Source organism: Mytilus californianus, unplaced genomic scaffold (genome assembly GCF_021869535.1).
Source record: "Mytilus californianus isolate M0D057914Y unplaced genomic scaffold, xbMytCali1.0.p SCAF_3, whole genome shotgun sequence".
Lineage (NCBI taxonomy): Eukaryota > Metazoa > Mollusca > Bivalvia > Mytilida > Mytilidae > Mytilus > Mytilus californianus.
The window spans coordinates 126887482-127012293 of NW_026262679.1; the positions used below are offsets into that span (position 1 = coordinate 126887482).

General features: G+C 32.5%; 1 protein-coding gene and 1 long non-coding RNA gene across 2 annotated transcripts; both read left to right on the forward strand.

Annotated features, from left to right (window-relative positions):
- The first annotated feature begins 17959 nt into the window (after positions 1–17959).
- Positions 17960–119004, forward strand: LOC127736140 (neurogenic locus Notch protein-like). Its single transcript, XM_052246688.1, has 11 exons — positions 17960–18003; positions 24083–24152; positions 31083–31142; positions 33524–33594; positions 34947–35042; positions 105084–105182; positions 106452–106985; positions 110231–110329; positions 111792–111887; positions 112685–112783; positions 118541–119004. Exons 1-11 carry the CDS (start codon positions 17961–17963, stop codon positions 118627–118629), a joined length of 1356 nt encoding a protein of 451 aa, XP_052102648.1. The 5' UTR covers position 17960; the 3' UTR covers positions 118630–119004.
- On the forward strand, positions 45004–55747 carry LOC127736141 (uncharacterized). Its single transcript, XR_007998826.1, has 4 exons — positions 45004–45052; positions 45852–45950; positions 54465–54506; positions 55618–55747. It is a non-coding gene; the product is annotated as an uncharacterized LOC127736141 (long non-coding RNA).
- Positions 119005–124812: the final 5808 nt, after the last annotated feature.

Genomic DNA, 124812 nt, shown 5'->3' on the forward strand with positions numbered 1-124812 from the left:
GTCTATTTCCGTCATTTCATTATGAAAAAGATTGTCAATAGGGAGTCTCGGCTCGTGACCAAACATAAGGAAATATGGAGTATATCCAGTTGAATAATGCGGTGTTGTATTGTACATGAAAGTTAGTTCTGGCCGATACTCGGGCCATTTTGCTTTCTTTTCGGGCATTAATGTTCTTAATCTGTCATGCATGGTCCTATTGAATGTCTCAGTTTGGGCGTTTCCTTCTGGTTTGTATGGTGTTGTCCGTGACTTTTTAATGTCATATATTCTACAGAGTTCACGTATCACTACACCCTCAAAATTCCTACCCTGATCACTGTGTAACCGTTTTGGTTTCCCTAGTTTCAGAAACCAATCCTTAACCAAAACTTTAGCGACAGTTGTTGCTTTCTGGTCTCTTGTCGGAATTGCTTGTGTAAACGTAGGAAACACATCAGTTAGTACTAAAACGTTTTCTCTACCATCTGAAGATTTCTCCAAATCTGTAAATTCCATAGTTAAAATATCTAATGGTTTACATGCTAGTAACGAACCCATTGATGGACGAACTTTTGGTTATGGATTTTTTAGCAACTAAACAACGTTCACATGTCTTGATCCAGTGTTTTACATCGTTTACCATATCTGACCAGTAACAACGTTTATGCAATAGCGCTAATGTTCGTTCTGTTCCTTGGTGTCCTGATATATTATATAGTGTTTCAAGAACATAGTGTTTCAATGTTTCTGGTTTAACTAACTGTTTACACTCACCACATTCTATGTCACTAATTTTTCTGTATAAAATACGATTGTCTATCAGCAATGAATCGAATTTTCTCAGTAACTTCTTCACTGGTTTCGTTTGTTTAGTCAGCAACTGTGTAGTCAATTTGCCCTGCTCTACAAAATTTAAAACAACAGAGGGAACATTATCACTACTTTGTAATTGTCTGATTTCATCTGTAGTATACTCTGGAAATGTTGACATTGTCTCTATTTGATCAGTCAAATTTATTTGGTTTATATGCATGTGTTGTACATTATTTCTATTGTTTTCACACTCTCGCAATTTATTTAAAGAAGAACTTTGTACAATTGTCTGATATTTGACTCAACATCTAATGGATTTCTGCTTAACTCATCTGCATTGACATTTGAACGTCCTGATCTATATTTGACCTCGAAATCAAATTGTGCAAGTTGAGAAACCTATCTCATTTCAGTCGCACCCAGTTTTGCAGTTTGCAAGTAACACAAAGGATTGTTATCGGTATAAACTATAAATTTGCTTCCTATCAAATATTCTCTGAATTTTTCGGTCACAGCCCATTTTAAAGCTAACATTTCAAGTTTCATAGAGATATAGTTATCCATATTCTTTTCATTTGGATGTAACCTGCGTGATGCATACGCTATGACAACAGTTCCTTGTTCTTGTTCTTAAGATAAAGCAGCGCCTAAACCTTCTATACACGCATCGGTTTCTAAACGAAATGGCTTTTTGAAATCAGGAAAGCCTAATACGGGCGAACTTACTAATTTCTGTTTAACTCTCCAAACGACTGTAAACATTTCGCATTCCATTTTTCTTGAAATTCCTTAGCATTCAGTAACTTTAATTGTTTTGATTTTCCCTTCTTTCCAATTGATTTTGTAGTGAGTGAATGTAACGGCGCAGCTATCTTACTAAACTTTGGAACAAACTTCCTATAGTAACTGCATAGTCCTAGGTCCTTTTTCATTGGTAGGTACTTTCCTATTTTGAATTGATTATGTTTTGTCTGGGTTGGTTTAATGAAATAACGTGTCCTAAGTATCTTACCTCTTTCTTGAAGAAATGACATTTAGACAATTTTAATTTCAAACCATGCTGGCTTAGTCGTTGAAACACAAACTCCAGGCGTTCTAACTGTTCTTCTACTGTCTTAGAAAAGATCAGAATATCATCTAAATAAATTAGTAATATTTCAAAATTTTTGTCATTGAAACATGCTTCCATTAGTTTTTGAAATGTAGCCGGACTATTAGAAAGTCCCATCGGCATCCTAAGGTACTCATACAGACCTCCCGTTCCAACACGAAATGCAGTCTTATGAATATCCCTTTCATCGGTCGCCACTTGATAATAACCTTGAGATAAATTTAAAGTTGTATAAAACTTTGTTCCGTGCAAAGTGTCTAATGCCTCTTATATCCTTGGAAGTGGATAAGCGTCGCGTATTGTCTTTTTTTCAATTGTCTATAGTGAACACACAGCCTTATAGACTTGTCATGCTTACGGACTATTACTACGGGCGCAGCATAAGGACTACTACTCTTACGAATAATGTTTTGATTTAACAATTGTTTGATATGTGCTCTAATTTCTTCCATTTGATTAGGTGGAATACGTCTATGCGGAATCCAATTGGTTTCTCATCCGTTGTATGAAATCTGTGCTTTACAATGTCTGTGTATCCTAAATCTAAATAGTTTTTACAAAATATATCGGTATTCTTGTTTAACAAGTCTTTAACTTTTTCTATTTGTTCATGTGTAAGGTTTTCCTGTTTTTGTCGAGGTCATTCAATTGTATTGTCTTATTGTTCTCTATATTTGTTGTGGCCTGCTTACAAACAGCAGCATCTATTTTCTTTATTTGAACATTAATTTGAGTCTGATCTATATCAATGTCAATATTGTCTTGTGACACCTCGTGTATCAATGAAGCTGAATGTAATGTACCAACTCTTGTTTACTGATTTATCCATACATCTTCTAATCCTATATTAATCATACGTACCGGTACTGTTCCTTGACTTATATCAGCATAACTATCAACTACCATAATGTTTCTTGGTAACGAGCCTTGGTTACCTTGTAATGACTGAACAACTGCACAATACTTTTTCAGTTTTGACTTTTTGCCTAGTTGTACACATAACTGTCTTCATTGAATTTCCAGGAATATGTACTGGACTGCTACCTGCTATCTTAACAAAAGATATCTTTGGAGAATCTATTTCACAGTAAAAAGAATTATTGTATAAAGTTAAGATACCTGACAATTGCTTCCCAATAAGAGTGTTTTTTTCAGTTTCACTATAAACTTCTAAGGTTTCTTTCATCTTCATAAAAAAATTACTTCCTAGTAAAAATGGTAATTTACTTTTACTAATGTTATCAGTGTCTTTCACAACAAGAAAAACAACATTCGGAATAATTGTTTTCACTACTGAAATATTAAGTTCAATATAACCTAAATATGGGATAGGTAAATCATTGGCTCCAGTGACTTTCATCCATTTTGTTATATCGTGTAATATTGTTTTCTTTTCTAATAATGTATTAAAATATGTTTCAGTAACTGTTGAAACCTGGGAACCAGTATCTATAAGTGCTATAACTGATTGATTTTCAAAAACAATTTCTGTCTCTGGACATTTACTAGCAATGTTTTTAAAAATATTATTTTGAAATGAATTGGAGTCTACTCGTACTGCTGTAGTATCATCTACTGATCGACTCATCGCAGTAGAAGCTACTCTTTTACATCTTCTGAGTCACTAGGAACAACAGTTCCTCGACCTTGATATCTGTTACCTCTTTGGTTATATCTACCACGATAACCTCTTCCTCTACCTCTAAACTGTCCACGCGTGTGTGTTTTCTGTGTATCTTCGTCACGTCTTTGTGTTTGAAAAGGTGATGGACATTCCGGACGTTTTATGACCCTTACCACCACAATTATAACAAATAATTGGTTTATGGCTATTATATACATCATTGTTTGTTGAATCACTATAGTTTTTAACATTAGACAACCTATCAATTTGCTGTTGTTGTTTTTCTAACATTTCCTGTTGTTTTGTGAGAAGTTTTAATATTTCAGATTGTCTTTCGATGTGCGTTCAGATTTTATTGTTTGATTGCTAACAACTTCGACATCTTGCATTTGTAGTTTTACTTACCAACTTTGTGTATTTTCATTCACCCAAAGTAGCACTTTTTGTCTAAACTCAAGAAATTTCATTGTTTTGTGCTCATAACTGAATAGTTTTACTTCTCGTTTCAAGTGTGGTTCTTTAATACCTTCAAAAGCGATCTTTAAGAACTTTATTTTTGTCACCCAAAACTATGTTATCACGCTTGTTTATTTGGTCGAAAATTTTCATCAGATTCAAAGAATTGTCTTGCAAAGTTTCATCATCTTTTTGATTTCTTTGAAAAAATAGTTGTTGTAATTGACTAACGGAATCATCACCATCATAAATACTATGAATCAAAAGCAAAATTTTATCGGCAGAATCTCTATCTAATAACGGTCTTAGTCTTATCTCATCTTTAGCTGGAGATGTGAGACTTTGCATAAGAAAGTCAATTTTGGCTTTTTCGTCTGGTATTGTATTGTACCGAGATGTTCTCGAGCATCTTCCAACCAATCACTTATTATCGGATCTTTGTCTTTTGTGAGTCTACCTGATAATTTTGTTAACGGTCTCTCTTTTGCAACATATACAGTTTATTTTTCAAAACAAATTCCTACAAACTTTCATGCAAAAATTTTTATTTTATGAATGGACATGTGTAAAGATAGTATTGATGTATATCCCCATTGAGAAGTCCCTGACATACTGTAATTGCGTGAAGTCTTTGTTGTCGACAGCCAGTGATACACACATTTAATTATCATGTGTCCATGTCCACGCTGTTATGAAATTCATTCTAATTACGCGTTATAGTGTTCTTTTTATTTGCTTTGTACATTTTTAACCTTTATTGTTTAGTCCGTTTTTTGGTAATATCCTTTTGGCGTGGCTCAGTATTTATACATCCCGCCATTGTATTATTGTGTTATGGTCATTTTTGGTATTCTTGTCTGTCATTTTTGCTTATGTATGTGCTTTGTGTAAAGAGTGTCTATATGCCATTTTTTTCTCTTTTTCTTTGTTGACATAGTTGTTTGCTTTTTATAGTTATTAAGATTATAACACAATGTTGACTACTGTACCACATTTTTTGAAATTTTTACCTTATATATCTGTTTGTTTTGCTCACGCATGTTGTCAATGATATGGAATTATATGCGACTGTCATACAAGTGGGGGGTTTAGCTAGCTATAAATCCAGGTTTAATCCACCATTTTCTACATAAGGAAATGTCTGTACCCACTCAGGAATATGACAGTTGTTTTCCATTCGTTTGATGTGTTTGAGCTTTTGATGTTACCATTTGATAAAGGACTTTCCGTTTTGAGTTTTCTTTGGAGTTCGGTATTTTTGTGATTTCACTTTTTACTTTTACTTCTTCACTACTATTCCCCATGCTCAATTAAAAGATCGACTACATCATCTCATTAAACATAATTTTTCTACACAAAGAGGAAATGTAGATACAAATTCCTTGTTTTAGGTCATGAAAAATATTACTTTGTGAAGATCAAAACTATATCTTACAACAAATATAGCGAATATGAAAACATCAAAATGCTGTACTTTTGATCGACAAAATATTTTTTGAGGTTGGTTGAATGTATTTCAGAAGACAATCGGTATTGTAATTGGAACTAATTGTGCCCCTCTAATGGCTGACTTGTTTTTAGTGCTCATATGAGCAAAATTCATTCAGAACCTTCTCAAAGACAATACCAAAGAAGCTGTGTCGGTTTCAATATTTGTTAAACGGAAAATGCAAGTAAAGTCTCGTTTCTTTTGGCACTTGATCAAGCAAATCGACAAAAACCTCTGCTATCAGTTGGTTGAAATTAAAATGTCTAATTCATGTACATGTATATCAATTTGACCATTGCGTGAACTTCAGGTTACTGATGGATGCAGTTGAGGACTGCTAGAAAATGGATAAAGCGCAAACCAGACGAACCATAACTGGACACTTTGTCTGAATGGATCGAAACTATTCGATCATGCATTCAGAAGCGCATTCAGAAACTACGATTTACTATGAGCACAAGGGTTTCTAACCCATTCAAGAACCCGGAGGTTGTGGATGCTTTATCCTCTTTGCATGACAAATATGTCGTTGTTCCAGCAGATAAAGCCTCCAATAATATTGTCTTCGTATGTAAAAACCATTATTTGCAATGTCTCACAAAAGAGCTTGGAATAAACAGCACAACTGGTAATCCTACATATTCTTTAACATCATTTACAAAGGATGAAATTTTACACAAAATCACAAATCTGTCCTTCTTTCATTTGGTATTAACATCAAAGAAAACAGAGAAAATCTACCGTCATTATAGTGGATACCAAAACTTCACAAAAAGAACGATACAAACATCGACTAAACATCTTTCTAAAGTGTTAACTACTATTCTTTATACTGTAATATTGTGAAGAGATATTTTCTACCAGTGGTGTCAATCAGATGTGGATTCTCAAAAATTCTAAAGATCTACTGCTAAATCTTAGATCACAATCTCTGCAATTTTGCAGCAACATTAAGACCTTTGACTTTTCTACGCTTAACACTACTATTCCCCATGCTCAATTGAAAGATCGACTTCACCATCTCATTAAACATAGAAGCGTAGATATAAATTTCTTGTTTTGTGAAGAACCACACTGATTCTATCAGAAAATACACTGAAGATGATATTATCAAAATGCTGGACTTTTTAATCGAAAATATATTTGTTGAGTTTGGAGGATTGATATTTCAACAGACAGTCGGTATTCCAATGGGTACTAATTGTGCACCCCTTCTTGCCGACTTGTTTATGTACTCGTATGAAGCAGAATTCATTCAGAACCTTCTAAAAGATTAAAAGAAAAAGGACCTTGCAAAATTCTTTAATTTTACTTTCAGATATATTGATGATGTCCTATCACTGAATAACCCATATGTCAGTCAGTACTTGCATCTCATATATCCCAGTGAACTTGAAATTAAGGATACTACTGATAAAAGAAGGACTGCTTCATACTTTGATCTTTTCCTCAATATTGACACAGATGGACGACTTCACACAAAAGTCTATGACAAACGGGATAATTTCAACTTCCCAATAATCAATTTCCCATTTCTCAGCAGTAACATACCCTCTGCTCTGTCGTATGGTGTTTACATATCTCAATTGATACGTGTTGCTCGTGCATGTTTACACTATACGGACTTCATATACAGGAGTGTGCTCCTTACGCAGAAACTGCTCCAACAGAGTTATGAGGAGGAAAGATTAAAAATGACACCCCGTAAATTTTATGGACACCATCACGAATTGGTTGATTTTTATGATATGTCTGTGTCTAAACTAACTAATGACATTACCACGTCTTAGATTGTGGTTTAACATCTATGTCGTCTGTCTGCTAAGTACCGAACGTGACCTATTCCCGAATATGACTGTTTTGCCGAGTGTGAATTTGCCATTGCTATACGACGTGTCTCGGTATTTTATGCATCCAATATTCATGTATTTATTTATGAGTTTTTTGTTGTGGTTCCGGTTGGATAATGTGTTACGTCTTATCGTTTGTAGTCCAAATAATAATAAAACAGCCTTTCAATACCGTCATCATCATGATAATTGTTTGGACTAGTATTGTGAAAATAATTGTATGAATTTCAAGATTATATATTCGTTACAAAAATACGTCACTGTTTGTGATGTCCTGTGCTGTCTGTCGTTAATGGAAGATGTTCCTTGTTATTCTGTGGTTTACATGTTGTATCGACTATGATATTATTCATTTGTGCGTTTCTCTGAGATGAGTGTTCTTGCGTGTGTTTGTGCTGTATTTCTGTCACGTAATGTTGTCATTTTAGCAATATTTTTTCACATTGCCATATAAGCGGGAGGTTTGGCTAGCCATAAAACCAGGTTCAACCCAACATTTTTTTCTTAAAATGTCCTGTACCAAGTCAGGAGTATGGCAGTTGTTATCAAATAGTTCGTTTCTATGTATATTAGCGTTTGTTTTTGTTGCACTTCAATGTTTCTGTTGTTCCTTTGTTTTTCTCTTATAGTTGATGTGTTTCCCTCGGTTTTAGTTTGTAACCCGGGTTTGTTTTCTCTCAATCGATTTATGACTTTTGAACACGGGTATACTACTGTTGCCTTTATTTTTGTATATATCCGTTTTTGTATGAAGAATACATAATTGTTTATATTTTCAAACAATAAGTTGAATAATGTTTTAATTGATCTTGATCATCCTGAACATGCATGAAATATTTGCTTCTGTATGGAAGTCAACAACAGTGAATCGATCTTAATTTATCTTCTCAAACAACGTTTTGTTTGGACAGACAGTATTTCAAGGTAAATTGATATATAAAAGAGATACAATGGTGTTTTATCTAAACTATAAATGTGACGTCTTTTCAAATTTACAGTTCTTTCGTTAGTCGGGTTTTACTGCTAGATATAACTAATAAAAAACTTAAGGTTTAAAAAGACGCCACATTTATAACTAGGATAATACACAGTGAGTAAGCGTTAATTCGTGATTTTAATACTTGTTCATTCTGCTCTTCAAATTGATGTCAAAGGGTTGCATGGCCATCTTCCTGGTGAACATGTTTATAAAAATCATTTCCAGGTCTAATTTGCAAAAAAGCTTTCAAACTATGTAGAGGGCAAATCTCATTTGATACATTTTTTTCTACAATTAAAGTTGTGGGTCTCCCTTTTTGATCAGTTTTTGAAAATTTTATAGTTACAAACAACTGATATTTTACATGATCAATATAAACATCCCGACTATGTAAAAAATGCGTCTGTATTAAATTTGGTGTAATAGCAAATTCAGGCACACGTGAAAATGCAGCAAAGGTTAAGGTAAATGATTCCTTGTCCGACTTCAGCTATACTTTTTGTCCTTTTTGGTTTATAAAACACTCTTGATTTTTTTTATAATAAGCTTTGGATTTTCAAATATTTTGGCCTCGAGCATCACTGATGAGATATTTATTGTCGAAATGCGCATCTGGTGCAGAACAATTGGTACCGTTAATGTCATTAAATGATGTTTGAAACATTATAGTTTCATATCGAGAAGAGCACACGTGCTTCAAAACCGCATTTAGTCTGATTAAAATATCTATAGTAATAGGTTCCCTGAGATCTTTAGCCTTGACTTGTAAAGTCTATCACAACCACCCAAAAGTTTCTGAATGCTAAAAGATTTTGTTAAATCTTCATTCCATTGAATTCTTAACTTGAAGCTTATCCCAGATATATGTAATCTAATTGTTGAATATTGATTAATTGACAAAAAAACCAATATATCGAATAATTTATCAATTACTTGGTGGCTTTATAAGGGGAATATAATGTTCCATCCTGAACATATTGAACGAATGCATTTTCATAAACGTTCTTCGTACTTTGAGAAATTGAATAATTTAATAATTTTGAAGCTTCTACATCAAAAAATCTAAGAATTCTGCTGGACAGATTATGTCTGTGGCTTCGGGTCGGCGTTGCTGGTTACTTCTCTGAATTTCTTAATCTGTCCACGAGATAAAGCATCAGAAATAAAATTGTCTTTTGAAAACCTATGCAATGCTTCGAATTGAACATTGAATATTAACCTCCACAGAACTATTTTTCTCAACAAAAACATAACCTTGTAGCTTTTGGAAGATTTTGGATTCAAAAGTGTAACAACACAGTGGGATATCCAGTGAACGAAAACAAAAGAAAATTCACTCTTTTTAAGATAGAGTCGAGAAATTCAATAATAAAACAATACCGGTGACGATACTGATCAAAAGTTATTTCTGAATAATAATTGTACATTTTAAAGAAACTATAGCTATTTGGTAAACTGTGTTATTAGAAATATTCATGCAAATACACGATGTTTTATGTTCAGTATTAATCGAGATAATTGCTTTAGAAGCTTGTGAAACTGAAATTTAAAAACTGCCAATCTTTGCTGCATATTGATAAAAAAAATTGGAAAAAATCATGTGCATACAAAATCTAAAGATCTTTCGGGTCACCAATTTTTTGAGTGTTCCAAAAAGTCCTTAGCATGTTACAATTTCCCAAAGTATGCTTATGTTTTCACTCCTAAGTTATCGAGCACACCGGTCTGCTCTTGTCACATGTACATTCAATAGAGAACTATTGTCTTTTCGTGTATATAAACATTTAAAAGTCTGTCTGTGCAGGTTAAAAAATGAAAGATAACTATTTTTATAAAGTAGGTATTTTCTACTATTTTGTATACAATTTTAAGAAAAGGTCGTCTCGAGTTTTGTACAAGTATTTGCGGTCTTCTCGATCTATTCGCATTCAATGTTTACATAGAGATAAGGTCTGTTTGATTTTGCATAGTAACTTAATTTCAAAAGTGCCAATCTTTGCTGCATATCAATCGATTCCTTTGGAATTTTTTCCCTGACTTTCTCTGATCTAGCTGTATATATATAAAGGTATAATTAGCATGTTCCAGAGAGGTATACAGACAGTAAAAAAATAAATTGAAGTTAATACTCCAGAAATTTATTTGCATAGCAACATTTTAAACCAATTTTACTCCAAACATCTATAGCCTGCTCTACTCGTCGTTTGCTACTTAAGGAGGAAAATGATAACATTGAGTGGAAGTTTTGTTTTTATTTCAATTTTTTTCATTTTTTACTAATTACCAGAACGTTTTTCCGTGAATCCATAATTGATAGCGTCTTTGCTAAAATTGGACAAACATTGAGAAGATCTAGTTTTCAGTGTTTACAGGGGAGGTAATATTGCCCATGACTCATTTAGATAAGCTGCACAATGAATGACCACATGCACTGTCAGTATACAAATGTAAATTAGATTTCAAACCCAGTTTACATCTTGCATATAGCCATAAAATTCTTTAAGAAAATACTGCCACATTTGCAGATCATCTCGAATTCCATTGGTCAATCTTATAAAAAAAAATTCATATTTAAAAGAGCCATATAGACGCCTTATAAATGCCATGCCGTGATGAAGAGCCCTTGCACAAAAAGCCAATGAACCTGTTAAAGATTGCATTTCTTTAATAGTAACTTTTCGTTTTTCCAATATCCAATTTATTTTCAATTTTATCATCTGCTATTTTAACCAACAACTCATCTGCAAGGACCCTCTGTTTTTTTTTTTTCATTTGCTGTAGGAACCTCTAAGCTTGAACAAACATTTGAAAATGCAGTCATAAGAAAGAGACAATGAACTTCTCTAACAAATAAAAAAGTCATCAAGATAATGATGATTTTTGTATATAGTAATAGCCATTCAGCTTGATGTCAAGTAAATCGAGATCACCCGGGTACCATTTTAGCAAAGAAAATGCCGATTTGATATTCATTTTTGCCATTAAAGCTGATATTCGTCATATTTTTAGAACAATTTTGACTGCATTATCAAATGATGAATAAGACCTTTAACTTGGTAAACTGAGTATCAATGAAATCATTGATGCTTTCATTCGGAGGGTAAGACAAATAAGTTATCAATCAAAGACCACTAGTTTTCTTAGGAACTAAACCAATAGGAGAGCACCGAAGATTTGAAATAGGTTTATGTTTAAAAGGGCCTGCCATTCGACCTAATGATATCTCATTATTGAATTTTTTTTTAGCTTCTATAGTTTTATTAAACACTATCTACCAAGTATTCAACAACGAATGATTGATCAATGCACGCAAGATCAAGAGAGAGGTAAAAGATACCAAAGGGACATTCAAAGTCATAAGTCAAAAAAATCTGACAACGCCATGGCTAAAAAAGAAAAAGACAAACAGACAAACAATAGTACACAAAACACAACATAGAAAACCAAAGACTGAGCGACATAAACCTCACTGGGGATGATCTCAGGTGCTCCGGAAGGGTAAGCAGATCCTGCTCCTCATGTGGCACCCGTCGTGTTGCTCATGTTAGTACAAACCCGGTTATAAGTCTAATTCGGTAAGTCACTCTTCAAACATTTACGGTGCATCCAAACTAAAATTTTATCAAAAATTATATAATTCAAATCAGCGTAGTTATCGCGTTGGTGTTCTAAGGAATAAATCAGAAAGGTCATCTCTGTGTAAACTAAAATTGAGGGCGCACAATCTTGTCATTGAAAAAGGTCGACATTTAGGCATACCCACCAATGGACGGGTTTGCAGTTTGAGATCACCCCCAGGTTTTGGTAGGGGTTCGTATTGCTGATTCTTATGTTGTGTTTTGTGTACTGTTGTTTGTCAGTTTGTCTTTTTCTTTTTCAGCCATGTCTTTGTTAGTTTATTTTCGACTAATGAGTTTGAATTTCCTTTTGGTATCGTTTGCCTCTTTTTGCAATGAATGTAAAAGATGGAAATCACTTTTTACTGAAGTGTGAAAAATATTCTAACTATAGAATAAGTTTTTAAAAATATTATATTAAAGGGAAATCACACTATTGTTTATACGCATCGCTCTCTGCGCCGCTATAGTGTCGTGACCGTATTATGACGTCGCCGTTTCAAGTCCGTCGTAAAGGTTGCTAATTTCTAAAATGGCGGCCCGCTCAAAGGGACTTTCACTAAAGCAAGAGAAAGCAAATGACGTTTTGATTTAAGTGCAAAAAATGAAAATGCTACTCGAAACGGACAAAATGTATGGCAAAAAAATAGCCGAAAGTGGTCTTGATATGGTCTTGAATTACCTCACGATTGGGTTTAATTCAAATGAGTTACTCTCTTTAAATAAAGATATTATTATTATTATTATTATTATTATTATTATTATTATTATTGAGTTAGTATTTACATACAATACCATTTATACAATTATTTTACTTAAAGATTTATTAATTTCACCGAAAAATATTGTTAGATATGAGAAATATTAACATTTTTTGTTGATCTGGTATTATTTGTAGCGAAATCCGTCAGCTCAACTTTTTTTTGTAGAAAAACTTTTTTTATTTACTGTAAAGTTTATATTTTCATATATTAAAAAAAAATTTGATCTCGCAGATTTCTTAGTTTCACGAAGAAAAAAAATATTTAAAAACAAAAGAGATATTTATAACACTTTTTGTCGATCATTTCAGTATAATCAAAGCGTGCATCGGCGAATGTGAAATCCGTCCGGTCAACTTTTTTTTTTAGAAAAACATTTTGTTTTACTATGAAGTTTAAATTTTCATATAAGATAACTATTAATCTCGCAGATTTCTTTGTTGTATGAAAAAATATTGTAAAACAAAAGAGATATTACTAGTAACACTTTTTGTCGATCAGTTCAATATTGTAAAGCGTACATCAGTGAGTGTAAAATCCGTCCGGTCAACTTTATTTTGTTAGATTTTCATAAAATATAGTCTAATATTTCTAAGGTCTTCAAATATTAAAATAATCTATCAAATAACAAAAAAGTTCTGCCTATTTATATCTCATCCGGTCAATACTGGCAATTGTCCTGTCATTAGTTTAACCCAACTGTTGGCAGCGTATCGTCGCGATGCGGTATGTGGGAATATACTGGAAAAAATAACAATATACCAAGAGTAACAGCATGTAAGCGTACAGCTTCCGGAATTTGTAGTTTTCTGTCCAACAGAGGGATGTAAATAAGAACAATGAGTTTCGATGTTCCTTTGGTGTCAAACGCCTCTCTCTCTCTCTCTGTTTCTTTTTTTTTGGGGGGGGGGGGGGAGTGGAGTATGGGGGACACAAACACATGAACACGATTGATTCGTAGAGTAATCATATTTGTTGAAATATCAAACGTTATTTAAGAATAACGCCAGTAAAACATCACTGTAAAAGAAGCATACACAATTTTACATCGGTTGCTGGCTGTCGAAATCAAAGAAAATTTAGCACCGTATTATATAGTAAATTATACGCAATCTTCCTTTAATGCTTTGTACAGGCTTACATAATTTGGGCACAAAAAAAAATCATATTTTGTAGTATTTCTTCAAACTGTCAATTATAGCGAACTGTACGACCAGCAAGTTAAAAAAATAAGGCCGCTAGACGTCAGAGCAATCTGGGAATATCAAACACTATGCCTAGTTATTTTTGTACTATTGATGACCGTACTGCCTACAACAACAACAAAAAATCCACACTGTATATTTGGCTTAACAAGACTCCAACAAGAGAAATATTTAACACACACACATGTATTTATGTAGAGTAACATGTCTTTCAGAGTGCTAATCTGTAACCATCACATTAAGGTCCGTCTTGTGAAAGAGTATTCATCTCATATAGAAAAAAATTTTGTGCTGATATTCATGTAATATTTGCCACTGAAAGTTTTGAAAAAAATCAAGAAAAAAAACGAAAACAAAAACTAGTAATTCAGATGTAGGTTCGTGTTCAGATCACTCAATGTGATCACTTGCATGTCAACAAACAGTGATATAGGGAGATTGTCAGATTCCAAATCATGACTGTAAAGAACAACCATTTGTTTAATACAAAGGTAGCTGATTTACTCATGATACCTTGGTTCTTTTAAAAAAAACGGCCAACATGATATAGCAGAGTGCTGAAAGTGGCACACACAATCAATCAGTTATTTTCAAATTACCTATCATTAATCAGTTTTGGCAAAAAAGTATATAGGCTATACCATACTGAAACATAAATGTGATAAAAGAATATACAATTCAAGAAAGAGAGGTGCACCAACAGAAAATAGAAACTGCAATCTTTCTTTTAATTTCATCCGATCTCAGATCTCAAAATTTGAACTCTTACCAGAATTTATTCTATCTTGCAGTATAACTCGGAAGTTTCTAAGTGGAACTCGAGCTTTAACTAGAACTCTTACTCAAATAAACATTCGAATTAATATAAAACTGGAACTTTAACTCTAAATTTAGCTGGAACTCGAACTCTTATTCTACATCAAATGTTATCCACACTCTCATTTGTCATCTGATAAAAAAATTCGTAAGGGTTCCACGGAACCGAGTGTCTCGCCTACTTTTGCTGTTAATCGCAGGCTCAACAAAAATGAGGAAAAAAATCAATAAAAATATTCCTCTCGATACTATCTTTTGATTGTAAGAAGCTTCTGTCCAAGTTTGGTATAAATCTAGGATAGTTTATGGATCTAATAAATGTTTTAAAAACTTAAACTGCAGACTGTATGTAATGTTACCTGGGAGAAAAACTAAGTCCATTTATAAGTAAAATACGGATAAACAGGTACAAATTTTTGACAACATTTCCTTCGAGATACAAGCTTTTGATCAAAAACAAGCTTCTGTCCAAGTTTGGTACATATCCAGGATAGTTTAAGAAAGTTGTTAAAATCTTAAAAACTTTAACCACAGAGTGAATGTATTGTTTCCTGGCAGAAAAACTAAGTCAATTTATAAGTAAAATACGGAAAAAAACAGATTTTTTTTTTTTACAAAATTTACTTCTGGATACTATATTATGATCATAAACAAGCTTCTGACCAAGTTTGGTACAAATCCAGGATAGTTTAAGAAAGTTATTAAAAATTTAAAAACTCTAACCACAGAGTAAATGTATTGTTTCCTGGCAGAAAAACAAAGTCCATTTATAAGTCAAATATGGAAAAACAGGAATTTTATTTTTACAAAATTTACTTCTGGATACTATCTTAATTATGATCATAAACAAACTTCTGTCTAAGTTTGGTAGAAATCAAGGACAGTTTAAGAAAGTTATTAAAACTTCAAAAACTTTAACCACAGAGTGAATATTTGTGGACGCCGCCGCCGACGACGACGACGACGCCGACGACGGAATGTAGGATCGCTATGTCTTGCTTTTTCGATTAACGTCGAAGGCTCGACAAAAAACTAGAGTTAGATAAAATATATCAATATGTTAACAGAAACACGTATAGATGTGTCAATTAACTCTAAATTATCAGATGCATTGTATTTCTCATAACATACCAAAGTTGAGCGATTAATCGAACGGTAATAAAATATACGTAATACACAAAGTTTTAATACACAGGCGATGAACACTGAACATATTATGTACAATGAACATGAAACGATATATAAAAAATGGGTTTTATCTTCCCGGTGCGAATGGACAAGCTAGTGAAATTATGGTAACGAAATTATTCTGCCTGCAGTCTAAAAGGAACGTGTTACTTTTCAGCCCGAATACTCTCAGTCTTCCAAGGTAGAAGATTCTTTATCTGGAAGCCGAAAGTTATTTCTATAATACGACATGAGGCATACATTCGTTTTCCCCATACAACAAATGCAATTAAAAAAATGAGATGACTTCAACTTTGACAATTACTTTATAATAAACTGTTATTGTATCTATGTTTAACGATTCGATAGATTGATAAAAATATCAATGAATAATCAAAATACCTTAAAAAATGTTCAAAAATGATATGATATTTTGTAGTGAAAAGGTTTAATTCAACCCAAGCGTTGCAAGAAATGCTGTTATGCCAGCAACGTCGTTCTATAACGTTAACAGAAAAGGTAATAGTTCCCGCCAAAATTCAATAATAAGATTATTTCCGTTTTAGCGGATTTAAAACATCGGTGACCCCCCCTTTTTTATTTATGCTTTTAAAATCTTCCCTGAAGCTGCAACTTATGCAGAAGTTTGAAGGGAAAAACATTAGTAGATTTTTTTTATTTCAAGAAAAATCTATTATAAATAGCAATTAAAAATGGCGGGAAATGTTCAAAGGCCTTCAAAAATAAGGAAACCGAGACAAATAAATGTTCATAAGGTACAAGTTACATTTGACTGTTTTTGTTATTCCAGTTAAACATCGTTTTTCAATAAGTTTGTCTTTTTTTTAGCAATTTAGAGCGGTATTTCTATGTTTCGTTATAACGCGATTCTTTAAGTTTTGGTGACGTCATATCTCGAAAACAACATCGGTGACCCCAATTTTTTTTTCGCCTGAAATATCTTAATAAGTATGATCTGTCTACATGCAAAATTTCAATGAATTATTATTAGTAGTATAAATAGTGTGATTTCCCTTTAAGTATACTTCCTACAAGTCATAGTGAAAATTACGTAAACATGAAATATTTAATTAATAATAATTCTTTAAATGTCCTGAAAGTGACTAGGTCTTATATACGTAAATGTCTAGATTATAGAAAGGAGATTTTATCTTCCTAGATATAACATATTATTTCATTATGCTGTATTCATTGGAATAATCTTCTGAAATATGGGCCATTGTCAATCATTGTAGTTATGTTGGTGTCAATAAAATATTTGTTTTTATTTGTTGTTTCTGTTATATTTATGATGTCTTGTCAATCAATAACCCACATATCAGTAATTGCTTGCACCTCATATATTAATTCTTGTTTAGCAGACGATACTATCAATTTATTTAATTGATGCAATGTTTAATGCTTAAATCTTATCAAATCTTATTAGTCATAAAATTGAGAATGGAAACGGGGAATGTGTCAAAGAGACAACAACCCTACTAAAGAGCAGAAAACAGCAGAAGGCCACCAAAGGGTCTTCAACACAGCGAGAAAATCCCTCACCTGGAGGCAGGCTTCAGCCTGCCCCTAAATAAAAATGTATACTAGTTTAAAGAAAATGGACGTCACACTAAACTCCGAAGCATATAAATGAACCAAAATTTATAAAAAAACACACAAGACTAACAAAGGCCAGAGGTTCCTGACTTGGGACTGGAGCAAAAATGCTGCGGGGTTAAACATGTTTTGTGAGATAGCAACCCTCCCCCTGTACCTCTAGCCAATGTAGAATAAACAAACATACAGCAAAACTCACAGTAAAACTCAGTTCAAAAGAAGTCCGAGTCCGATGTTAGAATAGGTAACAGAAGAAACTAGGAAAAATGACAATGATACTTATTTTGAAATATTTTCATATTACTGCGGTCTCAACTTCTTTACAATTTCACTATGGTCAGCATTGTGTTTATCATATCCGTTTAATATTACGAACATTATTTGCAAATAAAAAAGAATAGATTGGCACAGTTACAGTACTATAATTACGCAACACACATGTTTTACACAAATATGCGATGCATTACAGTAACATGCCAATGGAGGAATCGTTCTACATTAGAAATCCAGATGCGTGTGAGTTTGTTTTGTTGTAATTTTATAATGTGGTTTGATCACCACGGAATACATTGAATAATTTTCTATCCTGATGCTTTAAATATGTTGATTTTCGAATATGATTAAAAATTTAGAAAAACAACACACAAAAATATGTAGATCATTTGATGCTATAATTTTCTGCTAAATATAACAAACGATGTAAAATAGAGGCAGCAGATAGTAACGGTTGCCTGTGATGTAAGTTTATTTTAATACGATTATTTCCTAACTTTTCATTTTCAATAATTGAATTTTGGATGTAACACGTCTTCTGATTGGCTTAATGTTTTTTGTCAATCAGTTCATAGACATTATTTTGTCATGTGACCGTGACGTCATCAAAGTTTTTTCCTGATTTACTCCTTAAAAATGGAATTTATAATTAAATTATAACGAATGACTGTAATATTTTCCTGTCTATTCGAAATAACCTGAATAATGTGGTGCACGCGGGTTATTCAGTTTGCACCACATTTTTGATGTTATTTCTTCATAGAAAGAAAAATTATTACAGTCATTCCATAAATGTATTTTCCTCCTTTCTTTGTATGTCAACCGTCAATAATCTGTATGTTTTCGAAGCTACAACAGATAAGTTCATGAAACAAAAAACGATAAATAAACTGATATGTAGTAGAAAATAAACGATTGAAATGCAGCCAAGGAAACAGATTCAATTTTGATATTGAAATTATCTAAATACAAAACAACATCTTGAAAAGTTCTTTAATTTCACTTTTAGATATATTTATGATGTCTTGTCCATCAATAACCCACATATCAGTAATTGCTTGCACCTCATATATCCCTGTGAACTTGAGACGAAGGTCTGCTTTAAACCTTGTTATTTTCCTCCATATTGACACAGATGGACGACTTCAAACTACGACAAACGTGATAAATTCAACTACCCAATTGTCAACTTCCCATTTCTCAACATACCTTCTCCTCCATCGTATGGTGTCTACATATCTCAATTTATACGTTACGTTTGCGCATGATCCGTTTATACAAACATACTTAGTATGGGTGTGTACCTTACACAATATAAAAATAAGGAGATGTGGTATGTGTGCCAATGAGACAACTATCACCAAAGTTCAAATAAAGTGGATGTAAGCAATTATAGGCAACCGTTCGGCCTTCAACAATGAGAAAACACCATACAGTATAGTCGGCTATAAAAGTCCCCGACATGAAAAATATGAAACAATTCAATTGAGAAAACTAACGGCCTAATTTATAACAAAACAATTTACGAAAAACAAATATGACAGACATGAACCAACGACAACCACTGAACTACAGACTCCCGACTTGGGACAGACACATAAAGAATGTGGCCGGGTTAAGCATGTTTGTGAGCGCTTAACTCTCCCCTAACCTGGGACAGTGGTGTAACACCACAACATAAGAACAAACTATAAAAATTAGTTGAAAATAGTTAACTCATCATATCGATACAAACCTGCTTTAACAGAGTTATGAGTAACTTTGACTGAAATTGACACCATATATATATATATTTAGGGCTCAGTGATGAATAGGTAGACCGAAACGATACGTATGTGTTTCAACTCCCTATCGAGTTGCGTTCACAATCTTAGGCCGTAAGATCCATATCAGTATAATTACCATGGTGTGTAATTTGGCGTATATTTTTGTTTGTGTTATTTTGTATAAAGATATATTTTATTTTTTAAAAGAATATTTTACCTATGCTATGGCAAGTACTCCACATGTCACACAGTTTGCTCAAAGTAATTTGTTTTGAAATATTAATATAAACATACTGCCCTTGGATGTAGGTGTTAGGGTAGATTAACACACGAGGGGAAAAATATCTCCGAGTGTGTTAATCTACCCTAACACCTTCATCCAATAGCTGTATGTTTTTTTTTATTATACTGAATGCCTTATGATGCAAGTGTGCACTATGTAAAAAAAAGAAAGTAATAATTTAAGATAGTTTATTAATAGCAACAACAAAACGACGGAAAGGATGTAGGAATAAGAATCGGTAAACCTCGGCCGGCGCGGGTGTTGATTGTTTCGTGCACAGCGGGTATTAATTTTAGGCATTAACACCCGTTGCTAATATTATCACATGTTGCTATGGGTGGGCGGGGATTATGAAAATTAACAAATGCCGCGTGTCCAATGAAATGAATGGATGATATAAGAAATTTGCATAAAGTATAATAATTGTAATTAGCATGTCACTAGGATATTTTAAAGTTTTAAGTAAAGGTTAGACAATACTTGGTCATGTTTTATGAAGAGTTAAAGCCCAAGGCGTAGCCGAGGGTTTTAAATGTTCATAAAACATGACCAAGTATTGTCTGACCAATTTAGAACATATTCACACTTTCGATTGACCTTACAAAATTATCATTTCCCATTGTAATATTCAAACATTGATAAGAATTCACTTTTTATAATGAAGTGTTAACTACGTTAACAAAAGGAATGTATAACATAGGTAATGATCATTTCAATGGATGGAATGAAATAGCACTAACATAGTTTAGTGAGGACAAAAAGGATAAATTGTTCAAACATTGAGTTTTTCTTCTGCTTCAGATAAAATTTAATACTTATATACCTTACATTTCTTGATTTTAAAAAGCCAACAATGTTATATAAATCAGCTTTTTGAAATTTGTATATTTTTTGTTTATAATTATAAAACTCACTCTATAAGTATTTGAATTACAACCATTCAACATCAGATGCTTACTTTTTATTGATGAATGTACACGTATTGTGTTTTTTTTCGAAAAAAAAATCCTTTGCTTTATATATCAGCAGTCTGACATTATGTTCTTGAAAGAAAAAAAATAATTGACTCGAATGTCTGGTATCAAAATTGAATAAAATTTAAAGATAATTTTACCTACATCTTTGCCCCCATTTCATTTTTTGTTTGTTATATATATGTACCATGATAAACATTTGCAAAATTCAAAATTTCTTTTTATAATTCTATTCTCTTACATCTTTAATCAGTAGGCTATTTTTCCAAGGAAAATGCCTCAGGGGATTGTACACTTCGTTAGCGTAGTTATTAAGAGTTCCCTTTCATAATTAATCTACAATGAAAAGTTATTCATGTAAAGCATTTTATTTTTGCATGGAAAGCCATGTACTATGAAAATTAGAAGGGAAAAAACTGACTTTTCATTGGACGAGAAGTGGTGAGTATGTTTTAACCAAACATAAAGGGATTAGGCTTTGTTTATAAGTTTTTATTTTTGCTAATGAGAGCACTATTTACATGCCGAGTCACATTGATTTATTTTTAGTTTTGATAAAAATAGGGTTTGAAAGTTTGGAAAGGCAGTCATATATATTTATATATAATAAAGGTATAATTTAGTCAAATCCAAAGCATGCAGAGAATGACAATTCAATAAGGACGTATGAGACGCGGTGTACTTGTACTAATGCAATAAGCGCACTTATGAGAACATGTCAGGGAAAAAATAAGTCTAAAAAACAAATAAAAGAAGAAAAGTATGCATTTTATTCTTTATGAAAATAAGTTTTACTTATATACTAAAATCAATAATTAATCAGCTTGAACTTTTTAACATAATTGTTTCTTTTCGCTCCCTTAGTATATGTAAGAGAATGCTAATCCCTTTCTTCATGAATAAGTCACGAGCGTTAGCGAGTACTTATCATGAAGTAAGGGATTATCATTCTCTTACAAACTTAGAATATTGTAAAGTGCTCAAGGCTCAAATGATCTATTCAAGAATTAGTTTCATTGTCAGTGCAATGTTTATAATTGATGCATGACTTCCTTTTTCGGCATGTCATTTATGGATAAGTTTTAGTGATGTGAGGTCTTTCTTATTATTTGGGAAATATTTTTAAAAAAAATGCGTTATAGATATTAGGTGACACAACAGTAGAAAGAAAAGGTAGGAATTGTATGTTTCCTGATTGTGAGTATGAATGTAAATCATGTAATATTTTAGTGAGGAATTATCCTGTTTTATTTACAGTTTAAATCAATTAATACATTAGAGTTACAACTAAATTTTATTTCACAGTGAGCCAATAATTTGGTCCGGCTTTTTACATCAAATACTGTTTCATTATGTCAGGGAAATGCTAAAAAAATAATGCCCTTAAAAGTTTTTAATATGTTTAAAATTTAAATCCTGTTTTTTTATCGGAATAATTGTATTGAAAATAACTATTCTCCCCAATTGCTGATCAAGTAATCAAAGTTTTGGAAAGCTAAAGATTTAGGTTATTTTTTATCTGAAAGATTTTTTTTCTTTTTTTTTTTTTTGCATTGCTTTGGTATTGTTTAATTTTATAGTAATTTGAAGTTATTAATATTTTCATAATAAAACTCACGGTACCAATTTTACTGCACCAGTAAACTTCAACTTATTTTGAGATTTTTGTTTGTTTCACAATTCAACTTTTAGTCAGATTCAATCACTGTGTGCTAAATCCTTTCAATCTGATAAATGTGCTTCGGGGCAGTTGTAACTCATTTATAGAAACTCTTTGTTTTGAACTGTAAATAGACCCAAATAATAGGATAATCCCTTACTAAGAACATGATTTACATTCATTCTTCACAATTAAGAGGCATCCAATTCTACAATTTCATTGGTCGAGAGTACTTTGCTATATTCTAAATTTTAGGAGATTAAATCCAAATAATTATACTAAAATTAATACTCCGATATTTTTATTTATCAATCAATAAATAGTACGACTTTAGGGAATATAAAAAAAAACCTCGCAGACAACTAAAGGCATTTTGTTTACACCATAACAGGTATTTGAAAACATGAAAATTAAATATAACAATTTTTATATTATATTATAATCTGGCGCAATACCCTACATGGCAGTCGTCATTAACCCAAATTAGTAGTAGTAGTAGTAGAAAGGCATTCAGTGTTTTGGAACCGTAACCTCTCACTACCCATGCCTTTTATACTTAACCTATAAGACTGTTCACCAGTCTACCAGTTGATTGTGTAGTGTTGAGACAAATTTTTCTTTGACTCGTTATTTAAATTTGTCAAATACTTTAGAGAATCTTTTTTTTGTCTTTTTAAATTAAGATTTCAGCTGAAAATGATTTACATCAGCATCAGGATATTGGTCTGGAGAGCTGCGCACTAATACATACCGCCATTGTGTTATTGTGCTATGGTCATTTTTTGTATTTCTGTCTTTAAATTTTTCTTATGTGTTTTGTCGATATGCCATTTTGTTTTTCTTTGTTGACATATTTGTTTTGTTTTTATAGTGATTACAATTATACACAATGTTGACTGCTGTACCCCTGTTTTTGACATTTTTACCTATTATGTCTGTTTGTTTTGTTAACACATTGTTGTCAATATAATGGAATTTTATGCGACGTCATGCAAGTGAGAGGTTTAGCTAATTATAAAACCAGGTTTAATCCACCATTTTCTACATAAGGAAATGCCTGTACCAAGGATTATGACAGCTGATTTCCATTCGTCCATTCTCAAGAGTGTGCCGTGTGTTCTTTCGTCTGAATTTTTACTAAATGGACGAAAACTCCCAGACGCATGGTAAGCAGCATTGACAATTATATCACCAAAATGTTTTACAGTATTATTTATAGTATTTAGGTTCGTCTCTTCTTCTGTTAGTACTACTAAATAGTAGATCCAAAGCATTAATAATAGATCCAATTCTAGTAGAATTATCTTAGTCAATTTGGTAGTACATAAAAATATCACTCTATAAAAATAGTGCCTACGAAAAGTTTTTCTGGATTTACCTTCATCAAGAACTCCCAAATAAAATAAAAAATGAAAGTCTGGGATTTAATACTTGACATGCTTTTTATGAAATTTTTTTTTTTTATTATTATTAGCTGCTACTTTACATTGTACATTTCATGTACATTTATTACCGGTCCCTGCATGTTACTTTTGATATTCATTGTGATCAATGCTTTATCATCTTTTGATGGTGTCTTCTTTTTTCAGGTATGCATTAACTAGTTTTACTATAGTAGTTTTCTTTATTTTGTGATAAGATATGACACGGATAAGCGGATGGTTTACAGGAATGGTATTGTTTTCATCTTTATATTACGTATCTAGTGGGTAAGCCAAATATGATTTTCATCACTTTCATTTAACATTCATAAACTAATAAGTCATGATCAATGACAATTTCCTACATGTTCTTTGAAGTAATGTATTGCCTAATAAAAGGGTGTAATTTTCGAACAAGCTCTTTTAAATACGTGTTCATCATGTTGATAAACTAGTTTCGAATCTATAATGTATGACCGTTTAAAATTGAAAGACGGGTAATAAGCAATCTTTAATCGCATTAATAGAAAAACAAAACAGTGATAAAATGAAAATATTTCCAAACTAATGACATTAGTCATACATTATACAATTTGATGTTAACCACCTAACATACCGCTGTACCAAACTAATGACATTCGGCATACATTATACAATTTGATATTAACCACCTAACATACCGCTATACCAAATTAATGACATTAGTCATACATTATACAATTTGATGTTAACCACCTAACATACCGCTATACCAAATTAATGACATTAGTCATACATTATACAATTTGATGTTAACCACCTAACATACCGCTGTACCAAACTAATGACATTCGGCATACATTATACAATTTGATATTAACCACCTAACATACCGCTATACCAAATTAATGACATTAGTCATACATTATACAATTTGATGTTAACCACCTAACATACCGCTATACCAAATTAATGACATTAGTCATACATTATACAATTTGATGTTAACCATCTAACATACCGCTATAACAAACTTATGACATTCGGCATACATTATACAATTTGATTTTAACCACCTAACATACCGCTATATCATAAACAATTCGAATACATATCATCTGTTTTATATCATTATTAATTCGAAATTCGTTGTTCCTCCCCATAACTTTGATGGGCAGTTGTTATGTAAGGAGAATACAGGGGAGGATCCATGATTTTTGAAATGGGAGCGTAATTCCATAAATGTGAAGAAAAACTGTCGAGCGTAGCGAGGCGAAGATTTTATCGACGATTTTATGGTAAAAAAAAATGATAGAGTTTCAACGTCGACCCCCCTGAATCCGCCACTGGAATACCCCTTCAAATGAAATGTGTATAAAATGAAAATCAATACTGTTATTGTAATTGGAACACGCCAAACAATGGAGCAGACGCATTGATACTGCTGAGAAATGGAAACTTAATAATTGGAAATTTGAAATCTAGGACGTACAATTTCTTATTTTTAAAAATGAAATAATACAACTTTTGAAACGTTGGCATATTGTAATGCCGGCCTTCCCCCCTTTTTATAGTAAATCTATGTCTGTATAGTTTCTGGAAATTATTGAGGATAAATGATAGATGTTAGTGAGATGTCTAATGTTGCAAGTAATGTCAGACTTATAATTTGTTATTTTGGCTGTTGTTTCAATGATACGACAGATTTGTGTATGTTAGTTTGTTAAGAAGTTTTATTTCACGTACTGATTCCATATTTTCGCGGTAGTTACCTTATTAGAATATAAACTCGAATAAAACTCTTCTAATGATCTACTAATGTATTTAAAGTCAAAACCCATCTTTATTGATGATGATCAATCCATGTTTACAAATAATATCAACATTACGGGAATTTCCCTTGTGTGATCCATGGTTGCCGATTGGTAAACAATATGTAACAAGCTCTGCCATTGGTCAATCGGAAGTATAAAAGCAAAAGCAACAACAGAACCGACGGATTGTTGGGTTGGCAAAGTTGGAAAGTATCAAATTTGAATAGAAGCTAAAATGTGTCTGATAATCACAACCAAGCGTTGAAAGTTAACTTTGTTTTTATTGAAGGTTGTCGGTGCCGGTGCTAAATCGGGTTGCCGGTGACGGTGCTAAATACGGTTGCCGGTGACGGTGCTACGGTGACGGTGCTAAATACGGTTGCCGGTGACGGTGCTAATTATAATGTAGTTATATAGACGGTGCAAATTAAGGTTGTCGGTGACGGTGCTAAGGTTGTGGGTGACGGTGCTAAATCAGGTTGCCGGTGACGGTGCTAAGGTTGTGGGTTACGGTGCTAAGGTTGTGGGTGGTGGTGTTAATTAATATTGCCATTGACAGTGATTAAGTTTGTTAGCGATAGGAATTGTTTTATGAATGACGAGACTAAATAATATTGCCGGTGAGAGTAATAAATAAAGTTGTGGAGGACGGTGCTAAGGTGGTTAATGACAGTCCTAAGTAAGGTTGTTAGTGACGGGGGTAAAATTGTTGCTTTCTATATTTAATATTTGTTTTAGATGTTTTATGATGATAAGTCGATGTTGAATACTGTGAAATGGTGATAATATCCTTAAATTGGGATTATTGAAAGAGTCCAAATAAGGGACCACCGGGTTACTTAACTGTTGAATTATATATTATTAGCTGGTTATTATCAAAAGTTTGTTTGTATACTGTAAGACCAACCATTACCGGGAACCCGAACAGACCAGTGACAGAGCCTGTCAGACCCATTCTCTCCGTCGTGGATTATTTTTGATATTAATAAAATATGAAACTTTATTTTATTCAGATATTTTATTTAACAACTGAGAATATATATATAACTGCAAATATACGATTTCCCTTTCTGTAACGTGTTTTGGTCCGACGGTAAACAGTGGACGTCGAACCTTACACTTTATAGAACCTTTTACTCTCTTTTTCTTTGTGACCCTGTGTTCTCTGGTGGCCGACTCTAGCACCAGGGAGGCAGCGTTTCAATATTAATGACGTAATTGTACCTGACATTGCATCTTTAAACAATTAGAAATTTAAGGGTAAAGTGTTGTTGAATTTATCAAACAAATGCAATTTACACGGGTCTTTTCTCAGTTTAGTCATAAACTGTGATTCATAACATTACAAGAACAAGTCTGCTATTAAAGTGGTGCAATTGGTGCCCATAGGAATACCTACAACCTGTCGATACACTTTATGGCCGAAACGTACATAAATGATATCAAGGAGAAAATAAACCTCTTCAATCATCTCATCATACCTCCGGTAATTATATCTAGCATGTTTACCTTTCTCATTACTGAAGAAGGCTTGAAATAAATACTTATCTCTACTAATCCCTTTGGATACTGTTTTGATTTACTAGAAATGTTGCATATAATACAAATGCTTGACATTTTTATAAGTGGTTGTAATCAACTATCATCTGAATGGACTAGTTCAATCAGTTATGGTATTCTGATTTACAAAACTCAATAATAGGGCATGCAAATAAATCATAGAAACAAATCGTGAATTCGAAAAAATATTTTGATTCGCTGGAAGGCAAAAACACCATGCAGATTAACGTAGAAAGTGAGGAAGATGATTTAACAATGAAAAAAAATGAGCACAAAGGGGAAAAGTTTGATCATTTGTGATGAACAATACATTTTATAATGTCATATGCAATTTTCCCAATTATTCATGTTATTGCACATATTTTAGAATTATACCTGATGTGTTATAAAAAGTAAACTAACAAAAATACCGAACTCCAAGGGAATTTCAAAACGGAAAGTCCTTTATAAAATGGCAAAATTTTGTTTTTTTTATACAAAAACAGTTACTGCTGTTTTCACTCTCACCACCATCATATATCTTATTCATTACCTACTTCGTTCCTGGACCGATCATAGTAAGCGTATTAAAACCTTCAATCACAACACTTCATGAAATCAAAAACACTATATCATCATTATGAGATCAGATCGCCATTTTTGCAGCTAAAAAAGAAACAAAAGTCTGTCTCATAATTTTTTACAACTGTATTAACCGCTGCCTGGTTGAAATGCCTACAGATAAAACAGAAACAGCCAGTTTACAAATAATTGAAAACAAAATCTTCGTACAATAAGTTATGGATGGGGGCGTATGAGTTTCGAATGATTAATATGTGCTGTTTAATAAACAAAGGAATATTTTTACGCTTTCAAAATTCATGAACATCAGTTGCAACGTTAATCTCATTATTTAGAGAAGTCAACTACCGCTAAGTAAATAACGGGAGATAACTTACCTGCCCAAATTCCTAACCATATTCTTTCTTGCGTATGTCTCGTGCCAGGTCATTGACGAAGCGTCAAATTAGAAGGCAATGTGTGCAAGGGGAGAATAAAGATGGTCAACAAGCTACATATAAGGACTTTGTTTTTTATCATAATCTACATATAGGGATATTTTTCGTGCAAAATATTGACGAAAATTATATAGGAAACACTAATAAGACTAGTTGTAGCGTGTCATTAGTTTACTTAGATACGTACAAAAATTATATTTTGCAAATCTATACTGCTAAAATAGCGAGGTCCAATTTGTTAGCCGGCATGACGTTCAAACGACGAATCAAAGAATTCAACTTTATATATAACTAATATAGGACATTGGTGTTGTTTAAAAATTACACTATTCCAGGTCCTTTGCCTTTCCACATTATTACCATATGTACCAATAATTAACAAGTTCCGGGTCGAATCCGATATCGATACCAATAGTATATGTCGCATGTAGTCTCCGGTTACCTGGTACCTTCTGTAAATCCCTCCTCTATCAGGAGAACCAGTTAATCTTCCAGTAGTTGTTTTATATCCATGTTACACTATAGTACATGTACTATTTAACAAGTCTGTTTTCTTCCACCTCAATACCACTATTAATTTTGGATAATTAGTTAAAAAATCGAATTTAGTTTAAGAAAACCAGAACGGGTTCAAACAGAAATATTTTGAAAGCAGAGAAAACTGTGCACCCTGCAATCAGCTTGACTTTATCAGATGACAATACGAATGCTAAATATCCAGGCTAAATATAAAACATAGGTACTTTAATTCAATCACGGACCCGCGGTGTGTTCTAGTATTGCTTAAGATAACACGATACCAAACGATGTTACGTAATGAGTTATCGTTCCTGACGTTATTGAACAACGTTCAAAGATACCAGTCAATGCAGCAGGGTCTGTCGTGTTTCTGACGGTTAACGACACAATAGATGTAGGCCTTACGCTGTACTTTCAACACGAAATAATATAATAATAGAATAACCTTACATTTCTAATTGTTACTACGAGAGATTTGATGCATACATTATTTGACATTGATTGCTTCGTGGTCTGCCTCCCTTTCTTCCTCTCATTATCTACATTTAAATATATGCTTTTTAAATGTTATGTTTCTATCAATAAGTAAGCATTAAAAAAAATTACGATTGATCTATATATGATTTTATGCATAAAAGACATACTTTTTTTTTATTCTTGGCTGTTTTTTTTTTTTTTTTTTTGCGATAAATTGTTATAATTTTAATATGATGCACGCCGTCTCCCGATTAAATTTGTTTTGAAAGTAGAAATCCAAACTAAAGAAATGGAGGATAATAAGTGAAAGTATCAATGAGCCATTCAACTGTTTATCAAAATATATAAATCAAAACAAATAATATAAGATTTTCTCGAATAAAAAGCCGGACCCAATCGATGCGTATTTTTGTTTAAAAGGCGGAAAAATTACTTTCCTTTTGGCCGTAGTTCGTATTGTATTTGAGTCATTATAAAAACTGGAAATAAAATAAACAATTTGTAAAATATATAACAATTAAGAGCAGGTAAAATATCTTAAAATGAATTATTAAATATTAACTGCAACTCATATATGAAGCTTTTCATGGAGATAATTGAATGAGCATACAAAAAAGAAATGCATGATAGTCAATTTAGAACAATAACAGTTAACTCCCTTTGCATATATACATTCTGACTTATATGTATTATCCTATTTTATTAAGATTCTAGATTTCTGCTTTATATCAAGTTAACATCTTTTTATAAAATGTGTGTAGAAGACCATCTTGATAACCCGGTGTGCCCATTTTTATTCGTATTTCAGAAATTAATATTTTTAATTGATATGCCTACATTTTTTAACATAAGTTAAGGGTTCAATTCAAATCAAAAGTAAATGGTTATTAAAAGACGCAAACAAATACTTGCGAATGCACATGTGAAATGAGTTAGACATATACCCGTGTATTGAATTACAGTAATACATACATTTGTAAAGCAGTGAATTGCAATTTTAAATATAGTTTAGATATATTAATCAAAAAGTTTGGTAATTTGATAAACGAAATTTTTAGAGAGTTTGTTTATATTGAATTTTACTGATTTTCTTTACAGCGTCATATATCATTACTTACATGTACTCTTTCCATCTATTCCCCGTCAATTATTGAGGTAGATGGTACGTAGTTGCTTCTAGATGTTGATTTCGTTGAATTTCTAGTCACTTTCACCATGTAATACTTTTTCAAATTCAAATAATTTAACAGAACAAATGATATATAACAAGAAAACTAAAAACCTCAGGTAGCAATGCTGTCATACAAAGTAAATTTTAGTGCAGTAATTTTGACATGGACTTGTGCATTGGCTCATCACTTAGTAAATTATTGTGATTATTGATATTGAAGGCAAATAGAAAATTAAGATTTTTTTTAATGTTCTGAAGATAACCGTAGTTTGGTCAAAAATATTTGCTAAAACTATTTTGTTTGTAAATGACAATTTGTATTAAGTAGGAAACTATGACACAGTATAACGCTTGCATAATACGTTATAGTATTTAAAGTTGCCTACTCTTTGTTTTGCACATTAAATCTATGTTCTTTCGCAGTCTATTACATTACATTTATTATAATTGGTTTTGAATATTCTGAAAAGAAATCGCTACTACTGAACATAATTTTTAAAAGTTCTAAGAATAAACATGCTCTGCCATGATTTAGATAAGTGATGTCATTGTTTTGTTTTTATTTGTAATGCTTCAGTACTGCTATTCTTATAGTTTAGTAATTAGAAATAATACCAAAGTAATTCAGATAAGTTTAACAATTGACAAATGACAAACTGTTATGTTACTGTCATCCTTATATTATATTTATACTTTGTAGACATTTTTGCAAAAGACAAAGACAATACCAGTATGACACTTGTCTTTCGGGTGGTTACGGGTATGTATTCTGATATTTGACCATAATGGGTTGATATGAATAAATTAAACACTCAAGACATTACTATTCAATATCTGAATTTGAATTTTGATACCAACGCGTAACATAAATTTTACATTTCCGAGGGTCTGGAGATGTTTTAGGTTGTCGTACAAGACTGGTATTTAACGTGATAAACATATTTATTCAAAATCAATAGAATGAAGGTGAGGGGTAAATGTGAAGACGAATTGGATATCCAACTTAACATATTCAATTAATACAGTATTACACGCTAAGCGTCTTAAGGTAAACTGAATTTGCGACAGTAAAACCTACTTTTTTCCAAGTTTAATCTTAAAATGTTATGCAGTTATCTCCTTAATCTACATATCTTAAAACACATAACTTATAAGTGAAGCATTTCGCTTCATTAATTTTTCCTAAAAATACTTTTTTATGTTTAATTTTACCTCGGCTTTTTTTATACTGTAATGTTATTGTGTAATTATAAAATAAAAGTTGTGTTATCCTCAAAGGAATGTCATTTCATATTGCTCTAGAATATAACTGATTTTCTACTAGAGATAATATTCAGAAATTCCCGTGCAATTAGTCTATTATTGTACATTAAAATTTATATGCGATGAATTGACATTTAGCTCTAAATCTAAAATTCTCATGTAAACATTTAAAATTAGAATTAATGGTAACAGTCTCTTGAATATTGCCTAATCAGAGCCCTATATAATACATATATAACACAGGAGCACATGTACAGTTGCAACATGTCAGTTTACAATTTATAAGTAATTTTAATCATCTCTTATTATAGTCAAGTTTATTGAGAACACAACCGACCCTCCCAGTTGCTTTCTGTGTGCAGGTCATGCATGAATGACCATTTGATTTTTTGAAGGGGTGAACATTTCAGGCCATATTTTTATGAAAGTTACATAAAATGTTTGTTTCAACAATGTCTCGGACTAGGTGGAATCAGTTCAAAACTACTTTTTTCAAAGGAGTTATGACCCTTGGAAATATAAGGATAATTGCAATGTAAGCGCTCTCAAGGCTACATTTCTGTTAGAATCATTATTAAATTTATTTCAAAGGCTTATATCAACAATGGTTGGAACAAGTTTGAAAATCAACGCTGATTAGTTATTTTTACAGGAGTAACGTTCCTTACAAATGTAAATTCTATAGAAAATTGCATTGTAATTGCTATCAAGTGTACAATTCTTGCCAGATATTTATTAAATTTTTATCATAGGATTATATCAGCAACGTTTCGGATGAGCTCCAAAATCAGTGCCGATCTACTATTTTTAAATGAGTTATGTGCCTTGGAAATATAAATTATGTAGACAATTGCATTGAAAACACTCTTGCATCTACATAGGATTGCTATGAAATTTAAACTATTGGTTTGTATCAGTAATATCTCGAATGAGTTCGAAAATCAGTGTCTATCAATAATTTTTGAAAGAACTATGCCCCTTGGAAATTTTGATTATATAGAAAATTGCATTGTAGGCACTATCACACATACATTTCTTGTTGACTTTTTAATGAAATGTATATCAAAGTTTTATATCAGAAAGATCTTTGAAGAGTGCAGTCCAACTTTTTTTATAGGATTTATGCCCCTTTGAAATATGAATTATATAGAAGCGTTCTTGTGCCTACATTTATTATATGATATTTATTAAAAATTATAAAAGGGTTTTGTTTGCTTACTGTCCTTAGACAGATAAAATATGAGCGAAGCAGGGGACATTGGAACGCTGTACTTTTATTAAAAGTTTTGGGTTCGCACCTTCGCTTTACCCATGTTTGTAATGTACATTATGAACATATTTTGACAAGGCCTGAATTTGTTTCCGTACAAATTGATTGTATTTCTTTTTATTTTTATTTGAATGACTAAAATAACATACATTTATTATAGGCTATGAAATGGTTAGCTTTAGTCTGCTTTTGAAGTAAACGGTCAAAGATCCTTGGTAAGAATAAAAAAGAAAACAAAGGTATCTACTGTGGATTGGAATATAAATCATATACACAAATGTCTGCAAAATGGCAATCTAATTAAAATATAGTTCTCTGATTTCGCTATACTTATATGTACGAGCACGCGAGTTAATACAGGTCTGAATTTTAATCAGATTGGCAAAATGGAAAGTTCTGAAACTCACTCAACTTTAAAAATATAATTGCAGTTTAACGCAATATCAGGTCTTCAATTTATGGTATGATTTTCCAACGAAATGAGCCCGCAATTTTTGTTGTGCTTTTTTGCCGTATTGGAACGTCTGTATACTCAGTTTTTTTTTATTTGGTATAATAATAAAGTTATTGCATGTAAACTAATAATTAAAATATTTAAATGTATGCAGGTGTTCAAATGCAAAAAGTTACAGAGAGATCATTTGCTGCGATAAATGGAAAGGATATACCTGTGACATTCGTAAGTTTTTAAAAATAATACAAATATCATTATTTCATATCCAATGAATATCTTCAGCTTAGTCTTTAGTTTTCTATGTTGTGTCATCTGTACTATTATGTGTCTGTTTGTCTTTTTATTTTTGGCCATGGCGTTGTCAGTTTGTTTTCGATCTATGAGTTTGACTGTCCCTCTGGTATCTTTCGTCCCTCTTTCATTTGTTATGCATAGAACGATGCAATATACGGTTACTCTAAGCAAATCAAAATATCGAAAATTTTGACCAAAGCAGAATAATATTATTATACTTGTACTTACAATGTCTTAACTTAATGTCTTGATTGGGGACTTTCCTTTTTGAATTTTCCTCGAAGTTCAGTATTTTTGTGATTTTCCTTTTTACAAGGGGAATGCCGGAATATATTTATTGTTCGTGAAAACATGCATTGTATTAGCGAGTTTTGATTGACTTTATATATGTATTATATTTATCAAATACTTAGCTGTTGATAGCACTATTTAAATATACGTCCCTATGAATATGTTTGAAATTGAATGTTTTTGGTGCGCATATTTCTGTTTAATAGTCAAAAGTTTGGTTTTGTCAGTAATTTCCATATTACAGTTTCATAATACTACACGCTGTCACAAACAAATCTAACGGAGCAAAGTGATTTATCTGGTTTTAACCAGATTATTGGCATTCGTAACGACAGAAAGATTTTAATATTTGTGAAAGATTTGATACTTGAAGTATGAATTATGTGAAATAAATGACTCGTTAGCGTTCTCTCCCTTGAAGGTATTGACAAGAAAAGCACTTCGGACGCATGAAATTAATAACGTGTTGTTTTAATTTTTTACAGCACTGGGTCGTTACCTCTGCTGGTGGACTATCAGACCCCGAGGGTATCATCAGCTCAGTAGTCAGTACTTCGGTACTGACATGATTAATAACAAACCTTTCTAAAATTGTCCGTTTATAAATTTTTAAATTATATATAAACTAACATTTCAACTTCCTCAGTCAAAGTTGACTTTAGATGGATTTGGCTGTTTTAAGGTACTTTTTGGTTATATAGCCCTTCAATGTTTCGGTTCTTATACATCCTCGGCTTTCAACTATTCGACTTTGAGCGTTCCTGATGAAAGTAAATTTAAGAAAAGCGCATCGGACGCATGAAATTATTAACGTGTTGTTTTCATTTTTTTTTTTTCACCCAATTTACACTAACAGTTATATCATAAATATAATCATTTTGAAAATAAATAGACAGTTTCGGAACTTTAGATAGCCTTTGCATTAATATATAGACTTTCTTTATGTTTTAATGTCTTACATGTCTTAAATGACGTATTGTGTTAAATTTCAGCAATCTGTGATCCTCTCTGTAACGGTGGTGAAACCTGCTATGGTCCTGATACATGTCGCTGTTCAAACAAAACTGAAGGAGGAGTATGTTCTGGTTGTAAGTAAAGACTTATTTGATGTATTATTGTTTACGTATTATTAATTTAATTGTCATTGTTAGTACTTTTGATCAAATTTGTCATGGTTTAGATCCAAATTATTACATATTTGTTTCACCTTAATATTGTTAGTTTGTTGAAAGGCGCTTGTAAAAAAAAACGAAGTTACACAATTGACTAATTGACTAAAAAAAAAGAAGCTTTTTTATGGTAATAGGCAAACCGTACATTAGACATTTTTCTTTTCTTTTCGTGTGTTTCCTAAGATAGAATTTATATAGCCACAGCTTTTTTGAACTGGCATTTGGTAAAATAAATTACAAAAACAGAAAGCGTTGCTTCTGTTTCACCGTATGTCAATGGTGGACTCTGTCGCGGATTGACAGATATATCTTGAAAGACATCACTAGTCAAATGGTTTATCGCGGATTGACAGATATATCGTGAGTGACATCACTAGTCAAATGGTTAAAGACGTCTCTTTAAAGTTGCAAAACATAGCAGCTAGTCAATGTTTTTTTTACATTATGTGCTATCAAATTATACATCTGATGTTTTTATTTTGAACCAGATTATGTCTATGTTGAATAAAAGGAGATGATTGGGTTATACGCTAATGATACAGTAACCCAGCAACAACTAACCAAATCATATCGAGAGGGCAGCATACAGTCTTCAATAATATGTCAATTTCTTAATAGCCCTTAGTCTAGAATAAATCAAACACATACAATCAAAACGGTTTAGGACAAATATCAGACTAAGATGAACAAGTCCTCCTCAAATCCTTATCTCGTGAATATCTAAAAGAAAGTTGCAGTATTTTTGTGACTCGTCGGTGGTACCCGCATGAAAACATTTGGAAGTCTAAAAATAAGAATTAAGTTGAAGAGCAATGAAAACCAAATGTTCCATAAAATTGATCAAACTGAGCTTTAAATAACTTATAATATTCGCCTGAGATGAGTTATCAATATTACTAAACCACTTTTGAAGAAACTGATCTTGAAGAATCTGTTTTATAACAGGTTAAATAGTTAGATAATCAATGTATTGGTTGGAAAACATATAACCTGATCCTGAGTTGTTAAATATAGATTCCACAAATGACACCCTTTTAAATTCACAAATATCATCACTATTTTTTTTTAAGAATAAGCTTATACATAGAATTACTTAGTTTGTTTTCAGTTTTATCCATTCTACTCCAAAACGATAACATTCTCAATTTTACTTTCATTTCTAGTGGGAACCTTTCTTATTCTCCATATATCATAAAGTTTGGAGTACTTGATCTCACATTTAAAATTCTCTTGCAAAAGTGTAGATTATTTTATTCAATTATATCAATGTTTTCAAATCCCTATATTTCTGATAACAATAAAATAGGTTCTACTTGATCCATACAATAAAATAGGTTCTACAAGATAATCAAACAATTTTAGTTGTAAATCAATGGGTAAATGGAAATTTCTAATTTTGTTTATACAACAAAAAGTGCTTTTGCGACTGTTCCACAAGTTTTTCTTTGCACAAACAAATGACCCATTATAATTTAGCAAAAGACGTGTATGATAAAAATTTATAGTTATCTACAATTCCAAGAGATGTACCATTAAGTTTAAAGTCACAATCCATTCTTGCTTTTCTTTTGCTAAAAATTATCACAGTGACTTTAGTTTTACCAATATTCACACTAAGTTTCCACATAGTACAATAATTTTCAAAAACTTTGAGAAAATTTTGCATTCCATCATAAGTATCAACAAAAATTACAGTGTCATCTGCATACAACAAAACAAAAATTTCTAAAAATACATGTAATTCATTACAACATTTCTAAGAGATGATTTCAGCTTCCCAATTGTGAATATTCCATTTCTATGTAGCAAAATTTCAGCAGCGCCTGCATACGGAGTATATATCTCCCAGCTGATACGATATTCCAGGGCTTGTGGTGAAGTTGAAATCATCCTTTCATAAATTTTACGAACGCCATCACGAGTTGGTTGACCGTTATGGAATATCCGTTTCACAGATGACAACGACTATGTTCCAATTGTAGTAACTACAATCCCATCCCCTTTTCCGTGAATGTCTTATCACCGGGTTTGTACTACCATGAGCAAATCGAGAGGTGCCACATGTGGAACAGGATCTGCTTACCCTTTCGGAGCACCTGCGATCACCCCCAGAGTTCGTGTTACTCAGTCTTTAGTTTTCTATGTTATGTTTTTTGTGTGCCGTTGTTTGTCGGTTGTTCTTTTTCTTTTCTTTTTTTGACATGGTTTTGTCAGTTTATTTTTGACTTTTAGAAGTTGAATTAGGTCGATATAGCGTCAATTGTTATCAATTACATTTACGAATGAATATAAACGATTATGTTTTTGTCATATTGTGTAAATGTTTTATATAGTATTGCTTAATTCGTAAGGCTTTTTTTCTTTTATGCAATAACGTTTCGATAATAAGAAAAAGATCAGTCGATCTAGTATTTAGTAAAAGAAAAAAATGTCATGTTTGTTTTTCGTTCGTTGTTTTGTACATAAATCAGGCATTTGGTTTTCTCATTTCAATTGTTTTACATTTAATTGTGTCAAGGCCTTTTATAGCTTGCTATGTGGTATGGGATTGCTCACTGTTGAAAGCTGTACGGTGACCTGTAGTTTACGTCATTTGGTGTCGGGTGGAACTGTGTCTCATTGGAAATCATACTGTATCTACTTATTATATTTTACTATGTTGTTTCTTAGGTCCTTTTTCAATTCTAAATGAAACAATTTTTAAAGACAATATACCACGTATTGATATATTATCCTCATGATTTCTTTATCGATGCTTATTCTATAACGCTAATATCTACGATTTACTGTCAACAATTTATTTTCTCGAGCGATTTATTTTTCGCTAGTAGAAAATCAACGTAAATATGTGAAACTTGGATCTATTCGTATATGAACAAAACAACAACATTAGAAAATGACGACAATATATTGCCGAAATAGGGTAGAATAGGTTAAACACACGAAAAAAGTATCCGCGAAAATAAGTTTTTTTTTTACAGTATTTCAATAGTTGTATAATGTTTGTTTACTTTCATAGTTACTTTTCCTTCATACATGATAAATATCACAGAACTAAACCATGACACTACTTAATCAAACAATGACACTGAATTGTCAGTAATCTCAACAAATTATATACAAAAGAAGCTATTTTTTCGGAAAAAATTTACGGCAATTGTATATTTTAACGAGATATGTGATGGAACAGACAGTAAACAAATCTTTTTTTGTGGTTGGTAAACGAGTAAGCAATTTTCAAATTTTGACATACGCAAGATTTATTCTGAGTCAAATTATTAACTATATGATACAAATTCGAATTTAATAACATATTAGCTATAAACAAAGATATTTACCAGCTTGAATTCATGTTCAGAAATTCTTTTAGCAAAAAAACAGAATGTTTATATAGTTTCAATAAAAACACTTAAACAATCATGTTCAACTGAACCAAACTATAACAAAATCACTGTAATTAACGCTCCTTGATATGACGACGTTACTACCCGTGCTACAGCAAATAAAGCTTAGAGCATTAAATATTACATGAAATCAATCTTAACAAATATTATAATGTATTGTGGAGAAAGAAATAAAGGTGTGAAGAGGTTATCAAAATTGGTGCGTAGAATGTGGAAGTAGTACAAATGGAAAAAAGTCGAATAGAAATATTGGTTAATGACAAGACAAACATTAAGAACACTGAATGCTTCTGTTTATCCATGTCATTGTGCTTTCTGTCAAATAGTAACAACGTACACAGTTTTCTTTCAACGAAGATTTTTCATAAAAAATCTGGGTATCGATGCGTGATTAAGTCAACTAACAACTTTGGTTTACTAAGTGATTCACATCGGATAAGAAAATAAACTATACCACGTAATTCTCCACTTCTCCGCAGGGAACTACATGTACAATCATTTACTTCACTCTGCTTCATTAGATGTCGTTTTAAAGTTTTTTATCAAGAGATTATTCATCCACTAAGTTGACGTATATGAGAAGCAGTGGCGGATCCAGGGTTGGGGTTCCGGGGGTTGGAACCCCCCCCCCTTTTTTTTTGGACGATCAATGCATTTGAATGGGGACATATGGTTGGAACTCCCCCTTTATCGTGGGTTGGGAACCCCCCCCCCCCCCCCTTTTGAAAATGGCTGGATCCACCCCTGAGAAGAAACAACAAAGTAGGCAACATCCCAAATGATCAATTTAAAAAAAAAAAAAAGGGACAAACATCACCAAATGACAATAAGACAAATTGATTGAATGCTTTATTGGTGTTTTACGCCACTTTCAGCACTAGTGGCTATTTCGTGGCAGTCAGTTTTTATTAATGAAGGAGGAAGCCGGAGTGCCCGTATAGAACCACCGACGACCTTCGGAAGGAAAACTGACAATCCTAATAAATTAAGATTGGAGTCGAACGCACCTGTCACTTGCGGGATTCGAATTCACAACTTCAATGTTGACAGGCTAGTGATACAGTAGTTGGATTACTTAGACCACTCGGCCCCAAGGCCCTACAAAAAGACAAACACCGACATCATATTACTTATACATGCATATTGATATTTTGGTGAAAGAAGTTAATCCACTCGATCTACGTTGTTTTATTCCTTTCACATCCATATAAATAAATGACATGTGTATATATAGAGTACGACAATGAGACAACAAACCAACTACAAAGATAACCGAAAAACATTTAGGGGGCAATATACAGTCTCGAACAATAGACAGAATAAAGAAGTACAGTCAAGTGTAGAAAAGTATTTAGACTCTTCAAGATTTAAAATCTTATATTTTTTGACAACTCTTTGAGTTTTAGGTTCAACAAACCATTTGAATTCGAAAAATGCCTGTATCAAATCAGGAATTTTGACGCTATTGCGGCACGTCCGATTTGAGGAAAAAGAGAGGCAAAAGATACAAAAGGGACATTTAAAACTCATAAGTCGAAAATAAACTGACAACGTCATGACTAAAAAAGAAAAAAACCAACCGACAAACAACAGTACACAAAACAAAACATAGAAAAAACTAAAGACCGAGCAACACGAACCCCACCAAAAACTGGGAGTGTTCTCAGGAGGAACGGAAGTCGATAAGGGACCAGACGTTGATCTTAGTCTTACATATCTATGGAATACAAATTTATGTTTGAAAAAGAAGGTGTTGATTAAATGCTTTTTTTTTACAGATGCGTGTTTTCCACCTTGTCAACATGGCGGGGAATGTTATGGATCAAATAAATGTTCTTGTAGACCAGGTTATGCAGGTGATTTTTGTGAAGTTAATCGTAAGTACGTTAGTAAAGTTATAAACAATGCAGTTTTCAGTTTAATGATACCGTTGATTAGCATACTTTGTATTTTAAAGAAATATATGAGTTTAAATAATCTCTGTCTAAGCTCAGCTAAAAGAGATTTAGTATAAATGTGATTATGACTTGTGTTTTAAAAATACTGATTGAAACGGAACAATAACTAGAGGTAAAATAACACAACAGAATCATTGCTGTAGCCATAGAATGTTCATATCATTACAGAAATTGCCATCCAAGCAATACGCGATAAAAACTGTTATTTTTTCAGCATCTGATATTATATTTGTGGTAGACGAATCAGCTAGTGTTGGAGATGATAATTTCCGTGTAACCATGGAGTATCTTGCCAATGCTGTTAATAGACTTCCTGTCAGATAAGACTTACTACGTATTGGATTGGCTTTATTCTCGGGATCCACTAGATATATCTTTAACCTTGATGATGGTTCCACAAAAGATATCATAACAGACGCTATATTGAAAACATATTATGGAGAAGGCCGTCAAACAGATATTGATGGTGCTCTTGGTGATGCCTGTAAAGATATGTTTCAACGTAAGAATGGAAATCGACCTCAAACTGCAGCCCAGCATATTTTAGTGTTGATGACCGATGGTCAATCATCTAAATCAGATAAAACGGGACTGTCAAAATGTACAAGCAAAAACGTAACAATAATTGGAATAGGAATTGGTAGCAACATTGATGAAGATCAACTCAGATCTTTGGTCTCCAAACCGGAATATTACTTTGATACAACCTACGATAACCTGGATACAACTTTGCCAAAACTTTTAAAAATTATAACAGGTAAGTTATAGCCTACAAACATTTGTTTTTTTCTTTATTGCTGACAACGTCTAGTAAATTTAAACGAAAGTTAAAAGATTGTGAAGTATAAACGCTGTCGATCCTGCACAAAACTGCTAGCAGAAAATGTATGCATGATGCATCATGGAATATGGCATTACACATTGTTCTGTAACTTTTCACATAAACCTGCATCATACATGTACATACAGGTGGATAGTTTCAATATACATTTCTTCCAAAGGAAAGGTTGGGGAGTTCTGATAGGTGGTTCAAAGCTTCATACAGCTAAGGCGAACACATTTTGACCCTGCTTCCTAGTTATGTGCCGACTTGCATTTTCTTGTTCAAGTACGCTGTCATTCTGTTGGTAGCTAAACTGTGCAGGTCTTTAATTGTGTGTTCTTTTGACATATGGTCTAGATAGGCAAAGGGGAAGGTTAGGTTGTATACCCGTTGAACTGGTTTACTAAATTAGTACTATAATTCCAGTATTTTGATGAGTGTTTTTTTTAACCAAACACATTGTTTGCCTGTACTCAGTTTGGCTGTCTGGACAATGTGTTGCTCGTTAATGTTTCTTTTTGATTGAAAGTCTTTTTTTTTAGTTTGTGATTTGTGTGGTCTGTTGCACTGTCCAATATTTGACGTCATCTGGATCACAGGGTCAATTTGAGCTATTATCATCGTTTTATGTCCTTTTTCAGCGTCCGTCGTCTGTTCACTTTTACAAAAAATCTTCTCCTTTTTAACTACCCAGTCAATTGCAACAAAACTTAGCCACAATCATCCTCAGAGTATCTACTTTACAAACTATGTCCGACAAATCCGTCGGTTAAGCAACATGACCGCCATTACTAAAAATAGAACATAGGGATGAAATGCATGTATTGTCATCAATCTTGGAATCCATTGTAGATTGAGGAAAAAGATTGCCGGGACAAACATGTTTCAAATGTCGAGATTAAACTACTAAAACTGAGAAAGGAAATGGGGAATGTGTCAAAGTGACAACAACCCGACCATACAGCAGACAACAGCCGAAGGCCACCAATGGGTCTTCAATGCAGCGAGAAACTCCCGCACCCGGAGGCGTCCTTCAGCTGGCCCCTAAACAAATATGTATACTAGTTCAGTGATAATGGACGTCATACTAAACTCCAAATTATACTAAACTAAAATTAAAAATGATACAGGACTAACAAAGGCCAGAGGCTCCTGACTTTGGACAGGCTCAAAAATGCGGCGGGGTTAAACATGTTTTTTGAGATCTCAACCCTCCCCCTATACCTCTAGCTCTACTGTCTATTCTGACCAAAACTGTCATCAGATTCCTTTTATGAGTTATTGCCCTTAAGTGCGGGTTTTTGGGCTATTACCCTACAAACTATAATAGAAACTATAAACAGCAAATTTAATCAGCAAGATAAGATCTTCAAATATATCAACACAGAAAAAATCGTAAGCCTTAGCTGTATAAGAGCAATCGCTGCGTCTTGATGACTCAACGATTTTCTTAAGAGTTTTTTTGTTTGTTTCTTTTGTGAGAATTATTGTAGATAAAGAAAACATATAACAGTAAAAGTGATAAAAAAAATCCGCTTAACTAGAAAGTCTACATTACGGAAATAGTAAGACAAATCCTTAAGCGAGTTATTGCCTTTAACTGATGATTATAACATATTTTGGTCTTTTGTTAAAAATTGTTACAGATATGGAGAAACTGTTAATTTTTACTGTCATACATTTTCTCTATCTACAATAATTTTCACAAAAGAAACAAAAAAAACGTTATAGGAGTTATTACTATTGAAAGACACATTTACACATTATAGAAACTAATAATAGATAGAGAGAAACGGTTGCTAAATGATCAGCATGACAAGATCTTCAATGCAAGTCATTGGTCAACTCCTTAAAGGATTTTATTGTCCTTCAATGACATTGTTTAGACATGTTTTAGTGGGATATATATGATAGAGAGAAACTGCGTACAGCAAAATTGATTGAAGCAATATGACATCTAGAAATAAGTTGAAATGGGAAAATAGTCAGTTGACTATAATACGATTTATTACCCTAAGATAATTTTTTTATACCAATTCTAGTGTTTTACTTAAGGGCATACGATATAGTTACAGGGGAGGTAATGACGTTCCTAACGCAAAAATGTTATTTTTCGCGACGTCAAACTGCGACATATCGGGAAAATATGAATTGTTCGAGTGATTTTAATCCATAGTTTGAAAACGAGTACATGAACCCCCTCTTTTTTTAAATAACATTTGATTTGATACTGTATGGAGATTATTTGTTCCAATTTTAGTGAAAAAATCTCCGATGAATTTTTTTTAAATTAGATAAATATACAGCATAAAATGTGGTTTTTTTTTTTCTAAAATCTTGAAAATTTAATAAAAATGAATAATTTCCAAATAATTGTTACACAACTTAAGAGGATACTTTTGTAACATTCCAAATCGTTTTACAAAAATCCGCATGTGTTTATCTTTTGAAACAAAAAAGTTAAGTATGCCTATCCGAGGGTTGGAAATGTCCAAGAAACCGAATTTTCAGGCAAATGTCTAAATTTCTACCCCATTAATCTCTAAATTTAGCATATGATGGTATATTTTTTTATGAAACTGAGAATGGAAACGGGGAATGTGTCAAAGAAACAACAACCCGACCAAAGAGCAGAAAACAACTCAAGGCCACCAATGGGTCTTCAAAACAGCGAGAAAATCCCGCACCCGGAGGCGGGCTTCAGCTGGCCCCTAAACAAAAATGTGTACTAGTTCAGATAAAATGGACGTCACACTAAACTCCAAAACATGTAGATGAACCAAAATAAAAAAAAAAAACATACAAAACTAACCAAGGCCAGAGGTTCCTGACTTGGGACAGGCGCAAAAATGCGGCGGGGTTAAACATGTTTAGTGAGATCTCAACCCTCCTCCTATACATCTAGCCAATGTAGATTAACATATTTGAATTGACCAGGTGAAAAATAGCTTGTATGCAAATTTTCGTTAAAAAAAATCACCTTGGGATCGAAACTGTATCGTATGCCCTTAATATTCTGAAACTAAAAAAAAAAAAACCTTTAAATGTCAAAATTGAGCAGATGAAAGGACTACAAATAGGTCAAATAATTGAAATCGCCCCCTTATTTACATGTTTTACCGTTTTTATTTCACTGTTGTCTATTATCTTGAAAACTATAATAGATCAACAAAACCTGTGTCCAGCAAAATGTATCAGCAAGACAAAATTTTGCTTTATATAGTTTCCATTCATTCAAATTTTGTTGATGCATTTTATTAATTTTAAGCAAAAATGTCCAATTTGCCTGCGTTGGGAAAGCAGATAGTTGTATCTCAACAGAGAAATCTTAACATTAACTGTGTGGTGTGAATGGTTGTAGTAATTGAAAGCACGTTTAATATAATTATTCCCTGGATAATTTCCTGTTCGAAATATTGATAACTTTGATTTAAAATTAAAAAAAAAGATTTAATAACCAAAGTGTTAGCCAAATAACATCCAAAATCTAAAATGTATATTGCTGTCAACTCGCTGAAAAATCTTTATCTATTAAATTCAAATTATACCGCGAGATACATATCAAATATATAGAAGTTCTTAAGTTAATGTTTATTATCTTATTGAAAGTATTTTTAAAGCCTGTTCTTTTTAAAAATGTTTTAGTGACATGTAGTCCAGGATGCATGAACAACGGAATATGTTATCAAACGAACAAATGCAGATGTCTCGGAGGTTATGAAGGAGATATTTGTACGATTCGTAAGTATATAATACATGTTTGTTCGAAAATTAAAACAATTAGTTCTGATTGTACATATTCATTTCCTTCCTTGAATATTTGGTAAAATCTGCTGAAGGAAAACAATAGTTCAAAGCTGAAAAGTTAGCCATAATGAATTTAAATCTGTGTTATTACTTTTTTCTGTCCGATTCGTCTCCTATTTGGTCCTTATTCAACTCCCAATTGCATAGCTGACGATGTTTGTAATGTCTGAGATCTTATTTGTGAACAAAATTTAGAAATTCCTGCCACTTCGATTGATCGATAAAGGATTTATATTTTCCGACCTATGTATTTTCAAGATAGTTTTAGTTACTTGGTTGATTAAGGTTATAAATCATGCATATCTCACGAAGTATATACGAGAAACTCATCTGCATATTAAATTTAATGTCGTTCTATATATATTTTTTTCTTACTTTTTACTGTTATTTTAACTTAATTAAATTTAACCTTTTAATAATAGCTGGATGATAAATTAATTCGTTTATATCCGATGTCGTTAAAATTTTCACAGAATTGTTAATATCTAACTGCATTGTGCACCTCATATTTTATCCTTTAATATAAATGTTTTTTTTTTTCATTTTCCCATACCAGTCTATGCTTTGACTTCCTATTAAGGATTCAGACAAATAGCAAAAAAAAAAGAAATAAGTTGGTAAATACAAGTGACGTAAGCCTTCCCATGAAATTCTAAAAGTATCTAAGGAGTAGCGCATTTAATGCTGTTTTCATTTTGAAAGTTTCTGTAAGATTATATCTATCTAATTGTAGCTATCTGTGATCCAGAATGTAAGAACAATGGAACTTGTTCTGAACCTGACACATGTTTATGTACAAATGAATACGAAGGAGACTTGTGTGAAGTGAGTCGTAAGTATTAACAAAACGTGAATTTTTTAGCTATAAATCTAAAAACGGTGTAGTGTTTAGCCATTTTAGGGAGAACGTAATTTTCTCAAGTAATGTAATATTTCCAAATTTTGACAACTGTTTAGCCAAAATGTTTTTAAAATGGTCTTGAATAAATGAAGATGAAGTCATTAGTGTCACAACTGTTGAGCAAGAATTATTTGTCATGTTTTCTCTGTCAAATTTACAATTGTTGTCAATATAATGGAATTCTATGCGACTGTCATACAAGTGAGGGGTTTAGCTAGCTATTAAACCAGGTTTAATTCACCATTTTCTACATCAGGAAATGCCTGTACCAAGTCAGGTATATGACAGTTGTTTTCCATTCGTTTAATGTGTTTGAGCTTTTGATTTTGCCATTTTATAAAGGACTTTCCATTTTGAATTTCTCTTGGAGTTCGGTATTTTTGTTATTTTACTTTTTACAAATGATCATTCAACAATTAGAACATAACTGACTTTTTATAATGTATTCAAACGTATATGTATATACTGGTAATGTCACGTTACGTTGTTCGATGATATAAACACTGTGTTAGTTCAAACGGTCTGAGTTGTGTCTCTCTGAAATGTTGCCAGCTTTAACATAAAATTTGCCACAAGTTCACCTAAATTCTAATCTATGTTACGATCAATCTTATCAATTATTTCCGCTTTAAGGTAAGCAGTATATGCGAAGTGTGGGTCAATTCAATCAAATTGTATTACGACATCTTTAATTTTGGTCTTATGACAAGTTTCATTGCATACACATATAATAATGGCGAAAATAACATGTTAAAACAGTAATCAAGCAGGGTTAGATAAGATTTAACGTTTTTATTTCAGAGTCATAAAACCCGTGAAGTACCTTTGTCCCCCTATTAATTTAGAAAATGATGCAAAAATGACTGTATTGCAAGAATTCCACATCCAAAGTATCATTTTGAATGTATGTAACGTTTATACAATCTGTCAACCTCTTTAGTTTTCGTGATAAAAGTTTTCCTGACAGGAATAATTTCTATGATTTTTTTGTTTTGTTAATAAATGTTGAATAACAACGGCCAGTCAGTACAGATACCAATTCACAGTCTTAAACATGGCATATACATGTTTTCCATCTATCAAGCTACCGAAATCTTACCGTCTAATGAAAATTTTAAATATCTCTTGTATGCATCACTTTTCCAATCCCCGTATAATTAAATTAATTCAGTAAGTACTTCAGATGCAAAATCCCAACTAGCCATCCCCCCCCTTTCCCCCCAACCACACTCCGACTAAAACTGTGTGTAGAATAAGAAGAAGCATATAAACCAATCTTAGTAATTAACTGTTTAAATATTACCTGAAATTGTCTATAAGTAACAGGAACACATCATTTATTCTTGAAAAAAAAACAATAAACTAGACTTTTATCTGAAGTACTAACTGATGACTTCATACTCAAAAATGCGTGAACGATGGAGAATCTGATACAGAGACTAGAGGTATCAATAATTCTCTCTCGGAAAACTGAATGTTTTTTGATCACTTAATACTAATCAATAATACATTACGCTCAAAATCGAAAAGGATATTATTTCTGCCAAGTTTCTTATTATGATCAAACGTAGAAACAGATTCTGGAACCAGATTAGATTTTCTGAACAGACAAAAAAAAGGCATGCAAAAATAAACACCATATAGTAGCATCATGCTAACTATTCATATCAAGCTTATTATAAATTTCAAGCAAAATCTGAAGAGTAATCGACAAGGCTTGTTTTAGACAATGTGCCTTAATTCTGCATAAACCTCTTAATACTAATTTCAAATGAAAAGCTTCATATTGTGGATATTCTAAATCTAAAAGTAAATGCAAAAATTTGACTGAACTTATATAATTCTTGATAGAATCAACAGATTAAAAACTTCTACTAAGAAACTGAGCATATAATGTCAAAACCTGAACTGAGCTGGAACAGAATTAAATTCAAAATATATACAAAACATAAAATATGTCTCTAACTGAGTTTAATTATTTTTATGAGTACTTTCCACAAAAGCATGTTTAGCAGAATCTTTACATTGAAACCGCAGAACTTCTAACTCTGTAAAATAAATAACCAATTATTCAAAAATTAAAAAAAATTACTTGAGAACTGGTACCTCTTCATATCTATATACTTCAATGGATGATTCAAATAAATCTCTGTATTTATGATTAAAGTGCCATCAAGACAAATAGGCAGCAAGTCTATTTTCTTCACCTAAAATGTGTCTGACTCGAATTTCAAACTGAAAACTTGCTTGTACAAAACAAAGCTTACTCAAACAAGTCAGCATAAAGGTATCCTTAGATGAACCTGAATTATTAAACTGAACAGATGCCTCATTATCACAAAAGAACAGAATTTTTTTCCCGTGATTTTTTTTTTACCAAAAATTTTAACTGCAACTACAATAGCAAAGGTTTCCAAACAATTAATATGCAATTGATCTATTGTAATATCAGGAGGAAATATTGCATGAAAATACTGATTTGAAGTAATTGCTCCAAATCCTTTTAAACAAGCATCACTTGAAAAAAATCTCATCTGGAGAAGATCAATCAAGACAAAATAAAAATACTATTGGATGTAAATGTAGACACATTGAGTCATAAAATTGATAAGGTTAGTGTGTTTGCTCAGGATAAACTGAATGATACTGAGTTTAAAAATTCAATTGATATACGTAGTCAGATTGTTAAATCAGGATATCCAAATTATTTGGGTTGTAGAATTCCAGTAAAATCTGGAATAAATGTAGAATTTTTCAAGGAACATTTGTTAGATTATGACGATAAAATCATTTGAGAGTTTTTAAAGGCAGTGCTTTAGTGCCTTTAATGGAATCAGGCAATAACCATTTCGTTTCTACGTGGGGTAAATACGTCATCATAAAAATCCCGAAAAGTGGAATTCCTTCTTCTTCTATTTGTGATATTCTGTGTTTTTTGTTGAAATTTATTGACATTGAGGGTTATAGAATCGAACAGTGTTTTTTGTTAGTTATCGAAACATTCGATATAGTTGCATGTTGCATTCTGAGCAGTCCACCGATTGACATACCGGAATTCCTTATAAATCCGTGTGGAAGAGTTCGGGTTTATTTCAAGTGGTATTTTAAACTTAAGTTGTTTTTAAGCTCGTTTCAGTCGTTGAAATAATAATGAAAAGTCGACTGAACTATGCCTAGTCGCCACATATCAATAATAACTCAGCTTTCCGTCATTAATCCTATTATTTTTATTTTTCTCATTAGAACAGTTGGTACATCGAATTGCCGAAATCGGCCTAAACTATCACTAGCCACCTAGAATTTATCGAAAACCAGAGCTGTTGAAAATCGTCAGACCGTCCGACATAGCTATCATTTCAGACCCTTTGTCAGGTAAACAATTCCGATCTATTAGGTCCCATAAAAGTTTTTTTTAAATCCGAAACGAACACTGCAAAAGTTGAATACCTAGAATTAGTGAAAAATTCGATACACTCGGGTGTTTACCTCTATAAATTGAAGATGTAAATACCCGAGTGTATCGAACTTATCTTGTTTAACTGACATTACACAACTTGTGTTGATCTAACCCCGGCCCAATGCTAACTAACAAGTGATAGAATATTAATTACACGATATGGCTTCTGCTTAGGGCACACGCCAAGGATGATTAAAGGTAAATACCGGCGTTAACAGAAAAGTGGAATATTGTTGTCAAAACAACGATCGGATTTGATGCCGAAAAACATTTAATAAACTTTCAACTCAGCAAAGAAATTCTCACTATTTAACACTCTAATGCGGACATAAGAGGACCTTCAGCATGCTCAAGAAATTCCGAACTGACAGCAGGTCAACAATGACTCAAATACAATTCACGGCCTCCTCAGTGTTTAGAATATAACAACTACACAAACTGTTACAAGGATCAGGATTACTTTAGTACAGTGTCAAGTGTATAAAAGACAGCCAAGTTGTCTTGTACTTTTTACATGACCCAGTATTTCAAGACCAGTGTTTTAGTTTTAAAGATAACATTTGTCAATGTAATATAGAGTAAGACAATGCTTTTTGCTAATATATTCATGACAAAAACAAAACCAGAAACAGAATCTTCTCAATAAATCTTTCAACTGATATCTTTCAAGTAGACAGGCCAAAGCCTAGGGTACTGTAAACACATTGATATATACATGTAACATTCAGATGGAAGGTTGAAGAAAAAATCCACCAGACGGTTACATTTACGACCACAAAAATCGATAAAAGACCAACTATTCTGAGGTCTAAACTCCTGACCCAAAATTTCCAAACTCCAGATCTGAATTTTACAGTCCAGCACGTGTATGGTTGTGAAACACGTTGTTTAGACAGAAGCAGAGCCAGTGAAAGAAAATATAATTGACGCTGTCATATCGATCCGGCCCCAATTAAACAAAATATTTACAAGGGATAAAAAGTATATATATTTGACTTTTAAAAATATTTATTAATTTTATGAATAAGATAGCAAAAGTGGACGATAAAAAAAAATAAATGAGATATTTATTCGAATATTTTTTTTTTTAATATTTCAAATATTTGTATTCAAATCAATTTACAGGGGCGGATTTAAGGGGGCTATGGAGCTTCATACATGATAAATGCACCCTCCTCCCTTTTTTCAAAATCCTGGATCCACACCCGATTTATCACCCTATATACATGTATATATGATTTAATAACTCTCGTACAGATATGTGTAATATATGACAATTATATAATTATAAGATGAAAACATTCATGAATAATTTATGTTTTTTACCACTTCCCAACTCTAGAATCGTTTAAAAGACAGACACATCACAAACCACAGCAGCAGGCTTGTATGCCAAACTGGGTCAAGTCTTAAATATGTGAAGTATATAAATATGCACGTTATTTTAGGGCAGTAAAAAGTAAAATATCAAAAATACCGAACTCCAAGGAAAAATCAAACCGGAAAGTCCCTTATCAAATGGCAAAATCAAAAGCTCAAACACATCAAACGAATGGATAACAACTGTCATATTCCTGACATGGTACAGGCATTTCCTTATGTTGAAAACGGTGGATTAAAGCTGGTTTTATAGCTAAGTTACCTATACCATTCATTTACTCTATTCTCTTCCTTTAGAATCGCCGACATGCCAGATAATCATGAATGTTCATCTTACACAAACACAGGCTTGTATACCCATCTCTGTCATGAAGTTATATTTTCTGTCTTGACTCTCTTGCCATCCAGACATAATTGGGAGCGCACTAACCTTGATCTTTCAAAGTAACATATTTCTGAATATATGATCAATCCTTGTATATAATTCAACTGAAATTGTGTAATTTTATTTAATCCACTAAATTTACATCACTGTAATTTGGCTTGAACATTTAATTTGGTATTTATGTATTCCTAAGTACCCGGTACATGGTAAAATCCATAGTAATACACCCACTAGTACAAATATAGGATTTTTCGTAACCCAACCGTACTTTGAATCACTATCTGAAACAAGTTTACGTCCTTCTAAAGTTACCAGACTTACATACATGTAAGAAAAATATGATAGTATCAGGTTTTCTCAGAGTTAAACATAGACAATCACAAACAATAATTGATGACCTGGCATGGTCATTTCTTGGAGTCATACTTTGAATTATTTACTTTTTAGCTCAGAGTAATTTTTTAAGAATAACGATTACTCTTGGAAAGAGTGGACACTTAGAGATGCATCATATGTATATCAATGTTTTTGAGATAAATTCACAACAAGCCATCATGATGAACTGGAATGTTTTTTTGTATGCGATACATAGGTATTACTATCCAGCGGCGGCGGTTATGTAAACTTTTTGTATAAAGCTTTATATCTCAGAAGGTAGAAGACTTGGATGCTTCATATCTTGTATGCAGATACCTTTTGTTACGAAGTTTCCGTCTGTCATATGTCCATTGTCCTTGACCTCATTTTCATGGTTTAGCGACTGCTTGAAAAAAAGAGTTTTTATGTCATGTGAATTTCTCACTTATTATGAGTAATATGATAACTATAGATGGTATATGGGTTCCTTGCAACGTCTACATGTCCGTCAGACAGGATTCATCTGACCTCAACCTCATTTCATAGATAAGTGATCAAGGTTGAAAATACGTGATTAGGTCCATTTCTCAAATACTATAAGCAGTAGGTCAACTATATGTGGCGTATGGAATGATTGTAATAGGTACATGTCAGTCTGGCAGGTTTATGTTCATTGGTCAATGTTAAGTTTTTGTGATTTGGTCTGTTTTTCAAGTACTATAAGCAATAGGACAACTATATTTGGTGTATGGAATGATTGTAAGGTGTACATATAAAAATAAGGAGGTGAGGTATGATTGCCAATGAGACAACTATCCAAGTTCAAATTAAGTGGATGTAAGCAATTATAGGCAACCGTACGGCCTTCGACAATGAGAAAAACCCATACTGTATACTCGGCTATAAAAGGCCCCGACATGAAAAATATGAAACAATTCAATTGAGACAACTAACGGTCTAATTTAAAACAAAACAATTAACGAAAAACAAATATGACAGACATGAACTAACGACAACCACTGAACTGCAGGTTCCTGACTTGGGACAGGCACATATAGAATGTGGCGGGGTTAAACATGTTTGTGAGCGCTCAACCCTCCCCCTAACCTGGAACAGTGGTGTAACAGCACAGCATAAGAACAAACTATAAAAATCATGTGAAAAAGGCTTAACTTATCAGATCGATACAAAGCAGAAAAACATCAAACATAAACACAGACCGGACGTGGCAGGACAGCTGAGAGTACAGCTAGTTCAGTCTGTCTGGCAGGTATCATCTAGCCTTGACTTCATAAACATGGTTTATTGATCAAAGTTTTTGTGTTTTGGTCTGTTTGTCAAGTACTGTAAGCAATAGGTCAACTATATTTTGTGTATGGAATGATTGTAAGGTGTACATGTCTGTCTGGCAGGTATCATCTGACCTTGACCTCATATTTATCGTTCAATGGTCATTGTTAAGTTTTTGTGTTTTGGTCTGTTTTTCAAATACTAATAGGAATAGGTCAGCTATATTTGGTGTACGGAATGATTTTAAGGTCCACATGTCTGTCTGGTATTTATAACCTGACCTTGACCTCATTTTAATAGTTCTATTGGTCAGTGATAAGTTTTCGTGTTTTGGTCTGTTTTTCAATTACCATAAGCAATTGGTCAAATATATTTGGTGTATGAAAAAATTGTAAGGTGTATATGTCTGTCTGACAGGATTTATCTGACCTTGACCTCATTGCCATAGATTGAAATGTTAAGTTTCTGTGATGGTTTTAGTAAAACCTTTATCTGTAAGACTTTCAACATAAAATCAATGATTAGTAAAGCAGGCGAGACATTTCAGCGTGTACACTCTTGTTATAAATATTAAGAAAAAAAAAAGAAATGAGACAACAACCTAACAAATAAGGCATCCACAAATGAACATCTTACTTTGATTTACTATTGTAGGTTAATGTTCACAAATTATAATTACTGTGTAATTTAGGAGATGTGAAAACATTATTTTTTTAAAGCAGTTAAATGTTTGCAAAAAATGTTTAAAATGTTAAACTAAAAATGAATTTAAATAGAGACATATCGACATCTGTGTTATATGCTCCATATTTATAAGAAATTCATATGTTCACTAAAATTTCTTCGTCAGTTATTTATATTATTAACATCTTGGTTAAACAAACACTATCATGATAATTACAAATCATCCTATTGGTTAATCTTTCATTCTCTGACAGTCTTGACATTTGCAGTAAAAGTGATATAGACTTGTCTTCTGTGTGCATTTACCTGGAGGAAAAATCATGTCCCGCTAAAAGCTATAGATATAAATAAGTCCCTGCCTATCAACCACGTGCTATCAACAGTGGAAGGCCTATATAAATCAGCTTGTCTGTCTGTCTGTTCATTCCTCTGTCTGTGCTTCTGTCTCAACTCCTCCGAGTCCGTTTGACAGAAAATTTTCATAGGAAAAAGGATTGTTTGCAATTGTGTAGTTGACAATATTAAACTGCTATTTTGGTTCAACCATTTTTATAGGAGTTATGGAACTATGATATTTTGTTTACTATCGTACCACAATAGCACAGCTTATCCCAACAGAAGGAACAAGGAAATCACTTCTATTTCGCAATGATCTACCCTTTTTGGACTGATGCGGTGTAAAGCAAACATCAATCAATAAATATTATTTCGATGTTAAACTTTGTTACACGTTTCTATACAAAGTGGAATATAAATAGTATTAGATAAGAAAATATATTCATTTATCTTGAACACAATGGAAAGTTTTCCCTACTGAGTTTGCAGATTACAGTTCAGACAGTATTCCATGTTGTAATAATTTAAATGATAAACTTCTTATTATTTGTTTTAGTTCTACCTGAAATATCATGTAACAACATCACTGCTATGAAAGGTAACGAATATGTAGAGCTCACTTGTACGGTCAAAGTATTTGGAATAGTTTGTGGATTAATCTTCTGGGAGAATGGTAATACAGGAGCTAAGTATCCTGTCAATTATAAGCAGGACGGCCTCAGAGTATTTTGTTCGGTATGTTTTTACACACACACATAAAAAAAACAATGAAGATATGTTCACTAGAAAATACTCATTTTCTAATAACTGCTTAGTACTAGTCTAAACAGTTAACTCTCGTCTCGAATTTGGTTGACTCGAAATTTCCGATGAGTCAAATTTTCCCATGGTCATAAAATTTCTTCCCTACAAATATATGTATTTCGACTCCAGATGAATTGTGTCGAACCAAATTTACGGTACCAAGGTTAATAATATCATTTAGATTAATTTCCTGGTGTCCAACCAATACGAATATGTCAAGACATGACATTGGTGATTTTAATGGATTAACAAGTTTATCTGACAATACACCTGTAAATAAATTCCCGGTCATTGACCACTTTATTCATTTATGACTTTCTTTTCCCACGAGCGTTTACCTAAGGTTTTCTTTGTTCACCGTTAATAAATAATTAGCGATACATTGTTTTTGATTATGAAAAAATATTTAAAATGTTTTACACTAGTAATCAATTAACCGTAATCATACATTAAAGAGCTTGTGTCTGCATTAAATGAGCAACGCATGTTTTTTTTTTTGTCCTATGTAAAAATTATTTTCTCAGATCTTGACTCCTGGAACTGGTCATTGGATAGTTAGTAGTTTAAACTTATCATGTTATGCAAATTTTACTAATTTGACTTTAGCTGCTGTTTTTAATGGAAAAAATAATCATCAATACTGCATTTTGAACAATCTTGTTTTCATTTTAAATTTAAAGACGTAAACAAATTTACCATATTTTTTTCGAAAGTTTCTTGTATAGCACTACAAAATTTAATATTATGAAAATGTTACATAACATTTTTCTGGCATATCATGAGAAATAAGATGACAGCCTGGAGACAATAAAGTATTAACAGAGAACATCTCAGCAGCAGGCAAAAACTTCATAAAGCTTTCATTTGAAATATTCACTGCTAACATTTCACAATTTGTTTTTCAGAATAAAGGTCAGGGTTCTGTTTCAACTACTTTAAGGATCGACGCAGTTACAGATGAATCCTTTAAAGCAGATTATTTTGTTGTCTATGTTAACAAACATCAGACTACAACACGCAAACAAGCAATTTTAAATCAAGGTAAGGCTATAGGTGCTGTATCATTTCATTTTGCGTGGCTCGGTACTTATACATCCTGCCATTGTGTTATTGTGCTCTGGTCATTGTTTGTATTCTTGTCTTTCATTTTTGCTTATGTGCTTTGTCTATATGCCATTTTGTTTTTCTTTGTTGACATATTTGTTTGTTTTAATAGTGATTACTATTATAACACAATATTGACTACTGTACCCAAATTTTTACATTTTTACCTGTCGTGTCTGTTTGTTTTGTTCACACATTGTTGTCAATATAATGGACTTTTATGCGACTGTCATACAAGTGAGAGGTTTAGAAAAAGTGAGGCGAGGGATACCAAAGGGACATTCAAACTCATAAGTCGAAAGTAAACTGACAACGCCATTGCTAAAAAAGAAAAACACAAACACACAAACAACAGTACACAAAACACAACATAGAAAACCAAAGACTGAGCAACACGAACCCCACCAAAACCTGGGGGTGATCTCAGATGCTCCAGAAGGGTGAGCTAGGGTTAGCTAGCTATAAAACCAGATTAAATCCTTAATTTTCTACATAAGGAAATACCTGTACCAAGTCAGGTATATGACAGTTGTTTTCCATTCGTTTGATGTGTTTGAGTTTTTGATTTTGCCATTTGATAAGGAGATTCTGTTTTTAATTTTCCTTGGAGTTTGGAATTTTTTTTATTTTACTATTTAAAAGAGCTCATCTTTCAAAGGTGTGTCTAACGGGTGCCATCCTTTGCTCATCAACCGACTCGACCCCCTTTGCTTAAAGTTGATTTCACTTTAGCTCATGAACTCCTTCCACCCCATCCATTCACACAATGTTAATAATATGTTAATTTTGAGCATAATATTAAAGTGTTTACATTTATTAGAGGAGTTACTGCAGTAAAACATTTTATGGAAAATCACTTTTTGTTAGATTAAGTTACTTAATTCATGCTTGTATTATCCGCGGTTTTTTATTCCAAAAATAAAATTGCCAGACAGGGGTGCAGATTATCTAGTTCTATAAGCAAGAAATAAGAGAAAAACATGATTTTTGCAATTTTTGTTTACGTTCCGCCATGTTTGTTATTGAAATAGTAGACGGCCTCCTAGTTTTTTTTCAAAACTAAAATTCACATAATCCATATTAAGGATGTAGTCATGTCAGATTTAGGGAAACTGAAAGATAGATTTAGGGAAACTGAAAGATAGATTTAGGGAAACTGAAAGATAGGTTTAGGGAAACTGACAGATACTTGTAGTTGACAATATTAAAAAAACATAGACGTTAGCAGGGAACCAGCTTATGCATAAGGATGTATTAAAATGTAATCGGTTATTCGCACTCTCTCACCATATTTATTTGCAATTCAAACGTGCTATTTCCATTTCCGGTAAATGTAAAACACAACTTCTAAAATTGTTTATTTTGGATTTTGACACTTTTTAACACTTGACGTGTTCTAGAATCATTTAAAAGCATTTTCAAAAACTACTTGATGATGGAAAAGATGGAAAACAGGGTTTACCATGAAAATACTGCAAACAATCACATACAATTTGAAATTACATGAGTTTTCACTAGATGTATTTAACAAGTGACAAAAAATTTTTTTCTGAATTGTCCTGGCGAAAAGGAGGATGCCGACTTTTCAAGGCCGATAATGGTAATATCAAATAACTGATCTTTGTTGCTTCCATTTGAAGCCTGAAGCTGTATCTAATCACTTGTTTTGTCTCCCCTGGCAAAGAATGTGTAGCAAAGTGATGCTAATTCAGCCGTGACAGTCCATTGTCATTCACCTCATTTTCATGGCATAGTGACAGTTAAACAAAAAACTGTGTACTTTTTAATCAAATGAAACTTGAAATGTTGCCCTTGCTCTGTACAGGTCTGGTTACCCAAGTAGGCACCCCACTAAGGTTTTTACTGGTAAGACCTAGAAGCATTGGGAAATAGGACCAGCTAAAGTGCACGTCGACTTACGGGATTAGTAAGTTTTGCCCTGTATAGAGCACCTGAAGTAGGCCACTGTAACCCTTTTTTGTAACATACATTTTTGTGTCATAAATTTATAAAACTATGTTGTACCTATAAAAATTTGGGAAAACAGCCCATTTAAATGAAATATGTAGATCTTTCATTGAAACAAATTTGTATTTCATTGGATTGAAATATTCTTGCCTATATTCGGTGAAATGAAAGAGACTTCTACAAACAAACAAGCAAACAAAGGCAATTCATGTTTAAACAATTGTTTTATGTTTGATAGTTATTTGACAGTTTTTCATTGCATAGTTTTATTGTTATATGGAATCTTCATGTTGATTATCTTATGCTTTTATTCTGATGTTTCAATCTTCTCAAACTTTATGGATGCAAAATTCTCTGACATTTATATTCAGTACATTTGATATATTTAAGCATGGTTATAAATGTTTAAGCTAAAGATGCCTAGGTGAGAGCACTCCTATAGTGATACAGAAGCAGTTAAAAGCAACAAACACAAATATAATGTAAAAACTCATGTACAGCCACTGGAAAACATTTACTGTAAAGATATTTCCAGTGAGTATAATTTACTTTTTCTCATATTACAAATGAGACATTGATTCCTGATGCAAAAAATTTGTTGTTTGTTTATTGTGCTCAATAAAGATGCATCCTTTTTAGCTCAGTTATTAGACATAAAAAACCAATATTATAAGGAGAAAATTGTCTTTAATTTTACTTTAAGTATAAATGTAAATTACTCTTTTAAGCTTTACCTTTATATTACTGTAATGATTCTGGCTTTTTTGATAGTTTTGCTTTTTGTTAATTTGTTAATTTGTGCAAGCATGTGTGTTCTTTATAACTGGCCCATTATGTGCATAATTGAAAATTTTTGCTTTAGAATGAGTATCCATGCATTATATATTCATGCAGAATGTGTTTACTGATTGAATTCTTATGTTAATTAAATGCTGTTTTTTTTTTTTTTTTTGTCTCGACTGCGACAAAAGTCGCAGTATGCGAGACATATGTATTACCATCGGGCGGCGGCGGCGATGTAAACTATTTGTATCATCTTTATATTTCAAAAGGTAGAACACCTGGATGCTTCATACCTTGTATGCAGATACCTTATGTTACGAAATTTCCATCTGTCATATGTCTATTGTCCTTGACCTCATTTTCATGGTTCAGCGACTGCTTGAAAAAAAATTACAGTTTTTTGGTAATGTGAATTTCTATCTTGTTATGAGTAGTAGGATAACTATATTTGGTATATGGGTTCCTTGCAACGCTTAAATGTCCGTCAGACAGGATTCACCTGACCTCAACCTCATTTCATGGATCAGTGATCAAGGTTAAAGTTACGTCATTAGGTCCGTTTCTCATATACTATAAGCAGTAGGTCAACTATATGTGGTTTATGGAATGATTGTAAGGGTTACATGTCAGTCTGGCAGGTTTCATATGACCTTGACCTCATTTTCATGGTTCATTGGTCAATGTTAGGTTTTATGTTTTGGTCGGTTTTTCCAAAACTAATAGCAAGGTCAGCTTTGTTTGGTGTATGGAACAATTGTAAGGTTTACATGTCTGTCTGACAGATATTATCTGACCTTGAACTCATTTTCATGGTTCATTGATCAATGATAAGTTTTCGTAATTTTGTCAGTTTATCAGATACTATAAGCAACAGGTCAACTATATTTGGTGTATGGAATGATTGTAAGGTGTCCTGTCCGTCTGGCCTGGTTCATCTTACCATGCCCTCATTATCATAGAACATTGATAATGTTAAGTTTATGTGATAATTGTAGTAAAACCGTCATGTTACAGACTTTCAACAAAAATTCAATGATAAGTTAAATAGGTGAGACTTTCAGCGTGTGCACTCTTATATTGAAACTCGAGATGTGATTAACCACAAATGATAAAAATCAAAATTTACCCTTAATATTCAATTGCACTTTGTTGAGTATAAATAAAAATCTATTTTTTTCTAGAAAAAGTCAATCTTAAGTTGCTCTGTAGACGGTAAAATTTTAAATTGAAAGATATTAGTGTCTTAATGTACTCATACAATAATATGTACATTGAAAATGCAATGCAACATTATCATTTTCATGCCATAATAATTAAAAATTGTCTAAATATCTGATGTTGTTAGCCTCTCCTGAAAAGTAATGTTTGATTATAATCAATCCGGGCTATAAAATCACAAATCCCGTAGGTAACTGCCTTTTCCACGCATTCGAGCTTTGATTACAGTTTGGTGCTCCGATTGGATTTCAGGGAGAAATGTTAGATGATTATTCATCTAAGGTAACTAATTATAGGGGGTTAGAGATTTTCAAAATGAAATTTTGGCTTACTTATTAGAGGAAGATTTATATGGGGCTTTAATTAGGCCATTTGACAAAAATCCTTTTTCTTGTCATTTTCAAATTTCACCGTTAAATTCTGTGTATATTAAAGACTCGGTGGAACGAAGTGTCATTTTAGACTTAAGTTTTCCACCTGGAAGACCGTAAATGATTTTATCTGAAAGGATTTTCATTTAGGTGAAAAAGGACAATTGTCGTATCCAAAAGTTGATGATTTAGGTGGAATTTTTAAGGACAAAGATGGCAAGTGTCTGGTTTTCAAGAAGGATTTGAAAAGGGCCTACATACAAATCCCTATTGATCCAATTGATGTTCATTTAGTTTGTTTTCAGTGAGATGATAAGCTCTTTGTGGACCGTGTTCTTCCTATGGGTTTACGGTCAACTGCTTTGATTTGTCAAAGGATCACTACAGCTGTAACTGACTGTTAGTTTTATGTTTTATAAGATGGGATATATATTCAATAGAGTTACAGTCATTTAATACTTGGTAAACTTTATTTTGTGTCCATTTGTATACGGCCCGGTAGAATATTTGTTATTCGTTGGTTAAACTGTCTTCGAAATGCATTCACTTGAATTGTCGTAGCCAGGGGACACAAGATATTTAGAAGGATCCCGGTAGAGGTCAGAAGGACTTACTTTGGTGGGAAAGGTTTCTGTCTAGTTATAACGGGATTTTCATGATGTGTATTGAAGATTGGTCTTCTCAAGATGAGATTTTTTCAAGTGATGCTTGTTTAGAAGGATTTGGAGCTATTACGTCAAATCAGTATTTTCATGCAGTATTTCTTCCTGATATTACAAAAGATCAATTGCATATTAATTGTTTTGAAACTTTTGCTATTGTAGTTGCAGTTAAAATTCTGGGTAAAAAATTTCACGGGAACAAAATTCTGTTCTTTTGTGATAAGGAGGCATCTGTTCAGTTCAATAGTTCAGGTTCATCTAAGGATACCTTTATGCTGACTTTTTTGAGGGAGCTTTACTGTGTACAAGCAAGTTTTCAGTTTGAAATTCGAGCGAGACACATTTTAGGTGAAGAAAACAGACTTGCTGATTTTGTCTCGATGGCACTTTAATCATAAATACAGAGATTTATTTGAATCATCCATTGAAGTAGATAGATAAGAAGAGGTACCAGTTTTCAAGTCATTTTTTTTTAATTTTTAAACGACCGCAAAATTTTTGCGTTCGTATCATGTTATGGGAATGTCTGCGTCGTCGTCCGAAAATTTGTCGTCCGAAGACATTTTGGTTCGCAGATAATAACTTGAGTATAAGTGTATGGATTTCTATGAAATTTTAGCACTAGAATCCATACCACAATGGAAAGGTTGGGATTGATTTTGGGGTTATTGTCGTAGCTGTTGAGTAATTAAGGGCCAAAAAGGGACCAAATACAAGAATTTTTCTTGTCGTCCGCAGACATTTCGGTTCGCAGACAATAACTTGAGTATAAGTGTATGGATCTCTATGAAATTTTAGCACAAAGTTCCATACCACAACAGGAAGGTTGGGATTGATTATTGGGGTTATTGTGATAGCTGTTTAGTAATTAGGGGCCAAAAATGGTGTTGATTTTGAGGATCATGTCTTAAATCGTTTTTGAATTAGGGGCCGAAAAGGGGCAAAAAACTAGGATTTTCTGGTTTCTGGACAAAGACTTGAAAATAAGTCTATGGATTGCTATTTAATTTTGCCACAATGTTTTATACCATAAAAGAAAGGTTGGGATTTATTTATGGTGTTATGACCCCTCCGGTTTAGGAAAAAGGGGCCAAAAACAATACTTTTGTAATACTTTGTATAAATTGTTTATTTCTTGACCAATTTCAATGAGATTTAATTCAAAGTCTTGAATTCTTCGGGTTCTTTAATATGCCAAATCTAACCGTGTATTTAGATTTTCGATTTTGGGCTCTGTTATCAAATTGGACCACATTGTGGTCCAAAGGGTCCAAAATTAAACTTTGTTTGATTTTTTCAAAAACTTAATTCTTGATGTTATTTGATATGCTGATTCCAACCATGTTCTAAAGGATATTAGACCATAATTAGTAAATGTCCAGTTTTAAATTATCTTATCTGTGCACATGAAAAAAGAAAAGCAATTATAATTCAGTTTTAAGAAAAAACTAATTTTTCAAATTCATTTTGTTGTAAATTTTCTCAGCTTTATAAATCCAATAAAAAAAATAAATAAGGCACAGACTGCTCATCTTTATTGAAACATTCCTGCACTTTCTGATTTATCAATATACAAGTATGAATTTCAACAGTTTAAAGGTAAACTAATAGTAACTTAATCCAAACTTAAACTGCTTAAGATTCAATCACGTCTTATAATTAATAGGAGTAAACTTAGTAGGGAGAAAATGACAGATATTTTAAGTTCATTGTTTGTAATAACGAATAAAAATTTGTCAACCAAAAGTTTTGCTATATTTTTAAAAACATGTCGTTCTGTATTGGTATAGTTTTAGGATCTTTAATTTGCGTATTTAAGGCAATAGCAAGTTTGGGCCTCAAAAGTCTACAGAATTATTGACTTTATACAGAAAATTCGCCCTTTTAAAACATTTAATGTTTCAAAAATAAAACGTGGTTACAAAGTAACATCATTTCTTAAGACACTGCTAAAGAATTCATTCTGATTGGTATAGTCGTATTGTCATTAAGTGTGTTGAAATGAACCGTGGTATAGCAAACATCGAATTCTCTCACAAAATGTTATCACACACTATAGACAACATCCATTCTGTGTCAGTAACACATGTTATGTTAAATATTTAATCACAATCCAAATTCAGAGCTGTATTAAACAATCAATACAAATTGTAAGTAGAGTCATAGTTAAAAATAGATATAGCATCTGATTCTAATTTTAGAAATTATGTATAAATATACCTAGAAATTTACTGTTCATTATTAGATAGTTTGAAAAAAGTAAGTTTTTTAGTTTAAAAACATTGTATAAATGCTGAATGATAAATTACAAATTTTTTTTTTTTTTATATATTTTGTAAAATTTCTGAACAACTTCCTGGTAGGTTTGTTTGTTATTCTGTATAAATTGATTTTCAGAATGCTATATATACATATTTTTTTATGTAGTGAACCCCTTTACAAACTTAGCTTATATTGTCCATTAATAAATAAATTAATTAAATTCTTGGTGTATTTGGATATGCTGAATCTACACGTGTATTTGAGTTTTGGATATTGTACCATAATAAATAAATGTCCACTTTCAATTTTCAGTTCTTTGATCACATTCCTTCTGTGTCAGAAACCTGTGCTGTGTCAATTATTTAATCATAATCCAAATTCAGAGCTGTATCAAGCTTGAATGTTCAGGGTTCGACTTCTGCGGTCGTATCAAGCTGCGCCCCGCGGAGCAATTTATTGAATATTTGGTAGTTTATTTTACAGAGTTAGAAGTTCTGCGGTTTCAATGTTAAGATTCTGCTTAATATGCTTTTGCGAAGAGTACTCATACAAATAAAAAAAAAAACTCAGTTAGAGACATATTTAATGTTTTGTATATATTTTGAATTTAATTCTGTTCCAGCTCAGATTAGGTTTTGACATTATAGGCTCAGTATCTTAGCAGAAGTTTTAAATCTGTTGATTCTATCAAGAATTATATAAGTTCAGTCAAATTTTTGCATTTACTTTTAGATTTAGAATATCCACAATTTGAAGCTTTTCATTTGAGATAAGTATTAAGAGGTTTATGCAGAACTAAGGCACATTGTCTAAAATAGGCCTTTCTGATTTTGAACTCTTCAGATTTTGCTTGAAATTTACTATAAGCTGGATATGAATAGTTCGCATGATGCTACTAAATGGTGTTTATTTTTACATGCCTTTTTTCTTATGTTCAGAAAATCAAATCTGGTTCCAGATTCTGTTTCTACTTTTGATCATAATAAGAAACTTGGCAGAAATAATATACTTTTCGATTTTGAGCGTAAGCTATAATTGATTAGTATTAAGTGGTCGAAAACCATTCAGATTGGCGAGAGAGAATTATTTATACCTCTAGTCTCTATATCAGATTCTCCATTGTGCCCCGTTCGTGAAGTCATATGTTATTACTTCTGATAACAGTTCAGCTTATTGGTTTTTTTTTCAAGAATAAATTATGTGTTATTGTTATTTATAGACAATTTCAGATTATATTGAAACATTAAATTACTGAGATTGGTTTAGATGCTTTTCCGTATTCTACACACAGTTTTAGGCGAGGGGGTACTAGTTAGGCTTTTGCAACTGAAGTACTTACTGAATTAATTCAATTATATAGGGATAGGAAAAGCGATGCATACAAGAGATATTTAAAATTTTCATGAGACGATACGATTTCGGTAGCTAAACAGATGACGGCACATATTTAAGATATAGTGTTATAATTATTACAGGGATTGTTTTAGAAAAAAGGGGGACTATTGTTTCAGCGTCAATACCTAAATATGATTGTGTAGAAGAAGTGATATATTATATTTTAATTTGTATAGGAGGTTTTTTTTCTTCAAGACAATATCCTGGATTCTTCTTTATTTGCTCCGAGAGACGGACTTCATTTAAATTTTGCTGGTACAGAACTTTTCAGAAAGAAAGATTATCAATATTACTAAACATCAGGGTGTATAATTTGAAGTGAGTAATTATTTATATGTTTTTATTTACTTCATTATATAGATATAAGAAGATGTGGTATGAGTGCCAATGAGACAACTTTCCATCCAAGTAAAAATTTATAAAAGTAAACCATTATAGGTCAAAGTACGGTCTTCAACACGGAGCCTTGGCTCACACCGAAAAGCAAGCTATAAAGGGCCCCAAAAATTACTAGTGTAAAACCATTCAAACGGGAAAACCAACGGTCTAATATATATATAAAAAACGAGAAACGAGAAACACTTATGAACCACATCAACAAACTACAACTACTGAACATCAGATTCCTGACTTAGGACGGATGCAAACAATTGCAGCGGATTTAAACGTTTTAATGGTACCAAACCTTCACCCTTTTTCTAAAACAATAGTGTTACATCACAACATTGAAAGACACACTATAAAATATCAACTGAAATGGCTTTACTCAATCAAAGGACATATTAACACCAGTGAACATACACTGATCAAATAAACTTGACCTATGATACAATGTAAATACAAAATAAATAAACTAAGGGAAGAATAATAAAAGTAACATGTTATACCGCTATGAAATGTTATACAATTTAAGAAAAACAATATGCTCGAACAAAAATATCAGCCATTTGCAATTACTTTAAACACAGGTAAATCATCTATTGTTTACTATATTTATTCTTTTTCTTTTTTCAGGGAACTCAGGATCTACATACATTCTGAGTGGGTTTTCTGTTTTCCTTTCATTATCAGTATGCATTTTGAAAGGATTGAGCTTATTTTGAAGCGAGAAAAAAGAGTTTTTATATGTCTTGTTTTATATAATTGTTATAAGCAACTGTGTATCTTTGGTGGCCTTGCAGGCTTGGCGGATATTTGCCAAAAATTTGCTTATATATATTTATGTTATGTATTATCATTCATGTATTGATATATATATATATATATATATATATATTTATTAATTAACTACACTGTTATTGGACTTAATATGATGAAAGCTGCCTATGCAATATAAAGGTGTCAACTCGGCCAATACAGAATAACTCGGCCAATATAGATTTTTTTTTCTGTATTGGCCGAGTTCTGATCCGGTGCCGGCCAATACAAGATTTCGGAACGTCTCTAGTTTTTAGATCGAAAGTCACGATAAACACAAACTGAAAGTAAACAGTTGTTTGGAAGACGTAGTTTTCATTTACTCACCATAAACATGCTGAAACGTTCAGTATGGCATATATTTCAGGCTAAAGACGGTCACATTCATTTAAAAAGCATTTTGAAAGCAGACGATGGAATTATTTCAGGTTTGGGGAACGAGTAGATTATCACAAAGTTCATTTCTTGTCGACCTCATAATTTCACGATGGTACACATCGATTTACTGTTTACTTTCGCTTCTCATGTTTTGTAAACTGTCATTTATTTTTAAACCCGAACCAGGCATATGCATTCTGTAATTGTGCAAATCTTCGTTCTTTGGTCAGTTGGCTTATGGATAGTTGTATCATTTTCAACTCCTACATTATTTTTTTTTAAATATATATTCAATTTGTTTCTGCATAACACATGCAATGGCAGTACCTTTCCAATTACTATTTATGTGTTGTGTCTAAATTTAAATTGTAACACTTTATAGTGACTGGAACGGGTAGAAAAAATCATCAGATGAGAAAATGCTGAAGACACCTGGAAACGGCACCAGATCATTAGATATTGCATCTCATAAAAAGAACTGTGATTTGGATAGTTCCACTTCAAGGTAAAAATGTTCATCTCTTGTGAAATGAAATAAAAAAATATTGTAACACTGTAGTTAATTAATTAAGATACTATTACGTGTATTTCTGTATTGGCCTTGTTATTGGTCCTCGGATATATATATATATATTGTTTTTGTAATATTGAAAAAATATTTATGACAGGCAATACAAGTTATACCTATTGACTTCTTTATTTAACCTAGTTTATAATTAAATTATATACTGCAGCTGTGCTATTTGCGCGGTCAAATTGCATGACCGTATAATCATTTGTGATATACAGTCACTGACCGTTTATCGCCTTGTTTATTACGTTGACAATGCGTTTCCGTAGAGTTTTATTTATGACGTCATTAAAGGGTACAGATTCGCGGAATCTTTACTTCGTTCGCTCCAAATTAAAAAAATGATGGTTTTTAGCCTAAATATTTCATTTGGAACAGTTGTAGGAGTTGCAGTATGTAAAGAATAACCATACGTTATCGTGAAATATAAATTTTATTTGAACTCGGCTCGAAACAGGATAGAAGTGCTCGGCAAAGACTCGCGTTCTACCTGTTTCTAAGCCTTGTACAAATAAAATTTATATTTCGAGACAATGTAAGGTTATTCTATATGTATTACGACATCTTTAATTTTGGTATTATGACAAGTTTCGTTGCATACATATATTATAATGGAGAAAATAACAGCAATCAAGCAGGGTTAGATAAGATTTAACGTTTTTATTTCAAAGCCCTAAAACCCGTGAAGTACCTTAGTCCCCTTTTAATTCAGAAAATGATATAAAAATTTCTGTTTTGCAAGTTTTGCACACCCGAAATATCATTTTGAATGTATCTAAACGTTTCTACAATCTATCAACCTCTTTAATTTTCTTGATTAAAGTTTTTATGACAGCAATAATTTCTGTTTTTTTTTTTGTTTTGTTACAAAATGTTGTCAGTTGGATAACAACGACCAGCCACTACAGGTACCAACTCACATTCTAAAATATGACATAGACCTGTTTTCATAGTTGTGAAAATTACAGGGAATTAAATCCAAATGTGCATACACTATCATGGTTGTGAACTTGTGATTAATATCGAAAGGGCTTTATATTTAAACAGCTAATTTCTGTACTGCCCGCATATTAGGAACAGAATATTATTCTCATTAATAAAGAGTTAAAACTAGTGATGTGTTACATCAAAGTATAAACAGCCTTGCCCATTCTGCCTTCTTTGAACACATCTAAATTTGCAGCTAACCACACGGGAGAGAGAGAGAAAAAGGTGGATGTAAAATACTCATTTGAGCCTCTTTCATCCATCACGTCGACAGTATGTTTTGTATGATTTTGTTTGTCTACATTTATATACTAGTAGTTGTATTCTTATGTTCTGACAAGGGCAGCATTCGCAAAACCATTGATAACCTTGAATACGTTCATGATAGAAACTGCAAAGAATTTTGAGCTGGCGACAAGAGTTTATAAAGCTTTTTTCTTCAAAGTACATACACAAAACGGTACAGTTGTGTATTGAATAAGATCATTGCTATCTATCAGGCGAGCTGTTGTTTTAATAGTTGTTTTAAAAGAAGAGGAAGACACAGAGAGCGAACCTCGAGACAGTTTTGCATATATTATCACCCGGGAAGATAACTGTAATAAGGGCCTATTTAAACAGGGCCTGTACATTAATTTATTTTTTGCCATTTCGAAGAATAAATGGTCAGTTTAGGTTTTGACAGTCGAAAAAAAAATCAGATCAAAAGATCATGATTTAACAAAGCAGACCTCATCATATTAACAAACAATAAAAAGACAAAAGAGACAAAGTGCCGATCCAAGAGTACTAGCAGTTATTGAAGCCTTTCATCTAACGGATTAACTGTGTTCTCCAAGACTAAATTATCACGGAGTACTAATCAAAAGGATTTAGTGTAAAGACGTCTTAAAAATAGTCTGAGAAACTTGTCACCTTGTGCAGTGCAAACATAAGTAACGACATGGTGTAAGACCATATTAGTAAATAACTAGATAGCAATACGTGTTTTTCAGCAAATTGTGAAAATAAATATCTTAAAGATTACAATTAAGCGGTTTTAATGTTTAGTCCTTTTTGGTTTTATTGGCTCTTCAACGTTTGTGCTTTCAAATAGTTTGGTCTCGAGCATCACCGAATGTGCATTAATTGTCGAAATGTGCATCTGGTGCAGTAAAACTGGTACCTCTAAGGGTATTAATAATTTGCCAGTTATACATAGATGACGTTGATAGGAATCTTAAACGTCACTATAGACACGTGAATAGCGAACGAGTTGGGGACACATACACACTGTAAGATGAGTCAAAGAAAGAAAACCGTAAAAAATGGAAAATTAATAATGATGAACGCAAAATCGTCTCTTTTGTTGCAAATTTCAGTATTGAGTTTTCTATGTGAAACTGTATTATCCAAATCTGGAAAAGAACGTATGTCGTATTAAACACTACGATAAGCTGGTGTGATGTAATGTCTTAAGTTTCACCTTACGACAAAACATATGACTTATCTTGGGACAATTTTGTGAAGCTATACATTTTGATTGAATTAATGTAAAGATTCTACTATTACATATGTATATTTCTTTTTTTTTTTTGCAATTTTATCATTGGAAAAGGCTCGTGTGTATAGTGAAACCCATGTGCATATAATAGCAGGACTGTCCAAGAACCTTTTCATTGCAATAGTTGCAAGTAAGAGTATTTGCCATGTCAATCTCCGATAGTGCCAAATATATATCGACATTTTTTTTTATTATGAAAGGTAATTTAGTCTACATTACAAATATCATACTTCCGATCTCGAAAATTTAGGTGGGTGGGGTCATTAAGTACAAAAAGTGAACAGTTTAAGAAGGTATAATTGTCGCCCATCAAATGGAAGGTCTTAAAGTGTTACGAACATCAGACTTTTACGGGAAAGACCTTTCAATTGTTTTACTAGTTCTTACTTCTTTTTCTACTTTGTATCGATCTGATGAGTGAAGCCCTTTTCAACTGATTTGTATAGTTTGTTCATATGTTTTACTGTTACACCACTGTCCAAGGTTAGGGGAGGGTTGGGCGCCCGCTAACATGTTTAACCCCGCCACATTCTGTATGTGCCTGTCCCAAGTCAGGAGCATGTAATATAATAAGTAATTAAAAATAAAAGATTTAGATTCAGATTCAGATTCAATATTTTATTAAAGTCTCACAACTTGTAATACATATAATACAATCATCATAATATATACTTTGTATAAAACAGTAATTTTATAAGTTAAAACACAAGTGATATTCTATAAAGAATTATAAGAGACTTTAGAAATTCCAATAAATTATAACTATATATTTATCATGTCTATAAAACATTTCCTTTCTGTAAAAACATATAATTACATTTATCATGTCTATAAAATATTTCAGTTCTGTAAAAACATATCTACCAATCAAGCATATAAAAAAATATTTCTTCTACTTAAAATATTAAAGCAGGTCTTGGCAACCATATCATAACAATCACTACTTTTAAAAAGATATATCAACTTATCATCATCAGATAATAATTCACAAGCGATGTTTCTTTGCTTATTTTGACAAAACTGAACCAAACTGGCTGCTAAAAACGAATTATTATATCACTATTTCACTTTCATTAATGATTGAACAAAAAAAAATCAAACATATTTTGTCTTTTTTATATCTCAAAGCTAATGCCCCTTTAAAAACAAACTTACATATCACCTGTAGTAAAGCACTTAATTTGATGCTAATCAATGATTAATATATGTGTGCACAATGTGACTAAACTATTAAATTATAGTTTGTTCAAAATAATATGCTATACAAGTAAGCAATAGCGTTGTATTAAAGATTCGAACCATCTGCAAGATATTAAATAGCTTTCAACTAAAATTAAATCTTTTTCTTTTACAAATTACTGAAATAAAATCGTCCGAAAAATACAGCTGCAATACATATATTTAACTAACATTAAAACATACTGGAACACACCCGCGAAATCGCGGGCATTTAGGACGTGGTTGAAAGTATGTAAACTGTTGTATGATGAATTTTTGTAAAAGATTTTATGACTGGAGAATTTCAGGAAAGGTATCAAAAGTCAAAGGTACTTGGGCATGTTGGGGACAGGCAAATTTTTTTTAGCCCTCCCCCTTTTTTCCAAAGTCCCTTATTTTTTGTTTTCTGTTAATTTCAATTATTTTCGCGTTTTTCTGTATACTATGAACATACATATACTATAAGTAAAGTGTATTTGCTATTTACTATCAATTCCAAGTTTACTATCCACTGCTCTCTATATAATATATCAGTGACCACCGTAGATAGTAAACTTGGAATTGATAGTAAATAGCAAATACACTTTATTTATAGTATATGTATTTTCATAGTATACAGAAAAAACGCGATAATAATTGTCCTGTCCCCAGGTATTTATGAAAATTATGTTTAATTTTAAAACAGTCCTAAACGGAAGTCTTGTCTATGACCTAAAAGTCCGTCCGATGACGGAAACAATATCCGGACGCCTTTATTTTCGTTTTCTTCCCAAAATAACCCAAACTGAATAATCATAAGCGACTATGCATGGTACCTATAGGACACAGGGGCACGATGATTTATTTATTGTGGAAGGAAGAGAAGCGACACAAAATGAGATCTTCTCATTTAATAGTATAGATGTACTTATCTTATGTCTGAATCAGCCTGTCCTTTTGTGTTCATACAGTTCAAATTACGCAATGAACAAATTACGAAAATTATGCAATTTTATATCAAATAAAAGCGGGATGGCCGCTTATGAAATTATGTTAGTAAAAATAAGACGCCTTAAAGAAAAGTTAACTTTTGTTTAGCAGAAGATACTCTCAATTTATTAAATTGATTCAATGTTTAATGCTTAATCATACTTATTTAGAAATATTTTCATATTACTGCGGTCTCACCTACTTTACACCTTGACTATGGTCAATCGCAGTATTGTGTTTTTCATATCCGTTTAATATTACGAACATTATTTGCAAATCAAAAAAATGATTTGCACAGTTGCAGTACCATAGTGACGTAACACACATATTGTACACAAACATGCGATGCATATCAGTTACATGCTAATGGAGGAATCATTCTGCGCAAGAAATCCAGATGAGTGTGAGTTTGTTTTGTTGTAATTTTATAATGTGTTTTGATCACCATATCCTAACGTTTCATTCTAAATGTATTTTGCTCCTTCCTGTGCATGTCAAACGTCAATAATCTGTATGTCTTCGAAGCTATAACAGACAAGTTCGTGACACAAACAACGATAAATCAACTGATATGTAGCAGAAAATAAACCATTGAATTACAGCCATGAAAACAGATTCAATTTTAATATTGCAATTGTTTAAAGAAAATCTTCCATACAAAACAACATCTTGCTAAGTTCTTTAATTTCTCTTTTAGATATATCTATGATGTCCTGTCCATCAATAACCCACATGACAGAAATTGCTTGCACCTCATATACCCCAGTAAACTTGAGATGAAAGTCTGATTAATATTTTCCTCCATATTGACACAGATGGACGACTTCGAACTATGACAAACGGGATAATTTCCACTACCCAGTTGTCAACTTCCCTTTTCTCAACATACCCTCTGCTCCATCGTAAAGTGTTTACATATCTCAATTGATACGTTATGTTTGTGCATATTCACACTATACGTACATACTTAGCAGGGGTGTGTACCTTACACAAACCTGCTTCAACAGAGTTATGAGTAACTTTGACTGAAATTGACACTATATAATTTTAAAGGCTCCATCAGGAATTGGTAGACCGATACTATATGTATGTGACTCAACTCCCTATTGAGTTGCATTCACAGTGTTAGGTCTTTAGAATTATACCAATATAATTATCATGGTGTGTAATTTGGCTAGTATTTTTGTAAGTGTTATTTTGTATAAAGACATATTATATTTTAAGAAAGAAAATTTTATGTTTGTATTTTGTAAAATATTTAACTTTTTGTCTAATTATTTTTTACCTATGCTGTGGCAAGTACTCCACACGTCACAGTTTGCTCAAAGTAACTTGTTTTGAAATATTTATTGTAACTAGCTTGTCACTCGGATATAATAAAGTATCATCCAAACATTAAGGGATAAGCCTTTGTTTGATAAGTTTTAATTTTTGCTAATAAGAGCACTATTTCGTGTCAAATCACATTGATTTATTTTTTGTTTTTAATACCAGTTCACTGTGTAGTACTGAGAGAAAATTTATCTCTGACTCATTATTCTAACTTTGGGAAATGCTTTTGAGAATCTTTTTATTTTTGAGAGTTTTAACATTTAAATCATAAAGCTAAGTTTATTATATGATTTAGTATTTTTAGTATTTATCTTATTTTGACATTGTAAAGAGAAATTGTTTTACTTTGTACTTGATATTTGGATTTTCAATTTTATATTTGAATTATAATATTATTATTATTGTTTGTCATTGTTGACTAATTAATTTGCTATCTTCATTCATAAAAATTGTTATCGTTAAACAAATTATGAAAACCTTCCTTGCGTTTTAACTTAGCATTTCAGATTATTAAGTCTAGCGGTAGACAGAGCCCCTGTCACTCGCGATCGGTTCAGATTCATACGAGTTAGCTCCCCCTTGTCTAACAGTGCTCAGGACCTTGGTGACATAATCTTGTAATATGTTATTTTACCTATTAAGTCCGATATGAGATTGTAATATTTTGGCTGAGTTGATTCGCAAGTCGCGTGATGCATGCATAGCATGTCATCTGGTATCGATCTTTTTGGAGTTTATTCGATTTCTTTAGGTTGTTTTTATTTTACCATGATTTGTCTTTGATTTATGATATTTTAATATTGTAAAAAACTTTGTATGTGCATAAACCACGTCACCCTATACATTTTATGTAAATAAATATTGCTATTACTTATTTTAAAGAAATTGTATTAACAAAATGGCTTATATATAAAAATATATAAAGTGGTATGATTGCCAATGAGACAACAATCCACATTAGACCAAATGACACAGAAATTAACAACTATAGGTCACCGTACGGCCTTCAACAATGAAAAAAACCCATACCGCATAGTCAGCTATAAAAGTCCCCGAAATGACAAATGTGAAACAGTTCAAACAAGAAAACTAACAGCCTGATTTATGTACAAAATAATGAACGAAAAACAAATATGATATACAGCAAACCACTGAATTACAGGCTCCTGAATTGGGACAGGCACATTAAGAATGTGGCGGGTTTAAACTAGTTTGAAGGCGCGCCAACATTCCCCTTTACCTGGGACAGTGGTGTAACAATACAACAGAAGAACAATCTATAAAAATCAGTTGAAAAAGGCTTAACTCATCAGATCGATACAAATCAGAAACACATATAACAAAAACACAGAGTGGACGTGGCAGGGTATTTATACATCCCCACAACAAATAGACACTAAGTACAGATCTGAGAGTACTCGCATTTACTGACAGCTTGTTCAAACTAATAAAAAAATCATGCATCTAAGACTAATATTTCATTCAATACACATCCAACATCCAAAGTTCATGTGTCGTAAAGCACATCGGTGTGCTGGAAATATTAGTTATTGAACATATTAGGATTCTACATGCATATAATTGTTCTAAAATCAACCAAAGTCTTATAGATGTTCATGTATACGTGCAGTTATTTATTATTTATTAATACTGGAAATTGATTAGAGGAGACTGCAATCAATCGGACGTCGTTTTGGCAATACATGACGTCACATTGGACGTCGATAAGAGGGGCAAAATATTTGACACTGATTTGAGAATGTGACGTTAGATTTGGACGTCGATTTGAGGAACGGACATCGATAAGAGATGTTCACTTCACACCAACATAATCTCTCTATGTGAGCTCTACAGAACGTTTGTGTAATATCAGGACATTTTCGTCAAGCTGATAAAATGTGAGAAAACCTGGAATTTCTCTGGAATTTTTCTCTTCACATTGCAAAATTGACATCAATGCAAAGTGTGATGTATCTTTATGCCACTCATAGAGCTTAGGTAATGCCCTACTAACACAAGCAAGCTAAGTTGCGAGTGTTGGGAAGTCTGCATCTAAGCAGTTACCTTCTTCACAGTATTGTGGAGAATGTTTTAAGGGGAGATAACTCTTGATAACAATTTTATGTGAAAGTTACAAAATCTTATTTATTCTGAAGTTATACATTTGCAAATAGATTTATCTGAATTGAATCTTTGAAATGTTAAAAATTGACATTTTAAATGTTTATTACATCATATTTTGTTTGATATTTACTCATAATTGGTTTAGTAAAAAATGTAGGAAAAGGCTTGACGTGGGGTTTTAAAGTAAAAAAGAAGACAATTTTTACCAATTTGCCATGGACGGATTTTTTATGTTTTTTTAATCCAATAACAATGTATGCAAAGAAATTTATTTCATGTATTTATGTGCTCATCTTTGTGAAAACCAGTGACTTAAACTTTGCTAGTAAATGACATACACAAAGTTAGGCTTTATAGGAAGCACCCTATAAGTTTGCCAAAAAAAAGAAAACGAAAGAAACCCAATAGAATTAACATGGTGACTTTTAAAGTACTTTTAACTAAACCTAAATTTGACGGATTTTCTAGCTGTGTTGAAGACCCATTGGTGGCCTTCGGTTGTGTTTTTTACTCTTTGGTCGGGTTGTTGTCTCTTCGACACATTCCCCATTTCCATCCTCTATTTTACTATACGATGGAGCAGAGGGTATGTTCAGAAATTGGAAATTGACAATTGGTTAGTCAAAATTATCACGTTTGTCATAGTTCGAAGTCGTCCATCTGTGTCAATATGGAGGAAAATAACAAGGTATAAATCAAACCTTCATCTAAAGTTAACTTGGATATATGAGGTTCAATGTCCATTTTGTTGTCGGAAAATATTTTAAAATCCACACATATTTAACATTTCTTTTACGTTCATGGCCCATTTGATGGTTTAATTTTTACAGAATGCTGACAGTCTGCAATCTTGTAAATTATTGACGACAAATTGTTTCCATCCAAACATAGTTTGCACCAAAACGAAAGTATTCTGCGTTTTACGCTTAAATCTAGTGGGTATCTGCCCGTTTCACCAGATACAATATTGTTCGGCGTTGACTATTTTAGTGCAATAAATGTTTCAAAAATCTAAAATGAACATGTTCGATGGTATCGTTTTTATCATTTCCCAAACTTCACATCCATACAGTAAAATCAATTTTACCATTTTGTCAAACAGGTCAAGTTGACATTTTATGGAAAGATTAAATAAGCGACTTTTTGTATAACTGCATAAATAGCTTTTGTTGCTTTCGGCTATTTTTTTTTTTGCTTTGATAACAGTTCCAGTTCTTGCAAAAGTTATTCCCAAATAGTTGAACTCATTTACGATTTCTGAATTGTTTCCTTAATACAAAAACATTGTTAGGGTGTCTACCTTTTGAAAATTCATAACTTTTGTTTTTGATAAATTCATACTTAATTTCCAAGTATCACAGTGTTCACTGAAGATATCTAATTGTTTTTGAAGGTCATCTTTACATTAAACAGTGATAAGTTTTCACCCTGTCTAACTCAATTATTGCAAAAGAAGATATTTGAAGATTCATTGTTATATGTTATCCGTGATTTGATCCCATTATACATATTCGCAATAACATTATACATTTTGCCGTTGATGTTATTCAGATTCAGTTTATACCAGAGTCCATTCCTTCAAACAGTATCGAATGCTTTCGCAATGTCGATGAAAACGCAGAACAGTTTTTTGTTACGATTTTTCATTATTTCAAATAGGCAATGTAAAATAAATATATTATCAATGGTATAATAATTTTTCCTAAATCCGCTTTGGTTATTATGAAGAAAAGAAAAGAACTCGACAAGGTTGGATAGTCTTTCATTTAAGACAGATGTTAATAATTTCCCGAAACAACTCAGAATTGTTATTGGTCTAACATTATTTAGACCCTTCTCTTCGCCTTTTTATAAATATGATTTATGTTCTCGATGAGCCAATTTTCTGGTAAAATGTATTTCCCTCGGTTTTAGTTTGTAACCCGGATTTGTTTTCTCTCAATCGATTTATGACTTTTGAACACAGGTATACTACTGCCTTTATTTATTGGATTTTCCCTGGAGTGTGCCGTGTGTTCTTTCTCCTAAATTTTCACTAAATGGACGAAAACTCCCAAACGCATGTCTACCGCGCATCGACAAATATATCACCAATATGTTTTACAGTATTATTAAAAGTATTCAGGTTCATCTCTTCTTCTGTAAGTACTACTAAATAGTAGATCCAAAGCATTATTAATAGATTCAATTTCAGTAGAAATATTTTAGTCAATTTGGTAGAACATAAAAATATCACTCTAAAAATTAAGTGCCTCCGAAAAGTCTTTTATGGATTTATCTTCATCAAGAACTCCCAAATAAAAATCAAAGCACCAAGGGCGCTATAGGCAGTTAATTAAAAAAAAAACAAGGCAAACGTGGCAGAAGCTTAAGTTAAGATGAATATTGTGGAAGAATTGGTTTAATTATTTATCTCAGCTATTTCAAGTTAAAAAAATGTTTGTACCTTAATGTTTCCGCTATCCAATCCTACCATTTCAAAAGTTATTTCTAATTTATCTTAAATATGTTTCCTTTAAAATGAGCCTTAACTTAAAATTTTTATAGGCCCAGAAATAACTCAAAAAATGATTAAAGTAAATTCAACCTAGACTTATTTCTTGCATCAATTAAATTCTATAATAAACAAGAAATAATTGTAACAGGATATTGTTACGAAGTCTCCCAAACAAAGCTCCTATAATTCGTCATTCCCATGGTCGCCTGACATTGGGCCGAGTCCAGTACAAATTGATTTGGTCAAGTAAAGTGATATGCATATGTGACGCCTAGGAGATTGACCCTGTATGTCATTCAAACATTCTTGAGTTGACGAACAGGAATATATATCGTTTAGGGGTTGGGATCTCGACCGTTTTCAAGTTCTCAAAAAGTGGGGGTTGATCCCCAGGAGACTCTCCCTTTATTTCATTTGACTTGTTTTAATGTCCCATACAAGAATATATATGGTTTCGGGGTGGGGATCTCGACCAGTTGCAAATTTTCAAAAAGAAGAGGGGTGGGGTGACCCCCATGGACTAATCCCCTATGTTTTATTTTATTTGTTTTATTGTCCCATACAAGAATATATATGGTGTAGGGGTTGGGATCTCAACCGTTTACAAGTTCTCAAACAGGAGGGATGGGGTGACCCCTCAGGGGCTCCCCTATATTTAATTTGATTTGTTTTATTGTTCCATACAAGAATATGTATGGTTTAACGGTGGGGATCTCGACCATTAACAAGTTCTCAAACAGGAGGGGGTGGGGTTGAACCCCTGCGGACTCCTCCTATATTTAATTTTATTTGTTTTATTGTACCATACAAGACTATGTATGGTTTAGGGGTGGGGATCTCAACCGTTAACAAGTTATTAACAGAAGGGGATGGGGTTGACCCCCAGGGACTCCCCTATATATTTCATTTGAATTGTTATATTGTCCCATACATGAATATACATGGTTTAGGGGTGGGGATCTCAGCCATTTACAAGTTCTCAAACAGAAGGGGTGGGGGTTACACCTGGGACTCCCCCAAATTATATTCATTTGATTTGTTTTATTGTCCCATACAAGTATATATATGGTTTAGGGGTGGGGATCGCGACCGTTTACAAGATAAAAACACATTTTCAAATTGAAGGGGGTGAGATGACCCCCAGGGACTCATCCTATATTTTATTTGATTTGTTCTATTGTCCTGTTATCATTACTGTGTCTATCACTTACTGTTTTCAAGTAATAGTCATTTGAAAATTGAAAAAAATAAAATCCCATAGGGTTCTATAGTAAACCCCTCCCTTATTTAGGCCTTCAAAATACCCCTAAATAGACCTCAATGCACAAACGAAAGATTGATAACTCCACTAGACATGTTAGTCTAACATTTTATGAAACCCTAAGTAAATCTGACAAGCGGTCCGATTTGTTTTCTAAGACGGTCAGAGTGGACTCGGTCCGACTTGTCTCAGGGACGAGTTGTCCACATTTCTTCAAACATCCCATCAACGTCGATTTTCGGATCTTTTTCATTCATAAAAACAACATTCATTAAAACAACAACTGCCAAGGTCAGTGATAAACAGGATTATATAATAAAAGAAAGGAATTTAAATGTGCATACATTTAATTGAAATAAATAAAATAATCACAATCTTCTTAAACGAAAAGAACATCATTATTAACAAAACTTACTTTAAAACATCAGAATATTTACCTTACGTTTCGTGCAAGTTAAAATTACCGCCAACTTAAACTACTACATATAACTTTATCATATCCAGAAATCAACGCCACTTTGCTTATTTGAATATTATACCAAAGAAATCGGATACGGGTCACGGAAATTATATTGAAATGATAGGGAATTTTTAAAAAAAATGTCTGTTTTAACTTTCATGTAAGTGATAAACAGGTTGCGGGGACAGAAAATAAATATACACAACAATATACACCATTCAAGCAAAACATAATGACTGTCGTTGCAAAAATCAAGGTTCCTGAGCTATTTTAAAAATCGAAGCGAGAGGCTTTTAACATTGCAGTATAAAATACAGACTAAATGGCTGAAACGTCAAATTTGCAAACTTCGTGTTGAAAATTGGCTAACAAGGTCATTACAAAAACAGGTTGCGGGGATGAAACTTGAAACTTGAATGTCCAAAGAATAAGCAAGTCCAAACCTTGTATGTGTAGTCGTTGAACTCTAGGTTCCCACGTAAAGTTAAAATGCCCCTATTTCAAGAAGAATAAACTCTCGAAAACACGAAAAATTCACTAAATTCGCGTTCATTGTTTTGATTTTGACCGCCTGACAACTTTACGGAAATATCAAAGTGATTATAAACAAGGACTCTGTGACGGGCAACTTATAATATCCGTGTTTTAAAGATTTGAATGATATCAAGCCAGTCCAGTTCAAACTATTATCACGTGGTACAATTCTCATTTACATATTATGAATATTAGTTAGCAAAAGTACTACTAATTTCTGGCTATGTTTCCTCTATCATAAAGATATGGTGTACATGAACAATATTCCTGCGCCTTTGGCCATTTGGGAAATGTAAACGACTTGTAATTAGAGATTTTCGGCGATGAAATATTTCATACACTTGTTCTTTGACATCTGAGCCAAAAGCACATGGGATGATAAACTACGTACGGATTTCTATTGAGCACTAATTCCTATGTGCAACTTCAAAAGTTTTGGGTAGTTCGGCGATCATTTAAGGTTTTTCTGGTCATATTTCTTGTATTCCAGAATTGAAAGTATGAAAAAAGTGCCCAATTAGTTATTAATAACATTTTAGCCAGCTAGATAACAACAATAGCACTTTTTACACCATTTAGTGGGAAGAACACAAATCTAGGGTGGTAGCATACGGCAGCTTAACTGCCTAAAAATGAAAGTCTGGGATTTAATACTTGCCATGCTTTTTATGAAAATGTTTTGTTTTTTTTTTAATATTACAAGTGTGGACACATATCAGCGTGGATAGTATGTTTGGATGTTTGACAGTGTTTTCTGACAAAAGGAATTCTCTGTTATTTCCCATAGGGTTCTATATTAAACTGTGTTGCATAATGGTAACCAACCTGAACCAAACACTAACCATTATCAGTATTGTTTATTTAATATTTAGTTTATTTTCAAGACTGTCATGGAGGAGACATTAATTGCATTTATTTGATTACCAAAAGATTATGATGAATTATGTTCCACATCTTTGATTTTGAATAGCTAGGGGAGGAAAACATACGGTTCATTTCTGCATGGTGTGATTTTAATATGGGAGATGGTATCTGAGAACATGCATGCATGTAATATTTGTATAGTTCTATTTAATTTTATGTTCCTTTGGGGTGGCCATTTCTTACTTGGGTTTGTCCACAAAAACTGTAAATTAGTTAAGGATCTTCCAAGTATCAATAGTAAAAAATTTTGTTTAAATGTAGAAATTGTTTCTCAGAAGATATTTAATAGTTTTAAGTAATGACAATGCCTCACATGATGCTTGGGGCTAGACGAACTAGAAAATAACCTTCTGATAACAGTAGTTGTCGTCTGTTTATGTAGTTCATACGTGTTTCTCGTTTCTCGTTTTTATATAGATTAGACCGTTGGTTCTTCCGTTTGAATGGTTTTACACTAGTAATTTTTTTTGGGGGGCCCTTTATAGCTTGCTGTTCGGTGTGAGCCAATGCTCCGTGGTGAAGGCCGTACCTTGACCTATAATGGTTTACTTTTATAAATTGTAACTTGGATGGAGAGTTGTCTCATTGGCACTCATACCACATCTTCCTATATCTATATTCTGTGTTATTTTTTATTAATTAGTTCTTCCTTCCAAAAGTAAAAAAAAAGTTTTGACCAGTATGAAAGTGATATCAATGAAAGAACCTTTGTGAGCATGCTTCAAAGAATCATAACTGCTACAAAGGTCAACTGATAACATTTCTAGTGGATGTGAACATCTTCTGAATATGTTCTAATTATCTAAAAAGTATTCAAAATGAAATAGGTATTGCAAAAATATTCTTGTTTCAAGATATTTTTGTTATATGGATACAAATATAAGTCAGTCCAGTACAGTAAGCTAGTTTTGTTGTTGTATGAAAGTGCTGTAATTGACATTTACTGTTAATTAACACAAATTAAGAAATTACCAAATGAATGATAAATGTCAAACAATAAAATATATTTTTAATAAACAGCTGCGCCATGAGCGCATGATACGCCCGACACATTTTCAAACAATTAAGTTCAATTACTTCTCAATGTCATATTAGAAATTTATGAAAATCAAAAGGGAGCTTACATCAAAAGATATAAACAATTCACCAAAGTTTCATGAGAAATGCTGAAAACTGGAAAAATCCCCCCTTTTTTTAATGAATAAAACTCCATAACGCGGAAATATAAAATATAAAATTTATAATATCCTAAAGGGAGCTTACATCAATAGATATAAACAATTCACTAAAGTTTCATGAGAACTGCTGAAATAATTTTTGAGTTATTGTCCGAAAACTGGAAAATCCCCCTTTTTTATGAATAAAACCCTGTAACTCGGAAACGTAAAATCTAAAATTTATAAAAAACGAAAAGGACCTCACGTCAATAGATAAAAACAATTCACCAAAGTTTTATGCTAATTGGTTAAAGCGTTTTTGAGTTAATGTCCGACATGTTAACGACGGACAGACGGACAACGGTATACCATAATACGTCCCGTAAACGGGCGTATAAAAACCATAATTTTTAAAATCAATAAGCCAGATAGGTCTTATGAATTTTGTCCTTTTATTTTACATAGTGAATGACCATTCACACGCAGTACAGATGTATAAAAAAAGTGTAACAAAACCACCTAGCATCATATTGCTTGAAGCACGTGTAGCATTGTTTGGTAAATTTGTGCTTTTTTAGTCCCCTGCATAACGCGTTGCGGGGGACATGGAAATATCAAGCGTCTGTCTGTGCCTCCGTGTGTCCGTCCTTTCCGTCTTGTTAGTGCTCTCATGGGTACAATTCTTGCCAGATTTTTATAACACTTATACTATAGGTTAATATCAGCTATATCTCGGACAAGTTCTATAATGGTGGTATTGACTTATTTCAAAACAGTTATGCCCTTGAAAATATTAAATTTTTGGAAAATGGCCTCGTTAGCGCTCCCACGGGTACAATTCTTGTCAGATTTTTATAAAACTTATACTACAGGTTAATTTCAGCAATATCGGGACAAGTTCTATAATGGTGGACGATCAACTTTTTTTTTAAAAAACTTATGCTTCGTAGAAATATTAAATTTATGAAAAATGGCCTCGTTAGCGCTCTCACGGGTACAATTCTTGCCAGATTTTTATAAAACTTATATTATAGGTTTATATCAGCAATATATCGGACAAGTTTTAAAATGGTGGACAATCGACTTTTTTTAAAAGAGTTATGCTCCTTGAAAATATTAAATTTATGTAATGGCCTCGTTACCCCTCTCAAGGATACAATTCTTGTCAGATTTTTATATAACTTATACTATAGGTTAATATCAGCAATATCTCTGACAAGCTCCATAATGGTGGACAATCGACTTTTTTTAAAAGAGTTATGCCTCTTAGAAATATTAAATTTATGGAAAATGGCCTCGTTAGCGCTCTCACAGGTACAACTAAAGGTTAATATCAGCAATATCTCGGACAAGTTGGTGGATGATCGACTCTTTTAAAAAGAGTTATGTCCCTTGGAAATATCAAATAAGTGTAACGCTGGGGACATTGGAACTGTTCTTTTATTTCATTTGGCTTCTGGACAAAAAATGTTTGGATCAAATGTAAATAAAATGCCTTTATCTCCCCATTACTACTTACATAGAATGGATACTACTTCAACAATTTATTGTGCATATGAGAGTTGTCTGTCAAATCTTTTATTTCACTAAGAATGAATTGCATAACAATTAACTGAGCTCAAAGTAAAGCACTTTAACAATACACTTAGACAAAGAGCTTAGTCCAGTGATATACTTTGTACTACAGGTCCTTCATGAACATCCAGGACCATCCGCAATAACCTCATCTCACAAACATGCCATACTACATGGATCAGAAAGCCTGAAAAAACATGATTTTTTTTTATATTTTCAGTACATTTGTTTGTATATAATATACACTGGTTAAAACTTACAAATTTGTGGTAAAATCATTCTAACCTAGCATGTAACAATCACTTCATGCACATATTGATATACATGTAGGCTGAGCGTCACTCTGTTTGAAATAAGAACATACTTCCACCTATCATAGTAAACTGTTGAATATTGAACAAACATTCAAAACTATAAAATGTTATCAGACTTTAATGTCTATTTACCCTCACAACTAAATCAATAGACGTCTATTTGTTGTTTTCAAATCAATATCCCAAAATTAAAGTATTGGTTTATCTAATTGACATCCTTTTTACAGACTAGCCACAATGAAATCAGTTTTATAAAATGGTAGGTGGAACCTATAACTAAAAACTTGTGAAAGATATAATATTTTAAATCTTGCAAATGCATGTAATGATAATTCTTTTCAATAAACCACTGTATCTTTTTTATTATTTGTTTATTGTTCGAGACTGTATATTGACCTCTAGATGTCTTTCAATTACATTAACTTTGTAATACTAAAAAAAGTTTAAGGACTGAGCGTATATACAAAATATTTATGTTATATGAATTTAAGGCGCAATTACTACATAAGTAAGTCGCCTACCAAAACCAATAACAACAACAACAACATTCAGTTTGGCATTGGGTTGATGTCTGATTGTTGTACATGTAACATTGACAAGGGATTTATTTAAATAAATAACAAATATTCACCAAAGTTCAAATTAAGTACATGGATGTACCGGTAAGCAATTTTAGGAAACCATACAGCCTTCAAAAATGAGGAAAAGCCTTGTTGGCTGTAAACAGTCCCCCCCCCCCCCCCCCCCCCCCCCCGACATGAAAAGTATGCAACAATTCAATCCAGAAAAGTAATGGCCTGATTTACAACTAAACAACAGCTTGTGAACCCTCCCCCATCCCAAAATGAGGGATATCCCTTATTTTGCTGTTGTAGAAAAGGAAAAAAGAAAATATAGCCTTTTTAACATATAAAGGGGGGGGGGGTCATTATATTTGGAAAATTTTGTCTAAAGGATGGATCCACTAATTTTCAATAGATAATGATGATTGTTCAAAGTCCATTTCATCTGGAAACAGTATATATGTATTATGTATATGTGGACAAATTTAAACCCGACATCAAATGTTGATACTGTTGTACTTGAATGACTGTAGTGGTAGGAAATCAAATTAAAACAGTCAGTAAATAACAATGCCAGTGGCGGATCCAGAACTTTTTATAAGGGTCCGCCCCAGTCAATCATGCTTCAGTGATTCCCTTTATAATCACCCAAATGTTTCCCACAAAAGGGGGGCGGCCCCCCAGGCAGTGGCTTATCCAGAAATTTTAAATAAGAGCGGGCACCCAAGCAGTCATGCTTTAGTGATTCTTTATATAATCAACCAACAGAAGGGGGACGGGGTCACCTAAATCCACATCTCTCAGGCCCCCCTGGATCCGCCTATACATTCAGAAACAAATTAATTGTCGCAATGGTGCGTTCCAATGAAAGCTTTTCCCATGTAAATGTCATGTGTAAAACGGGATATACAATTTTCAGGGCTATAATGTCCTTCACATTTAGGTCATTTTGGCACAGCAAAATATAAAGAAAATATCAACTTTATATAATGTGTCTGTATTTTAAGGAAGTTTTTCAGGGAAATTAAATTAATTTTCGCCAAAAAAAAACCACTATAAGTAACATACATTAATAATAAATCCGTTGTATTTGTTGCCAATGTTGGTTGAATATGATGGGATATGCTGTACACTTCAGTTGTGACTAGATTAGAGCTTTATGTGTACAAACCTGACGTCAATTTATGTACAATCTATGTACTGTAGAAGAACAAACAAATTATATAACATCACCTTAAATCCAAACACAATTTATATCTCATTACAATAATCCAAATTCAATACTAAATTTTACATAGATAAATAAAATCGTATCATATAAGCAAAATGAGGCTGCTAAATTTGATGTATGCCTTTTTGTGCTTCTTCGTTACATTTGTTTGTTTTTATAGTGATTAAGATGATAACACAATGTTGACTGCTGTTCCCCTATTTTTGACATTTTTACCTATTGTGTCTGTTTGTTTTGTTCACGCATCGTTGTCAATATAATGGAATTTGATGCGACTGTCATACATGTGAGAAGTTTAGCTAGCTATAAAACCAGGTTCAATCCACCATTTTCTACATAAAAAAATGCCTGTACCAAGTCAGGAATATGGCAGTTGTTATCCATTCGTTTGATGTGTTTGAGCTTTTGATTTTGCCATTTGATAATGACTTATATCTAGAAATTGACTATGAGGGTCGGTTGAAAACAAAACTTTACGACAAAAGAGATGATTTCAGCTTCCCAATTGTGGATTTTCATTTTTAAACCAAGAGTTCCAAATTGTGAAGTTGAAATCATCACTTTGTAAATTTTACGGACGCCATCACGAGTTGTTTGACCGTTATGGAATATCCGTTTCACAGATGATATCGGATATGTTCCTTATGTCGTAACTACAATCCCGTTCCCTTTTCACGAATGTGACCTACCGAATTAGTCTATTTACCCCTATTTGTGGCATTTTTACCTATTGTTTTTGTTTGCTTTGTTCACACATCGTTTCAATATAATGGAATTTTATGCGACTGTCATACAAGTGAGAGGTTTAGCTAGCTTTAAAACCAGGTTCAATCTACCATTTTCTACATAAGAAAATGCCTGTACCAAGTCAGGAATATGACAGTTGTTATCCATTCGTTTGATGTGTTTGAACTTTTGATTTTGCCATTTGATAATGACTTATATCTAGAAATTGACTATGAGGGTCGGTTGAAAACAAAACTTTACGACAAAAGAGATAATTTCAGCTTCCCAATTGTGGATTTTCATTTTTAAACCAAGAGTTCCAAATTGTGAAGTTGAAATCATCACTTTGTAAATTTTACGGACGCCATCACGAGTTGTTTGACCGTTATGGAATATCCGTTTCACAGATGATATCGGATATGTTCCTTATGTCGTAACTACAATCCCGTTCCCTTTTCACGAATGTGACCTACCGAATTAGTCTATTTACCCCTATTTGTGGCATTTTTACCTATTGTTTTTGTTTGCTTTGTTCACACATCGTTTCAATATAATGGAATTTTATGTGACTGTCATACAAGTGAGAGGTTTAACTAGCTTTAAAACCAGGTTCAATCCACCATTTTCTACATAAGAAAATGCCTGTACCAAGTCAGGAATATGACAGTTGTTATCCATTCGTTTGATGTGTTTGAACTTTTGATTTTGCCATTTGATTGGGGACTTTCCTTTTTGAATTTTCTTCGGAGTTCAGTATTTTTGTGATTTTACTTTTTACGATGTCAATGGAAGAAGTTCCCACGCAAATGTCATGTGTAAAACGGGATAGACCATAATGAATTTTAGGTTTATGTTGTCATTCACATTCCGATCAATTTACACAGTTAAATAAAATATAAATGTTAAATATATTTAAATTGGTTTTCAATTTAGTTACATAATCAGAAAAATGATTTATTTCTCGCAGACAACGCTAAATAATATACATTAACTCGACATTGAATCTAAAAACCCTTAAAACATAATATGTGGAATCGTCCAGATTTCCTAATATTGATAAAGGTGAAATATGTAGAATCAGAATTGTGCACACAGAAATAAGATCAGAGATAAAGCCCAATGTAAAGTGAAAACAAACAAAAAATGTATGAAAGCATTATTGAATTTGCTTGCATAAAAACCTTGAAGTTTAAACTAATAACGATTACGTGTATCCTGTGAACCCCTGAAAAAAATAATACTGCCTTCTTGACTACTTCCGCGCGCCACTGACTGAATTTTTAATATATTGTTATAGAGTTTGTTAATTAGCTGTTACTTTACATTTTACATTATTGTACATTTACTACCGGTCCCTGCATGTTAGTTTTGATATTATTTGTGATCAATGCTTTATCATCTATTGACGGTGTCTTCTTTTTTTCAGGTATGCATTAATTAGTTTTCCCTTGCAGTTTTCTTTATTTCGTGATCAAATATGACACGGATAAGCGGATGGTTTACAGGAATGGTATTATTTTCGTCTTTATATTATGTTTCCTGTGGGTAAGCCAGATATGATTTTCATCACTTTTATTTAACATTCATAAACTAATAAGTCATGATCAATGACTATTCCCTACACGTTCTTTGAAGTAATGTATTCCCTAAAAAAAGGGTGTAATTTTCCAAATAACTATTTTAAATACGGGTTCAGCATGTTGATAAAATAGTTTCAAATCTATATTGCGTGAATGTTTTTCCCAGAAGAAAGTTGAAAATTTATCTGGAGTCCTCTAATATTAGTTTTATTTTAATACATTCAATGTTAAAAGAGGGAACAGTTGTTTTCTGATTCCGGTAACATCGGGTGTATTGACAGATAAAACGTTTTGCGCATTTGATGATTTTGCACAACGTAGGTTCTTACAATATATTAAGCAAAAAGCTAAATCACAATTCTTAAAAAGTACTTTTTCCTTTTTTGTTTACTTAAACCGCGCGTTAGCAATATCACAATGTATCTAAACCTTTTAGCGTTCTTTTAACATTGAAGTTCTGAATCCATGGTGCTTTTTAAACTACAGGAATGCATTAATAGAAAAAAAACATTGATAAAATGAAAATATTTCCAAACTAATGACATTAGGCATACATTATACAATTTGATTTTAACCACCTAACATACCGCTATATCATAAACAATTCGAATACATATCATGTGTTCTATATCATATTAAATTCGGAATCCGTTGTTCTTTTCATAACTTTGATTGGCAGTTGTTATGTAAGGAGTAAATAGGGAGGATCCATTATTTTTTGAAAGGGGTGCGTAATTCAATAAAAGTGAGGAAAAACTGTCGAGCGTAACGAGGCGGAAACGGTTTTGACGATTGTATGGTAAAAGAATTAATATATTTTACACGCCGACCCCCTTGAATCCGCCACTGGAATACCCCAGCTAATGAAGTCTGTATAAAATGAAAATGCAATACTGTAATTGTAATTGGAACACGCCAAACGATGGAGCAGACGCATTGATACTGCTGAGAAATGGGAAGTTGATAATTGGAAATTTGAAATCTAGGACGGACAATTTCTTATTTTTATAAATTAAATAATATAACTTTTGAAACGTTGGCATATTAATGACGTAATTGTACCTGACATTGCATCTTTGAACAATTAGAGATTAAAGGGTAGAGTGTTGTTGAATTTATCAATTAAATGCAATTTAGTCATAAACTGTGATTCAGTACATTACAAGAACAAGTTTGCTATTAAAGGGGTGAAATTGGTGCCCATAGGAATACCTACAACCTGTCGATACACTTTATTGCCGAAACGTACATAAATGTTATCAAGGAGAAAATAAACCTCTTCAATCATCTCATCATACCTCCAGTACATTTGTAATTATATCTAGCATATTTACCTTTCTCATTACTGAAGATGGCTTTAAATAAATACTTATCTCAACTAATCCCTTTGAATACTGTTTTGATTTACAAGAAATGTTGCATATAATACAAATGCTTGACATTTTTGTAAGTGTTTGGAATCAACTATCATCTGAATGGACTAGTTCAATCAGTTATGGTATTCTGATTTACAAAATTCAATAATAGGGCATGCAAATAAATTATAAAAACAAATCGTAACTTCGAAAAAATATTTTGATTCGCTGGAAGGCAAAAACGCCATGCAGATTAACGTATAAAATGAGGAAGATGGTTTAACAATGAAAAAAAAATGAGCACAAATGGGAAAAGTTTGATCAATTCGTATGAATAATACATTTTATAATGTCATATGCAATTGTTCTAATTATTCATGTTATTGCACATATTTTAAAATTATACCTGATGTGTTATAAAAAGTAAAATAACAAAAATACCGAACTCCAAGGGAAATTCAAAACGGAAAGTCCTTTATAAAATGGCAAAATTTTGTTTTTTATACAAAAACAGTTACTGCTGTTATCACTATCACCACCATCATATATCTTATTCATGTCCTACTTCGTTCCTGGATCGATCATAGTAAGAGTATTAAAACTTTTAACCACAACATTTCATGAAATCAAAAACACAATATCATCATAATGAGATCGGATCGCCATTTTTGCAGCTAAAAAGAAACAAAAGTCTGTCTCATATTTGTTATCAACTGTACTAACCGCTGCCAGGTTGAAATGCCTATAGATAAAACAGAAACAGTCAGTTTACTAATAATTGAAAACAGACCTCGTAACAGACCATTGATATAGCGTTAAACTAGAAAAGAATATGTGCAAGTGGAGCATAAAGATGGTCAAAAAGCTACAAAAAGAAGTATTTTTTTGTTATCTTAATCTACATATAAGGATTTTTTTTTTATCTGGATTCATATAAGGATTATTTTTTCTTTGTTGTTGTCTTTATTTAAATATTCAACATTTTTATACAATAATTATATTACAAATTACACAACAATATTCACAAAACAATGGTTAAATGTATAATGTCATATATCAATGCACAATACATCAAATATTAAATGCAGTGTCACCTTCAGTCTCTTGCACTAGTATATTGTCCTTTAAAATATGTTTTTTTCTAAAACATTTTTCATGCATCTTACACCACACTTATATTCATACAGGTAAGTAACATTATGTTTTAACGTGTATTTATATAAGAGCTATTTTCCTAATGCTTGTAGTTTAAATGTTTGGTTGGCTTGCTTGCTTTGTTTGTATAAATGTTTTCTCAAGCATTGTACTAAAGTAATTAAGATTGACATCTGCAATAAATAGATAGGCGGGGCTTCAGCTTGTATAATGTTATTGGATGTAAAGTATAATGCAGAGTATAATGTATACAAGCTGAAGCCCCGCCTATCTATTGATTGCAGATGTCAATCTTAATTACAATGCTTGAGCAAACAATAATACATATACAGCAAGCAAGCGAACAAAACCTTTAAACTACATGCATTAGGAAAATAGCTCTAATATAAGGATATTTTTGGTGCAATATATTGATTAAATTCATAGAGGAAACACGAATAATACTAATTGTAACGTGTAATTAGTTTACTTATGTACGTAAGAAAATGATATTTGCAAATATTTCTTTACACAGCTTAAACCTCTATGAACCATTCAACTGTTTATTAAAATATATAAATCAAAACAAATAATAAGATTTTCTCGCATAAAAAAGCTGGACCCAACCGATGCGTATTTTTGTTGAAAAGGCGGAAACATTTCTTCTCTTTTGGCTGTAGTTAGTATTGTATTTGAGTCATTATCAAAACTGGAAAATAAAATCAGGGGCGTAGCTACCCGGAGGCACGACAGAACGTGCATCCACGTCGTTTTTCACCAAAAAAAAAACACGAAGAGAGAGAGAGAGAGACGGACAAAGTTAACGAATTGGTCAGTCGGACAGAGTGGGAGGGGTATTAACGTGATGCATCTATTATCTTAATCTTATGAAAAAATGCATGTTAACCTGGAAATTACGACGAATTTTAGAAGCACCTTTCAGGTGATTTAAATGCAGAAATTATATGTCATATCGAAACAGTTTATAAATGAATATGCGTGTGAGTCCTTAAAATAATTCTGTTGATATGAAACAATTTACAGACACACTGAGTGATATTCTTTGTGGTATGTGACCCCCACCCCCAAGCACACACTCAAAAAATCAGACGAAAAGTTGAAGTAGCAGATGCACTACTTCATGTCCCACATAAAGAAGAATCAGTGCAAGTTTCTGGGAAATCTGACAATTTGTTTTCAAGGAGTTGAGGCAATATGTATTCATAAGCGAATTTAGATGATCTAGTTGACAGAGGCCTAGGCGTTTTTTGGCGAAAAAATATGACGAAATCCGTACAAATTAGGCGATAAAAAAACGTTTGTATTCATAAGCAAAAAAAAAAAGAACAACTTAGTAACAAATTTATTTTTCTTTAAATCAATATCCGTATTCAGTAGAAATGCGATTGCAAAAAAAGGATTTTTAAATTGCGTACTGGACATGCGCTATACTGAATTCGCACGTTATTCCTGCTTCTCTCTGTCTGTCACACAATTGTATAAAATCAACAAATCAACAGCTTCATTATATTTTGAAAAATGTGAGATTTGTTTGAACAAACTGATTTAACTGAAGTATTAAGTTGAGGTTTCAAATTTTTTCTATTCTAACAGTCTGATTGAAGTTAGTTGCCGTGGGTATAAATAAATTAAGATCAAACATTTTTTGAATATGATAGCCAATGACCAAAACCATATAAACCAGTGTAATTGGTTTTCCAGAACGGTTTTAGTACGGGGTTAGCAAATCAGAATACAGCTTAGGGTTTTGAACTATTTTCAAACTTGCTACAAAAACAAATAATCATGATTCATTTCTTTAAACTTCTTCAAAACAAAGACTGTTTTCATATTTACATGTCGACTTTAGCCAGGAAGCTACCTCTAATTCCCAAAACAGCACCGCAGAATGGAACATACAGTGGTTGCCTCCTATTTATCAAGTAATGTTATCTATATATATATATCGAAGAGAGAAGGATGTGAGAGAGAGAAATGATTTCATAAACAAGAAAATTATGCCCAATATTGAACAGCAGTTTCATTAAGAATCCATGTCATTGTTCTACATCTTTTATAAAAAAAAAATTTTTTTAATTGATCAGTAAGGGTTCAATTCGGATCATTAGTAAATGTTTATTAAAAGACGCAAACAAATACATGCGAATGCACATGTAAAATGAGTTAGACATATACCCGTGTATTGAGTTACAGTAATACATACAATTGTAAAGCAGTGAATAGCAGTAAATATAGTTTAGATTATTAATCAAAAAGTTTGGTAATTTGATAAACGAAAATTTTAGAGTAGGTTTATATTGAATCTTACTGATTTTCTATACAGCGTCAAACATTATTACGTACATGTACTCTTTCCGTCTATTCCCCGTCAATTATCGAGGTAGATGGTTCGTAGTTGCTTCTAGATGTTGATTTCGTCGAATTTCTTGTCCCTTTCACCATGTGGTAGCAATGCTGTCATACAAAGTAAATTTTAGTGCAGTAATCTTGACATGGACTTGTGCATTGGGTCACCACTTAGTCATCACTTAGTAAATTATTGTGCTGACTGAAAATCCAAGGAAAATAGAAAATTAAGAATTTTTTTAATGTTCTGAAGATAACCGTAGCTTGGTCAAAAATATTTGATACAACTTTTTTGTTTGTAAATGACAATTTGTATTAAGTAGGAAAACTTGGCACAGTATAATGCTTGCATAGTACGTTAGTATTTAAAGTTACTTACTCTTTGTTTTGTACATTAAAACTATGTTCTTTCGCAGTCTATTACATTACATTATTACAATTGGTTTTAATATTCTGAAAAGAAATCGCTACTTTTGAACATAATTTAAGTTCTAAGAATAAACATGATTTAGATAAGTGATGTCATTGTTTTGGTTTTGTTTGTTATGGTTCAGTACTACTATTCTTATAGTTTAGCTGGGACATAATATGCTGATAGTAAAATAGTCCCAGAGTTAAGTAATTGATAAGGTAGTGATGAAAATAATACAAAAATTATTCAGATAAGTTTAAAAGAGAGGAGAAAGATACCAAAGGGACATTCCAACTCATAAGTCGAAAATAAACTGACAACGCCATGGCTAAAAAAGAAAAAGACCAACAGACAAACAATAGTACACAAAACACAACATAGAAAACTGAAGACTTAGCAACACGAACCCCACCAAAAACTGGGGTAAATCTCAGGCAGGTGCTCCGGACGGGTAAGCATCCTGCTCCACATGTGGCACCCGTTGATAATTGACAAATGACAACCTGTGATGTTACTGTCACCCTTAGATTATTTTTATACTTTGTAGACATTTTTGCTACAGACAAAGACAATACCAGTATGGCACTTTGTCTTGTCCTGGGTATGTATGCCGATATTTTACCATAATGAATTATTATGAATAAATCAATCATTCAAGACATTACTATTCAATATTTGAAATTTCAATTTTGATACCAACGCGCAACTTGAATTATACATATCCGAGATTCTGGAGAGAATTTTTAGGTTCTCGTACAAGACTTGTATTTAACATGATAAACATTTATTTTATTCAAAATCAATAGAATGAGATGAGGAGAAAATGCCAAGACGAATTGGATATCCAACTTAACATATACAAGTAATACAGTATTCCACGATAAGCGTCTTACGGTAAACTGAAGTTGCAACAGTAAAACCAACTTTTTTCATAGTCAAATCTTAAAAATGCTATTCAGTTATCTCCTTACTCTATAAATTTTAAAACATATAACTTATATGTATGCATTTTGCTTCATTCGTTTGTCCCAAAAATACTTTTTTATGTTTAATTTTACCTCAGCTTGTTCATACTGTTAGGTTATTATGTAATTTAAAATAGAAGGAATATTATCCTCAAAGAAATGTCATTTCATAATGCTTTAAAATATAACTGATTTTCTGATAAAGGTAATATTCATAAATTCCCGTGCAATTAACCTATTATTGTACATCAAAATTTATACGCGATGATTTAACATTTAGCTCAAATCCAAAATTCAAATTTTCATATAAACATTTAATATTAGAATGAATGGTAACAGTCTCTTGAATATTCCCTAATCAGGTACCTATATAACGCATATATAACACAGGAGCACATGTGCAGTTGCAACATGTCAGTTTACAATTTATAGTAAATTTTAATCATCTCTTGTTATAGTCAAGTTTATTGAGAACACAATCGACCCTCCCAGTTGCTTTCTGTGTGCAGGTCATGCATGAAGTATTTTTAGATGATCAGAGGTATTTAGTTGGATATGGTATAGTTGCAATCAACAAAAAACGCCTGAACTTTGAATTATTCAGTAAAATAGATAAACGCAACGTTAACATTCTGAAAGCCCATATATGTCGATAGGATCAAATTGCCATAAAAAATAGATTTTCTGGGAAAAGGGGAGGATGAAAAGGAAAATTTTGAAACACGAAATGCTGTTAATAATGGTGTAAAAAAACGAAAATAAATTTTCGCAAGTAAAAGCCACGAAAAAATATTAGCATGCATTTATCCCTTATAATTGTTATTAACTATATATTTGCATTCAGGTATCACAGATCAAATGTATTCGTTCATTGTGTGTTAATTTACGTTTTTTGATTGAGTTAAGCCTTCCAATTGATATTTTATAGTGTGTCTTTCGTGTGTTATACTATTGTTTCAGAAAAGGGAGAAGGTTTGGTACCATTAAAACGTTTAATCCCGCTGCAAATGTTTGCACCTGTCCTAAGTCAGGAATCTGATGTACAGTAGTTGTTGTCTGTTTATGTAGTTCATTCGTGTTTCTCGTTTTCGTTTTTATATAGATTAGACCGTTGGTTTTCCCGTTTGAATGGTTTTACACTAGTAATTTTTGGGGCCTTTTATAGCTTGCTGTTCGGTGTGAGCCAATGCTCCGTGTTGAAGGCCGTACCTTGACCTATAATGGTTTACTTTTATAAATTGTTACTTGGATGGAGAGTTGTCTCATTGGCACTCATACCACATTTTCCTATATCTATATAGCAACAAAAACCAACCTGGCCTCCCCCCTCCCCCCTAGAATATCAAATGGTCGGCCCCTGATGATGTTAGGAAAAATCATACGATCGGCAAATTTATCGTGGTGGTAAAGCATGTCATCAGTAAGAAAGTCTCAGAGGTGTTTTTTTTTTTTTTAAATCTAGTCCAGATGGATCCCATACATGTAGAATTCATATTTGTTTTCCTGCACATCGCGTTACGAGGAACATAGAAAAACCGGGCGTCCATCCATCCGGTCTTGTAAGCGATCTTGCGTGAACAATTTAGGCCATATTTTCATTAAAGTTATATCAAAGGTTTAAATCAACAATGTCTCGGACTAGGTGGAAAATCAGTTCACAACAACTTTTTTCAAAGGAGTTATGCCACTTGGAAATATAAAGTGTATTGGTTTTTGCAATGTAAGCACTCTCATGGCTACATTTCTGTTAGAATCATTATGAAATTTAATCCGAAGGCTTATATCAGCAACGGTTGGGACAAGTTTGAAAATCAACGCTGATCAGTTATTTTTACAGGAGTAACGTCCCTTACAAATGTAAATTCTATAGAAAATTGCATTGTTATTGCTATCAAGTGTACAATTCTTGAAAGATATATATTGATGAAATTTTTATTATAGGATTATATCAGCAATGTATCGGATGAGCTCCAAAATCATTGACTATCAATTATTTTTTAAAGTGTTCTGCCCTTGGAAATTATATAGAAAATTGCATTGTAGGCACTATCACACATACATTTCTTGTTGACTTTTTAATGAAATGTATATCAAAGGTTTATATCAGAAAGATCTTTGAAGAGTGCAGTCCAAATTTTTTAAAGGATTTATGCACCTTTGCAATATGAATTATATGGAAGCGTTCTTATGCATACATTTTGTGCAAGATATTTATTAAAAGTTTTAAAAGGGTTTATTCACTTACTGCCTTTAGACATATATAATATGTGCGACGCGGGAGACATACGAACGCTGTACTTTTATTAATTTTTTTGGTTCGCACCTTCGCTTTACTCAAGTTTGTTATATACATAACGAACACATTATGATAAGGCCTGAATTTGTTACCGCACAAATTAATTGTATTTCTTTTTTTTAAGTTTGAATGACTAAAATAACATACATTTATTATAGACTATGAAATGGTTAACCAGCTTTAGTCTGCTTTTGAAGTGAACGATCATAGACCCTTGGTAAAAATAAGATAATTTTTTTTTGTATCTATAATGTGGATTGAAATATAAGTCATGTACATAAATTTCTGCAAAATTGAGAGTTTTGAAACTCGCACAACTTTGAAAATATAATTGCAGTTGAACGCAATAATTATTAGGTCTTCAATTTATGTTATGATATATCAAATCATGCGAAATGAGCCCGCAATATTGTTGTGCTTCGTTGCCGTATTGGAACGTCTGTATACTCATTTATTTTTATTTGGTATAAGAATAAAACTATTTACATGTACACTGATAGTTAATTGATTGCAATATTTAAATGTATGCAGGTGTTCAAATACAAAAACTTACAGAGAGGTCTATTGCTGCGATGGATGGAAAGGATATACTTGTGACGTTCGTAAGTTTAAAAAAATTATACAAATATCATTATTTCATATCGAATGAATATCTTCATGAGTTCATTTAATATGCATAGAACGATGCAATATAGGGTTACTCTAAGCAAATCAAAATAGCGAAAATGTTGTCCAAAGCAGAATAATATTATTATACTTGTACTTACAAGGGGTATGCCAGAATATATTTGTTGTCCGTGAAAACATGTATTATATTAGCCAAGCTCCAATACAAGTTTTCATTGACTTTATATATGTATTATATTTATCAAATACTTAGCTGTTGATGGCACTATTAGTATTAAAGATGCGTCCCCATGAATTTGTTTTAAATTATATTTTGGTGCGCATAACTCTGTTTAAATGATATTAACATATTAGGTGTCACTGGATTCCTTTTTGCTGTCTTAATCACTTAAATTTGAGTGATGTATGAAAAAGGACGAACATTCCGATTTTGCAGCGAGTAGTAGTCACGACGTTTCGCTTATTTTGTCATGGTCATACTTTTTCACCTTATCTATTTTTCACCTTATCTATCAAGGTAAATGGATTTCAACTGAAAAACGTAAATATTCAATCAATAATATATAGATAATTTGGAGCAAAATTCCTTCAACGGAAATTCGAAATCGCTAAACTGGCCATTTATTTATATCCCCCCTGAAAATATACTAGTAGTTTGAAGATATTGGGTCAAAATATCGACGTTAAAATGATAAAATATTTGACCAACTTACTATTTAAAATATAAAACATAAATAAACTTTACTTTTTCGCTACGTCGAGGAATGTTTACAATCAGCTCGGTGCATAAAAGTCGGAATAACGTTCGGACATTCTATAGATCGTAACAACACCGATAAATATAGTATATTCGGAAATTTTTCGCAGTTAACCCGATGATTATTTTTGAATCTCAGTAGTTCACATTTCCAAAACTTTTGTACGGAGAGATTAGATTGCACGCTCAAAGGTCACTTAACATTGCGATAATCCACCATTTTCTTTGAAAAATGTATATACTAGGTCCGAAATATCCCAGTTGTTGTCAAGTCGTTCCGTTGGCTGATTTAGTCGAAAGTTTTGTTTTGTCAGTAATTTCCTAATTACAATTTCATAATACTACACGCTGCGACAAACAAATCTAACGGAGCAAAGTAATTTATCTGGTTTTAACCAGATCGTTGCCATTCGTGACGAGAGAACGATTCTAAGTCTAGGTTAGTCTATGAAAAGGTATGTACTATGAAATTTAGAGCGAGGGGCTTCTTGTCCCGAGCTCTTAATTTCATAGTATATACCTTTTCATAGACTATCCAATTTAGCACATATTTACAACTCGAGTAATCTTTTAATTGATCTATTGATAGTTTATTTTGGCTGACTACTTGTATCACAGGTGTTTGTAAAACGTAGGCTCATTAACGATGTTTTGTAAATCCACTCACTAGTATTGTAAAATATGTGATTTCAAAAGGCCCTTGACTCCAGAATGAAAAGATGATAGCTGCTGGTGTAAGTATGTTTATTGATAAAAAGCGGTGTTTTACTATACATGTACTTCTTTACATGGTAAGATGACAAAATAAATTGACCAAAAGCAGGCAATAATTACATTGCAGTGGAAGCTTTTCAATTTCACAGTAAAACTAAAGCTATAATAAATTTGAAACATATAGATAGTATGCAGTGGTGGATCCAAGGGTAGGGGGGTCCGGGGGTTGCAAAACCCTCTTTTTTGGACGATCAATGCTTTTGAATGGGGACATATGTTGGGAACCCTCTTTCAAAAATGGCTAGATTCACCCCTGGTATGTCCCAATAGGTAGTCTAGCCGATAGTCATTAAAAAGCAACTACCAATAGATCACAGGTACTAGGGTTTATGTTTTTTTTTTTTTTTTATTTCAAAGTAAAAACTAAAAGATTTATCAGAACATGTTTATATCTATAGGTGGCACATTCTCTTAAGACATTATCACGGTTATTCAATTCATGACATCGTCCTGAACATGCATGAAATATTTGCCACTGGACATTAAGCAACCAATAATCAATTAATCAATCAATCAATCAATCAATCAATCAATCAATTTATGACGAAATAGATCAAGTTGCCTTAATTTACCTTCACAAGGTTTCACAGTACAGACTTTTTTGTGTACAAAGTAATTGCATGGATGATAAATTATCACAATTTTAAGATGGCGTTGTACTCAAATCAAGGTATAAAGAACCATATTTGTTACTCTTTATTTAAATGAAAGAAACTTGCAATCGTCAAGAACATTTTTTTAGATCCAAAGATTTTAATAGCAGGATATTTAAAAATCAATAAGAAAACTAATTACAAACTATTTAATTTAATTTGGAACACAGCATTTTATTTCAAAATAGCCAGTGGCAATTTTTGTTTTAATATCTTGATTACGATACAATGAAATCTTACCGTTGTGGTCATTCATGCGTAGTTACTTAGTATACGGAAAAAGTATGTACTATGAAAACTAGAAGGCAAATTCAAGCAATTTAATTGGACGAGAAGTTGTAAGTATGTGCTAACATTTGTGAAATATTTGACACTTGAAGTATGAATTATGTTTAATAAATGACTCGTAAGCTTTCTCACCCTTGAAGGTATTGACAATTTCACCAAATTTATATCAACGGTTATATTATAAATATTATCATTTTTAGAATAAACAGACAATTTCGACACTTTAGATAGCCTTTGCATTCAGATAAAGATTTTTTTTATGTTTTAATGTCTTTAATAAATGACTTATTGTGTTAAATTTCAGCCATCTGTGATCCTCCCTGTAACGGTGGTGAAACCTGCTATGGTCCTGATACATGTCGCTGTTCAAACAAAACTGAAGGAGGAGTATGTTATGGTTGTAAGTAAAAGACTTATTCAATGTATTATTGTTTACTTTTTATTGACTTAATTGTCATTGTTAGTATTTTTAGGTGAAGCTACAGTACGGGTAGTAACGTCGTCGTATCGAGGAGTGTTTAGTAAAGTGATTTTGTCATAGTTTGGTTCAGTTGGTCATGGTTTGGTTAGGTTACTTCCAAGAACGATTGGCTCAGTTCTTTTCAAATGAGCAAATAAAAAGCAATTCAGATGTTTGAATCTATATTGTAAGTCAAGCGATGTACATTAAAATTGTTGTTTTTAAGAAATTAACGCAGGATAAGCAAGATATCGCCAATGATATGATTTGGTTGAGCGATTGATATTGTTCAGTTATGTGTTCAGAAATTCGTCATGGTTTTGATCAAATTTGTCATGGTTTAGATCCAAATTATTATTTATTTGTTTCACCTTAATATTGTTAGTTTGTTTGAAGGCGCTTGTGAAAAAAAAGAAGTTACACAATTTACTAATTGACTGAAAAGAAAAGAAGCTTTTTTATGGTAATTGGCAAACCGTACATTAGACATTTTTACTTTGCTTGTGTTTCCTATGATAGAATTTATATAGCCACAGCTCTTTTGAAATAGCATTTGGTATAAAATAATACAAAACCAGAAAGCGTTGCTTCTGTTCCACTTAGAACTTTTTCTCCGTATGTCAATAATGGACTCTGTCGGGGATTTACAGATATCATGAATGGCATCATTAGTCAAATGGTCAAAGACCTCTATTTAAAGATGCAAAACGTTGCAGCTAGTCAATTTGTTTTTCATTGTGTGCTATCCAATTATACATCTGTTGTTTTTATTTTGAACCAAATTATGTCTTAGTGAACAAAAGGAGATGTTGGGGCTATAAGCTAATGATACAGTAACCCAATAAAAACAAACCAAACGATATCGAGACGGCACCATACAGTCTTCAACAATAAGTCAACCTCTTGATAGCCCTAAGTCTAGAATAAATTAAACACATACAATCAAAATGGTTTAGGATAAACATATATTAAAACTAATCCTTTTCTAGTAAATATCTAAAACAAAATTGGATTATTTTGTTACTCGTCGGTGGTGCCCGCATCTAAATATTTGGAAGTCTAAAAATAATGATTAAGTTGAAGAGCAATGAAAACCGAATATTCCATAAAATTGTTCATGGGAGGGAGCAGAAAAACATTTTATTGACAATTCAGTTCCAATCTATATTTACACTCGTACACAAATTATGTGTAACATGAGGAAAAATTACAAATCAAACACAATAAATGACATATAGAATAAACAGGTAACCAATAACAAAAGTATACTATCTAAAGATTACAAAGCTTACAAGGTATATAACAGAAAAACAAAGGATACGGGGTATCCATCCATGACACAAAATCTGTACATGCACAGCACAAAAACACAAAAAAGCAAAGGAACAGCGATTTTAATGCTGTTCTTTATCTCAAAGTCACAGTGAGGCCTTCAACACGGAGCAAAAAACCTCTCACCTCAGTGCAAGTTTAAGACGGCCACTAGCACCTATACATCTGTCTAGATGATAGTAGATAGTTTCTCTTGATAGATAAGCATAGATCAATTATGCAATAACTGATGGTGACATAAAGACAGCATCTTTTGCATTTTCAGTACAGGTTGATATGTAGTATAATATTTCGGTATATATTTCTTACGAAGTTCAGTGATAGTAATATTATATAAATAATGATATTCATCACCAACACATTCATTACATAAGGTACATAACGTGACGATAGGTTCTAGCAATGTTGTAACATCTGCCAGTTTCTACAGGAATTTTAAGATTAAATGTTCTTAGTTTCGAAATCCAGATTCTTTTATCCTCTGGAAGACGTAGTAAATAATTTTCAATACCAAACTGAGCTTTAAATAAAGGCAACAGTAGTATACCGCTGTTCGAAACTCATAAATCGATAGCAATATAACATTAAAATGACAACATTACATGATATGACTACAATACAAATAAATGGGAGAACATATAGGACAAAGAAACACACGAATAATAGCTAACAAATGGTACTAGGCTTAAAATTCAATACGCCAGACGTCCGTCTCGTCCACACAAGACCACCCAGTGACGCTCAGATGAAAAAAGTTTGAAAGCCAAAACAAGTACAAAGCTGAAGAGCACCGAGGACCAAAACTTCCAAAAAGTTGCGCCTAACACGGCCAGGGTTTTCTGCCTGGGACAAGAACATCCTTATTATTTAGAATAATTTATAAATTTACAAACAGTAAATGTTATAAAATGACTATATAATAGATATACATGATAAAACCGAAGTGGGGACTAACTACAGAATAAAAACGGATACATTACATAAAACAACTTAATCCAACACATAAAAATACACAGCCGAGTTAGCCAAAGCCTCAACGCACTAAGTTGACGTCATTTGGTCTCAGGTGGATAGTTGTCCCATTGGAAATCATACTGTATCTACTTATTTTATATTACTATGTTATTTCTTAGGTCCTTTTTTAAATCCAAATGAAACAATTTCTAACAAAAATAACCATTGAAACGCATTGATATTTTATCCTCATGATTTCTTTATTACTGCCTATTTTATAACGCTAACATCTTAAATTTACTATTAACGACTTATTTTCTAGAGCGATTTATTTTTCGCGAGTAGAAAATCAACACAAATATGTGAAACTTGGATCTCTTCGTATATGAACAAAACAGTAACATTAGAAAATGGCGACAATATATTGCCGAAATAGGGTAGAATAGGTTAAACGCGAAAAAAAGTATCCGCGAAAATAAGTTTGTTTTACTGTATTTCAATAGTTGTATAATGCATGATACAAATTCGAATTTACTAACATATTAGCTAAAACAAAGATATTTACCAGCTTGAATTCATATTCAGAAGTTCCTTTAGCAAAAAATCAGATCTAGAATTTTTCTATAATGTCAATATTGTCAATAAAAACACTTAATACAATCATGTCCAACTAAACCAAACTATGACAAAATTACTGTACTAAACGCTCCTCGATATGACGATGTCACTACACGTGCTACAGCAAATTAAGCATAGAACATTAAATATTACATGAAATCAACCTAAACAAATATCATAATTCATTGTGGAGAAAGAAATTAAGTTGTGAAGAGGTTATCAAAATTAGTGCGTAGAATGTAAAAGTAGTACCAATGAAAAAAGTCGAATAGAAATATTGTGTTATGACAAGACAAACATTAAGAACACTGAATGCTTCTGTTTATCCATGTCATTGAGCTTTCTGTCAAGGAGTCACGTACATAGTTTTCGTTCAGCTGCGCTTTGCTTAAAAGTGTATACGTCTACCGAAGATTTTTCACAAAATCCTGGTATCGATGCGTGATTAGGTCAGCGAATAAACTGAGTTTACTGTGTGATTCAGATCGGATTAGAAATTAAATATTTCAGTGAATATACATGTACCACTTCACTCTCCACTTCTCCGCAGGGAACTACATGTACAATTATTTACTTCACTCAGCTTCATTAGATGTCGTTTTAAAGTTTTTATCAAGAGATTATTCATCATTTCTATGTAGCAACATTCCAGCAGCGCCTGCATACGAAGTATATATCTCCCAATTGATACGATATTCCCGGGCTTGTGTTTCCTATCATGATTTCCTTGATAGAGGATTGCTGCTCACAAGGAAGCTATTAAACCAAGAGTTCCAAATGGTGAAGTTGAAATCATCCCTTCGTAAATTTTACGGACGCCATCACGAGTTGGTTGACCGTTATGGAATAACCGTTTCACAGATGATATCGGATATATAACTACAATACCCTTCCCTTTTCACGAATGTGACTTACCGAATTAGACTATTTACCGGATTTGTAATAACATAAGCAACACGACGGGTGCCACATGTGGAGCAGGATCTGCTTACCCTTCCGGAGCACCTGAGATCACCCCCAGTTTTTTGTGGGGTTCGTGTTGCTTAGTCTTTAGTTTTTTATGTTGTGTCATCTGTACTATTATTTGTCTGTTTGTCTTTTTATTTTTGGCCATGGCGTTGTCAGTTTGTTTTCGATCTTTGAGTTTGACTGTCCCTCTGGTATCTTTCGTCCCTCTTTCGTCCACTTAGTTGACGTATATGAGAAGGAACAACGAAGTAGGCAACATCCCGTCCTTAATAATCAATAATAAAAAAATGATAAAAATCATTAAATGACAATATGACAAATTGATTGATTGATTGATTGGTATTTTACGCGACTTTCAGCACTAGTGGCTTTTTCGTGGCGTCCGTTTTTATTGGTGGAGGAAGCCGGAATGCCCGAAGACAACCACCGACCATCGGAAGGAAAACTGAATTAAGATTGGAGACAAACGCACCTGCCACGTGCGGGATTTGAACTAACAACGTCAATGTTGGCAGGCTAGTGATACAGTAGTTGGACTACTTAGACCACTCGGCCCCGAGGCCCCTACAAAAAGACAAACACCGAAATCATATGAGTTATACATGCATATTGATATTTTGGTGAAAGAAGTTAATCCACTCTGTCTACGTTGTTTTATTCCTTTCACGTTCATATAAATAAATGACGTGTGGATATATATTGTACGACAATGAGACAACAAACCAACTACAAAGATAACCGAAAAACATTTAGGGGCAATATACAGATTCGAACAATAGACAGAATAAAGAAGTACAGTCAAGTGTAGAAAAGTATTTAGACTCTTGAAGATTTAAAATCTTATATTTTTTGACAAATCTTTGAGTTTTAGATTCAACCAACCATTTGAATTCGGAAAATGCCTGTATCAAATCAGGAATATTACAGTTGTTAACATTAAATACGTTTTGACGTTATCGAGGCAAGTCCGTAAAAAGGGCGTCAATTAGAGAAGCTTCATATTGGACGTCGATTTGAGAACAACAAAAAAGACGTCAATTAGCGAACTCCGTACAGTGATCGTTTCCATTCCAGAAATATTTTTCTTTACTCCATCAATCACTCAAACTCCGTGGAGTGATCGTTTCTGTTTTGGAACTATTTTCCTTTACTCCATCAATCACTCAAACTGCGTTCAGTGATCGTTTCCGTTCCGGAACTATTTTCCTTTACTCCATTAGTGTAGAGTAGTCTATGCGGATCGGAACTGCCGGGCCATAGAATTGGTCGTCGATTTGGAATCTTATTTCATTATGACATCGATTTGAGGCTCTTTTCACAAAAAATCTTTAAGAGTAAAAATACTCGTGTAAGTCATACACATTTCAGTATAACTAATGATCAATTTTAATCGTAAGATTTTTTGTGAAAAGTGTCGCTGACGTTTGTCTTAGTCTTACATATATATGAAATATAAATTTATGTTTGAAAAAGAAGGTGTTTGATTAAAAGATTTTTATTTTACAGATGCGTGTTTTCCACCTTGTCAACATGGCGGGGAATGTTTTGGACCAAATAAATGTGCTTGTCGACCAGGTTATGTAGGTGATTTCTGTGACGTTAATCGTAAGTATGTTAGCAAAGTTATAAACATTGCAGTTTCCGTTTAATGATATCGTTGAATAGCATACATTTATAAGGAATAGATCAGTTTATATAATTTCCGTTTAAGCTCAGCTGAAAGAGATTTGGTATAAATGTGTGGTTTCATTATTCAAAAATTTCAGAAATTTAATATTTCACTTTTAAAAAAAATCATCTAGCATTCTCATTTAGTGAGCATTAAAGCTACATCATAAAAATCATTCTTTTGGAGAGGCCACGTAAACGAGCGGCCTACAGCTCGAAGCAAAATTTCCATAAACACGCAAGAAACGGTATGTCGATAAACGAAATAATTTTATTTTCAACTTGGCACTAATTGATTTTTGTTCAAGTCCTTATTGAAATAACGAAAATTTAAAGTTGTTCTTATTTATAAATATATCTTCTGTTTATTTAATGTTTCGACAGCTAGTACTTCATATTCGAAGCTATAATAATTTGCAATGTTAAATTCTTACAAGAGTGCACACGCTGAAATGTCTTGCCTGCTTTACTGGCCATTGATTTTATGTTGATAGTCCGAAATATAAAGTTTTACTACAAGTATCACATAAACTTAACATGATCAGAGAAAATGAGGTCAAGGTCAGATAAACCAAGCCAGAAATACATGTTCACCTTAAAATCATTCCATACACCAAATATAGTTGACCATTTGCTGATAGTATACAAGAAACAGATCAAACCATGAAAACTTTATATTGAGCAAAGAACCATGAAAATGAGGTCAAGGTCAGATGATCCCTGCCAAACAGACATGTACACCTTAGGATCATTCTATGCTTTGAAAATAGTTGACCTATTGCACAAACTATCTAAAAAACAAACTTAACCAGTATAACTTAACATTGATCAATGAACCATGAAAATGAGGTCAAGGTCAGATGAACCCTGCCATACAGACATGTACACCTTACAATCATATCATGCTTTAAATATAATTGACCTATTGCTTACAGTATCTGAGATATGGACTTGACCACGAAAACTTAACCTTGTTCACTGATCCATGAAATGAGGTCGAGGTCAAATGAAAACTGTCTGACAGGCATGAGGACCTTGCAAGGGGGGAACTTCCACAAATTATGACTTTTGTTAAAATACTAACTGAAGCGAAACAATAGTTCGAGGTAAAATAACACATTAGAATCATTCCTGTTGATTTGAAGTTGCCATAGAATGTTCATATCTCTACAGCAATTGCCGCGATATAAACTGTTAATTTTTCAGCATCGGATGTTATATTTGTGGTAGACGAATCAGGTAGTGTTGGAAATGATGATTTCCGTGTAACCATGGAGTATCTTGCCAATGCTGTTAATATACTTCCTGTTAGATACGACTTACTACGTATTGGATTGGCTTTATTTAGTGACTCTGCTAGAAAAAGCTTTAACCTTGATGATCATTTATCAAAAGAACATATAACAGACGCTATATTGAAAACATATTTTGGAAGTGGCGGAACAGATATTGATGGTGCTCTTGGCTACACTTGTGAAGATATGTTTCAACGCACGACAGGAGATCGACCTTATGTCCAAAATATTTTGGTTTTGATAACTGATGGATGGTCATCTGAAGCAAACAAACCTGGACTGTTAAAATGTAACAGCAAAAACGTAACGATAATTGGGATAGGAATCGGTTCCAGCATTGATGTAAATCAACTCAATTCTTTGGTCTCCAAACCTGAATATTACTTTGATACAATTTACGACGAATTGGATACAACTATGCCAAAACTTCTAAAAACTATAACAGGTATTTCATAGCCTTAAATTAATTTTTCTGTACTTTTGACAACACCTATTAAATGTAATTGAAAGTTGACAGAACAAAGTTTAACTGTAAAAGTGATCAGAAAATCCGATCTTCTATAACGTCTATATTACCAAAATAGTAAGACAAATCCTTATGCGAGTTATTGCCTTTAAACATATTTTGGGTCGTTTTTGGTCATGTGTTAAAAATTGTTACAGATATAGAGAAACTTTCAAGCTTTACTTTTATATTTTTTCTCTATCTTCAATAATTCTCACAAAGGAAAAAAAACGCAAATTATGGGTAAAAATCGTTGAATCGTCAAAGAGCGATTGATCCTATAAAGCTAATACTGACGAATTTTGTGACAGCTTTAGTGAAACTTTCAATTGCAAGAGATCAAGTATTTTCCGGCTGTTTATGACGTCTAAACACTTAATCCATTAGATGTGTACTGGTTGATATATTTAGTCTTGGATATGTGATTTTTTTATTAGTTGTAATCGACTTTAAATTAGTTTCCGTAACTGCAAGTACTCTCAGATCGGTACTTTGTGTATTACGTTGTTTTGTTTTTTGGGTCTTTTTTTTTTATTTGCTTTGTTGTAATTTTAATGAGCCAAGCCTTTTTCAACTGATTTTTGTAATGTGTTCTTGTGGTGTAATGTAACACCACTGTTCTAGGTTAGGGGAGGGTTGGGCGCCTTCGTACATCTTAACCGGGCCATATCCATAAATCAACGCCACTTTGCTTATTTGCATATTATATTAAAGAAATCGGATACGGGTCACGGAAATTATTTTGAAATGATAGGAAATTTTGAAAAAAAAATGTCTGTTTTAACTTTAATTTAAGTGATAGACAGGTTGCGGGGACAGGAAATAAATATACACAATAATATACACCATTTAAACGAAACATAATGACTGTCGTTGCAAAAATCAAGGTTCCTGAGCTATTTTAAAAATCGAAGCGAGAGGCTTTTAACATTGCAGTATAAAATACAGGCTAAAATGGCTGAAACGTCAAATTTGCAAACTTCGTGTTGAAAATTGGCTAACAAGGTCATTACAAAAACAGGTTGCGGGGATGAAACTTGAAACTTGAATGTCCAAAGAATAAGCAAGTCCAAACCTTGTATGTGTAGTCGTTGAACTCACGTTAAGTTAAAATGCCCCTATTTCAAGAAGAATAAACTCACGAAAACACGAAAATTTCACTAAATTCGCGTTCATTGTTTTGATTTTGACTGCCTGACAACTTTACGGAAATATCAGAGTGATTATAAACAAGGACTCTGTGACGGGCAACTTATAATATCCGTGTTTTAAAGATTTTAAGGATATCAAGCCAGTCCAGTTCAAACTATTATCACGTGGTACAATTCTAATTTACATATTATGAATATTAATTAGCAAAAGTACTACTAATTTCTGGCTATCCCCGCCGCATTATGTATATCACAAGCAGTTTGACTGAATTGTTTTATAATTTCATGTCGATGCTTTTATAGCTTGCTATGTCGTATGGGTATTTCTCATTGTTGTATATTAAGGCAAAAGTAGTTTACCAATGTTAAAATCTCTTACATCGAATAGGAAGAGACAAATCAGTGTAACAAACAAAATCCCATGAGCATCAAAAGGAACAAGACCCATTGCGTCGACAAGTGTTTCAAGCAACGCATGCATACCGTAGGTTACTGCAGAACCGAGGCTCAAGGTTCTTATGATATTTTTCGACAATTTGTGGACCACAAGTTGCCAAAAAATATCATAAGGACCTATGAGCTACGATTCCGCATCTAGCCGTACGGTGACTTATAGTTGCTATTATTTGCCTTATTTGCTCTCTGATGGAAAGTTGTCTCATTGGCAATCGTTGGAGTAATTGTCCTTCAAGGATGTTTTTTTTACCTTATTGGCTTTTTCGCTATATATTTGAAACTGTAATAATTAGAGAGAGACTTTTAATTGCAAAAACGATCAGTATGACTGAAATAGTCAGTCTACTAGTTATAGGAGTTATTACTATTGAAAGACGATTTTTACACGTTAATCCCCGTTTAAAGCATTAATCTAGAAACTTATAATAGATAGGGAGAAACGTTGGACTTCTAAATGATCAGCATGACAAGATCTTCTACAAATTCAAAATGGCCGAAATCGTTAGTCAACTCCTTAAAGTTGCACCTAGTATTTCCTTACTCATAGAGATAATGAAAGCCTTTTTTTAGAATTTTCACCACTTTCTAACGCTACCCAAAATTCTACATACACAGTTAACTGAAGTACTTTCATTATAATATTCAAAAATTAATTTGAATATGTATGATGACTGTTTACTTTTTTTGCTATCTTTTTAAACCTTAGGCCAATAGTGCTTTTAGGTCTTTTATCATGCAGTGAATACAAAAATTTTTTTTAAATCTAAAAAATTCATCTTCACCTGTATGTAAAATTATTTCATATTTTTCTACACCTGATTCGTCCCTCAGCTTGGGAAAATATGTTCAGTAGATGCTGTATTTTTTTGTCCAATCACACTGTTCAGATACATTGACTTAAGTAGTGTACATAAAAGATAAACTTAAATTCCGGAATGTAAATACTACCGTGCCATCTAAAGGATTTTATTGCCTTTCAATGACATTTTTAAACATGTTTTTAGTGGAAAATATAGGATAGAGAGAAACTGCTTGCAGCAAAATTGATCAGCAATATGACATCTACAAATAAGTTCACATGGCCGAAATGGTCAGCTGACTTTCAGACGATTTATTACATGTTCCCTTGGATAATTATTTTATACTTATTCTAGTGTTTTACAATATATTCTGAAACTATCTTTTGAATATCAAAATTGATCAGATAAAAGGACTACAATTAAGTCAAATAATTGAAATCAGGTCAAGTCAGGAATATGACAGCTGTTTTTCATTCATTTGATGTGTTTGAGCTTTTGATTTTGCCATTTGATAAAGGACTTTCTGTTTTGAATTTTCCTTGGAGTTCGGTATTACTTTCTATTATCTTGAAAACAATAATAGATCAACAAAAACTCTGTCTTGCAAAAATGATCAGCAAGACAAAATTTTGCTTTACATAGTTTCCATTTATTCAAATTTTGTTGATGCATTTTATTAATTGTATGCAAAAATGCCCAATTTGTCTGCGTTGGAAAAGAAGAGATAGATGTATCCCAAATCAGAGAAATCTTAATGTTATAATCATGCTTTCTTTAGACTTTTGTCCACCAGGCTGCAAAAATGGCGGTACTTGTATTGCTCGAGGACTATGTCAATGTCCAGGAGGATATGCAGGATTACTTTGTGAAACGCAGGGTAAGTCAAAATAAAAAAAAAATGAGATACTATTGTTGTGTATGTTGCATCATTTAAACACGTGCACATACACAACAATAAACAAAATGTACAACTGTGTTGTGAACGGTTGTGGTAATTGAAAGCACGTTTAATATAATTATTCCCTGGTCAATTTCCTGGTCGAAATATTGATAACTTTGATATTAAATTAAAAATAAGATTTAAATATCCAAAGTTTTAGCCAGATAACATATAAAATCTACAATGTAAGTCGCTGTCACCTCTCTGAAAAAATCTTTATCTGATAAATTCAAATTATACAGCGAGATACATTGCAATATTAGACTTCTCCAAAGCTTTTGATACAGATCCACACAACAAATTACTCCACAAACTAGATCAATATGGAATCAAAGGAAATACACACAAACGGATATCACACTTCCTAACTGCCAGATCAATGCGCACCATCGTGGAAAGGGAAATATCCGGCGAAAAAACAGTTGACTCTGGGGTACCTCAGGGTACAGTCTTAGGACCAATCCTGTTTCTGTGCCACATAAACGACCTGTCAGACAGCGTAACATCATCAGTAAGACTTTTTGCAGACGATTGCCTATTGTACAAAACAATTAAAAATGACCAAGACCAACACAAGAGGTACAAGTGAACCCATACTTAGGACTCCAAATATCAAATGACCTGAAATGGAGTTTCCACATAAACAACATCAGCAAGAAAGCCAACGCCACCATGGGCATTCTTAGGAGGATCTTGAGAAACGTACCAGAAGCATGTAGAAAAAGCAGCATACATATCCCTAGTAAGATCTACAATGGAATATGGTGCAACCATCTGAAACCCATATATGAAAGGGGAAATAGACAAATTGGAATGTATCCAAAACAGAGGATTACGGTTCATAAAGAAAAACTACAGGAGTCGAGAAACAGGGTTCTTCACCAACATGAGACGCCAGCTTGAAATTGAGACGCTAGAGGAAAGAAGACACAGCCTCCGTCTGATCCTGATTTACAAGGTGGTTGGGGTCTGATGCCGGCTCTACCAGCCGACAATTTTGTCACACCCGCAAGACAGAAAAATCAATCAAAGCCAAAATATATTCAAATTGTGAAACAGACAACATAATCGAACGCCAAATAATAAATAACACTAGAGGGCTTAAAGTACCAGACAGCAATAAGCCAAAATATAAACATTCATTTCTCGTGGAAACAACCATACACTGGAACAAACTGCCAGATAAAGTTGTGCATGCAGATTCTGTAGAGTCATCCAAGACCGCTTTAAAGGAACACCGCCCATAACAACGGCGCTCCTCTCCACCGTGTATAAAAGCCTAAATAGGGTTCTACACGTACCAATACAGATACAGATACGTATCAAATATATGAGAGTTCATAAGTTGTTTGTTATCTCATTGTAATAAGTTTAAAGCATGTTTTTTTAAATGTTTAAGTGACATGCAGTCCAGGATGTCAGAACAACGGAACATGTTACCAAACGAACAAATGCAGATGTCCCAAAGGTTATGAAGGAGATTTTTGTATGATTCGTAAGTGTATTATACATGTTTGTTCGAAAATTAAACAATTAGTTATGATTAGAAATATTCATTTCCATCCTTGAATATTTGGAAAAATCTGCTGAAGGAAAAACAATAGTTCAAAGCTGAAAATTTACCCATAATAAATTAAAATCTATGTTATTACTTTTTTTTCTCCGATTCGTCTCCTATTTGTTCATTATTCAACTCCCAATTGCACAGCTAACGATGTTTCTATGTCTGAGATCTTATTTGTGAACAAAATTCAGAAATCCCTGTCACTTAGATTGATCGATAAAAAATTTATATTTTTTCCGCCCTGAGTATGTATTTTCAAGATAGTTTTTAGTCACTTAATAGATTAAGTTTATAAATTATGCTTATCTCACGAATTCGTTTGCATATTAAATTTAATATCGATCTATATATATTTGTTTTCTTACTTTTACTGTTATTTTAAGTTGATTAATTTTAACCTTTTAAAAATAGCTGGATAATAAATTAACTCGTTTGTATCCGATGGCGTTGAAATTTTCACAGAACTTTTTATCCTAATGGCATTGTGCTCCTCTTATTTTATCCATTTATCTATATTTTTTTATTTTCCCATACTGGTCCATGCTCTGACTTTCCATTTACGTTCAGACAAATAGCAGAAGAAAAAGAAAAGAAATTAAGTGGTAAATACAAGAGACGTAAGCCTTCCCATGAATTTCTAAAAAGTATTCAAAATATCTAAGGATAAGCGCATTTAATGCTGTTTTCATTTTGAAAGTTTCTGTAAGATCATGTCTATCTAATTGTAGCTATCTGTGATCCTGAATGTAAGAACAATGGAACTTGTTCTGAACCTGACACATGTTTATGTGAAAATGGATACGAAGGAGTCTTGTGTGAAGTGAGTCGTAAGTATTAACAAAACGTGAAAATTTCAGCTGTAAATCTAAAAACGGCGTAGTGTTTACTCATTTCAGGGAGAACGTGATTTTCTCAAGCAATGGAATATTTCCAAATTTTATTTTTTTATTTACCAAAATTGTTTATAAAATGATCTTGAATTAATGAAGATAAAGTCGTTATTGTCACAACTGTTGAGAAAGTTTTCTCTGTCAAATATACAAACGATCGTTCAATAATTAGAACACAAGTAATTGTTTATAATGTATTCAAACGTATATGTTTTTTCTGGTAATGTCACGCTACGTGGGTCGCTGAGGTAAGTTCAGACGGTCTGGGTTGTGTCTCACTGAAGCAAACTCTGAGGAGTAATCGGCAAGGCCTGATTTAGACAATGTGCCTTAATTCTGCATAAACCTCTTCGTACTAATCTTAAATGAAAAGCTTCAAATTGTGGATATTCTGAATCTAAAAGTAAATGCAAATAATTGACTGAACTTATATAACTCTTGGCAAATTCAAAATATATACAAAACATAAAATATGGCTCTAACTGAGTTCACAAAAGCATGTTAAGCAGAATCTTTACATTGAAACCGCAGAACTTCTAACTCTGTAGAATAAATAACCAATTATTCAAAAAAATATTTAAATATTTGAGATCTGGCACCTCTTCATATCTATCTACTTCAATGGATTATTCAAATAGTCAGCAAGTGGATTTTCTTCACCTTAAATGTGTCTGGCTCGAATTTCAAACTGAAAACAAATCTCCCTCATACAAGTCGGCATATAGGTATCATTAGATGAACCTGAATTATAACACGAACAGATGTCCCATTAGCATAAAAAACAGTTTTTCTTTCGCGTGATTTGTTTTACCTCAAATATTTACTAAAACTACAAAAGCAAAAAATTCCAACAATTAATATGCTATTGATCTTTTGTAATATCAGGAGGAATTACTGCATGAAAATACAGATTTGAAGTAACAGCTCCAAATCCTTCTAAACAAACATCACTTGAAAAAAAATCTCATCTGGAGAAGACCAATCTTCAAGACGCTTCATATAAATACCATTATAACAGAAACCTTTGCCACTAAAGTAAGTCCTTATGTACCTCTACTGGCTACGACATTTTAAGGGGTCTCTAAAAACACCGCAAAGGACCTCCTTTGTGCACAAAGGAGCACAATGTAGCACAAAGGAGTGTAATAAGAGCACAAAGGACCTGCAATTGGATTTTTTGCAAGGAAATAATGTAATTTCGGAAGAAAAATGTAAACAAAATATTTTAAAATTCACGAAAACTGCGATTTACGTTATGTACGACTAGGTGGAATCACCGGAACCGAATCGGAACCGACTTTATATCCGGTTTATGTCTTAGCTTATGTTTTTGAATTTATATATAGTAATTAAATAATCAGTAGCTCAGAAATATCAATATACACTTTTTTATCAACATTTATTCTGGACAAAAACAAAGTATCTATCAAATTTTTCTTACTTTGTGAATCTATTAGGTTTACGAGGAAAATATTTGACATGACGCAAAAAGGATCAGTTTGGCAATTCTTCTGTCCGTTTACCGGCAATTCTTAGGCTATGAAATTGACATGAATTTTATAATTCGTATTTCAGAAACGTCAATATATACTTTGTTTTATTCTTGACAAACACAAAGTATCTACCGAAATTTTCTCACTTGACGAATCTTAACTTGCTATGAGAAACGAAAAGTATACACACAACCAAGGATTTGTATAGTGAGACTATACAAATCCTTGACAATACGCAATAAAAAATGGACTGTTCATACTGTCTTTTGGCCATTTGTGGCGTTGGCATTCTAGGTTGTTTGTTGTTGACATACAACCATTATCTAAATTTGGTTATTTTATTAGCCTGATAAATGAAAAATTACAATTTGAAATGAAAATTGGGTATAAAAAAAATGGTTATTTTAACGAGTAGTTTATGAAATTTACATTCTGCTATTTGTGTTTTAACATATTTCACACATAAATAAATAACAAAGTAAGAAATTTTAACCGTCGCAATTAAAATTCTATAAAGAATTTTCTCATTCTATATTTCTTATAAAATTTTGAGTACATTGGTTTTTACTTTCCCTTTTTTACCTCAATAAACGATGTCTTTGATCACCCCTTGTGTGATCTATATTAATTTTGCATACGTCTAAAGTTTCATTTTGTTTTATTTTTAAATATTAAGTACAAAATAATTGTATTTGAAATAGTTTCCTTGTTTTCAAAGACTGCTTTATTAACACTGATAATAAATTTTTTAAAGAATTCCTCTTTGTTAATGCCAAGCGCAATGAAGTCCTCATTATACAATTAGTTATTTGTGGAATTGAAATTTTGACAAACAGCGTTTCCTTATTTTTTTATTTTATTTTTTTTTTTCTGTTTAATGTCAAGCATTTATTTTTAAGTTCATGTTTTGCAATATTTTAAAATATATATGTATAGTAAAATCTTCGATAATTGATAATCTAAAAAATGCCGTAATCTTATGCATATATCCGTACCGATTTTTGAACACATAATCGTAAATCTTCAATTTAGCGATTTAACGCTAGTATTTAAAAAAATTAATATTTTTTTCGTATGAAATGACTTTTTCCCCCATTATATACACAATTGAAAATCCTTTGTGCTCTTATCAAACTCCTTTGTGGTCCTTTGTGCTACATTGTGCTTCTTTGTGCACAAAGGAGGTCCTTTGCGGTGTTTTTAGAGACCGCATTGCATTGAATGCACTACGAAAACGATACGATACCGAACTCCAAGGAAAGTTTAACAAACGACTAACAAATATTCTACAGGGCCGTACACAAATTGACACACAATGAAGTTTACCAAGTTATGACTGTAACTCTCTTAAGGAAGCATTTTTCTTTCTTAACCAAGCCTGAAATAACAACGAAATCTCTTGAACATGGTCTGGAGATATTTCCAAAATAAACTTCATTGTATCAACTGTGATACCTGAAAATTCCATCCTAGTAGAAGGAGGTACTCCTTTCTGTTTGGGCTCTTCTAGCAATGCACATAAAACATTATAATAACATAAACGGTACCAATTTTTCTGCACCAGATGCGCATTTCGACAATCAATGTCTCTTCAGTGATGCTCGAGGCCAAAATATTTGAAAATCCAAAGCTTATTAAAAAGATGAAGAGATATAAACCAAAAGGACAAAAAAGTAACACCAAAGCCGGGCAAGGAATCAGAGCTAAAAATGCATGAGGGAGATGCATTCCTGAATTTTAAATAAGCTTTGTCAGTTTATCAACCGTATCTACTCCACCAAAGCCATCAAATAATAATTAACCATATTTCACATCGTATAAAACTTTAAACTAAAGCTGTAGTGATTCTTTGGCAAATCAACGCACTGAACCGTAAACCAATAGAAAAAACACGGTCTACAAAGAGCTTATTATCTCACTGAAAACCAACAAAATGAAAATCAATTGGATAAATAAAGATTTGTATGCAAGCCCTTTTCAAATCCTTCTTAAAAACCAGACACTTACCACATTTGTCATTAATGATTCCGACTGAATCATCAACTTTTGGATACGACAATTGTACTTTTTACCTAAGTAAAAATCCTTTGAGATAAAATAGTTTACGGATCTTCCAGGTCTAAAGTCTAAGGTCTAAAACTTAGTCTAAAATGACAATTTGTTCCATCGAGTTTTTTATACACAGAATTTAACGGTGAAATATTGAAATGACATGAAAAAGGATTTTTGTCAATCGGTCCAATTGAAGCCCCATATGAAGCTTCCTCTTATAAGTTAGCCAACATTTCATTATGAAAATCTGTAGCCCCCTATGATGAGTAACCTTAGATAAACGATCGTCTAACATTTCTCCCTGAAATCCAATCGGAGCACCAAACTGTAAAAACTCGCAAACGATTTTATTGTCATAATCTAACAATTTTTTTCCTGTAAAAGTCTACATTTATTCAAGATTTTACTGGAATTCTACAACCTAAATAATTTGGATATCCTGATTTAAAATTTGACTATATGTATCAATAAATATAAGAAGATGTGGTATGAGTGCCAATGAGACAATAGTATTTTAAAATTTATTATCATTCAGTTTATCCTAAGCAAATACGCGAACCTTATTAATCTTATGACTCAATGTGTCTACATTTACATCACAAAGTAATTCTTTTTTGTCTTGACGATTGGTCTTCTCCAGATAAAATTTTTCAAGTGATGCTTGTTTAGAAGGATTTGGAGCTATTGGCTATTGGCATTAATTCAGGTTCATCTAAGGATACATTTATCTAGGCTTGTTTGATAGAGCTTTGTTTTGTACTAAGCAAGTTTTCAGTTTGAGTTTCGAGTCGGACAAATTTTATGTGAAGAAAATAGATTTGCTGATTATATGTCTCGATTGCACTTTAATCATAAATACAGAGATTTATTTGAATCATCATTTGAAATGGATAGAAATGAAGAGGTACTAGAGTTAAAAGTTTTGTGGTTTCAATGTAAAAATTCTGCTAAACATGCTTTTGCGGAGAGTACTCATAAAAATAAAAAAAACTCAGTTAGAGCCATATTTTATGTTTTGTATATATTTTGAATTTAATCCTGTTCCAGCTACAGTTCAGGTTTTGATATTATGTGTACAGTTTCTTAGCAGGAGTTTTAAATCTGTTGATTCTACCAAGAATAATATATAAGTTTAGTCAAATTTTTGCATTTACTTCTCAATCTAGAACATCAACAATTTGAAGATATTCATTTGAAATATAAATTGGGAGATTTATGCGGAATAAAGGCACATTGTCTAAATCAGGCCTTGTCGATTACTCCTCAGAGTTTGCTTGAAATTTACAATAAAATGGATATAAATAGTTCGCATGATGCTTCTATATGGTGTTTATTTTTACATGCCTTTTACTTAGGTTCAGAAAATCTAATCTGGTTCCAGATTTGTTTTTATTTTTGTTCATAATAAGCATCTTTGCAGAAATAATATCCTTATTGATTTTGAGAGTAAGCTATTAGTGATAAGTATTAGGTGGTTGAAAACCATTCAGTTTGGCGAGGGAGAATTATTGATACCTCTAGTATCTATATCAGGTTCTCCATTGTGTCCCGTTCACGCATTTATGAATATGAAGTCATTAGTTAGTACTTCTGATACTTATAGATAATTTCAGATTATATTGAAACAGTTAATTACTGGGATTGGTTTAGATGCTTTTTCATATTCTACACACAGTGTTAGGCGATAGGGTGCAAGTTGGGCTTTTGCAGCTGAAGTACTGACTGAATTAATTCAATTATATGGGGATTGGAAAAGCGATGCATACAAGAGATATTTAAAATTTTCATCTGACGATAAGATTTCGGTAGCTAAAAAGATGGCGGCACATATTTATGATGCATTCCTATAATTATTAAAGGGATTTTCTTAGAAAAGAGGGCGACTATTTTTCAGTACCTTAAGATTGTGTAAAAGGATTAGTATATTATATTGTAACTCAGTTTTTTACAAGACAATATCCGGATTCTTCTCCTTTTGCTGCGAGAGACGGACCTCATTTAAATTTTGCTGGTACAGAACTTTTCAGAAAAAAAAGACTATCAATATTACTTAACATCAGGGTGTATAATTTGAAATGAAATTATTTATATATTTTTATTTGCTTCATCATCTATTGTTTATTATAATTATTCTTTTTTCTCTTTTCAGGGAACTCAGGATCTACATACATTCTGGGTGGGTCTCCTGTTTTCCTTTTATTATCAGTATGCATTTTGAAAGGATTGAGCTTATTTTGAAGAAAGAAAAAAAGGGTTTTAAGTGTCTTGTTTTATTTAATTGTTATGAGTAACTGTGTATCTTTAGAATACAAAAATGACGGCCTTGCAGGCTTGGCGGATATTTGCCAAAAATTGGCTTTTATATTTATGTTATGTATTATCATTCATGTATTGATATTGTTTTTGTAGTTATACCTATTGACTTCTATTTATTTCACCTAGCTGATAATTAAATTGTATTACGACATTTTTAATGTTGGCCTTATGACAAGTTGCATTGCATACACATATAGTAATGGTGAAAATAACATGTTAAAATCAGCAATCAAGCAGGGCTAGATAAGATTTAACGTTTTTATTTCAGAGCCCTAAAACCCGTGATGTACCTTTGTCCCCTTTTAATTCAGAAAGTGATATAAAAATGTCTGTATTGCAAGTTTGGCACATCTTAAATATCATTTTCTATGTATCTAAATGTTTATACAATCTATCTGTTTTGTTTTGTTGTGTTTTTTTTTTTGTTTTTTTTTTTTGCTACTAAATATTGTCAGTTGGATAACAACGGTTCTAAAATATGACACAGACGTGTTTCAAATGAGAGTTGTGGGAATTGAATCCAAATGTGCATACACTTTCATGGTTGTGAACTTGTGATTGATATACCGGGGGATCGAAAGGGCTTTATATTTAAAGAGCTAATATCTGTACTACCCGCATATTATGAACATAATATTATGTTCGTTAATAAAGAGCTAAAACTAGGGATATATTAACTACCTTGTCCATTCTGCTTTCTTTGGACGTATCTAAATTTGTAGCCAACAACACGGGAGAGAGAGAAAAAGGCGGATATAAATTACTCATTTGAGCCTCTTTCATGTTCATCCATCACGTCGACAGTATGTTTTGTTTACATTTATATAGTAGTAGTTGTATTCTTCAGTTCTATCAAGGGCAGCATTCGCAAAATTATTGAAAACATTGAATACAAAGATTTGATTTGGAAGTTTGATTGTACCTGTAGAATACTTACTCTAAACGGGATAGTACATCCTAATTTTTACAGAGATGCTGTTTACCGAACCCGGAAATTTAGATACGATCCGGGTAAACTTATCGATCCTTTAAGTAAACTTATTTTAAAAGGTTCCCTATTCAACACTGTAATTGAATCTTTGAATATTATTTTTTATTGGTATAAATATTGATTTTGTTATCAGTAAATTTAAACCAGACTAGATATTACACATATGTACTTTCACGGTACTATAATCTGTCGATACCTATAGTTTGACATTGCACAAGGTCATGTTTTCTCTGACTGTTAATGACGTCTTTACGCTGAATCCATTAGATGATGGATGTGTACTGATTGACATTTTAGTCTTAGATACATGATTTATTTTTATTAGTTGTTATTGGTTTTGAACTAGCTGTCAGTAACTGCGGGTACTCTCTGATCTGTACTGAGTGTCTTTTGTTGTAGGGGATGTACAATGTATAAGTAACCGTCCACGTCCACTCTTTGTTTTTGTTAGATGTATTTCTATTTGTATCTATCTGATGAGTTAAGCCTTTTTCAACTGATTTTTATAGTTTGTTCTTATGTTGTACTGTTACACCACTGTTCCAGGTTACTAAGGGGAGGGTGGAGCGCTCGCAAACATGTTTAACCCCGCCAAATTCTTTATGTGCCTGTCCCAAGTCGGTTTTTTTTTTTCCAATTCAACGAAAAATTATCATCAAGATAACGGTAAGTGTTGTTGAATTTATCAATTAAATGGAATTTAGACGGTTCTTTACTGAGTTTGGCCATAAAATGTGATTCATAACAGTAAAGGAAAAAGTCTGCTATTAAAGGGTCACAATTGGTGCCCATATGAATACCTACAACCTGTCGATAAACTTCATTGCCGAAACGTACATAAATTTGTCGAGGAGAAAATTTAGTGCTTTCATCATATCATCAAACCTCAAGTAAGTATATCTAGCATATTTACCTTTCTCATTAGAGAAAAAGGCTTTATAGGAGTTGCAGCAAATAGATTTGCAACCAGATTTATCAAACGACCATTTAATTAGATAGGAAAACTTTCGTTTGATAAGATTATTTGGAAGTGTAGAATTAAGAGTGAAAAATTCAAAACTGTCAACCAAATCAAAAGGTCCATCAAAAGCACGTTATTTATCTAAAACATCCGAAAAGAATTTTTTACACTCCAAAAATGGTTAATTCCACTGTTTTCATATGTTTTATTAAAAAAACTAATGATAAGTTTTTTGATAGTAGTTTATGAGGTTTAATATATTATTCTTCCTTGTTGTCTGTATTACTTATTGTACCATGCCAGTATCATCCAAATTATTTCCAAAATTATAAGTGTATATTTTGGTAAGTACATTTTGATTTTAATCAAAAGATATTCATATCCAACCCAGGAAGATAAAAAATCTCCTCTAATAAACGATGTTCCATTTTTTTCTTTGTAGTTCTTCTAAAAGAGAGGCGGAAGATGAATACCAAAGGCATAATCAACATCATAAGTCGAAAACAAACTGACAATGCCATGTAAAAAAACGAACAACGACGAAAAGGCTAACAACAATACACCAGATGCGGATTGGGGGGAGGGGGCAGGGTGCCCGCCTCCCCCCTTTTTGGGAACATTTGGTTGATTATATAGGGAATCACTGAACCATGACTGGAGCGGGTCCTCTCTTAAGACAGTCAGTGCCCCCCCCCCCCCCCCCCCTCCCTTTTATAAAAATTTCTGGATCCGCCACTGTACACAGTACACCAGCCACAACATAGAAAAATAAAGATTGAGCAATACGAACCCCACAAGAAACCTCGGGTGATTTCAGGTGCTCCCGAATGGAAAGCAAAACTTGCTCCACATGTGGCACCCGTCGTGTTGTTCATGAAAGTACAATCCCGGTGATAAGTCTTATTCGATGTGTCAAACAATGCACTTAAAGCTTTGTTCATTTGATGTTTTAGGACTGTAAACTGATGATATGTAAAGTGACCTGCTGCCCCTAAATCTATTTTGGTCCATATTATTTCAGATTTATCATGAGGTGTTAACTTCGTCGCTTATAAATATAAACTAGAGGTTCTAAAGAGCCTGCGTCGCTCACCTTGGTCTATGTGCATATTTAACAAAGGTCACTCTCCAACATTGTAGACAAGAATAGAATTCATGACAAAAATCTCTGGTTTGTTTGAAATTGTACTGCTGATCATTAATTTTAGTCTCTCTATATTCTTTAGTTTTTGCTCAAAACACAAAAGAGGGTAAAGAAAATCCTCATTTAAGAGCAATCACTCCTATAAAGAGTGACAGTCTACTAACTATATCGGCAAACTTTGACTTGTTAGTAGAATTGCCTTGTTGATCATTTTTGTGATTTAAAGTAGCTATTTATCTATTATAATTTTTATCATATAAGAATAACAAACGTAACAAAAATTGTAAAAATCGTCATTGAAGGGCAATAACTACAATAAGGAGTCGTCGAACGATTTTCTCCAATTGTCTTAATTGTAGATCTTGTCTTTCTGATTATTTTTGCTTACTTAAGTTTCTATCTATTATGATTTTAAAGATATAAGGCAAAAACGCAAAACAATGGTAGAAGTCCTCATCAAAGAAAAAGGCAATAACTCTAATAAGGAGTCGACTGACGATTTCGACCATGAGATTTATTTGTTGAACTTGTCTTGCTAATCATTTTTGCAGTTTAAAGTTTCTCTCTATCTATTATAGTTTTCAAGATACTAGGCAAAAATGAAAAAAAGGTAAAATTTGTCATTTAAGGGAAATGACTCCTATTAGAAGTCGTCTGACAGTTTTGGCGTATATGGACAATTAGTAGAGCTCAACATTCTGAAGTTTTTGCTTGTGTCTGATTTTCTCCATTTATAACGGTTTTCAAAATAATAGACAAAACTTTTTGACCAATGTTCTATTTTTAGCCATGTCGGCCATCTTGGTTGTCAGGCGAGATCATCTGACACTTTTTTTAAACTAGATACCCCAATGATGATTGTCGCCAAGTTTGATTTAATTTGGCTTAGTAGTTTCAGAGGAGAAGATTTTTGTAAATGTTAACGACGACGACGACGACGACGGACGACGGACGCCAAGTGATGAGAAAAGCTCACTTGGCCTTTGAGGCCAGGTGAGCTAAAAAAGGCCGATATGGTATGATTGCCAGTGAGACAACTATTCACCAAAGTTCAAATGACGAAGATGAAAGCAATTATAGGTCACCGTACGGCCTGTTAAAATGAGAAAACCCCATAAAGCACTAGTCAGCTATAGAGCCACGACATGAAAAATTTTAAACAATTCAAACGACGAATAAAACGACCTTACGAAAAAACAAATATGACAACATGAACCAACAGCATCCACTAAATAATAGGCTCATGATTTAGGATATGCACATAAAGAATGTGGCGAGGTTAAACATGTTTGTGAGTACTCAACCCTCCCGTAACCTAGGACAGTTGTGTTGTAAAACAACATAAGAATGTATGATCAGTAGCAAATGGCTTAACTCAAAATGTCGGTACGAAGCACAAACAAACAACCACACAAAACAATAGACACAAAGTACCGATATAATAATAATAATAATAATAATAATAAATTCTTTATTTAAAGAGGGTAACTCAATTAGAAGTAGTCTAATTTTCATTGAGGCCCTCAAACAAAATACATGTATACAGTTAACATTCATACATTCATACATTAAAATACAATATATATTACTAGTATATACACAATTTAATCATTCAAACATACAAATGGCAATAAATGGCAATAATTGGTAAAGTTTTGATTAAATTTTCTAATTCTTACAACAAAAGAAAGAAAACAAATTATTCGACTTGCATAGAATTTTCAAGAAAGTGATTATAACAATGTTTCTTAAATAATTCCACATTACGACATTTTTTTATTTTGAGTGGTAAATTATTCCATACCTTTGTTGCAGAATAAAAAAAAAGATTTTTTATAAAAATTTGTATTTGGTCTTGGAACAAATAGATCATTATTAGAGACAGATCGTAAGTTGTGGTGTTGCACATCATTAAAATTTAGCATTGCTAAGTAATCAGGTGTTAGTCCATTTACAATTTTATACATTAGAATTGATTGTTGGTATTTTATTCTTTTTGTAAAAGATAGCCATTTTAAAGATGAAAACATAAAATTAGATGGAACAGAAATATCGCATTCAAGTATAATTCTTGCTACTCTTTTTTGAAGTTTTATGATTCTATCTGAATCTTTTTGTAATAAATTTCCCCAAACTGAACTACAATAGTCTATATATGGTGGAATATATGCATTATAAAATAGTTGTCTTGTGTGTATAGGCAAATATACTTTAATTTTAAACAAAAGTGATATTTTAGATGAGATAATCTTACATATACGATCAACATGATCTTCCCAGTTAAAATTTTCATCAATGTCAATTCCAAGTAATTTGAAAGAATGGACATTTTCAATACATGTTTCATTGACGGTAATACATAATTCTGATAGTTGTGTAAGTTTTCTGTTTTGAACCCAATTTCATACACTTTGTTTATGTGCATTAATTTTCATACTGTTATTGTTACACCAAGATTGTATAGCATTTAAATCATTTTGCAATATGCTGTTTATTTTTTAAATGTTTTTATTATGAAAATGCAATGTTGAATCATCAGCATATAAATCCATGTCGGATTGTTTAACATGAAGTGGTAAATCATTTATATAAATTAAAAATAACAGAGGACCTAAAATAGAACCTTGAGGCACTCCATATTTTACAAACGATTTATCAGATTTAATGTTAGCGTATTGAACTTCTTGTTGTCTCTCAGACAAATATGATTTTATCCAATCTATCGTATGTTCTCCGATATGATAAAATTTTAATTTTTCTAAAAGTATGGCATGGTTAATAAGGTCAAAAGCCTTACTGAAATCTAAAAACACAGTACCAACTATTTCTCCATTATCTAAATATAAATATTTTAACCATTCATCAATTAGTTTAGTCAGCGCTGTTTGACATGAATGACCTTGCCTGAAACCTGACTGAGCGATATGTAACAAGTTTTTATTATTTAAGAATGCATATAACTGTGTACATACATGTCTCTCAAAATTTTTAGATATGGTATTTAAAATA

Bases quoted from the DNA above. Each gene is read 5' to 3' on its own strand.
- LOC127736140 (XM_052246688.1), top strand. From the start codon at position 17,961: ATGCCAATGGAGGAATCGTTCTACATTAGAAATCCAGATGCGT. The intron at 24,153-31,082 runs GTAAGCCAAATA...TATACTTTGTAG, and splicing joins TTATATTACGTATCTAGTGG to ACATTTTTGCAAAAGACAAA. The intron at 111,888-112,684 runs GTAAGTGTATTA...ATCTAATTGTAG, and splicing joins AGGAGATTTTTGTATGATTC to CTATCTGTGATCCTGAATGT.